At 41.3% G+C, this 144,179-nt stretch overlaps 1 protein-coding gene across 2 annotated transcripts; it reads left to right on the forward strand.

The window, feature by feature from the left end:
- The first annotated feature begins 19,361 nt into the window (after nt 1-19,361).
- TMEM200A (transmembrane protein 200A) lies at nt 19,362-88,453 on the forward strand. 2 transcript variants are annotated; one of them, XM_034990621.1, is made up of 3 exons: nt 19,362-19,467; nt 72,053-72,260; nt 86,499-88,453. In XM_034990621.1, the coding sequence occupies exon 3, from the start codon at nt 86,515-86,517 to the stop codon at nt 87,988-87,990; it is 1,476 nt and encodes a 491-aa protein (XP_034846512.1). In that variant the 5' UTR covers nt 19,362-19,467; nt 72,053-72,260; nt 86,499-86,514; the 3' UTR covers nt 87,991-88,453. The 2 variants fall into 2 exon arrangements, with proteins under 2 accessions (XP_034846512.1, XP_034846511.1); XM_034990620.1 differs by lacking the exon at nt 19,362-19,467 and having other exon boundaries at nt 71,744-72,260.
- The last annotated feature ends 55,726 nt before the right edge of the window (nt 88,454-144,179 follow it).

Raw genomic sequence — 144,179 nt, forward strand, 5'->3', positions numbered from 1 at the left:
TATAGAGGATAGACCAGGTAAGTGGAAGTAACATTTCTGACAACTGATCCTGTTTGTGTATTTACCACAGGTAAAATAGGCATCTCAGAGTGATTTCTATTCAGAAACATTCAGAGGAAAAATTCACCATATTTTCACACTTAAGTAGTAGTCTTAAGTGAGCACTTACTGTAATATAGTCATTTCCTGCGTGAAAATGAAGAAATCAATCGTGCTATATAGTAGGTAGTGTTCTGTAAGTGCCCTAAAATGCGAGTGTATGGACTCCTAAGTTGGGAAACTCATTATCTAAAATGCTGGTCATTGCCCCTAAAAATTCAGCTATTCACATTAATATTGGGGGAGCACCTGATCACTCTTCTTCACATCTATATATGGTGCCCAAACACCTGACAAAGTCTTTGATGAGTCTTTGGGTCTCTGTGCCAAAAGGAAAAGTTAATTGCTATAAACTGTGACCCTTTGAGGGGGAGATAGCACTTCCTTGTACTTGTCAGAATCTGGACATGTAATATACCCTTTTCCGAATCTCAACCCCTTCAAGCAAGATGCGGTATTTGCACCTTGCTACACAATCCTGTGACGAACTGTGTACAGGACTGGTTTCCAGCCACTTCGTAAATGCACCTCAGGCAGTGTTTGTACTCAGGAGGGTTTATGTAAAGTGTTATGACTCAGTTATAAAGTACTGAATGTAAGTTACAACCAAACCTTCACTAGACCATCAGATGCTTACCATCACCAGCAGACGGTAAGATCAGCCAGGAGCAAACCGCAAGTTGGGGAGTGTTCGTTTTCAGTGCTACCAGCATTCACCATCTGCTGCTTGCACTCAGTACACTTGGGCTCTTAAATCCACAACCATACTTTCTCCTTTCCAAACTCTTCTTTCAGAAAATAGGACTTCTAAGAATTAATTTCCACTGTTACCTTCTGTAACAAGTGCTTGGATGTAGAAGAAAGACCATCAGTAGTCCAGACATGACTTCTGAGTCAACGTAAGATGCTGGTCTTTCCAATTCAAATATCCTATATAAATTTCTAAGTCGATTTCTCTCAGTTTATATGATCAAGTTTATCCTCCTAATGTAGGCCCTCAAAAGTCAGAGGATTCTTAAGATTGTGAAAATTTTCCCATAAGATTCACTATTATATGCAGAGGAGATATTTTGTACATATAATCTTACCCTCTGCTAAACGTATTAGGGACCGTGACTTCTACTTCAATATGTGCCCAATCTATAATGCAGAGGTGGTTACATGATATGTGTTCAGTAATACTGTATTTGTTTTCTATTGCTGTTATATTGGTGGTTTGAACAATACAAAGTTATTCTTAGAATTCTGGAGGTTAGGGGGCACTTGGGTGGCTCAGTCAGTTGAGTGTCTGACTCTTGATTTCAGCTCAGGTCTTGATCTCGGGGTTGTGAGTTTGAGCCCTGCGTTGGGCTCCATGCTGAGCTGAGTGTGAAGCCCACTTAAAAAAAAAAAAAAAGGAGGTCAGAAGTCCACCGTGGGTCTCCCTAGGCTGAAGTCAAGGTGTTGTCAGGGCTGCTTTCTTCTGGAGGCTTGAGAAGAAAATCACTTTCCTTTCCTTTTCCAATGTATCTTGGCTTTGTCACCCCTTTCCTCCATCTTTTTTTTTTTATGTTATGTTAATCACCATACACTGCATCATTAGTTTTTGATGTAGTGTTCCATGATTCATTGTTTGCATAGAACACCCAGTGCTCAGCCAGCAGCATAGCATCTTCAAATTCCTCCCTGACTCTGACTCTCCTGCCTTTATCTTTCACTTAGAAGGACTCTGGTAATCATATTATGCCCACCTGGATAATCCAGGATAATCTCCCCATGTCAAGGTCAGCTGATTAGCAAACAACCTTAATTCCATCTACAACTTAATTTCTCATTGTTAAGTAACATAATATATTCACCTTTTCTGGATGTTTGGGGCATGGACATCTTTGGGAAGCTGTTACTCTCCCTTCCACAAACACTAATCAGGTAAGTAAACCCAAAAAGGGTTAAAGTAAAATCAGAATGGATTCTCAAAAATCTTGTCTTTTAATTCCACAAGAATTTTCTGGAAATTCTAAAGGAAGAAAACACTAGATCTGATCGAATTTAATATTCGGGTCATATTTATATTTAAATCATTTTGAGACTTTTTTTCTTTTTTTACAAACACCTTAGGGTAAGGTCTTCTGCTATTGTAGTCAGCCATCTGGCATTCTTTATGATAAAGTTCAAGGTTACATTGCTTCAAATTGTGTCTCTTCTTGAAACTTTTTTTTTTTCCTGATGATGTTTAATTTCCCTGATACAGTCAGACTGCCACACAAGGTGTGTCATCTTTTTTTTTTTAAAGATTTTATTTATTTATTTGAGAGAGAGAGAATGAGAGAGAGCACATGAAAGGGAGGAGGGTCAGAGGGAGAAGCAGACTCCCTGCTGAGCAGGGAGCCCGATGTGGGACTCGATCCCGGGACTCCAGGATCATGACCTGAGCCGAAGGCAGTCGCTTAACCAACTGAGCCACCCAGGCGCCCAGGTGTGTCATCTTTGAGTGAAATCTGTCTGGAAGCAAAATATGATGTCAGAAGCATTAAACTGTTTCCAATACATTTGGGCCATATAAGGTTTTTAGGTGCCTCTAATAATTGAGCCTTATTGACATTAGATTCCACAAACTCTCAGCACTAATGTTTGTTTATTGTTTGACAATTTGCTGTCAAACAGGCAAGCAAGGAAGCTACATGATAATAACCAATATGGTCTATCACTTTATCTTGCTTTAACACAACACATGACATCAGAATTCTTCAGCTAATTGACAAGTGAGACTATTCTATGGACAATGCAAAATGGTCAAACATCAATGAATTTTAAGTAAGTAAAGATAAGTAGGAAGACCTAGTTTTACTTTTTTTTTTTAAGAGAGAGTGGGGGGAGGAAGAGAGGGAGAGGGAAAGAATCTCAAGCAGACTCCCCACAGAGCACGGAGCCTGACACAGGCCTCGATCACCAACCCTGAGATCATCACCTGAGCCGAAACCAAGAGTTGGACACTCAACTGACTGAGCCACGCAGGCACCCCTGCTTTTTGTTTTTAATTCAGGTTTCAGTGGTTGGTTTGTTCGTTGTTTTCTCTCGCTTGAGAACCTACAGAGATTTGTTGAATGAGAAACGGAATAGAATCGGGCTTAACCTGCCTCCAAACTAAGTGAAGCCCATTCTAGTTGGTTGAACCAACTCTGACTAAACATTCCAATAACATTTCAGGGATATACAGGTGGGTGAAGATATTTCAGGGCAGTGCATTCCGTGGCACGCGTGATATAGGTGTATTACAGTGACAACCCGGTGTCCATGCAGACTGACTTTCATCTGTTGGTGGGCAAAGCCCTGGAGGGTGTCTTGGGATTGGCACACTATAAGAGGGGTCCGTGGCAGCCCTTGTGAGCGAGACATTTGCTATGGTAGCAGGTTGTTAGATGCATCGAAACATACTCTTTGAAAGCCTTCCAGAAACTGAGTGACCAAAGGATGACATTTCTTCCTCTACCTTCTCTAACCCTGATAACTGGATGAAATACTAAAATGTGTAACTATGTGCTTTCCACACCCAAACACACTTGCAAATTCAGTTCAATGAATTTCAGATATTCTTAGCTATTCCTGTTATCCTATCAATAGACTAAACTGGGCAGAAAAATAGAGAGTTCCTACAAACCCAAACCACAGACATGTCTCTTGACTTAATATGAAATATTGACCTGGTCTTGGGACACAAATTCTTAACCTCAGGCTTATGAATAATTGGATGGTCCAAAAGGATATTGGGCCAACAGTGAATTCTCTACAAGCACAGGGAAATATTATGGATATGGGGGCATTAGGCTTTTCCTGGGATGAGGAGCCATAACTTTCACCAGATTCTCAAATGACCTTGTATCTAAAATGTAATAACAAAGAAAATAAAATGGCTCAGGACCAGAAATTTAGAATCTTTTCTTCCCCCACCAAGATGTTGCTTATAAACCTCAGAAAAGAAATGTTTCGGGTTTATGATGAGATGTTTTTTGGCTACCATGAATAAACAGAGCAGCAGCTTTGGAAAATTAATGTGAAAACATAAAAAATGTAATTGCTAAGCAACCTGTGTATTAAGCACATTTTCAGTTAATTTTAGCTAAGAATTGGGCTATTAATTTTAGTATCTTATAATCACATTTATAATTAAAGTTAATCACTTTAAAACTCACTTTAGAGGCTCTCCAAACCATAGCATGTTTTTGTTTATTCAAGGATTTCTCTCCTTTTAAAATTATGAAACATCATATTGTCTTGACAGACTTCCAGAAAACCGGAAATGTACACATTCTTTTCTTTAATGAGAGCTCAAAAAGTGAGACTCTATTGTTAAAAGAAAGAAAAAAAGGAAAATTATTTAACTCAATATTCAATATATAGTAAGTTTCATATGAAACGCAATATTTTAATTCATTTTAACTATTTTGGATCTATGGTAAGAAGCTAAATCACTTCCTTGAAAGGTAGCCATAACAAATATTCTTAAAATTTTACAAAATTATCAAAGGCTTTATCTATAGTGTATAAAAGAAAATGTTGACCATGTTTTGGTAAGTAAGCACGTGGCTGGTGAACCTAGAAAATTCAGACCATCCTGGGGGGCCTTGATTCAAAACTATTAGGAACAAAACTTGACTTTTCTAGAATGGAGTTAAGTCAGTAATTTTAGGAAACTTCTGGAAAAAAACCTTAACTTTTTGGAGATGATGATGGAATTTGATTACTTCTCTGATTATTATTATTGATTTTTTAAATGTACTTTTGGGTTTTTTGGGTTATTTTATTTTATTTTTTTAAGATTTTATTTATTTGTCAGAGAGAGAGAGAGAGCGAGAGAGCGGCAGGCAGGGGGAGAGGGAGAAGCAGGCCCCCCACCGAGCAGGGAGCCTGATGCGGGACTCGATCCCAGGACGCTGGTATCATGACCTGAGCTGAAGGCAGTCACTTAACCGACTGAGCCACTCAGGCATCCCTTTGGGTAATTTTATATTGAATCAGGTATAGAATGCAATTTCAGGGATGCATTATCAATAGCTCTCAGAATCTTTTTCAAATAGCCTTTTTAACTTAGAAAAGATTTCATTTCACTGAAAGCTCAGGCCTTCTCCCTGAGGTCCCTTAGGTCAGCCTGAAATCTCCACAACTCAAGATCTGAAGTGAACTACTGATATTGTAAGTCATCACCCAGAGAATGGAAAGGATGTTTTGTAGTCACACAGGACTTTGTTTGAAACTTCTGGTCAGCACAAAAATAACTTACCAATGCATGGGGGAAGAAATGAGTAAGTAATAAAAGGCATGTCTCTGGGGTAGTGTGGCAAAGCTAAAGGTATCCTAAAGCCCCAGTTCTTACATTGCTCACATTTTCCTCTCCTGGGGTCAGACAATGAGTACTTAGTCCCAAGGGGAAAGGAGGGGGGGGTGCAGTGTGAGCTGGGCAGATTAGAGACTAGGTGTCCTGAGAAGTGGCTATGAACTGGAAATGACAGGAGAGAAAGTGCTGGTGGAGGATAAATCACCAACACAGAAATAGGGGAACTTCTTCTACCCAATTGGATGCCCTGAGAGAGGGGCCCACTGGACCCCCAAAGGCAGCAGATAACCCTCAGTGAGGAAAATGTTTCTGGGTTTGTTTTCTTCCTCTTATGAACAATTTATTTTTCTTATTGTAGAGTACCCAACATTCATTGTAGAAAATTTGGTAGTACTTAAAAAAGAAAATTCACCCCTAACCACCCCAATCAGTAAGGACAACTGCTGACATTTGGTTATTTTCTTCCTAGTATTTTTCCTACATGTACATCTCTAGCCACCTGTTTGTTTGCACACCATCAAAATCCTGGAATCTAATTTGTAATCCAACCTTATTCTCTTAATGTTTTATACACTAATGCTTTTTTCCAGAGACACTGGCTTCTCACGTTGCTGGGCCTTGATGGGCAATCCCTCCCTACTGATGCCAACCCCTCCCCATTATACATATTCTCCAAAGACAGGAGGAGGGAAGGAAGAAAAGAAAGACTTACTTTGGCTTAGGACCTTTTCCTCTGCTATTTCAGGATACTGATCCCCACTACACCTAACTAACCCCCTCCATCTCCCCTATCAAAATTTCTGCACTATTTGTTTATACCCAGAACACAGAATAGTATACAAATGGAGGAAGAAAAGATGCTTCATTGATCTAAACCTGGGCTACGAATAATTTTCCATCAAATTAATCACTCAGTTTGCTCTAAAATTCCTTAAGGAGGGCGATGATCAAGTGGCCCAATAGTTAATAAGGACTTAATAAATAAGTGCCTAATTGAGTTGAATTTTATGGGTTTTTTTGTTGTTGTTGGGCGGAAGAGGAAAGAAGCCTGAAGAGAACAGGAAGGCATCGGATGCCTGCATGGAGGTGGAGGCAGTGGGCCAGGGATCCGTGCTCAAGGAAGAGAAGTGTTAGGACAAAGGGCTTAGGCATGAAGAAGGCAAATCTCAAAAACTCGCACTCTCTTTTTTCTTCAAGCAGACACTTCCATCCAGTGAGACATTTCCTGTGAAACAGCTGTGGAAGCAACTCCTCAGCTTCTCCTGCCCTGGAAGGTGTTCCTCATGCTGAAAGGAATGGGTTGGATTAAACAGATAAAGCTGGGTTAGTCTAGATAGAACTGTATTTGTGTATTTGTGTGGACGAATAAGAACTCCCTGGGCTATGATATGAGGAATTCTTAATCTCAGGAAACAAACTGAGGGTTGCTGGAGTGGTGGGGGGTGGGAGGGATGGGGTGGCTGGGTGACAGACATTGGGGAGGGTATGTGCTATGGTGAGCGCTGTGAGCTGTGTAAGACTGATGAATCACAGACCTGTACCTCTGAAACAAATCATACATTATATGTTAAAAAAAAAAAAAAAAGGAAGAAGATAGTAGGAAGGGAAAAATGAAGGGGAGGGAATTGGAGGGGGAGACGAATCATGAGAGACTATGGACTCTGAGAAACAAACTGAGGGTTCTAGAGGGGAGGGGGGTGGGGGAATGGGTTAGCCTGGTGATGGGTATTAAAGAGGGCACGTATTGAATGGAGCACTGGGTGTTATATGCAAACAATGAATCATGGAACACGACATCAAAAGCTAATGATGTAATGTATGGTGATTAACATAACATAATAAAATAAAAAAAAATAAAAAAAAGAATTCCCTAGGCTAGGACAGCCGTAGACAAAACAATGAATGAAATTGGTTTGGGGGAGCTGGGGATAGGGAGAGCATCCACGTGTCCTGAAACCCCTTCAGAGACAGGGGCATTCGGGATGCCGTGAGTCCTCCATGCCTGGCCCATAGTAGGCAAGGGACACTGTTCACTCAGTGAGTAAACAGAAACTGACCTTCTAAGCCCCTCTTCACAGTAAGGAAGTAAGAATTTGCCAGTTGTCCTCAGGTGGTACAAAAGAAGGCAGGCTGCCTCATTTCACATAAGCACACAGGGAGCACAAGGAGGAAAGACAGAGAACAGATTCAACTAAGGGGAACTTGAAAATTCTCAGTATCTTGTCATGAGTCATGGATTTTGTCCTATTCCCAAGTTGAATGTTAGGACATTCAGATAAAGCAGTTCTATTAGTGCCATGAGAGGGGTTACAGATAAGTCTAGAGGGGTCAAAAACAAATTAGGTTGTTAGGACAAGCTGAATATTTTGCATTTATCTTGTTGCGATAAGCAGCCATTGAAGTTTCTAGGCAAGAAAGTGACTTCATTAAAAATTCATATGGTGGTTTTATGAAAGAAAGGGGGGTCAATTCCTTTCTGGGAGCTATTTTTTTAGGGAGCTATATTAATGAATAAAGATATTAAGGCTTTATGAGGAAAAGTCCATTAAAATTATTTCGGCAGATGGTTTTACTTATATCTTAAAACTCAAGTGCGACTCACAGCTTAAGGGGTTTTGAATTGAAACCTCTTCACTTTATGACTTTTCTTACTATATATAAAACTTCACCTCTGCCACTAGTAACAACCAAGTCTCATATTTAGGATTGCAAATTATCTCCAATCAAAAGGACCCTAAATACCCATTCTATCAACACCAATGCTAATGCTGAGTGAATAGGACAATCTAGCTACACCTGAGTGAAGGTCCTTGAAGACTGAAATTTTCTCTTTCTCAAAACTTATCATTCCATCATGCTCACTGAGCTAGAAATTAAACATTTTGAGGAGTCAATCCTTATTTTGAATGGAATTCCTGGGTTCTGTAAGCAGCAAAGAAAGCATATGCTACCTGAGGGAGATTTACCTGTAACAAACAAGTCTTCATTCTGAGAGTTTTAGAGCTTTTTTATTAAGGAGCCTCAGCAAAAAGGATTAGTATGATATAGCTTACCTACTTTTGGTTTATAATTCTTTAAAAACTATAAAGTGGGAAGAAGTTGAAACATTTTTCATTTTCTTGTGTTTCTGTTTTGTTTGCTTTTATCAAAGTGTAACTGACATAGAACATTGTATCAGTTTCAGATGGACAACATAATGATTTGATATTTGTATATATCACAGTACCTCTGGTCAACACCCACCACCACACATAGTTACAATTTTTTTTCTTTTGATGAGAACTTTTAAGATCTACTCTTTTAGTAGCTTTCAAATATGTGATACAGTATTACAAACTTCTATCACCGTGCTGTACATTACATCCCAGGCCTTATTTACTCTATAACTGGAAGTTTGTACCTTTTGACCCCCTGTACCCATTTCTTCCAACTGCCATCCCCCACCTCTGCTACCACCAGTCTGTTCTCTGTATCCATGCACTTGTTTCTTTGTTTTTCCTAGCTTCTACATATAAGTGAGATCATGTGTATTCCCATTTCCTACTGTTTCTGTGGGCAAAGAGCAAACAGGAGAGTGTTGGAGTACATACTTCTTGCTTCTCTCCTGACTCCCTTTGGGATCTCTGTGTTGAAGGTTCCTCTGGTCCACATCCCTTTACCTTTGAAATTTTCGACTCCTCAGTTAAAAAGGCCAATGCTGTGCTCTAGCTTAACAGCCTGATACAGAGGGCCCAGTGATGACGAGAGCAGGAGTAGAATGATTTGGACGGTAGCAGTGTTTCCAATTCAGCTTAAATTTGACAGCTCTTCATTTTGGAGTTTGCTTAATGTATTTGCATAGCCTTTGTAAAGCTGCTACTCTGCTCCCTTCTTGGCTACCAGGTTTTTCTGTGTAGGTACAATTGCTCAAACCCAGAGTGGAGGACAAGAGCCTTCTAGAACCTAAGCACCTACACATATGTTTTTGTTTTATTTATTTAGGTTATGAATTTTGACATTTTAATAGTTTGAAATGGGCGTCCAGAAATAAAATCTCAATTTCTTTTTTTTTTTTAATTTTTCTTTTCTTTTTTTTACTTCTTTTTTTTTTTTAGTAGGCTCCACACCCAGTGTGAGGCTTGAACTCACGACCCTGAGATCAAGAATCCCTTGCTCCACTGACTGATCCAGCCAAGTGTCCCTAAAAATTTCAAATTCTATCACTGCACTTGTTATAGGAAATAAGGGTACAACTTCAAATGATGTGATTTGCAACCGAAGCTTGAGTCCTACAAGGCCCTGGATGCTCGGCCCCAGACTCTTCCTCTTTCTCATCTCTCACCACTCACCCTCTTCCTGATCTGCCTGGCCATCCTGGCCCTTTGGTTGGTCCCCAAACATGCCCAGGACATTCCACCTCAGAGTTTTTTTGTTTGTTTGTTTGTTTGTTTTGCATTTGCTGTTCCCTCAACCTGGTCTGTCCCTGCTGCAGATATTTTTGAAGCTGTATCTTATCCCATTTAGATATTCCCCTCAGACATCTGCCCCCAGAGAAGACTTCGCTGATGCCTCTACGTAAAACTACACTCCTGCTCCGATCACTCTCTAGACTCTTCCCCTGTTTTATGTCTTCATAGCACTTATCACTTCCTTTTGCTATACTTTGTATGTAATGATTTTCTGCCCCTCTAAGATCCAAGTCATTAATGGTAGAGACAGTCGGGCCAGAACAGGACCTGGTACAAAGTAGTAGGTGCTCATGAGAACTATGTTGAATAAAAGAACAATTGTTATCACAAGATTATACTTTCTGACCTTCCCATAGATGGTAAGAGGCCCTAACAGCCTTCTTGGTTTTCTTTTCTTTTCTTTTTTTTTTTCCTGAGGGTGAAGTTCATCAAAATGTGCTCTGCTGTCAATCCTTCACCTAGTAAGTTCCCTTACCTGTGGAACTGTAGGGAAAAAATAAGAGGACAATCAAATACTTACAGGTTTGCAGTAATTAATTCAATTTCATAAGCTCTCAAACCTGAGTGACTCGTCTCAATGTTGCTTAGCTTCTAATTTTGCAAGGGATTGACAGACAATTTCATCCAAATGTTTTTTTTGCTGAGGAAAGTGGATTTTTACCTTTATATCTGCTGTGTCATGAACTAGGAGCATATGTCAAATCATTAGATGGGAATTCAGAACGTCTTTGCTATATTGTGTTTTGTCTTTAAAGTCCTGTAATTTTTTTTTTTAAAGTCCCTGTAATTTTAAAAATTTTCTCATAGGTCATCTTTACATTTCAACAAAAATTCTTTCCTCCATCATCCAGCAAAATCGTGGATCCAGTAAGCTGGCCCTCATTAATCTCTAGATTTGCAAAGGCCTCTGGAAAATCACCTGTATTCTCACTATAACCATTTACCAGAAGACAGTATTTTTGCATAGGAGGGTATTGAGCAACAAGACAGGAGACCTGTATCCTTGTCCTAGCCCTAATATTTGTTAGTTGTCAGATTCTGAGCAAGTTAAACTCTTTGAGCTCCAACATTCTAATGTGTACATTTTCTTTCAAGGTTAAAAAAGTAATTTCAAATCCTCTATTGGGTAATTGATCAATCTGGGAAGGAAAATCTACTGGTACACTATACACTTCATAAGACATTGTAAGAGGGAATTGTTCTTGAGTATATTTGGGTAAACATTGTAAAAGCATTCTCAGATTTTTTGGTTGGCACACATTAACTTTTGTTTAAATAATTAATGAGGAAGCTGACAGGAAAATAAAAGAGCTGAGTTAACATGCATTTGAGGAATGAGGATTTATTTTGTCACTAGGAAAAGGAAGGCTATGTGAGGCATCAGGCTAGTTAATAGGGTTAGTTTCTCTCATAGCAATAACATGTCACTTTCTGTTTTTTAAATCATTTAAAAGTTGCTAATCAAATACAGTATGGCAAAAAGTTGCGTTCTTATAAAAGCAGAAGAGTATAATTAGATAATGTTCTTGCTAGTAAGATGTCAAAAAATCAAGCAACCATTACCTTGCCTTTTGAAGTAAATTATTCTTTCATACATTGAAAAGATGGAAATAAAATGAAGCTGCAGATTGATTGTATTTGCCAGAAGATCCCCTAGAACTTTCTTTCAGGAAGTTTTTAATTCAGATTGCACATCTCCAGTAAGGATTCCAAAAATTTTGGATTTTATTTGATGAATTAAGGTGAAATCTGGTATTTAACTTTGTTGTTGTGTGTGTATATTCTAGGTTTGAAGAAAAGTCTGAAAATGTGAACACAAACTTCCTACATCTGTCATTTATCAGTAAGATCCTTCTGTTGCTAGGTCCACAGTTACAGAGAAGAGAAAAGTCTTAATGATTGTTACTGTTACTTTAAAAATATTATTATAAAATTAAAACAAAGTCATTATAAAAAATTAAAGGAACAAAATGGTATAAAATAAAAATTAGAATGAATTTAGTTTGATTCTCCATTGATAGTCTCTGTTAATATTCTGGTGCGTATCCTTCCACGCCTTACACTTTTATACACACACACACACACACACACACTTTAACAAAGATGGGATCCCACTATCCAAGGTGTTCTATGACTTCTTTTCTTCACAGTTCACAGTATCTCTTTGACATCTACCTATGTCAGTGGATATGGATCTTTTCTGTTTAGCGCTACATGGTATTCCATTGTGTCAACATATCATAACTTGACTAGTCTCCAACTGATGAGCACAGAGGTTGCTTTCCCGTTTTCACTGAAAGACAGCTAACAGTCCTTGAGAACCCCAACTCTGGCATCAGCCTTCATGGCTCATAAGCCCAGTTCCTCTACTTACTAACTTGTGTAAGTCACTTAACCTCTGTAGTTCTCAGTTATTTCAGCTGTAAAATGGGGGGAAAATTAATATTTACTCCAGAAGATTTTCGTGAAGAGCTAATGGATATAAAATGCTTAGAATTGTGCCTACCTCATAGTAAGTACTATATGAAGGTTTGCTATGATATTTTGGTTACTATGGACAATCCTGCAATCCATTGCTTTTATATATATCTGAATTTTAACTCTTGAATAAATCAGATGTTTTTGAAGACATGGAATTTAGACCATGGTGAAAACAGCCAATGAACTCTTAGTCTTCATTTCTTATTTAGCAGAAGAATGAAGAGAAAAGGCTGTGCATGGCATGAATACCAGTGCTAGACAGTGTAAATAAAAATATGTGTTTTTTTAATTTCTCCAACTCATCATTATTCCCAATGTCCTGGTTCAGTCCATAACCTTCCCTTACCTGGGCTATTATAAAAATCTCTAACATTTTTGCCTGCCTGCTTCTGAGTTTCTCACCCCTTCCACAAAACCTCTACCACTTCTGTCAAAAGGACATTCTAATGTTCCTTAATGTCTCCAGGTTAAAACCTAAACTCCTTAACCTGGAGTGCAAAGCCCTCTGTGACCTGGTCCTTGTCTAACTCTCCAGATTCCTTTTTATAGCTCTGGCTTCCTTCCACACTCCCGCCATCCTGGCTTTACCTACACCCTTCTGAAAGGACCACACTGTTTTCTCCTCTGGAAATTACACACACAGTTCTGTCTCTTTGAATTCTGCACGCCCCCCACCCCCGGCCCCGGCCATCCTCTGAAGCCTCTTCATCTTTTAAGACCAATATCTTGTATCCCCATGTCTTTGAAATCTCCTTTGAACTATAACTCCCCAAAGGATTTCTGAGAACACCTACTTTATATCATCATTTTGTACTCCTATTAGGGCACTGTTCATATTGCGATTGTATGCTTATAAAAGGGCCAAAACACACCAAGCCACAATAAATATGAGGAAACGGATTCCAGCTCACTCATTTTTATATGGCCCTAACTGAATATAACGTCCAATACATTATGGGAATGCTTTCTGAATTAATGAATGAACAATCTAAAACTGAATTTCTATTCATGTTTTATTATAAGCCTGTTCCCTTAGGTGGGGAGGTGTGGTAAGGCTGGAGAAATGCATCTACTTCTGGGGATAGGCTAAAATCTCTCAAATAATCACCTGGGGATTTTAAAGCAGCCTAACATGGATCAGTGAGTGAATGTTGAATAAGCCCTGAACGAGGACTAAAAAGACCCAGGTTGTAGTCATGCCCTTATCACTCTCTAGTTATATGATCCTGAGATAGGCACTTAACTTGTCTTCATAAACTAAAAAATGGGGGGTCCGAAAGAAATGATATTTAAAATATTTCAAAGGTTATTTTTCCAATAATTAAAAAAAAAGAATATAGTGCCTAAAAGAAGATGTGGCCTGCTCAAGTTCATCCTAACTCATTCCTTTATGGAAACAGGTGTTTCCAGATCAGCAGTGGCACAGTGAGCAATGATCCCAAGTGTCAAAACTCATTAAATGACTATTGTAATAGAACAGATGATCAGGTTTGACATTTCTGTTGAAAAATGAATGTGTCAACATTTCCTCATGTTTCGAAATAAGTGTGTGAAGGGTATTCCCAGGGCTCCTAAATGGCGCAATTTAAACTGCACTCTATTTTACCAACATTGTGGCTTCATTAGAGACTATACATAAGTGTAAATGGTACTATTTACAAAGTCAGCTGTACATGTGTATAGTATTTTGTTGGTAGTAGAATTAAGGCATCTAGATATTTATAAACATTTTAGAATTCAAAATACCAAGTCATCTTGCTCTAATTTAATAAAAACAGATCTCATATAATTGTCAAGAAAGAACTTATCCTTCTTTACTCTGGATCATAATTACAGGTGGAGAAACAGAATACTGAAAGAAGATTTGGTGGATATTAAAATCTTATTTTATTAACTAATTTAATGTGCATGTACCATGATTTGATTAAGCAGAAATTATTATTATTTATTTATTTATTTATTAGAAAGAGAGAGAGGGAAGGGACAGAGGGAGAGAGAGAGAGAATCTTAAGCAGACTCCATGCCCAGTGTGGAGCTCGATGCGGGGCTTGATCTCATGACACTGAGATCATGACCTGAGCCGAAATCAAGAGTTAGATGTTTAACCAACTGAGCTACCCAGGCACCCCAATTGAGCAAAAATTAAAGACTAAATTGTTTTACAATAAATTTTCACCATGCCCAAGAGTGTGATGCCGAGAGGGTACCCCTCTTTGGTAAAGGATGTAGCACTGACAAGGTGATTGAGACACTTGTTGAACATCTGCTATATGCCAGACTAAGTGCTTTACAAATACTACTTTATTATCATTGAATCCTTAAAATGGCATTATAAGGACATACTATAATTATTGACACTTTATGGATGAGGACAACGGAGCTCAGAGTGGTCAGTACAAGTTGAGATTTTAACCCAGTTGTTTGATTCAAAAGCTATGCTCTCTGTATAACACCACACTTCCATCACCAAATAAAACATAGCTAAAAATGCAGCATTTGGGCTGTGCCTCAGGAAGGGATTGAAATGAGGGGTGATAAAAGCAAAGCCCTAGGATAATCACAAGGTAATGTAAACTGCGTCCTAGTGCAGCACTGCTGAAATTTTAACAAGCTGATGAATCACTTGAGGATGTTGTTAATTGTGGAGTATAATCCAGTAGGTTTGGGCTGAAGCCTGAGATCCTGCTATTCTAACAATTTTCGGTGATGCCAGTGTTTCTGATCCTCAGACCACACTTTGAGTAGCTAGGCATTGATGTACGACCAGTTCAGTACCACGGACAGTGGAACAGGTGGGTTGCCATTCCCATCTTCTCCACTATTTCAGCCAAATCTAACACCTTCTGTGGATAGATTCTTGTAACGAAATACACAGTCAGAAACTTTCTAAGAAAGTACTTCCTGGATTGCCAGCAGCCATGAAGTGACCCTTCCTCACATATAGGTACAAATCTGTTCACAGGAAAGAATTGGGTCTTTTGGAGAATGACAGTGTGCCCCCCACTTTGTATTTTTAAAGGCATACTGCTAGTGCTCCTCAGGTAAAAATAACCTAATCAGGTTTATCATCAAATAGGGGGGTTAATACAAAATTTATAAAATATTTAAGTAATAGTATCAGCTACAATGTTATAAAACCTCTATTTGAGACGGTTAGTACTCTTACTTGTGTGTTTAATGAAGAGAAATTAGCAACATCTTTCTGCTGCTAAATATACTGAACTATTAATCAATTATACAAAATGAGAAAAGAAAAATTAAAAATGTGGCAGAGTGCTATTCAAATTCACAGTGAAATAAAATGATCTTTAAAATTTCTTTGTAAATATATTTCTATTACCTTTTTCTTTCCCCTGTATTTCTTCTACCTCGTTCCAAATTTTAAAGATAAAATCAGATGGATCATTTTCTTTAATTGACTTTGTCCTTTTTTACCCTTTATTTTGAAACAGCAACTATGGCTTCCAGCAGAGATGCCTTGGGGGCCTTAAGACTATCAATCTATTTCACAGTTGGAGTAAAAAAATTCAGGTAAGAATCTAGCAAACAATTGCATTTGTTTTCCATTGAAAATATTTTTTATTTTTTGGTTGGGGACCTCTTCTCAGGTCTGGAGATGCTATGGGCTACATTTGTGGCAAAAGAAAATGGGTATAATCACACAAACTTTCTGACAGGCCTTCCCTTAGCCTTGTTACATGATCTCTTTATGATATTCTTTTTATTCCTGTGTGTATTTTCAAAATGAATTTACTAAAAATGTGTTGCCATCCATTGGGCTTACATTTATAGTATACCAGGAGTGAAAATTTAAATCTTCATATTTCAAAATTTTTCTCAATTCTAGATTCCAAAGAAGAGTCTTCTTTTTAACATTAAAACAAGTTTGGGGTACATGTGTGTATGTGCATGTGTTTCACTATGTATTGACAATCTATGTCACAGGTGAGAAGAGTCTTATATATGTTGTTTCATTCAATTTGCACAGAAACAGTTTGAAATAGGTACTTTGTTCCTACTTAAGGAATGGAAGAAATGAGGTTCAAAGTCCCTCTGTCAGTAGTGTTTGTAGGTAGCTGAGCTTGAATTACAAAGATGAGTGCTCTCTTTCCACTGTGCACTCTTATAAGATGGGCTTGTTCTAGTGGAAATTTACAAATCTCATAAGGACAGGGCAAAAATATGTGTGAAGTGCAGTGCAGCCTGATGGTGAGAGGTCCCATCCATTATTTCAAGAGCAGATATGGAGCTTAATTCAAAATCCATTACCAGTGGTGTTATCCTCACTGGGCTTTTTTCAGATGGACAGACACTGGCCATTAGCAAAGATTAAATAATTTACCTGGGCTTGCCTTGAGCACTCAAAATGCCAGGAAAGAATTTGTAACTTATATCTTGGGAGTTGCTTGGTCTACTGAATTGTAGATAATCACCTATTTATAAAACACCTTACTTCAGTCTTTTCTGAGACAAATAGTAATTATTTTTAAAAGAAATGTAAATAATTCCCTTTTGGTGGTCTCATGTAGTCCATCTCTGCTGCTTCTTCTTTTTGGGTTGAATCACTGAAATCTAACTTCAGAAATGACGGGTCATCAACATCTGTGGCCATAAGAATGGGATTATTTTTTCTTTCGTAGTCCTTATCACTTCCTCTTTGAGGAAGGCTCAGTTATTCAATGTGTAGAATGGTTAGATGGGCATTTTAAATGTTTCACCACTTGTATTAGATGCAATGTCATGTTTGATGATCTCTATGGATGCTATGAACCTGTTATTCATTCCCTGGGAACCTAGTGAACATGACCAGGCGATGTCTACTCTCAGGAGCTTTATATAAAAATGTGGCTTTATAAACATATAGGAAAGGCCCAGTGGAATCACACTCCTTTAGTGTGGGTGCCTTGACAAATGTGTAAGAAAACCAAGAGAATTAAGCAAGTGGCTGTGGGCTAAAGAGTACTAGATGCAGGTGGGGTAAAAATAAACCTACAGATGGTTTATTGGTGTGAATTATTTCTTCACCTCCCTCCCTACTCCTTTAGTTTTTTTTTTTTTTTAAACATTTTGATTGTGGGCTCCTGGGTGGCTCAGTTGTTAAGCGTCTGCCTTCGGCTCAGGTCATGATCCCAGGGTCCTGGGATCGAGTCCCACATCGGGCTCCCTGCTCGGCAGGAAGCCTGCTTCTCCCTCTCCCACTCCCCCTGCTTGTGTTCCTGCTCTTGCTATCTCTCTCTCTGTCAAATAAATAAATAAAATCTTTAAAAAAACAAAAAAACAAAAAACATTTTGACTGTAAAATTTTTACTAAAAATGCCAAATCCCCAAATTCTTCCAGTCAAGACAGGAAGACTGGACCACAAGAAACCCATTTCCACATTCTCTCCTCATTGCCATGTCTGAATTCCAAAATGTGGGGTTCTGCATGGAATCCCTCCCCTCCGCCCCCCAAAACCCTTCTTCCCTGTCTTAAATACACAAATACACTTCACCAGAATGCTATACTTGCTTTCTAGTCCATCACCTAAAATATATTCAGGAGACACACAGGGGCACCCCACTCTAAGTGCTGGCACTGATGTGCTCCGCACAAGCCAGTGTCATGGCTGGAATAGTAATCCAGAATTTTACACGAAACCTTATTTACTGAATTGACCTGCATATAATAAAATCACCACTCTGTCTCTGCCAAATTGGAGGTAATTATCATATCGTTTTACTCTATGAATAGGGCAGTCTCCACTCACTGGATGTTTGGGAGCAAGGAGGAGTAACCTGTACCCCTCATTGACTTTGATGTTTCGAGTTCAACGTCAGCACCGTTTATCGAAGCTCTCAACGGTCCGGTTCGCCCTTATCCCTCGGGCCCATAACCCTCACCCCCAAGCCGTTTTTCGCAGCTCTTTCCCGGCCGACCCGCGACTTATCGGCTGGGCGTTCCATGGCGCTGTAGACAGAGGGGCCCCGTTCGCCGAGTCGGCTCGGGGCCGGATTTGGCTCCGCTCGCGCAGCGCTCGCGCAGCCCGCCAGGGGGACCCCGACCCGCCCAGGCGGCGTCTGATAAAGAGACTGAGGGGCGTGGGGCCCAGGCGCCTGCTCCGGGAAAACCGGGAATCCGCAAGGGCTCCCCTATTGCTCCAGAGGACTGGCGGGGCCCGGACCTCGGCTCTGGGACCTGGGGTTCCACCGCAGAGAGAGGCGCGCCCCACGGGTGGGTGTGTCCGTTTCCACCCGCTGGCCTTCCAGCCCGGAGAAGAGCTCCTGAAAGCGGGTATTTTGTCCCCAAAGATAGGTTTTGTCTGCGGTAATCCCGGATCTAGAAGTGCAACTTTGCGGCCGGGTCACGCGTTAGGGGGCCTTTGGGGGGCCTGGGAAGGGGAGGAGCGGGCCTCGTGGGCATCCTCGAGGAGGAGGCGGGCTGCGAGAGCTGGGGCAGCAGGGCCGGGGGAGTTCCCACGGGTGGTGGGCGGCGGCGAGATTGGCTCGGACCCGGGTCCCGACCGTGCGGTGGACGCTCTTGGAATCCCGCCCCGCCCCCCGTCCCCTGCCCCCAGCCCGCCTCTTCCGTGCTCAGGGCGTGAGGCTTGGTTGGGATCCGTCTGGAGCAGAGCAGAAAACTTTTCCCCTCCCGGCCTCCGGGTCCCTTTTGTCTTTCTGGGAGGCGGCGACCGCTCCTGAGCTGAGAGTCCCTGTCTCCAGGCCGGCGCGCCGCGCCCGCTGACCGCCGAGGGCAGGAGCGCTCGGGCTCCGTGCGCTCGATGGCGGTGGCCGGCGGCCCCGCGACCCGCGGCGGGCACAGGCGGCAGCACGTCCCCCGCCCCGAGGCCGCCGCCGCACCCCCGGCGCGGGGATAGGGGCGCCCCCCACCCTCCTCCGCCGGTCCCCCGCCCTCGCCGCCCGCCCCCTCGCTTGACTCATCCGCCCGCGGTGGCCGCGCCGCGTCCGCCGCCCGAGCCCCGCCGGGATGGGGAGTGAGCCCGCGGCTGCCCGCGGCTGCCGAGATTCCCGCTGACGCCCTCGAGTCCGCCGCCTTTTCGTTCGTCTGCGGAGGCGCCTGACGTCCCAACTGCGCTTGCAGTGAGAGTCCGGAGAGGCCGCTGGACCCCTGAGGCCCCGCGCTCAGGACAGGTGAGGGGGGAGGGAGGGGTGCTGCCGGGGTCGGGGAGGAAGCTTCTTCACCCCCACTCCTCCCTGCTTCAGGCAGCAGAGTTAGGGTAAACACTGTCTCCTGAAGTTTGGGAAATAAACCGAGTCCGCCATCAGTTTCGGACTCCCCAGTCCTCGGAGCGCAAGAGAAGCTTTGCGGGGCAGCCTCTGGGAGCCTGGAGCTTTGGAGCGCCTGGCTAGGCTTCTTTGAGCTACACCCTCCTTTGTCTCGGTTCCAAAGAGTCAGCATTTTCTGTGAAGACGTGCACAGCGTCAATTTATAGGAGTCCTTGGCAGGAGCAAAGTGTAGTCAGGGTTTCCTAAAGGCAGTATCTGGTAGTATCTACATGGGCAAAATGGAGAGGCGAAGCAATTATTTGCCAAATTCAGCACCACTTTTCTTCCTATATAGTCATATAGTCTGTCCTTCAGAAAAAAAGCTGAAGCTTTGCAAGATTTGCTTCATTAATCATTCTTTTGCTATAATTAATTGTCCACGCAAGCATTTCACATTGTGTAGGTGTAAGCTCTCTGTGTCTATTTACTGCCCTTAGATTTAGAGGGAGAAGTGTATGTGTGTGATAGATGTAATAAATATAATTCATTATTCAGTACCAGGCATGGGCAATGGCAGAAAGTCAGATGCTTCACATATATGTAATTTACTAATTGGAGTCAATCCCAGTACACCTGAGTCTGGTGTATTTCAGAACTGCATTATGTTGCATTAAAGTGTCTCTTAACCTTGTTTTTTTTCTTCTGAAGACCTTCAGAAGTAGCTGTGGGCAACTGTATGCATAGAAAACATTTAAGGAATCGTCAACTGTTCTTATTTGTCAGTAAGGATATTGAACTCTTTTGGTTTTGCAGTCAAACCAAGTTCTGAGCTACACTTTCTGAAGTGCTTTGTGCATAAATATTACCAGCTCCTGTAAAAGCTATTTACTTTGATGATTTGTCCCGTGTTGCATTATAGAAATACTTATTATCAAATGACCTTCAGTTTGTTATTTGGCTGCTGATACAGGAATATATTACCATTTTGTGAAAAATTGGCTAAATTTTGAAACTTTTTAAACCCTTGCTTTTCCGCTATTGTTTATCCGGAGAGAAGCATCTGCTTATAGTTTCATGCTTTTCAAACAGCTTAAGTGAAGAATAGGAGTCCCTCTAAACAGAAAATAATGTTTTCATTAAGTGGAAATTATAGTTAAATGTAAATATAATTAAATATAAATTTAATGTTATGAGACTTTTCTTTACTCTTAAAAATATATACAGAGGTGTTAGGAATGATTTTTGCTAACCAAGTCCTGCTAGAGAGCTCATAATTATGGGATGATTTAGCTGTAATTTGTAACCCTGGTTATAATTAGCTTTGTATCCTAGGCTGGGAAAGCCTTCAGTGAAAGAGGGAGTTCTTGTGTGGGAAGGCTCTGTGTGTGATTTCCTGGTGGTCGGCACAGAAAGGCTTTACCTGTTGCTTCTGAGTCGGGTCCAGGTAAATGCCATGTGGTATCCCCAATGCACCCATAATCAGAAGGGATTCTTCAGGAAGGATCATCGTAAGGAAGGATGGCTGCACTTGTTATTTTAACTTTGAAGAATTTTTAGTGAAGTTTTGGAATGCTCCAACAGCTAGATTACTATAGTCGGACTTGTGTGGTTTCAGAATTTTGACAACAGCTCACTGGGCAGAGGAAGATACCTGCTGACACGCAGGGGGAGCGAATCTGAACTGATTGCTTAACTTCGTTCATCCCCTGAAGATTCTCAGCCTAAAGGAAAAGAAGTTCATATTTAGGATAAGAATAAGGATAAAAGCAGATGTCACCTTTTACATTTCTTTTTTTTTTTTAAAGATTTTATTTATTTATTTGAGAGAGAGGATGAGAGGAGAGAGAGAGCACATGAGAGGGGGGAGGGTCAGAGGGAGAAGCAGACTCCCTGCCGAGCAGGGAGCCCGATGCGGGACTCGATGCGGGACTCGATCCCAGGACTCCAGGATCATGACCTGAGCCGAAGGCAGTCGCTTAACCAACTGAGCCACCCAGGCGCCCCACCTTTTACATTTCTTAAGCAAAATTAGTTGAAGATAAATAAGTCCTCATAATAATGCCCTTATTAAACAGAATATAGTGTCTAAAGGGAAGGCAGTTTTAAAATAAATTTCATTTACTATTACTCTCCCTAAATAGAAGACATCATGGGAAGTCTTCCTCAAGCAAAATGCATTTGGAAAAACAAAAAAAGCTTGTGTAGAGACCAAAAAACAAATCGCAATGAGATGGACCCTTCATTTTATTAAGGGATAGATGATTTGCAGTTTTGGTAAGTGTATCTGTTTCAGGACTTAAGATAGGTTTTGTCTGTTCATGTCTGATATGTGCCCAAGCACTCAGAGAACACGGATGAACACATGTTGGGGTGCCCTGCTAGCCGATGGACTGCAAGGTAGCCTCTCCTATGGGAACTTAAAGTTTGGTGGGGAGAAGTCTAGAAAGTGGGCCACAGATCACTGAGCACATGGGATGGTCCTTGAGCATCAGGAGACTGGTGCACATGGGGGAGCTGAGGACTCTGGATGGGGGCTTGGAAAACCTAAGTTGTTGTCCTGACCAAGCCACTGAATGAGTGGCCCTAGATATGTTCCTTGGCCTTAATGGGCTTCTGCGCCCTTCTCCCATCATCCCCTCATTGACAGATCGAGGGCTTTGGACCCATGATCTTTCTGTCCTCTTTTTAAAGTGCTGAATGATGAGTTCTGGTGGAATTGAGAGGGAGAAGTCAGAGTGTAGTGTGGGAAGGGTGCAGTTAATAGAGTTTGGGTCAAGGGAAGATAGGCAGGAGGCCATGCTGGACACAGAGAAAGGGTAATAATGATGCTAATATGAGGTAAAGGAGATCTGACCCCTCATTGATTATCTGAGCTTGAAATACACAATAAAATAATAAATACCAACTTTTGCTTAGTACTGGATGGTTTTTGATGAATTTTCACAAATAATGGCAACTGATTTTTCACAACATTCCTAAAAGGTAATGAGAGCAGAAAGGTGACAAAACTGGAACTAATACTATAAAGCATGCATGCACCAGTACGCCCCGTTGCCTTTCTGCAGATTTGTAGAGGTAGGAGAAGCTAGAACGTGCTTTGGAAACCCTGTGTTCATGGGACAGAGAGATAAGGTGGGTATCTGATTTTAGTGTAGGTTTAAATTTCTGAGTAAAAATTTAGGTTACATTCTGGAAGATAAGTCTCCAATTATGAGATCAAGACCTCCTGAAATGTCTCGGTTCCTGTTGTTGATGTTTAGTGTGATTATTTCTGTGTGCTTCCTCCCCACCTCACCTCCCTCCCCTTCCTCAGCAGGAATTCTGGGGATTTAACTATTTACAGAGTCATTGATAAGACTCTTCTAAGAGCTTTGAGTGCAGCTGGGAAAAGGAAACTCATATAAAGATGGGGATTTGGGGACCATTTTACTACTAATGGGATATGTTCTAAGAGCAAGTTGTGATTTGGAAACTTTTGTCCCTGGGGGTGAAATTACACAGGAGTCATAGGAACTGAACAAGGTGTGAAGATGTGGATCTCTACATTTCCTCCTGCGGCGCCCTCATCTGCCCAAGCATTAAGTGCATCAAGGGTGGACAGGTGCTCCCCCCCACCCTGTGTCCCTGGCCAAGGGAATTGGTCAGGATTCACCTGGTTATATGTGTAAGGAACCTCTGTTTAACTATGTTATGAAAAAAAGGACTTATTGGCTCATATGACTGGAAAATCCAAAGATGTACCTTGCTTCAGTCATGGCAAGAACCCAGAGACTCACGTGAGCTTTGTCAGGGCGCTTTCTCTCCCTCTCTCTCCCTGTTTCTCAGTTCCTTTCTCTCTGGGTCAGCTTCATTCTGAGGCCCCTTTCTATGTGCTGAGAAAGCTGACTATCAAGTAGTTCCCAGCCTGCATTCTGGGGCTTTTGAGCCATAGAAAAGAAAAGTCTTGTCTCTTCCAAGTTCCATTCGTAGAGATTTCCTTCAAGGGCTCTGACTGGCCCTATATCAGTCCACATCCATCAGAGAGTGCAGTATGATGAGTGCGGTCTTGCACTAGATCGTGTGCCCCACGCTGTGTACGAGGTGCTGGTGGGGGGGTGAGGAGGTAGAGGCTGGTAGGGACACCATGATGGACAGTCAGAAACAACATGTCTGTTATCGAGGAGAATTGTCCCCTCCTTTTCTGGGACAGACCCCCTAAACAGTGATGTGGAGTTTGCCCATGGAGGCAGCTCAGGTGCCCAAGACCACTGCAAATTCCAAAAGTGGGACCTTCCTCCCAGCCAAGGCAAAGCCGAGTGATGAAGTAACGCCCTTCGTGTCTAGACTTTGCTGAAAGAGGCGTGGTTGCCAGCATATTTCTGACTGAGGAGCCCACCATTTATCTATATCCACATAAATATACCTGTGCTTTATTTCCAGCCTAGCGATTTCATTATCAGAAGCCATGGTCATCTAGGGATGCCTGGGTGGCTCAGTGGGCTCAGGTCATGATCCCAGGATCCTGGGATCGAGTCCCATGTCAGGCTCCCTGCTCAGCGGGGAGCCTGCTTCTCCCTCTGTCCCACCGCCGCCCCCACTCGTGTTCTCTCTCTCTCAAATAAATAAATAAAATCTTAAAAAAAAAAAAAAAAAGAAGCCCTGGTCATCTAAAGATCATTAAATTGGAGACCCCCTACCCTAGGCACTACCGATGTAGTGAACGTTTGAACAGGAAAGTGAAGTGGCGAACACAGCACTATTGTTCATGGAGGTCCCGAGTTTGTGGGGGATGGGCAAAGGGGAGGCAGCAGACATTAAGATTAGAGTTACCACTTAGGACATAAGTCCTAAGATTATAGGTACCAAAGTAGAATGTTGGCGTGTGTAAGTGACATCATGAGTCTGGTAAGGGTGTATGTCAGGATAAAGGAGCATCTGCGTTGCCATGGGAGAAATGAAATGGATCAGGAGGGACCACATAGGAAGATCAGCAGGGCCAGTAGGTGACATGGCTGTGTGTTGTGGGTAAGTACATAGCAGCTGACTGTGTAGAAAGGAGGCCAGTTGTCACTGTGAGTCCAAAGGGCACAACCTTTATGCGTGTAGCACTGACATTTATTGGGGACCTACCTTGTGTGCCAGGTCCTGTGTTACATGCTTTAAATTCACCGTATTATTTAAATCTCATAAAAGCCCTCTGTGGTGAGAACACTGGAGGTTAGGGAGGTAATAACTTGCTCAAGGTTATGTGGTCATGAAACGGCAGCACTGGGATTCAAACCTGGCCATCCAAAACAAATACCCCTTCTTTAATACACCGTGCAATACTACCTCTCAAGGCCACGGTCAGAATCCTATAGATGAGGTGAAACTGAAGGTCGGGCCTTCTAATAGGCAACCAAAGTGACGGAAGTTCCAGAGGGGACGGAATAGAGGTTATCGGGGCAAAGGTGCAGAGCACCCATGCTCTGGGGCCAAATGGACAGGATTGCCAAAGCCAGAGGGGGACAGACCTAGATTCTTGGTTTGGGGTTTGGGGTGTAGCAAGGGAAGTGGACGGGAGTGACATCAGGAAGTTGAACAGGTAGGCAGATCATTACAACAACTGGGGCCTGATTGTTGATCTGAGAACAGGAGCCCTGCCATCTGCTCTGCTTTAAATACCCTTCCTGGTGTAAGGCAGGAAGAACATATACTGGGCAGCTCCTCAGCAGGAAACGGGATTGTATTAGTTGTCAGGCATCGCTAGGAGAAAAAGAGCTAACATCTGTAGAGCATCTGCCATGTGCCTTAGATACATAATCTCCACCAAATCTTTATTACAGTCCTGGGAGGGTAAATATTATGGCTGGCTTTCTTTTTCTTTTTCTTTCTTTCTTTCTTTTTTTTTTTTTCTTTTGAGCCAGGAGCTAGAGGCTTAGAAAGGTTAATAAATGATCTGCCTGAGCTCCTGGAGCCAGATTGGAGATGAAGGTGCTGTCATGGAAACCCAGTTCTGTGTGAATCTAGACCTGATTCTGGATCTTCAGGGAGTCATCCCGGCCCTGGCAGGCAAGGTCAATGTCAAGTCTGGGGAATAGAAATGGGGAAGTCAGCAGGGCATATGGTTGGGCAGGGAGACTGGGAGCTAACTTGTAGTCCTAAGCATGTGAGAGGGGAGCAGGTCATCTGGAGGGGATTGTACAGCAGGATTATATCCGTCTTTGGCAGAGAACCTAATAATCCAGTAGGTTTTTCCCCGCTGTGCAGGATCTCTATCATTATGCAGGACAGATAGGTCAGCAAGTCAGATGTTTGGAAGGCTTAATTCTAGTCACTGATTTCTGTTGAAGAGAAGGGACCTCTGCCAGCTGCTGTGGCCTGAATGTCCCTTTATATGGACAGGTACTTTGCCCTGAAATATGATAAATAGATACATAGAGGGAGAGGGAGGGCGTCAGGAAGGGAGAGCACTAGCAGATACTGAATGTAGTCGGTATGTGGAATACACTCCAGCGATAAAGGGCTATACTTGGAGATACTCTGGATGAAACTGCTTACTAACTGAATTGGAGTGACATCATGTCATTCCCTAACAAATGCAAGATCAAACTTTTATCTAGTCAGGCGTGTGACTGTAGATTTCATTATGTGCCCTGGGCTGTGTGTATGTGTGTGTGTGTGTGTGTGTATACACGATAAGTGGAAATGGAATGTGAAGGTATATAAAAATATACATTTTAGGCATATTTGTGAGAACTCAGAGCCTATTTGGGGAGGTAAATATAACCATGCATGAAACTTTAAAGCAACACAATAAAACAATATGATTTTAGAGTTAGAAGGATTTTTCAGAGTGCAATCAAGATCACAGTGCCTGCTAGCTAGTATTATGAAATACAAACTTAATAGTAGCAGTTGAACTAAATGTTATGGAGACTAAAAAGAATGGAACCATCTAAAACCTAGAAGGCCAATCCAGGGAGGCTTCCAGGAGGAAGTGAGTTCTGATGACTATGTATGAGCAGAGAGATGAGAGGAAGAGCATTGCAGGTAGGATTAAGAACTTATTAATGCTCTCCGGCCAGAGAGCACCGGGAATTACCCATGGTGGAACAGGTTGGGGTTGCTGCTTGTTTCAGCACGGGTCAATGTACACCATAGGGAAACATGGAGTGTCTCAGTAAGAGGGTGTTAGAAACTAGTTATTACAAGATTTTAAGATTTGAGCTTGTGTTATACGATTTGGGGAAGGTTTAAAGAAGCAGGGCTTTGCTCTGGATCGAAGCAGGAATAATCCTGTGATTTTCTATCTTAATAAGTCTTATCTGAAGGAGACAAGACTAGAGAGGCTAACACTGTAATTGTCAGAGAAGCAGCAGTTCCGTATGAACCCGACTGGGGGGATATTGCTCATTGTAGGGCTTGGACAATGTCTGCATTTCTGTTTGTGTTCAGGTGTGATTACACAGTGGTCTTATTTCTGTCCTGAGCCATCATGGCCACAGAGTGGCCTTGTCTGGTGTTGACGTTCGTGAAGTCGTTTCCATCTGACAGGAGGCACTCAGGGCCTGGTTGTGAGTGCCAGGCCCGCTCCTGGATATCAGGGATGGCTCTGCTCCTTCCTAACCTGGAAGTGATATCTCAACATGTTTCTGATTCCAGACACCAACCAAGATTTCCATCGCATGAGGGTCCTATTCGTGAATGTTTCTCTTGGGGGTTATTGAGGTGACTTTCTTCCTAGATCAGAAAAATTTATTTAACAATATTTATTAAATGCCACTGTTTACTAGGTACTCAGCTAGATTCTGCGGATGTCGGGATGACAAAGATCTCAAGAATTTCATAAGCTAAAGGGAGAGCCAGAGGTAAACCAATGATTGCAGTACACTGACATCAGGCTGGTAGAGATATTAGAATAGGTAAAGCATATTAGAGGCTCCTTGGATAAAAGGAATGAGGACAAGGAGCCAGCTTTTTGGCAAATAGGGAGCCAATCACAGAGGTGCTGATAGGTTGACAGCTGCTGAGGAATATTTTCCTTACTGAGAATCAGCATCTTGGGGCTGACGTGCAGGGCAAATCCAGGGAATCTCAGTATTCTCTCTGTGTTGATTTAGGCGTAGGAGAGGCACAAATTTGGGCTCACTTGGCAAACCACGTATCAGATCAGCTCCATGAACATCCCTGTGTGAATATCTGTAATATAGGAGAGTTACTTAGCATTTCTGAAGAGATGTTCTTCTCATCGTAAAAGCAATACATGCTCCCAATTAAGACTTTGGAAAATACATTAAGTATAACAAATCAGGGGGAAAATTTGCCTATAATCCCCTGACCCCAAAGCACCCATCAGATTTTGACATTTTCTTCCTTGTTTTTAATGATTTTTCCCCCATAGTTAATAACATGTTACAACCTTCTCTGTTTGCTTAACCTTATGTCCTAAATATTTTCCGACTCCTAGGCAAGCTTTATTAATGTCTGTATAAGATTTGATTGTGTGGATGCCCCACAATTTATTAACTGGTGGTTTCCAGATATCTGTCATTATAAGTGGCATTTTGATGAAATCTTTTTTCAAATTTCAGATTATTTCTCTAAGCAAGATCCGTGGAAGATCTAATTCCTGGGTCAAAGGGTATGGATGTCTTAAGACTCTTGATACTTAATGCAAAACTGATTTTCAGAATAGGTGAATTTGTGATTGACAGTGCATGGAAATACCCCCTTATCATGCCTATACTAGGGTTTTATGTATTTATTTTTAAATAAGAAAAGCTACCATTTCAAAATGAGTAACAGTTTTTGTTAACCACGTACTTTGTTTCCTTGTTATAAAAAAACTCTCCTTTAGAATGTAGACTGTTGAAACATTGTGATAAACCATTCAAGTTTTAAATATGTATTTACACACATTCCTGATTATGCATCTAGATAGAGGCACAAGACAGAGAGCAGATTAGCTTGTGAGTAATTTTTTTAAATCATAAAATGCGTATCTTGTGAGGGTGCTCTTCAGACCAGGTTGTGGAGAACCTTCTGAGCCAGAGCTCCACTTTGCAGAACAAACCCTGGCCTCCTCTGCATCTGTAGCTCGGTGGGGTATTGTAACTCTTGTGCTCATGGTCCTTACACTGTTCAGAGGGGCTGTAAGCCAAGTGACGGCAAGCCTATGCCTGTTTTGTCTCTGGCTGTGTCCTCAGCAGGGGACCCTGGACCAGGTTGAGCCAGGAGGCAGAATATGAGGTCCCAGATAGAATGCGAAAATGCTTGAGGTTTCCTCCTCCAGATTATCTGCTCTCTTAAACCACCGGTTCCCCTCAAGTAAGCCGAAGACCCTGAATTTTGAGCCTTCTGATTTTGCTCTCTTCCAGAAAAAAAGCAGTCACATCATAGTATCTAGCTTTCATAGTGAGGAACTTTGACTCATTCCATAAGAAGGTGGAACTTGCATCTTAGTTAAACCTCCGTGGGTTTTTTTCTTGTCCAAAAACATTGCCTGCAACTACAAAGGAACTATTAAACTTCCCATAGCAGTCCATTTGACATGGGTTTTGAGTGCCATTTTCAATCTTTTCACAACTGCTATTTTTCTACAAAAATAATACACAACTAAAATAAAAATACTTTCGGTTTTCTTCTAAAAGTTGAGGGAGAATTATAACTCCATTTTCTTTTATGGATCTCCCTCAGTAACTTTGAACAGAATTATTTTCATTCATTTATTCACCAAATCATGATTTAGTGAGCTTCATTCAGAAGTTGCTGCTAAATTATACTTATGACCTATCTGGTCAAATGTGAGGCGCATCCCGTACAATGATGATGTAGAAGACCATGTTGGAAAGCAGGACCCATATATTTATGAGTCACTTACTGATAACATGCATAGGAGAGTCAACTCAAGCTCTGTAGGAAGTTCATTAATTAATAATTGATTCAATACATATGTATTGGCAGCTGGGGATAGGGTAGGGCTCAAAACCAAGGTTGTGGTGAGGGCACATTCTAGATGGGGGGAGACAAACAAGGTGGGTTCAGACATGGAAAGGGCTTGAGGAAGTAAAGGAATCTGATGTAACAGAGTGCCTGGGCTTTTGGAGATCAGATGGTCAGGACAGACTTCTCTGTGTTTGAGGCATCTGGGCTTAGACCAGCAAGATAATAAGAGCCAGCCTCGCATATTGGGGGGGGGTGGCGGGGAGACTTCATTTTCAGTGTGCTTGGAAGCTATGAGAAGGTTTTTCTTTTGGAGCATGATGTTTGAGGCCATTTATTAAAAGTAGGGGGATGGGAGCAAAAGCGCCATTCACGTTAGAAACTCAAGATGTGCCATACATCATTACGTGGCTGAAGACATTCCATATATAGTATATCCACCTTCAAAGAGTTTCATATAAATAAAACGTTAAATACTAATACAGATATAGTCTTCTCAGTAGAGTATAAACAGCTCAGTCAGTCCACTGCACATTTTTCTTGTTATGTGAAGCTTATATTTTCTAGCTGTGCCCAGTATAGTGACTTTTATATTGTATGCATTCAGTAAATGTTTGCTGAATTAATTATATTTGATCTTCTATGATGTCAGGGGAAGAAAGTCTCCGTAAGATATAAAACACAGACTTTTTAGGGACTGGAGGAGATTATGCTAAGTGAAATAAGTCAAGCAGAGAAAGTCAATTATCATATGGTTTCACTTATTTGTGGAACATAAGGAATAGCATGGAGGACATTGGGAGAAGGAAGGGAAAAATGGGGGGGGGGCAATTGGAGGGAGAGATGAACCATGAGAGACTATGGACTCTGAGAAACAAACAGGGTTTTAGAGAGGAGGGAGGAGGGGGGATTGGTTAGCCCGGTGATGGGTATTAAGGAGGGCACGTACTGCATGGAGCACTGGGTGTTATACAAAAACAATGGATCGTGGATCACCACATCAAAAACCAATGATGTATTGTATGGTGACTAACATAACATAATAAAATAAAAAAAAAAACCAAAAACACAGACTTTTTAGTAAGGGACTAAATCATTTCTCTGAAAATATTTAAAGTGTTAACTTTATTCTGAATGTTAATAATATATATTTTTAAGGATTTATTTATTTGGGGGGAGGGACTGAGGGAGAAGGAGAGAGAATCTCAAGCCAACTCAGAGCTCGATCCCGTGACCCTGAGATCATGACCTGAGCCAAAAATCAAGAGTCAGATGCTTAACTGACTGAGCCAGGATATTAATAATATTTAAAAATGATATTCAAAGTGTTAAAAAATGAAATATTGAAAATAAAAATATAATTCACAGATATAATTACCTTCTTTACATACTCCCCCCCCATCCACCTGTGCCATATGGGCAGAAATCTCTGGGAAGTCCACATGGTGGTCTTATCACACCTTACTGGACACATGTGGAAATCTCTTATTTATTTTGTGAGTCTTCCAATCCTTGAACTAATCTCTATCCAAAACTAACTCTATCCAACACCTGCATAATTGAACAGAAGACAATAATAGCATGTAATTAGTGATGTTTGTTAGTGAATATTTAGCTCAGTGTCTTTGGGGAGATCTCATTCAAAATATACTTATTGAGTCATCTGGTGTTTATCAAGAGCATGCTCAGTGCTGGCCACTGTGGTCAGTGCTGGGAGCATAGCAGCTTCTCCTGGAGGAACTCACAGTCTAGAGGGCTGTAGTAAGGCTCAGTACTTCAAGCGAGGATAACAGCTTTGAAAGATGATACAGGGGTCTCCCTGAGTCTAAGCTTGGGGAAAGGGGGTGGTAGTGAGTGAAACTGTGGACTAATTCACAGAAGCCTTAAATTCAGAATTTGGTTAAGTGATTTTTAAAAGACAAGTTATGAAAAGAAGACAAAGATGAAAAGATGGCACACTCCATCCATCTCCAGGTAACAAGGCCACCTGCATCCTGATTCTCATTCCTACTGATATTCCCTGGGGAGTTTCTGTTCTCCCGCCCCAACTGTCAGAAGCTCATTGCTCATTTGGCAGGATGCCTGCTAACTGGCAGGCCCCTGTGACTCAATCCCACCTGCCAGCCCATGAACCGAGCCCTCTCTGCTTCAGCTGCCTTCGTGGTGGCAGTGGGGGGCAGGGTAGGGAGGGTGGGTGTGCAAATGGCGGGGGGAGTGTCTCTTGGCTCTCCTGTCCTTGGGGTCCAGCAACCTGAGCTCTTCCTTCTAACCCTTGTCAGCACCACTCCTCCCTGACCTTCTCAGACTCCTGTAGCTTTAGATTGGAAGATCCCCAGCCCTGCTGCCTTCTTGATTTCTAGTGGAGCATCACTCATTCATTCTTTGTTCATTCATTTGATACATATTTTCTGAGCACCTACAATGTACTGTTTTAGTCCCTGGATATCTAAGAGAAAACAGAGCTCCCCTCCTAATGGTTCCTGCGTTCCAGTTGGAGGAGACAGATGATAACCTATAGTCTATTGTGACAGGTAATAAGAACAATAAAGCAGGACCCACGGACAGAGAGCAGTTGGGAGGGGGAATGTAATGTAGCATAGTTACGAGAAAGGCCTCTGGCATTTGAGCAGGGGCCTGAATGAAGGGAGGGAAGGAATCGTTAGACTCTCTGCGGGCGGAGAGTGCCTGGCCAGGGTACAGGAGGCTCAAGGGTGATGGAGAGGCAGCCTCTGAGAAGTGGGAGTTGCCTTGGAGTATTTGCACAGCCGAGAGGCCAGTGTGAGTGGAACAAAGCAGGAGGCTCCTGCAGGGTCTTGGGGCCACGAAGGAACTTTGGACTTTCATCTGAGTAACATGGGAAGCATCTGCCCATCCAAACCTGCGGGGCGGCTTTGCTGGGCCCAGTCCTCACCATCATTACTAGTCTCCGGAGGAAATAGGCAGTAAGCAGAGGCCTAGGTGTCTGCATTCACCATCTGTAGGCTCTGCCTGATGGGTCTGAACTGTGATTCAAGGTTCTCATAAATCATGGGATCAAAAGAAAGTGACATTGGTAAAGACCTTGAAGCAAGAATAACCCAGAGAATTCTAAAGCCAATAGAAGATGTTTTATTTTGGGCTTGTACAAAATTTTGTTGTGAATTGAAAACAAATTCACAGATTCAGAGTATGAGAGCCGCGAGGAGTCTTTTTCATACAACAGCGAGAAATGTGAGGTCTGGAAAAGCAGTTCACTTTTTTTAAAGCCTGCTTACTAAGTACAGTTGCAGATATGGGATTAAAATCTTGGCCCCTGGGTGATACACACATGTTAAGGAAAAGAAAAGCTATGAAATTTGGACTGAAATTAGCCACCTAATATGAACTAGAGCTATCATGGTCAAAGACTTGGGGCATACCCCAAAAAACCTTCTCTTAAATATTAGCATTGTTTGGTCAACAGATACTCATGGAGCACCTACTGTGTTCTAGGCACAGATTGTGCCTCATGCTGGAGAAAATCTGAGTGGGGTGGACAAGGAGCTTATCATCTGGTAGTGGGGCACAAAAAATTACATCATCAGTAGTGATGTGATGATAAGTGTGATTAATGCCACGAAAACATAGATGTTGCTAGGAGAGAGGGTCATGAGTCACAGGATTGGTGGAATGTTTCCCAGGAGCTGTCTTGTAAGACGGGGCCAGAGACAAGAGGAACTTGTCTGGAGAGGCTATGCCAGAGAGAAACACCATGCAGGCAGGTTGAGGAAAGAAAGGGTTCGGTGTCTTTGAGAACAGAGAGAAAGCCATGTCACTGGATCATAGCAGGGGAGAGAAGGTGGAAGGAAAGGTTATATGCTGGGCGAAGGCCATCGTGAAATGCCCCGAGGGAGATGATAAGGGTTGGATACTTGTTCCAAAGAGCAAGTTTTGAAAGAGGAAATACATGAACCGATTTACCACCACTGGGCAGTTTCGTGGTAAAGGGGTCAGAGGAGGCAAGAATACATGAAGGAAGAAACAGCAGAGCTTAGACGGGATGGCGGAAGTGATGTTGGAGATTTGTGGACAGAGCGAAGACAGGTTTTTGAAGGCAACATCAGCCAACATTGGTAACAGCACGTAGGAAATTAGGGTCCAGGATATGCCTAGATTTTAGCATGACCAAATAGAATGGATGGTGGTATCATTTGAAAGGATGAGGAAGACTTAGTTCCTAAGCTTGGTTTCTGAGTTCAGTTTTGGACTCATTACAGTTGAGATGCCTATGAGGCATCCCAGGAGACAGCGCAGGGGGACATTTGGACAGATGGGTTTGGAGCTCAGATGTGAAATTTGGAATGGAGACATAAATTTGAGAGTTATGAGCATATAATTGGTAGTAAGTCATGGAGAGAAGAGAGACTGGGCAAAGAAGGTGACTTAGGACCATGCTTTGGGGATTTCCATGTTTAGGGGTGGTTAGAGAACATACCAAGAAGTAGCAGCCCTGAAGGTAGAAGAAAAGCTAGGGGTGTGATGTCAGCGATGAAAGGTACGTGATATTAGCAGTAAAGAGTTGTTGGCACCTGTCACTTACTGAACACTTTCTGAAGATCTGGGTTCAGTTTCTTTCTCCAATTTAATCTCTCAGGACAACATGTCTGTAGTATTGCCTTCAAACTTTTGAGCGAAATGGGATTAGAAATTACTGAAGTCTTTTCTTGAATTTCATGTCGTAGTTGTTGGTACCAAATTAGAACAGAATAGATGCACGAGTTATTTCTTCACAATAAAATACTGATAGAGTTGCACATCTGAAGGTCAGTTTCATTATCATGCTGATTACCAGGCTATTCTCTTATCAACTCCACTGCTGCCTTCTATTTGACTTGGTCTTTATACTTTTAAAGCATTTGCAGATACTTCTTAAAGCATTACTAGGTCATGTATTACCTTTGCAGTAGAAGTTTTTAAAACCTCAAATAGAGGCTTAAGCTATTTTATGTTCCAGGACATTATAAGAAAAGCATATAATTTAAGAGAGTTGCTTGAACATCTTGCAGAAAACTCAGAGGATTCCGCTGGCTCTTATTACTAATGCATTTTTAGCTCATTAAAATGGAAGAGAAAAGACACCTGTTATTAGAGGTTACTTCTAGCCTCTCGGTTTGGGAGCTTAGCTTACCCCATTCAGTATGCGATGGTGGACCCTGAGGGAGCATCACATCCTGTTCCTATTTTCCTGCAGGGAAAAACACAGTGGAGAGTCACTGGTAGTACATGAAATGAATGCGCAAAAATCGAAAATCATCTTTGTCAAACTAGAAGTGATGAACTACATCTACTTTACTGTTTCTCAAGTCTTCTAATACAGTCTTTCAATTTTTAAAATATTTTTCTTTTTTTAAAAAGATTTTATTTTTATTTATTTTTGTGAGAGAGAACACACGGTGGGGGGTGGGTGCGGAGGGAGAAGCAGACTCCCCACTGAGCAGGGAGCCCAATGTGGGACTTGATCCCAGGACTCTGGGATCATGACCTGAGCCGAAGGCAGACACTTAACTGACTGAGCCACCCAGGCGCTCCCCCATTTTTTTTTATATTTTTCATCATATTCAAATATTATTTAAGATTCAGGAGTAAACCTTATTTATAAAATGAAGTTATCAGAACACTCAGTAATGCTTATTGTGTCCATTGTACTCTCTCAAGTTATGATCGAAAAGTCTACAACAAAACCTCTCCTGGCCTTGGAGTTCTTGGGAAGTTAGCCCCATGCTGCTCCACGTCTCCCAGGACAGCGAGAGCTTCCAGTTCCTGCGTTAGTACCTTTCTTTTCTTATTTGAATGCTTAGAAGGCGAATTTGGCCATGGTTTTATCTGTCCTGGCCCAAGTGTCCATCAGTTATGTAAGACCTTCATTAACAGTGTGTCCTAAGGAGCAGCTCCGGATACTGCTTGCTGGATTCGATGATCTCCTTTTCTTGCTTGCCCCCAACCAAAAAAAAAAGAATTGAAAAAAATTGTTGTGCCTTTTGGTGAACCATCTCTGAAGCTAAGCCTTGAGGAAAGGAGCTGGGCTGTCTTCCATTTTCAGAGTGGACTTTTTTATAAGTATCTGTGGAGGTCGGCCTGACCTTGGATCGGTATGGCTGGTTCCTGAGGTGGCGTGCGGAACAGTTAGGTGCCCTGGGTTACCCACCGCGAGGGGGACTCCATGACCTTTTCTCCAAGTACAGTGCTCTCAGGATGTCAGCTGTCTTCCCATGGCAGGTGCAGCTCAGTGAGTGGCAGTCACCCAGCCGCCAGACGGGCATCATCGTGTGATGTTCTACTTAGATAATGGGAGGCGGGCTTTTCTTTCTGTTGAGGTGCACATGTAAAAGGCAGCTCGTGGAAAGAGTCAGGGTGTCATTTTAAAATGTAAGTGTCAGGGGCCACGAAAGTTTATTTGGATTTTATCCTTTAGTTCTCTAGAGTTGATCCAACAGGATTTGGGGAATTGCTAACCAAAGGTTAACGTCTGAAAGGCTGGCTGAGTGACCTGCCTGGAGCTTCTCTGAGTGGGATCCCACCTCTGATCTGTGCTCTTACTTTCATTCTGGAGATCACTGCCATCTGGTTGCCTGGCCTCAGTGAATCCCCTTCAGAGGTACTTTTAAAGTATAGAGTCAACTTTTGATTCCCTGAGCTCTTTATTGTTTAAGTGAGGTTTTGTTTGGAAAAAGAGTCCCATTGCCAGGGATTACTTGGAAATCACTGGAGAGTTTCAGCTTCACCCCTGAAGAGCGAGGTGACCTTGGTCAAGTTACGTAACCTTGCTGGACCCCAGGTTGCTCATCTGTAGCATGGGACGTGACCTCCTTGAAAGGGTTACTCGGGTTGTAAAAGGTCATGTAAATACACGATCCAGCAGAGTGTGTGACACCAAGTGACACTGCCTAGTGTGGTCCTTTCTCTCCTTTCACTGCCACCTGGACGACCTTGCTTTGCACACATGCTCCGATGAGGCAGCTGTTAGCTCCGCCTGATGTGAAATCCTTGTGGGGGGTCGGGGGGAGGTGGGCAAGGACTCTTCCGTGGACCCTTCCCCTGCCTCTCTTGGGAGAGTTGGATGCATCTTCCAGCACTTTCAGGGTGCCTTGCTCATGCCAGCAGTCCAGCCTAATGCACGGAGAATGGCTAGTCCCCCTTCTGTCTCCCAAACCCAGGGGTGTCCGTAGTAAAAGTGGACCTAACGTGTCTCTCAGGACAACAGAAAGAATTGAGTGGAGAATGGAAAGGGAATGTGCTTTTCTGTTAGTGGTGATAGACCATCAGGAGTGCCACCAGAAAGTAGCGTCCACGTCAGCTCTCTGGATGGGGAGCTGCGCACTCACCTTTTGGAGACTAGCGGATGGAAGGAAGGCTGCAGCCCACGGGAAGTACCCCCTCCGCTTGCTTGGGGCAGACGCCGGGAAGATGCACTGAGAAGCAGGGATGCTTCTGCTCCTCAGTCCACTGAGTTCGTGCTATTCCGTTTCTTCTGTGAAGTTGGCCATGCTCCTCAAGGCACCTGCTCTGGCCCCCTCGTGACCTCAGACAGGCGGCAAACCCTCTCACCCGATGAACTGTGTGAGCCCCTTAAGGCCGGGTGTGATGCCCTGTTGTGTTTAGGGTTCCTCCCAGAGGTCATGGAACTTTATCTTTATCGACCTAAGTTGAATGAGGACAGCACCTCTGAGGGGCTCATCAGCTGCCCGTAGCACCATGAGCGAGAGTTTCACTTTGATGGAGGGGCGGGTCTTATCAAGCCAGAGGTATTAGCTGATTCAGAGGAGGAGCCACTCTCTACTTAGACACTTTCTTCGTCATGATGGCTAAGAATCCGCAGTGCCATGCCGAAGAGAGTGAGACCGAGGCAGCAAGTTCGGGCAGGCTGGCATGCTAAAACACAGCCAGATGGGAGTATTGCCTGACAATAGATAATCCAGCCTTTTCTTGGCCTTATTCATCTTGATGTTTGGAAACATCCATGAAGCCATCTTAATAAAATTGGAAGTTGAACACTTGACCGCCTGGCGGTGGCAAAGCATCTGGCCCCGAAGCCGTGAGGACGCGGCCGTCAGAACTCATCGCAACTGGACGGTGCTTTCTGGTTTCTCTGAGGACCCTAATCAATAAATCATGAGCTGTTGTGCTCGAAACCCAGTAAGTGTCCTCAGTTCTTTCGGTGATTTAGTAAAGCACATTTGATTGGCATAGAGAGGTCAAAATGAACATCAAAAAGTGGTGAATACTGTCTTTATTACGAGTACAAAGGATTCTTTTTCCCTTTTAAAAATTTTCTGAATAATTCTGATAAATAGTAAAACTTTGAGGGCCAATGGACCCAAAGTACTATAGAGGAATAATTTATTCACATAATCTCACAAAAGAAGAAATCACTTCTTAAGTACTTTCTGAACATTATTAGTTGTTTTTATCCATGTTTTATATAAAATAAACTTACCCTTTCAGAATGTATTTCTTTTTTTATTTTTTTAAAGATTTTATTTATTTATTTATTCATGAGAGACACAGAGAGAGAGAGAGAGAGGCAGAGGGAGAAGCAGGCTCCCCGCTGAGCAGGGAGCCTGATGCGGGACTGGATTCCAGGACCCTGGGATCATGACCTGAGCCGAAGGCAGACGCTTAACCATCTGAGCCACCCAGGCGCCCCAGAATGTATTTCTTTTAGTTTATTAATAGTGGTCATGTTACCGAAGTTTTGGTAAACATAGCTGCACGATGTTCTGTTACCTATGTTTATATATATATATATATATATATATATTTTTTTTTTTTTTTAAGGTTTTATTTTTTTAAGTAATGTCGACACCTAATGTGGCGCTTGAACTCATAATCAAGAGTCGCCTGTTCCACTGACTGAGCTAGCCAGGCACCCCTGTTACCTACGTTTTTAAATGATAGTTTTTAATTAATAAAAAAAAGGGAATATTAATTCTTGTGACATTTAGAGCTTTCCTTTGCAATTTCCTTGATTCAGGTAAGAAAACAGGTTCCCAGATATATCATTGAATATTTTGGCATTTTTATCAAGCTTTACACTTGCAGTGATGACCAAATCACACTGAAGTGAACTTGTCAGGGAGCAGATGACTCCCCCTTGAAGTTTTCTGATGGAATCCTTTTCTGTTCCTCTTGTTAGAAACTTTAGTGTCAGACAGTTTAGGATTATTGTTGCTTTTTCTCTCATACCACAAATGTTTATATTTGGAGTACCTTTACTTATTGTCTTTTTGCAAAAAGATTTCTTTCTATCACAACATCTCGTCCAGTGTTAGAAACATGAGAAGACCAGTCATTTTTAATATAATCTTTTGAATATAAATACAGAAGAAAGCAATGGGAAGAAAAGCAGTCCTTATCTAGAAAGGGGATTTGCATTGTGAACATGGTGCTCCATGCATGTGCTTTTGGGGCATTATAAGTTACAGAGATCACCATAATAAATCTTTAATGTCTCGGTGCCTAGAGCCACCACAAGGAAGGAGGAGGGCCAGGGCTCCCTGCCAGGTGCCTTGTCCTGGAGGTGAGTGGGGAAACAGCCCCGGGGCCCTGGGAGGGCGCATCAGCTTTTTATGGCCATTTTTATCATCTGTTTGTTCTTCCAGTGATCTGACAGAGTTTGTTTACATTCTAAACAGAGTTTATTGTTGGGGATTTGTCAGACCATTTCTCCTGTTAACCTTATTGCATCAAACAGTTGTTTTATTTTGCCAAACCCAAGCTCCTCCAATAAATAATTCTAATGGAAAGTAAAGATAGGTCGCTGCCCTGCTTAAACACTCACTGTAAAAGTAAGTTTATAGATCGTTTTGTAGAGGAAGCTGTTTAACAGGATCGCTTCTGATTCCCTCCAGTTCTTTCATCCCCACCAAAATACCCCCAAGAAGACGCCAATTTGAAGCTCATTGTCTAAAGAGAAAATTAATTTCTTTGCACTTCTTTAGCTTTAAAGTTACATGACGTTCCAGTGGAATAAAAAAAGTTTTATAACCTTGCAACCTGTGAGTTCTCATGCCATTTGCCTTTTTGAAAACACTTTTCTAGGAGTCTAAGCATCAGCCAACTCATAAGCAATCTCCCATGACTATAAACTACAAGAAGAATTTTCAGGTCAGTTCCTTGGGGGCTACCTTTGGCCCTCTGGCCATGCTTTGAAATGCAAGATGCACAGTTGAGAAAATGATCCTTCAATTGAGGAAGAAACTCTCCCCCCCCTTTTTTTCCCTGAAATCTTACTGATATTCTGGGGGGAAATTGTATATTTGTGAGGGGAGAGCTCTTAAACTTGAATTAGCTAGAGTTTTCCTGCATTCTTTATTTCCACTTAGGTGTCTCTGGCTTTATGCAACTTACGTGCAGTTGTCAGGAAAAATATTTGAAGTACTGGAAGAACTTTCTGGTTTCCATTCTCTTGGCTGCTCCCAGGCCCCATCCTGGAAAGGGAAATGGTCTCTAAGTAAAACAGGAGCCCCAGCAGGGACCAGTTCTGTGTGCTGAAGCTCCGGTGAAGGCTAAGAAGGACAGGGGAGAGACCTCCATGTAGCAGCACTGGGGGGCTGTGAAGTCTCTGTGGGAAGGAGTAGTAGCTCCGTTTGCTCAAGACAGAGCTGAATGCTGAGCTCCTTTTTGTCAGAGCGACTGTAATTGCCATAATGGTACTCCTTCTACGGTTTCCTTTTAGCCTTACTAAAGGCAACCATGTTATTGTCAGCCATAAAGACTGGCACAAGGGAATCGATTGGCTTTTCAGAGCAGTAGAGAGGATCAGGGGGAGTGATTAGGTAGGAAGGCTTCTGAACTCTTCACCTTGTGTGGCTGCCGCACCATATCTCCCATGGCTGCAGCATCGCCTGGTCTCTGCCCCTTCCCTACACCAGCCTTCCGGTGCAGAAAGCAAACCTTGGGTCTTTAAAAAGCTCCTCTAGGTGATTAGCACCGAAATATTTTTTCACCAAAAAAAAAAAAAAGGAAAGAAAAAGAAAAGAAACTAGTAAAAATGTAATCTCAACAGATAATGACTTTAGAATATCCTCTGATAAAACAGATTTGCTTTGCATGACAGTGCTGTTATTTTAAAACTGTGTCAGAAGGCAGTATTCCTATTTCTTCCCCCCCAGCCTTGGAAAGCCAGGTCCTTTGGTCAACAACCCTGCAGTATTCCCAGGCACTCCCCCTCGGAGAACCAATTTCTAAACCTGACCCCTTTCAGTATGGTGAGGCAGTCTCAGCGAAGCTCATGCATCAGTAATCCCTTAATGCTATTAAAGCGAGTGGGTAGAAGAGGGCCCTTCTTTAATTATCAATTCTAAGAGGATTTGGCCCCAAAGATTCTTCGGAGCGCTATCATTTGGTGACAATATGCCTTTCTCACTCAAAGGCGGTAGGTGCAAGACGCTGAGATGCTTGGAAAGAAAGAATGAGGGATCACCTGTCTGTGATGGTCCCCCAGGCCTCTTGTGTTTATAATAAAAGTAATATAGCAATATTGAAGGCCTTTGGGGAAGCTCCCATAATTCCTCTGTAGCAGAAAGAATGTCTTTGTTTGGATAGAGTTTTTGGAAGGGTGGGAACTCTTTGCCTTTTAAGTTTGAGTGCAGTCATGTGAACTTTGGCCACCTGGCTTCTCAGGTTTGTTTGCAATTGGTTGAGTCAAGGGGACTCAAATCTGTAGAGGGAATTCTAGACCAGATTCACGACACAGTTTCCTTACCCGTCAGTATCTTTCCCTGGAATTGTCACACATGAGACAACTGGACTTTAGGTTTAAACTGACTAGGCTGGCTTAGAGCCCTGTCCCATTTCTGTTTTTTTTTTTTTTTTTTTTTTTTTTTTAATTCTCTTTGGGAAGTCCCTTTTTAAGTCTTTTTGTGAAGATAGCAAAGAACACAAAGTGGGAGATAATCCAATGTCTTAGAGCATTGAAAGTTTACAGTTAGTTTCTGCTTCACAGGTGGAAGTTTTCATACTGAATAGTATGGGAGTGGAAGGGAGAATGGCAAGGACCACTCAGGAAAGAGGAAAGTAAAATTTTTAAAATTCAGTAACTTTATTACACTATCCACTAGTGGAGATCCTTTGGAGATTATGTCCACTTCAGCGATCTACATGTCAAGAAGGCAGTGAAGGAGTTGAAGTTTTAGATGAGCAATAAGGCTTGATTAAGAAGTTGGAAAGTATGAAAGGATTCTGGAGACCAGAGGGCTTATATTAATGGTCTTCGAATGTGTAAGAATCAGATAGCTTCCTCTTTAGGAAGAAAACAATTAAAAAGGAAATGTGCTGAAACTACAACGTTAGGAAATTATCTAAGTATAGATGCTTCCAAACTAAGTTGATAACCCCCAGAATGAATTCTCAAGAGAGGTGATATGTCTGTCTTTGGAAAGAATGGGACCTGTCATCGGGGTGGAATAACCCATTGCTTAGGTAAGTTCTGTTTCTGTTGATGTGATTGAAATGTATATTCTTGCTTATGTACGTTTTCATTCGTCTATGGGATTGTATAGTCAAAATTCATGTATCGTTATTGCTTCTGTTTCTTAGAAGATGATTGATTCTTTTAATGAGTGTCATAATTTGGTAATCATGCTTTCTCAATCTTGTCACCAGAAACGATGACTATTAATTTTTGTGTCTGTAAGTAGATACCTGATTTTTAAAATAATTCTAATACTTAAAAAATACATGCATCCCTCAGTTATAAACACTAAAATTACCAAGACTGAAAAAAGAAAGCACTTGAATGTCCTTGCTGAAAACATATGTACTGCAGTTTATGTGAACTACATCAACCACTGTACATAGAGGCGCTTATAAAACCATTTAACTCATGGCATTCAGCGTATCACTACATGGCAATATTTTTTTTTAAAGATTTTATTTTAAGTAATCTCCACACCCAGCGTGGGGCTCAGACCCACAACTCTGAGATCAAGAGTCGCATGCTCCACCAAATGAGCCAGGCAGGCTCCCCTAAATGGCAGTAATTTTAACACTAATCATTATGTTAAGGAGAAGACAAGCAAACTTATTTTTTTGAAAACAAAATCCATGATTCATCTGATAAAGATATACTAATATAAATATAAAATAAAACATGTTTTATATAAAAATAAAATAGATATAATATGAAAATACTACTATATTCCAGCTAGATAATTAGGTAAATCAATGACATTTTCATTGCCTCTCAACAAATTAGGACCTTAGAATAAATTGTAGGTTAGATTATAGATTGTTGGATTTGGATAGTCCTCTGATTTTACAAATGAGGAAACAAAGATTTACAATTGCCACTCAATTATGCAGCAAGGCTTGGAGAAGCAGGAACCAGACTGGGGTGGGGGCCATCTCCTGGTTCTCAGCCCAGGGCATGTTCCACTGTCCAGAATGCCAAGCGTAGATTTTGAGAAGGGAAGTGAAGGCACATGCTGGGAATAATGATGAGGAGGATAGATATTTCAGCATTTGTACCATTAGGGGGAGAGAGGCATGAGCCTGCAGAAAAACATTTAGGAGAGCTAGGACCAGGAACTGTACATCACCAAGCCAACTCCCCTGTCCGGGGCTCCTGTGAAAGGTAGCCATTGCCAATGTAAAGGACTGTGTGACATAAATATTACTTTGGAACTTGAATTTCATCTTTCTGTGAAGGAAATGTCTAACATTTGTTAGTGTGTACTCTGTGTATTTTGCTAGGTACTTTGTTCATGCCTTCTCATTTGATTCTCACTGTACACTGTGAGGTAACAATTCTCCATCTAAGAATATTCTAGAAAAAATGAAGGAACTTACCCTTGGTTGCTTACCAGGTAAGTGGGTTGTTACTAGAGCTTTTGCTCTTTGACACTTACATCACTTCCCTCAACCCACAACTCTATCATCATATAAGAAAAAAAAATGAGAGAGAAAAGGTGTTATAAACTTGAAAGTGATACAGTGTTCATATGGCTCCCAGGGCCCTCCAACCAAAGATGTTTAACATGATAGGGGAAAGCAATGATATAGCTCTTCAGAGTTTTAAGGAACCATTAATTTTAGATACAGAAGCTCACAAGCCAGATTTTAATACCATCAGTTGATTCTGATGATTCACTGATTTTCAGATCTCAAAAATTTCTGAGTAAAATTTCCAGGTCAGTTGTACTTAGTAAGGACCCTAAGTTCAATATTCCATGGGCTGATTTCATTACATGGGCTCCCATTGTTATAATGAAGCTACAGGGTCTCCCCCCAGTTCTTTGTTAATACCCATTATTTGTGTAAAAATTGCCATATAAAAATGGCTCATCCTGACACTTCAGGGTTACTAATAAACGTTATTCTGCTTCCAAGGGCATAAGAATGGCCAGAAATAGGTGTTTCGGTTTTTTGGATGTTCTCGTCAACTCAGAGTTGCTCTAAATGCTTTATCACTTTTCAAAAAGTATGACAAATGAAATGTGCAACAAGCCCCCGAACTATTTTTGACTATAATCTTTCTTTGATTAAAGAAATCACATGTCTTGATTGACATGATTATAAATCATACAGTTTTATTTGTTTTATCTCCGTTGTTTGGATCCTGGACAAATGATCTATTATTAAACCTCCCAGTCATCTAATTTTAACCAAGAAGCATTCTGAAGTTCTTAACTGTAGCTGTTGAGCAAATGTGTATGTGTCACATTTTGGTGAAATGACCAGCCCCGATGACCATATCATGCAAAAGTGGCACACATTATGTAGGGTGCTATCACGCAGAGGGCAGGGGGAGCGTGAGTGAGGCATTCGGAGCAGTTATGCCACTTTCTCTGTGGGCTGAAGTATGCCTTTAATCTCAATAAGCCGTGTCTGAATTTACAAAGCAAGACTAGTACTAACTACTTCATAGGATCGCTGAGAGGTTTAAATAGTGAAGTATATGAGAAAGCTTGACAAGAATTAGTATTCTTCATACACTTAAAGGGACAAACTCTATCTTTCTCATGAATATCTCTCCCGCATAGGGGGAATGCATTGCATACAGTAGGTGCTTAATGAACGCTGATAATGGATTGGGACTGTGAAAAAAAAATACTGCCCAGTAAAGGAGCAGATGTCCACTAACATCAGATGTTGCCTCACTGGCGGCAAATTCCTTCTTCTGGAGTCAGCTCCAATGTTGGTGGTGTTGCTCTGATCCTCCAAGGCAGCCTTGAGTGTTTGGTCTCCTCTGCCCTGGTCTTTCTGGGCTCTCCTTCATTACAGCAGGATTTCTCAACCTCCACACTAGTGACAATGAGGACCAGATAATTCTTTGTTGTTGGAGATCATCCTGTGTGTGTGTATGTTGTGTTTTTTTTTTTAAGATTTTATTTGAGAGAGAGAGAAAGAGACAGAGCATGAGTGGAGGGGGAGGGGCAGAGGGAGAGGGAGAAGCAGACTCCTCGCTGAGCAGGGAACCCAACTTGGGGCTCGATCCCCAGAACCACAGGATCATGACCTGAGCTAAAGACAGATGCTTAACCAACTGGGCCACCCAGCTGCCCCATCTTGTGCATTTTAAGATGTTTAGCCTCTACTTATTAGGTGCTGGTAACATCCCCTTCCAATTTTTGTTGGAACAATAAAAATATCTCCAGACATTGCCTCTTGTCCTCTGGGCACAGAGCTGGTTGAACACCACTGTCTACAGCAGACATATGGCATTCCGTGCTTTGCCGTGTAATCATTGGTTGTCTGTGCCCCTCCCCCCTAGACGGCCAGCCCCCTACAGGCTGCACTGTGTCTTTCTCTGAGCCACCATCCCCACCCTGGTAGAAGAGCAGCCAATAGAGAAGGAGGAAAAGGAAAAAATACTTAAAGAAAGAGAAACAGTTATAATAATTGTATTGGTCCATTATGTGTAATGGATTTTTGTTTTTGGGGGGGACCAAAAGGGCAAGGACTCATCATCACCTGAAGTCTCTTTTCCTGAAACCATTAATGTCACCATCTTTTTTTCAAATCCTCCTCTCCCCTATGCCCTGATCATTGATAGAATTATGCAGTGTGTATACTCAAGTAGATGTTAACCTGGGATTGAATGCTTGAGACTTTAGGCTTCAAAGTCCAGGCAGAGATTAAAGGCACCTCTCTCTCTCTCCCCTAAACCCTGGAACACCTTCCACAGCTGGGCTCCAACCGCCTATTCCCTGAAGCTCCCCCAAATAAGTGTCTCTAGCTTAGAACCTCTCTATTAATCCCAGAATCACGTTTTCTAGCGCCTGGAGAGCTCCTCTTACATATTTCACAAGCTCCAAAACCAGAAACCTGGTGTAAATAGGTGTGAATAAACTCATCATGTTCCTTCCTTGCTCCTTTTCAGCTTCCTTCAGAATTCTTTATCCCAGGGAGCAAAGCCATCCCAGCCCTAGTGCAGGAATCTGGAGTCAGAATCTTCCTTTGCCCCTTGATGACTCAGTGACCTTCTGCAGATGATTTCTCATCCTGTTGCCTCATTTTCTTCATCTGTCAGATGGATATTGATCTCCCAGGGCTGTTGTGAAGATTACATTAGATAATGTATGCAAATTGCTTAAATGAAGTAATGCATGTAAATCAGCGAGGGGAAAAAAAATGCCTGTTCTGCTTAATAAATGGTAGATGCTGTTACTGTTGAAAAACATGCTTGAACTGGCCTTTCTGCCTCCAGTTTCACCTTCAGTCTGTCTGTCTGTTGCCTGGTCCCTGGACACACAGATTCCTTAGTGTCTACCATTGCCTTCATAACGAAGGTTAGCCTCCAGCATGATGTAGATGGCTCTTTGTGACCTGCCTCCTGCTTACCTTTCCATCTCACCATGGATAGCATCCTGACATGCTTGAGCAACCCAGATCCCAGCATGCCAGCCCCTCAGACTTCTGTGCCTCTGTGCTGGCTGTTCCCTCTTCCTTGCTTTCTTTTCTCTTCTTCATTGAACGAACATCTCTTTAAGACAAAGCACCATCATCTCTTCATCTTAGAAGCAATCCTTGGTCACCCTCCATTGAGATCACTGTTGCACCGTGTGCCTGTTACCATGCTCACACTCTGTGCTTGTGTAGCTTCTGGCACTTACCATGCATAACTTAGGTTTCTTGATTGTGTCCCCCACTAAGTTGTGAATTTTTAACATCACATTCATTTTGGTTTCCTATTCGTTTTGGTTTTCTGTGATGAGCAGCCCATTTCTTGACACATAGTAGATGTTTAATAATTATTCATAGTCAAAGCTAGGATTCTGCAAGATTGAATCAGGCAGTATAGACTTAGAAAAATGTAGAACAGTTGAGTCAGAATGAGTTGATGAAATCAACCGGCAAAAATTAGGGACGAAGAAACCATGCAGGTATCTTTATTGGATGGAAACAGGAGATCCATAGATACAGAATCTAAAACAGAATCTTAAAGCTGGGACCAAGTGAGAAGTCCTAGCTGAGTCAGGTATTCTGTAATAGGTAGCAGAAGGAGAAATACCAAGGGGTCTGGGTGTTAAGGCGTGATGCCTCCTTTTATTGCCCCCGACTTCAAGGAACTAGATCTCATGAGGGAGAAACAACAAAAGAAAATAAATAAATGAATCAATTCTTGTAAGAGAGTGCTATTTAAAAAGGTATGTTAGTGTTAGGGCAATAGAGACGAAATAATTTTTCAACAGATGGAGTCATGTCATTGCCTGGAGACCAGAAATGACCAGTTAAAACATCAGAGGCAGACGTGTGGTGGGTAGATATTTTACATCAGTTTCAAGCCTCCAGTGTCAATAACAGCTTCATGGAAAGAGCCTGATCAAAGGTCATGTTCAACAGGCCAGGCTGCCTCAGGATCACGTGGCCTCAACCTGCAAAAGGTGCCAGTATTTTGTCATTTTCTACCCGAGCATTTTTAAACTAGTTTGCTACCAAAAGCAACAGTCTTAAGAGCCTCCCCCCCCCTTTTTTTTAATCAGGAAGATTATTTTCCATGCCCATAATGTAAAGCAGGGAAACATGGCGCCCAGTTTTCTCAGCACTAAGGAGATAACCAAAACATCACTTAGTAATGTTACTAACCATTTAACTGACGATTTCTTTGAAGGAACCATATTGTTCTGATTGGACAAGGAACACGTTGGTACATTGCCCAAATATCTACTTTTATAAATTACATTTGAAAAATCTCTGACCATGTTTTATCTTTTGAAGTCTCATCTCACCTTCTGAAAAAGGATTTTGCTTTCTTTTCTGATCTTACCGATTGAGCGCCACACATAGCTTTTCAATTAAGATAATGAACGAATTTCCGTTCCCATGATTTGTACAGTGTTTTGTTGTTGAGGGGAAATAGCAATGAATCACAGCCCTGGTTGATTTTAATGATTCAATAAACTGTACTTGTGAGTCAGTTGTTAGGGTTTGAAGTCAATATTTGACCATTTCTCAAAACCTTACACCAAACCCGGAAGATTTGGCTCTTGACTATTCTGTGTTGAAGGAGCCAGCATCCTACTAGACCCAGCCTTGAGTCTGTAAGATCCGAGACCACCTAAAGGGAAACACTGAACCGATAGGCAGGAAGGAACCTTTATCAAGGCTTGAGATGATTTTTACTTTTCACAACTATCATATTGAAATTCCTTTCCGTTCCTGCAGAAGGGCATATAGTTAATTCTGCCAGCAGGCTCCTGCCAGGAACTGGAATGAATCTCTGTAAATACTCAGAGTAGCAGGGGTGGAAGAGCTTTCTTCTCCCCCCCCCTCCCCACGCTGCTTCTGCTTCTGGCAAAGGTTGGGGTGTTGGCAGGGGCGCCCCGCCTCTGCACAGTCTGCTCCGGGAGGCGGGGGATTCCTCTTACTTCCAATTACCAGTTTCTTTACATGTGGGAGGACATTTTTTGGCACATTATCCTCATTTCTTCATGTCTGGCTGACAGTGCCCTTGCTAATTTATTTTTTGGCATCCTTTATGCATTTGTTAAGATGTCAAAAGGTATGTACAAAGTATTGGAGTGAAGACTGAATTTACATTCTGGATCTTCTAGTGGGTATAAGATGTTAGAAATTGTCTCTTTGGAATAGAGATTACAGTACGAGGTAAATAGAGGACAGCGAGCGTGATTTACTTCCCTACTTGCAAAGGGCGGAGGACCCTTTAGTGAACGTTGAATTGCAAAATCCTAAACTTGTAAGCAGGTAAGGATCTAGAAGTTAATGTGATCTATTCCTAGCTGAAGAAATTGAGGCAAGGCATACTTAAGTGATTTGCCCAAGATCACCCAGCTGGCTCATGCTAGATACTGTACTAGAATTCTGGTCTCCTCTCTTTGTTCTGTAGTATTTTCACTATATCATAATGTTTTGCAAGTAGTAGGCCCTCAGTGATGTATTAGATACATCAAGTTATCTGTTTTCATAGTTCATTCTGCATATAGGAGGGAACAAAATAAGATCTTCTCCCCGTTTCCCCTCCAAAACAGTTCTGACTATGGATTGGCTATAATTCTTGCAGCTAGATAGAGTTGCCTGGAAAAGGGGTCACTTCAGTAGATTTCCCCTCTCCCAAGTGGTTGGAACCTTGTGGAAATGCCAGCCAGCTGAAACATGTCAAAATCAATCTGTAATTTGGGAGGCTTGGAAAAGCAGTTCCAATCGCTGGCCCTGGACAGTCTGTTCTATTCTACTATCTGAAATATTAGTAGCAGATTTGTGAAGGCACACTCAGGAACAGATCTCCCAAATCTTTTCTTCAGACAGAATTATTATATAAACAACTAATTTGAGTAAGAGAAGCTCAGAGAATATTTCAGGTTCTGGTTGAGAATCTTAAATGTCCAATTAAGTAATTTTTAAAAAGCTCTTGTTAAACCTGGTATCAGGAAGTGATTTTTTTTTAATAAAAGGTTAATGAAACTACATTTCAGTTCGTAAGAATTGCTTCTAAATTCATTGGTTGGATGGAGAAGATTTTGCTGGTAATGATGGTAGAATAGGCTCTCCACACACCTTGACTGAGTTGTGTTATGTATTCAAGAGGGTAACTCAAGCTGGATCCAACTTTGGATTTAAAGCAAATGCTACACGTAATGGCAGTTAAAATACGGAGGGCATAATAGTGTGGTTATCTAAGGTAATAATTCCTTTTTGATGGCATTTCTGAAAGGGGCAGGGATACCAAGCTTAATGTTCCATCTTCCTCCTTGGAGTAAATATGAAAATAGCGAGAAGGGACATTTGATGTCAGAATAATTTTCAAAGAAAAGTATCAGACAGACTTTAGTTATGAACCTGTGTGCACTCTTGATTTCAGCTCAGGTCATGATCTCAGGATCCTGGGATCCAGCCCTGCGTTGGGCTCTGTGCTCAGTGGGGAGTCCGCTTGGGATTTCCCCCCTGCTGGCCCTGCACACTCTCTCTCTCAAATCAATCAATCAATCTTTTTTTTTTTAAGTTATATAAAAAAAAGGAAAATGCTTTGGATACCATTGGAAACCCCCTTCTGCCACATCCCATACTCTATTCTCCCTCCTTGGAAGTAACTGGTACATCATAAAGCCTTCACCTCCCTGTTTTTGTACATTTGCTATATATGTTTGTATCTGATTATTTAGAGCATTGGATTCTGTATTTTGAAATTTACATCAGTGTTTTCCTGTCCCACATACCAAACTTTGTGGAATAAATGCCTAGAAAGGAAATCATTGGGCCTAAGGGTGTACACATTTTTAAAATTGGATACGTATTATGACATTATTATCCTCCCAGTTATCTTCCCAGGTCCATTCTTAACTACACACTTCTCCATCACTACGTCTTTTCAATTGTTTTAACTGTGTAAATTTGATAGGTATAAAATGATATGTCATTGCTTTACTTGGCATTTCTTTATTAATAAGGTTGGGCATTTTTCTTTGTGTGTTAATAACCTTTTACAATTTTTTGTAAATTGTCCGTTCATGTCCTATTTTTCCAATGGGTGTTGTTGGGTTTTTTTTAACCATTGATTTCTTTCTTTTTTTTTTCTTGTCTTCCTTCCTTCCTTCTTTTCAAGTAGGCTCCATGCCCAACCTAGGGCTTGAACTCATGACCCTGAGATTGGGAGTCACATGTTCTACTGACTGAGCCACCCAGGCACCCCTAACCATTGATTTCTAAGAACTCTTTATATAGTAGGGACAGTATTCCATTGCCTGTTGTATATGTTGCAACTTTTCTTTGTTTGCAATATCTCTTCTAAACTTGACTACAGTGGCTTTGCCGTATAAGAATTTTAAATTTTATATATTCATAGCTTCTCTTTAAAAAAAAAAAAACTTAATGGCTTTTGGCTTTCTTACTATGACTAAAATACTTAAAAGAAGGAATTTGTGAAGTGCTTTTATCAGAAAAAAATTCTAACTTCCCATGAGTAATTCATATAATAAGCAAATGGAACATTATGTAAAAATAACATTTCCCAGAATAAATAGGGAGAAAAGTTATACACTTAAAACATTAAAAATAATGCAACTTTAAAGTGAAACACAACAAGCAATTCTCAAGGAATGAAAATCTCGACACTGTGCATCCAGTGGGGAGACTACAACGCTGTTCATGGAAAATAACAGTTGAGTAAAAAATGGAAAAAAATATTAAGAGACTAAGTAAATCTAAATGAAAGAAATATAAAACTCACAGCCAATTGTTCTTTACATATTACTTGAGATTTATGATTAATTGGATAAGATCTACAAAGGACTTTTTATTACACTTAATGAGAGTTACTTGGGCATCTGTTCAACTTTAATAAAACTTAATTTTTGTGTTCGTTATTCAGTCAACATGTATTGATTACCTGCTGTGTTCTAGAAAAGAAAATAATTTGTGGGTGATAATTTTGGCTTATGAAATCGATCCCTATGACATTGCATATGCCCAACCTGTTTTTTCCCCTGCAGTATCAGCACTGGCCTCTGGTTCAACCTAATACGAGCTTGGCTCATCCTTCTCTCCTCCTGCCTTCTTTCTACTCCACATCCAGCTGCTGGGTGGAGCCAGGGCTCACTTAACCACCTCAAGATTCCATAGTTCCTTCTTCTCTTCCAGAATGTGACTACATTAATTATGCCTCTTTTCTCTATTTTCGATATTTCCCCTTTCCCTTTGGTTCTTTTCCTTTAGCATATCACATAACCAAGATTTTTCAAAATGTATCGATTTTATTGTGAAATATGCTGCAGGACCAAAAGAGAAATCTCTGCTGTGTGCAGTTGAAACAACTCATTGCAACCTCGAGGAATTTCTATAAATCCTAAGTTTACAATTTGCTTAATTTTATAAGGATTTGATACACAAGATATATTAAGAATACATGTGTTAGGGAGCACCTGGGTGGCTCACTCCGTTAAGCGTCTGCCTTTGGCTCAGGTCAGTGATCCTAGGGTCCTGGGATCAAGCCCTGCATCGGGCTCCCTGCTCAGTGGGGAGTCTGCTTCTCCCTCTCCTACTCCCCCTGCTTGTGCTCTCTCTCTCTCTGTCAAAAAGATAAATAAAATATTTTAAAAAAAGAATACATGTGTTAGATAAAGCGAAGTACCCTCTCTTCTACTAGAAATTGTATTTTTATAATCACTTTTTAAGTTATTTTGAAAATGTTGCCTATTCAGCCTACCTAGTTGTATACAAGAGTGCTTCTTCATGTCATTTCTCTATCCTCTCATCACACGGCTTCCTTAAGTTTTGCATCTTAGTCCTATTTACCATCCCCCATCCTTCAAATCTGCAGTGGCTTTGTTTCATATTATTTTAGTCATGGCCAACACTACTTCTCCTTCTATATCTCAGTGCAACCACACCAGGTAAAAACACTTGGGAAAAGCACATTAGTGGAATGTTCTGTCTTGGGTTCCTCACGTTAATGGTTGTGTCTGTTCTGAGGGATATCTGAAATATGATTGCATTCGTGATCACTCCTTATTAATTCAAACCCTGTTGATAAATGTGACAAAAATTCACAAGAATGTTATACAATTACTTTTCAATGAGAGCAGCGTGCAGATTTCCTTTCTGGCTGTTCAGACAGAATGAGTGACTAATGCAGATACCACTTTCATACCAAGGAAATTCTAGATACTGTAATGATTAATTCTTCCTGATTGTTGTGATTATTTCATAACTTGTGTCCAGAAATAGTCCTCTTTTTAACACCAAGGAAATTTGTCCTACTAATTTACATTGGTGATCACTTATATGGTCAGCACGTTATTGGAAGAAGCAAATTACATGTTTAAAATTGCAGCATTTTTAAAAAAGATTTTGTTTATTTATTAGGGAGAATGCATGCAAGCAGGGGGGAGAAGCAGAGAGACAGGGACAAGCAGACTCCATGCCGAGTGTGGAGCCCGATGTGGGGTTCAACCTCACGACCCTGAGATCACAACCTGAGTGGAAATCAAGAGTCGGGTGCTTAACCGACAGAGCCACCCAGGCGCCCCTAAAATTACAGAATTTTGAATGAGAAATATATCATCTTTGCTAACGTGTATTTTTAGGTGAGAAGACATGGATCATTCATCCTATAGTTTTTGCATGAAATCCTTATTTCAGAAACTTTTCAGAGTTGCTTTTACTGCTGAAATGAACTACGGCTGCAGGTTTTTGATTTCTTCTTTCAGTTCATTTTCCATTAGTTGACTTTGTGTCATGGTAGGAGAGTCATTCTATCTAAGAGTGCAAAGTTACGTGCACTCACGTCTGTGTGCCCAGCCCCTCACCTCTGACAACCGGATTGCTCCCCGACAGTGGGGAAGATGCCACAGCTTTAGCGGGCTGGTGCCATTGACAACGTTATGGTTTCCTTCCCGGGTGCACTTCCCGGGCTATGCAGCTGCCCTCCTGGGCAGCGCCTGTCGCCTCCCTGTGCCTGCTCCCACCGCCCACCACAGGTCTCACCCACTGCTTCCTAGCCCAGCTGACAGACCTGCGATGGGGAAGCCCTCGGTGGACGTTGCTTCTCCACTGCTTGGATGGACCCGGGTGAAATTGCCAGTGTTTGACGGGTTTTGACTCACAAAGTCAGCAGTTGCTTCTACTTCAAGCTAAGACATGCTTGTCTTCATCCTTTTATGATTCTCCGGCTTCTGGGAAGAGATGACCCTCCTCTCCGAGGTGAATTCATCCATCCCAGGAACCCATAAATTCTTTCTCTCCTGGGATCTGCCTCCGTCAGTTTTGCTCGTCTTTTCATGGTTTTCATTTCTTATTTTCACCTTGGCTCCTTTTTATTAACCATATAACATAGCCCACCCAGTCTTTTCTGTCTTTATATTTGATTTTTAAAACTATATACAACATGCCACACATATAAAGGAGAAATATGAAATATATGTGCAGTTTAAAGAATAGTAGTGTAACAAACATCATCTTAAAACTAGTCCCTTTTCAATATATTTGAAACCCTTGTGTGCTCTTCTTCCTTCTTCCCCCAAGCAATATCCTGAATTTTGTATTATTTTATTCTTTTCTTTATAGTTTAATCACATGTGTATATATCTTTTAAGAATCTTTTGTTTAGGGACACCTGGGTGGCTCAGTCGATTAAGTGTCCGGCTCTTGGTTTCAGCTCAAGTCATGATCTCAGGGTCATGAGATCGAGCCCTGCATGGGGCTCTACGCTCTGCATGGAGTCTGCTTCTACCTCTCCCTCTGCTCCGCCCCCCACTCCTACTCTCTCTTGCTCTCAAATACACAAATAAAATCTTTTTTTATTTAAATTCAATTAGCCAACTTATAGTACCATAAATAAAACCTTTAAAAAATAAAGAAATCTTTTGTCTCACATGTTTTTAAACAAATAGAATAAAAATGTATATAGTCTTCTGAAGCCAGCTTTCTTGCCCACCGTTATGTTTGTGAGGTGAATCTATGTTAACATGCAGTTTTCTCTCATCTGGTTTCCCAGTTTCCATGGTGCACTGTTGTAGACTCTGCACCTGATGCATAAATGTCCTGAATTCCAAATAAAATAACTTTACTTCCCAGTTTTTATTCCCTGGAAATAGCCTATTTTGTTTCACTTTGTCAGCCTTATTGCCAGAAACAAAACTCTTCTGTCTTAAACAGAAAACCAGTGCCCTCTCCTTAATTATGTGTCCGTTTCCAGCTGCTTCTCTGCCTTTCTTCTTTCCTTCAAGACTGAAAATCTTAGAGTGAGTAGTTCATACTGTATGTCTTAGCCTCCCATCCAGGCTGCATTTGACCTCTTGATGGTTGACCTTCCAAGTTTTTCAAACTTTCTCCTTTGATTTCCTTGATAAAGCTCGTGAGACTATATATCAGGCATGATCTCTGAATTCTCTATCCTCTGTCCTTCTAATTTTTACGTAACAACTCTATTGATGCATTATTAACGTGCTGTCTGTATTCTAACATCTGTGATAAATGCCGTTCATTCGTCCTGCTTGTATTGGGTATGTAATATGCTCCGCTACCAAGCGTGGACATACAGAGATTCGTCAGATGTGGTCGGGGGGTTCAGAGCCATGAGGAGGCAGATATGGACACTGTATTCCCAGTACCGTACAACAGGTGCCCCATCGTGCACGATACTGTGGAGGCCCCAAAGGAGGGACGTATGAACTCTGATTAGTTGGAGCAGATAGACAGGTTTCAGGACCCAGTGGAGCTCTTTGAAGGATGAATAAAAAGTTACTGGAGGGACACTAGAGGAGCGCATTCCAGGTTTCTACCCGGGGCGGGGCACCTTTCAAGGGTTTTTCTTCAACTGCACCTGGAGCTGGAGAAGGTCTATGACAAACCTCTTCCCTGTGATTAGTTCTGTCACTGCTTCTGTCTCCACTGTGCATCCCCTGAGTTTTCTATTTCTTACCTACTTTCCACGATTCCTGTCTCTAGGCTCTGGTTGGCCCCAGAACCCAGATTGGATTTGGCAGGTGCCACAGCTTAGATGGGGCTGGGCAATCAGACACAGAAGGAAAGGGAGGAGCGTGAGAAAAGTCAGGGATGCAAAAATGGCATGAGGCAGGTGGGGGCATGAGCACATATGCGTGGCTGGAGCACAGGTAGGGCGCTTATGGAGAAGAGGTGGGAAACAGAATTGACCAGAAAAGCAGTGTCCAGATCATGAAAGAACATCCGCGCTTTGCTGAGGGGTTTGGACGTTATGTGGGCATGAGGAAAACTTGAAAGGCTTTCAAGGAGCAGAGTACATGAAAAGATGTGTGTTGGGTGTTCTGTGCGTAACGTTCAGCTGGTTTTCTTGTTTCTCTGTGGAAGCTGTGGATGAGGCACACCACCCCGCTCTCCCTTCGAAGAGAAACTGCGGTGGGCGTCGGCCTGCAGGTGTCACGGCCTTCCCACAGGGCCTCCCTCCCTGGGCTGCCCCCCAGTGACGACTGAGCATGGCGGGATGTTCTGCCCAACGCAGGACTCCTCTAGTGGGCGGCCTTTGCTTGAGGTTGTGCTGGCAGAGACTTTCTCAGAGCCATGTTTGATGCTGCTTCTTTCCCCCTTTCCTTTCGTGGCGGCCAAGGTTTTAGGGTGGTCTGGGCCCTCCCCACTTTCTCTGTCCCCGGGGTTCCCCTGAGTAAGCTCTTAGATTTCTAATTATGTTACGGAACCTGGACTGGCTCGTGGGACAGAAGAACCAAGTGGCACCCGGAGATCTTGGAGGATAGGAGGTTTATTTAATGCCGGTGGGCTCAGAGGAGAGTGGTCTCCAAAGGTCTGAGCCCTGCACACAAAGGAGGCAATTTATACGCTTCTGCTTCCGCATATTGGGCACTCTGGGCGCGTGGGCGAAGCGGGGCAGGGAGAAGAAGCCGGAAGAGGCCCGGGGCAGGGGCTGGGACTCCCTTGCTGGCTCCTCGGCCATCTTAGGACACAGATTTTTCCTTATCAATTACATCTTGATATCCGCTTCCCATAGGACGTGAACTGACACATGATGCTTCGAAGTCTGTTTTTTAAATTTCAGTATATGTCTGTAGGTGGTGTATTTATGTTTTTCCCTCTGAGCTAGCATGCTTTCCTTTATATGAAATAAACTGTGGTATGAAGTGAGAAGTAATCTTTACGTTATCTGAGGAGAGACTGGACTCCTGGGAGAGCCAGGCTTCCCTGCACCTGTTTATCATTCCAGCTACCTGGGCTCTGGTGGGCTTCCGGAGGATCCGTGCAAAGCCACCAGCCTTGCTCGGTTCTACTTGGTCAGGGTTTCCCACACCCCATCATGAGTCAGGATTGGCTCAGGTTCCAAGAGTTGACGGACAGGAAACGCTTCAGACAGAGCATTTTTTTTCCTGCCTGTCATTCTTTTTTTTTTTTTAAGATTTTATTTATTTATTTGCGAGAGAGAGAATGAGAGACAGCATGAGAAGGAGGAAGGTCAGAGGGAGAAGCAGACTCCCCGCCGAGCAGGGAGCCCGATGCGGGACTCGATCCCGGGACTCCAGGATCATGACCTGAGCCGAAGGCAGTCGCTTAACCAACTGAGCCACCCAGGCGCCCCCTGCCTGTCATTCTTACCATAGAAAGTATTTGGATATCTCATGACTAGCAGGCGGTTAGATCAAAGAGGAAGATAATTCAGCATCTTAAAAAGCCTGTGACCTAGCATTTTGGGGGGACAGGAGTAATCAGAGCAAACTACCAGGTGAATTTTGAGGCAGTGTTTTCTCTGTGGCATATTGTGCCTTATATATGAAAGGCACTTCCTCGCTCTCTCTTTTTAATACATGTTTAAATGTTTCAGTGAATCATGTTCTTGAAGTCAGCTATCAGAAAAGTATGGAAGTTCATTTTTAGTTTTTAGAATGTCTATCGTTTTTATTGCAGTTTATGTAATATGGCTCACAGCAAAATTCTATACTCCATTTATTTAAAATAAAGTGCTAGGTTGACTAAGATGTTTTTTGAAACCAAAATGGATGTGTTTGAGTTAAGTTGTGGAGTTGAGCCGTATCTAATCCCTTGGGCCGGCTCTCAGGTGTTCTTGTGATCATAACTCTTTTGTGAGTTCTCTGTGAATGGGAGTTCTCTGTGTGGTCCAGGATTTAGGGAGGGACTGAGGACCAACTTTATGGTTTTGGCTGCCGTGCTTTGTTCTCATCTTACACGTTAGAGTCTCTTCAGTAGGAGACAGCTAAAAGGCCAACAAAAATTCAAATGGATTCAAAATCTGTGGAGTGAGAAGATGTTAAATGCCTTTAACATGAACTTTTCCATTTAAAAACACATTTTTTAAGTACAAATGATCTAATTATAATTGTGGGCATTTTCTCATAAATTTTCATTTAAAGAGAATACATAGTATATTGCTGAAATGTGAAAAGAACCATGTAAAGAAAAACCTCATATTTCTGTGATATTGTTTAATAGTGCTAGGAAGTCTATTTGGTGAGAGGATTTCATGTGATATCATAATTTTGCAGTACTAAGAACCCGTGCACAAACGAGACATTGTTCCTGTTCAGGGTGGCAGATGATTATCAGTGAACATGACAAAAATGACTACTTCAAAAGCCCAAGTGAAATGTTAATGAACTTACGTCTTCATTCTGATGAGATTGAATTTAGGGGGGTGCATGACCTTTTTATTTAATAAGTACTAAGTTACCAATGTTGTCGGAGTTGTAGGGAAAGCACAGTGGCAGGTAGGGTGGCTACTACAGGGAGGCTATCCGTGTCAAGTGGAAGTTTGGGAAAATCAATATGGCATCTCACATTGGCATTTGAGATTTGTTTCAAACCAGTAATTGATTGTGTTTGATGGGAATGAGTGGATGGAGTGCTAAGGCAAATCAATGCTATTTTTTAAGGTGTTTATTTTTCTTAAACCTCATACTTATGTAAATTTTGCAAATATAGTATAAAGAACTTTTTCCCCTAAACCATTTGAAAATAACTTGTTGGCATGAGTTAGTGTGCAGGTACTTACAAAGTAAGTGTGCATTTCTTATAAAGACACTCCCTACAATAACTACAATATAACCATCAAATCCAAAACTTTAATACTGCTACTTTACTACCATCTAATCCTCAGACCCCATTCAAGTTTTGCCAGGCATCCCTGATGTCTTTTATAACAAAAGGATCCAGTCCAGAGTCACGTGTCAGATTCAGTGGTCATATCTCTTTTTCTCCTTCAATCTGGAATGTTTCTTTAGTCTGTCCTAGAGTTTCATGATCTTGAAAGGCCATTTTTGTAGGATGTTTTTCAATTCAGGTTTGTCTGAAGACCTTTCCTTGTTCTTAGAATCAGGTTGGGCAGGAGTATTATAGAAGTGGTTGTTGAGGAGGAAGATAACTTTTCCTCTAACCTCTTCGGTTCAGTGTATGGAGGCCTGCAAATTAAACTGACCAAGACAGGTTAGTAAGAGGAAAGAAAAACAGATTTAATTAACTACATATGCACGGGAGTTCACAAATGTAACTCAAAGTAGTAGTAAATATTTGAGACTTATATACCATCTTAATAAGGAATGGGGAGGGCCAGACGGTACTTCTGGGAGAACAAGTGACTTTTTAGAAGGGAAGTGCAGAGAAAGGACACTTATGGAAAAACAAATGACTCTTTGGAACGATAAATGGGCCCTTCGGAAAATAGATGGGAGAGATGATGGTTTTGCAACAATATCAGTCCAGGTGTGGTGCCAGCTTCTCTTTCTGAAAGAGAAGATTGGAGTTGTTCCCAGAGATGGGATTTATGACAATTGAATTTTTTAAAAACTCTTTCGGGAGTCTCTGCTTTTAGGCAGATAAGGGATTTCAGGAACTCAAAATGCCTTTATCGTAAAATAATTTTTATCCCACAGTGGCTTATTCTGGATCCTTTCATGGTGCTTTTTTCTTATTGTGTCAATTAGTGCACAATTTCAGCTCCTCTCATGATAATGATGTTCACTTTGATCTGGTGTCTGCCACTCCTTAATCAATTAAAGTTTCACAGTGTGTTCTATTTATAATGAATAAGTATTTTGTGAGGGGATACTTTGAATTTATGCAAATATCTTGTTCCTTCCTAAACTTTCAGTTGTTGCATTTACTAGTTTATATTATTATGGTCTCATGGTTTAATGGGTTATAATCTGTGACTGTCATTATTTATTTTGATGCTCAGTTGTTCCATATTTGGCCAGTGGGAGCTCATTCAAGCTGACTTGTATGTCTTTTTGACATATCGCCATCATTGTTTGAGCATTTCCTTGCTTTTGGGGGCACATGTTATTCTGAGATCATCTTACACTTTCCCTACCCTAGTTCTGAAATTAGCCATTTCTCCCAGAAGCTCTTGTTCCTTTTCGTGGAGAATGGTATTTAGAAACCAGAATCTGGGTGATAGGTGTGTTCATTGTGATCAGGGTGTTGCTGTGGCTCACAGACGCTCTCAGTAGATAGTCATCACTGCTGTCCCCACCCACCCGAGGGGGACTTCCTGCTCATTGTTCATGCTCTGGTTCCCTGTGCTGGGCTACCGTGCAATAGTGCTACTCCTCTGTGTTATTCTGGTCTCGACGCCCACATCAGGCCCCCTTGCCCACTCCTGCAGGGAGTCCTGTCTCACCTTGCTCAGGTGTGACAACCTGGGTGGGCCACAGCCCTAGTGGGAATGCTTCTTGCTCTGCTTGGGCTCTGAAAATCTATGCTTGGGTACCCCCACCCCCTCCCTGTGGGGCTATCTTCTTTACTCTGCTCAGAATGTGACACCCAGGTTTGGTGAACATCTTCCTCATTCTAGCCGGTCTCTGATCCATGGCTTCCCTACTCCCGTGTGGATTTCTGCCTTACTCATCCCCACCAAATGGCTTTAGGAATGAATTGTTCATGAAGGGGAACAGGGCTTAAGGCCATTTGTAAGCGTTGATGTGGAACTAACCTAATAATTTGCTGAACTCAGAAGATCTGTGGTCATATTTTTTAACCAGGGTTCTGGAACATACCATTAAAGAGAAGCGATTTCTTAAGTATCCTCAGGTCCATTTATTTTTTTTAAGATTTATTTTTTAATGTGAAGATACATATTTTAATATAACAGAGCTTTGATGTTTAATTTATTCTGCATTCAATGAAAAATGAACACACATTTATAGCATATCTTCTCCAAAATAGACATGGGCATTAATTACTTAGGAGTAAATTGTCTTCAGGGGATTTTGTGTCCAAAGTAATCCATGATGAAAACGTCAGAATCAAGTACCAGTTCCTCATTGACATTTCATCAGATCTGTGCTCTTTGGATTCAGACAAAAGGTCTAAGGTACTGCCCACTCTGCACATGGGATGTATACTGGTGACCCCAAATTTATATTTCCAGCCCAGATCTTGGCCTTGTAGCTGCCTTCAGATCTCTCTACTTTAGACTGTCCTTTTGTCTCAATTGTGCTAAAATTTTGTCATTGACATGCCTGTGAGATACCAAAATGGAGATATCAGGTAGGCAGTCTTTGGGTTTTGTGCTCCTTTGATACTTCACAGGCATCTCAAACTCAGCATGTCCATACTTGAACTCTTGATTACTAACACCACCCTCCCCAGTGCAGATCTTCTTCCCAGTCTTCCCTATCTCAACAAATGGCACAACCATGCCCCCAGCGAGAGATTTGGAAATGTTCTTGATTCTTCTTTATTCCTATGTAGAATAGGTCAATGCATTCTGTGGTCTGTGGTCTGTTCTGTTCTTTTCAGTACCTCCTGTCTCAACTCTAGTTGGGATGGGAATGGGATAAAGCTGGGAATGAGGGGCACCTGGGTGGCTCAGTTGGTTAAGCAACTGCCTTCGGCTCGGGTCATGATCCTGGAGTCCCTGGATCGAGTCCCACGTCAGGCTCCCTGCTCGGCGGGGAGTCTACTTCTCCCTCTGACCCTCCTCCCTCTCATGCTCTCATTCTCTCGCAAATAAATAAATCTTTAAAAAAAAAAAAAAAAGCTGGGAATGAAATGTCTAATTTCATTTAACCTTGACCTTGAAGTGAGGACAGTTCCCTCCCAAAATCTTTGACCCTGCCTACACACAAACACATCCTGCCTGGCACCATCAAATGCCCCAGGCCTCCCCTTGTCAACATAGTTCCCAAAGGCAAATTACAAGGGGCCTTGTGGCCCAACTTATGACAGAGTCACAAGATTTCTGCAGTCTCCTCAGTTTAAAGCATAGGATATTGCTCTGAGACACTGGCTCTGAATGGCTCCCAGGGAGGACCTACTTTGGAAAAAAGAGCAAAAAGATAGATAGAAATGGATACATGGAGGGCCATAGTTCTTCATTACAAATGAAAATGGGATAGAGCTGAGAATGAAGAACCTAGCACAATCTCCTGGCAAGCTGGCTGTCTTGGGAGTGCGAAACACCTGTGGGCTGGAGAAAAGGAAACCCCCCTTGGCTCTATATGGGAGCCCAATGGGCAAGAAGCTGAATTATTCCTTCAAAAAGAAAGGGAAGGAAAAAAAACAACAACACAGTATCTCTCACCTCATCTACTTCTCATCCTCATTCATTATCCTCATAGCTGCCAAAGTGATGTCTGCATATCAGATCATGTCCCTAGCCTGCTTAAACACATTTAACAAACCCCATGATTCTTATGTACGGCTGCATGACCAGTCCCTGTTCCTCTATCCACTCTTATCTTGTGCTGTTCACCCCTCTACTCTCTAAGCCCTGAGCACCTGGTCTTTTTTCTTACTTGGAACATATCAAACTTTTTGCTACCTTAGAGCTTTTGAACATCCTCTGCCTAGAAGATCATTTACTTCCCTATTCCAAGTAGAACCTTTGAATCTTTACACCACAGCCAAATGCTTACTGATAAGTGTGATTTGGGGACTAGTTTCTGTTCTCCTTCAGTATTATTTATTTTGTACTTGAAGGAGAATCTCAGTGCCAGTTAGTATGAAATAATAATTAAACTTAATTTACTATTAAGAAACCAACAAGAAAAAGTCTGCTTCCAACTGCTTCCAAAATAAAAATCTTAATAAAAATCAATGTAATTATGACATTGAAAATATAAAAAAGAAAATAAACTACAATGTCTATAAAATATTCAGCATATGAAACACTTTGAAATCCTGGGAAAAAAAGGGAATTCAAAGTATATTGTTACCAAATTATGTCTAGTTCAGTTTTCACACAACTCGCTTCAGTAAAAATGATGAATTTTTATTAATGGTGTTTGTAAATACTATAATAATTTCTTACATGTACATGGCACAGCCCAAAGTACAAGAATGTGTGCATGCATTGTCTCTCTTGAATTTCCAGCCTCATGAGATCAGAGAAGTGACTTGCGTAGCATCACCCAGCCAAGTCCAGTGCCCTGGACTCCCACCTTCATTCAGGAAATATTGTGCATCAAGCACTATGCTAGGAACTGATGAACAAAATGTGCTTATGATCTAGTAGAGAAGAAACATAATAAACAAGTAAACCAGCAAATACATTTATGTACTTGGAGGGATATTTTTTCATTGCTCATATACACTGAATATCTGGAGCCAGGAACATATTGAACTTCCAAACCAACCTTTAGATATGAAATACAGAGGAAAGGAAGAGTCAGAGACTCTTTTTTTCATATTAACTCATAGGAGATAAATGATTTGAGGCAGTATAAAATTATATTGTTTTGTAGATAATGTATCCATGAGAACTGAAAGCTCATCCCCACCACTCCTTCCAGAATAGTATTCAGTGGAATGCAAGGATTTGCAGATCTAGCCTCTGAGGAAGCAAAGGAAGAAAAGGAAGAAAACCAGGGAGTTAGAGGCCAGAGAGGACAGAGGGAAGAGAGGTTTGGCCCAAAGGGAAGCGTTTTCTTCTACTAAGTGATAAGGTGCCAAGTGACAGAGATGAGCAAAAGGGTAAGGAAACCTCTTTCACCCCCAAATCCCCACACACCCTGTAGAGACTAACAAACAAAAATGGAACGTGGCGAGGTGAACGATTTAGTGCATTCTCCTCAGTTCTGTGTGCTTGGCTTGCCAACAGCAAGCTTCATTATAAATGAATTACATCCTTGGTGAAGAAATCGGCTCTTTATAATTTCAAGAGAACTACATGTCAGAAAAAAGAGAACCAAAGACTCCATAAGATGATAGATTTATTTAAGTTTTGAAAGGAATTGGACTCCCTTGACCCCCACTTTCATAGTTTACTAAATTGATGGTAGGGACGCCTGGGTGGCTCAGTCGGTTGGGCATCTGCCTTCGGCTTGGGTCATGATCCCAGGGTCCTGGAATCGAGTCCCACATCAGGCTCCCTGCTCAGTGGGGAGTCTGCTTCTCCCTCTGCCGGTCCTCCCTGCTTGTGCTCTCTCTCTCCCTCTGACAAATAAATAAATAAAATCTTAAAAAAAAAAAATAGGTGGTAAATCTGCCCAGCCCTCCTCTGCTCTAGAGATCCCTTTCCTCTACTTTAGTGCCTTTGGAGCTTCCTACGAGATCATTCTTGGAGGGTGTTTGAGGTTGTGCCTTTACCTAAAAGAAAACTGTAATCTGATATGCAAATGAATTATTGTGCTATGTATGTGTAAGGAATTATTACAGTATTTATAAGCATCATTAGTGAAGATTCATCGTCTTCACTGAAACAAGTCATTTGGAAATTAAACTAGAGATAATTGGGTAACAATAATACTTTGAATTCCCATCTCTTCCAAGGTTTCAAAGTGTTTCGCATACTGAATATTTTATAGACATTCCTGGTTTTTTTCCTTTTTACAGTTTAAATATCCTAATTACATTAATTTTTATTAAGACTTTTATTTTGGGAGCAGGCTTTTTAGTTGTTGGTTTTTTGTTTTTTTGTTTTTTTTTAATGGTAAATTAAGTTTGACAGTTATTCCATACTAATCACTGCTGGGATTCTTCTCCAGGTTAGAAGGTAAATAATACTGTAGGAGAAAGGAAATTAGTTCCAAAATTACATTCATTATTTAGTATTTGACTCTAGTGTGACGATTCAGAGGATCTGTTTCACTAAGAAAAACGATATTATGATTCATGGTCATTAAGCCTCATGGCTGTTTTTTCAGTGGATTAAATTTTCAACTTTTGCTTATAGGATTGCTCTGTGTGTGTGTGTGTGTACCTATAGTCCATGAACAGTAAGTCTGTAGGAATATGAGAACCAATAACATTCAAAACTAAACTTTTCCCTCAAACAGCTTCTTTGCATTCGTTCCTTGTTTCCCTAAAAGGTGTCTTTATCCATCCAGTTGCTCAAGCCAGCAACTGGGTGTCATCTTGACAACTTGCTCTCCCTTACCTCCTACATCTGCTCTAACACCAAGATCTCTTTATCCTGCCTTCTCCGTTCTGTCCACTCTGTTCACCCCAGAGCCACTGCCCTGGTTCACACTCCTGTCGTCTTTTGCCTGGATTGCTGTAGGACTTCTTAATTGGTCTCCCTAGATCCATTTTGGCCTCCTTTCCCTCTGGTACCAGGACTCTTATAATCACACAGATCTGATCCTGTTCTTTCTCTGCTTGAGGCACCACTCAGTGTGTCTCCCAAGATAAAGTTTAAGGCCCTTAATGTGGTCTGTGAAATCTCCTGTGATCTTGCCCCTACTACCTTTTCCCTCACTCCCTTGCCTGAGTCACCTTGCTTTTTGCTCGTTTCTTTGAGACATGCTACTCTACCATTTCAGGTTTGACACATGCTGTTCTTCCTTCCCTCCTCTACTTGAGCTTAAAGTCACTTCCTCAAACTTCTTAAGACTAAGGTGGGTTACCGTGATATTCACTTCCATGCCATCCTACACTTGCCCTTTTAACCACTTGTAACGCTCGCAATTATTTGTTCAAGGTCTGTCTTCCCCACTCAACAGTTAGATCCAAGGAGGGGAGGATCAGGTCTGAGTTGCTCATCATTTTATCCCCAGCTCCCAGCAGAGTGCTTGGCACATAATGAATGCTCAGTAAATATTTGTTGGACGAATGAAAATGAATAAATGAAATGAGTGAGTGAATGAATGATAGACCGATGTAAATGTCACTCAAATACTTACTTTGGTGTTGAATTATTATGACATTTCAAATTAGAAAAAAAAACACAAATAATGAAAATTTGAGCACAAATGGGTAGTACTTTTAAAAAGTTTGTTTGAAAGCATTATCAACAGTCTTGTATACTCAGGTTTAAATTGATTTGGCAATGTGTGGGAACAGAGAGAAAGGATCTTTCAGGTGAAGAAATTTAAGTATATTGGTAAGCCCTGAACAAGTGGAAAGTTTTCTTTATGAGAATGTATATAGAATGTAACATCTAGAAAATATTTGTCTCATGTAACATCTAGAAAATATTTGTCTCCTTGGACTCATGCTACAACATATCTAAATAACTCTCTAACGTGTAAAGGCTGATCTAACATAAGAACTTCACATTCACTGGAAATTTGCAGACTTCTTAAGAACACAGCAAAACCAGGAAGTAGGCACACATCCAATAGTCAAAAGACAAGTAAAATAGATGTCATAAAGCCCAACGCATATGTATACCCGAAGTCTTCACTCCAACTTTGCTTGCTTTTACTTTGCACATAGCATCAGTAAACTTATTTACTTGGCTCTCTCATTTCTAAGGACAAAGCCCCACCCAAGAACTGGATAGGGACGAGCAGTTGTAAGTACCATACTCCCAGTGGCAGCACGGTCACCTCGCCATCCTCCAGACTTCTGGAGAACTGTACTTGCGTGACAGCACTGACCACATTCACCTAGTGACACAGTTATGCTTGTAAAATGTTATTTCCCATTCTTGATCATAAACATCTTAGGGAAAGACCTGGGCTTTTCACAAAGCTTTCAGAGTATCACACAAGAGCATGCCATAGCTGATAATCATATTCAAAACAAAGCAAAACAACTCTGAGACATCAAGAGAAAATTAAATTATGTTTAATATTGTTTGAGGAACCTGGAATGAAGTATTATATTTTTTTTGAAGTGTTATATTTTAGAAATATTTTTATCCCTAATAATGAAAGTTAAAAAAAGGTGAATACAAAGTTACTACATCTGTTTTTTAGGGCTACTCATAAACTGGGGAGTGTCCCAAGCATGAAGTTTCAGTATTTCCCAGTTCTGGTTTTATTGATGTAAGTTTGCAAATCCTTTAAACTCAACCTAGCTTGTAGCAACCTATTAAGAATGCGAGGGTAAGTATTATAATTTTAAAAATAAAAACTTGAAGTGGTAACTTAAATTATTATCTTAAGATTACAGTTTATTGGGGTGCATGGGTGGCTCCGTTGGTAAGCGTCTGTCTTCAGCTCAGGTCATGATCTCAGGGTCCTGGGATCGAGCCCTACATCTGGCTCCCTGCTCAGCGGGGGGTCTGCTTTTCTCTCTCCTTCTACCCCTTCCCCCCGACCCGGCTTGTGCTCTCTCCCTCTCTCACTCTCAAATAAATAAATAAAATCTTTAAAAAAATAAAAAGATTACAGTTTATTAAGGACCAGAACTTTTAGTCTTTTCAGGATACATTTAGCCATAAAAGCGGTGTAGCAATGTGACAAAATCAAAGGCTTTAGTGTCAGAAAGATCTAGGTTTGGATCCTTCCTTTGGTCACATACTGACTGAGTCACAGTGGGCAATATGCTTAATCTCTGTAGATGAGGGCAATCTCTGAGCAATTATTAGTGATGTGATATTATCATATATCAGTTTGGTGAAAAATGAATTGGAACTACAAGAGGGAATCGTTGAGAAATCAGCTAATGAATTTCCTTGCTCCTGAAGCTAGAGGGTCAGGTATTAAACAAAAAAACATTTACCTGGTGACAATACCCTCTCCATTTAAGTCATTTTTTTAGTCTCTCTGGCTCTCAATTTCTTTATAAAACATTGGAATAATAGCAGAACCTAGCTGTATCAGTCAGGTAAGTTAAGTGCAGTAACAAACCCCCCCCCACATCTCAGTGATTTAAAATAACAAAGATGTATTTCTTATTCACGTCCACTGTGGGTTGACCAGCAGCTCTTCCACATCATCCTTACACGAGAACCTGAGATGATTGACTTTTACCATCTGGAGGGTTGTCAACCATCATGGCTAGGGGAAGAGATCATAACAAGTTACACACTGGCTTTTAAAGGGTTTTGCCAAAGGGACACACGTCTCTTTCCTCATGTGTCAGTGACCAAGACAAGCCACTTCTTTTGCCTAGATTCATGGGGTTGAGAAAACGCAATCCAATAATGGGTCTGTGGGCCTAGAAGGAGAATTGGAATGTTGGTGAATAACCCTAATGACCACCCCATGGCCCTATTAGCATTGTCAGGGGATTAAGTTAGTGAATGTAAAACTAGGCACAATGCTTGGTACCTTACAAGAACCAAATAAATGTTAGGGCTTGTTATGACTTAACATTGGTTACAAACATCATTCATAATGATGACTTGAGGTTTATTTCCGCTTGTTGCCCATAGTGTCCCATAATAAAAGGAAACTTCAGAAATAAGGCCTGTGTTGAGACAAAATAACTGCATAAGCTCGCACGATGGAAATGCCTCAGTGTCCTACATGGACATAGTGCAACGACTCAGATGACTTATATTCACAGTGCTTAGTTATTCTTTTCTGTCCAGATGGGAAATTTGTGGCTTATATAAACTGCTAAAGAACAAAGAGGATCGGAATGACACATTTAATTTTATGGAGCCAAGTACATTATTTTCCAGCGCACGGCCCCGTGTCTGCACCTTTCCTTTCACTCTGTTAAGTGGCAACGACGCGGCCACCCTGGTCCAGGTTGAGCGTAAGCAGGTCAGGTTGTAGTCAGAGCGGTGTAGACAAAAATAAGTCCTCTCGGTTTTCAGAGTCCTCTTTCTCCTCCTTTAGTCTTGGGTCCTCAACGCCCCGGCAGCATCTGGAACTTAGCCGTCCCCAAGTGAATGAAGAACAGAATGAATATGCAACAGTTGTCCCCATGGGAAGGAATTTCAGACGCAGGGAGAGCACGAGGGGACATTTTCTCAGTGCCTGGGATCCTGAAATCCTGTGCTGATTGCCTTTCCCTTTCCACTCATTTCTTCCCTCCTTTGTAGTCAGGCCGTGGTCACTGGGGAAGCAAGGAGGAGTACCTTGACCCCTGCAGCACCGCTGGACAAAGCTGCCTTGAGCCCTATTTCTCTAGTAAATAGCATTCCCTTCCCCATCTCCTTCTCACCCCTGAGAAAGAATCCTGTTTTTAAGAAGAAACAGTCAGTCCCCTCCCCGATGTTTGATCCGAGTAGAGGCTGGGTCTCTTGAGGAAATGCTTCCATCTCCGTGGCTCAGACTTCAACAGGCATGGCAATCACCTGGAGAGCTTGTTCAGACAGACTGTTGGGCCCATCCCCAGGATTTCTGATTCGGGAGGTGGCAGTGGGCCCATGAACTTGCATTTCCCACCAGTTCGCAAGTCATACCAATGTGGCGGTAGTTTGAACAGCACTGCTCTGAGCTCCGTCCCTGCTCCTTCCTCCCGGTGCCTCCAGAGTTCCCGGAGCTCGTTTCTTTTCAGGTACTGGGTTTGCTTAATTTTTTCATGTTGCTTTTGAACTGTTGGGATGATCCTAATTATTCCTCTTCTGGTATTATAAGACTCGTGTTCTCTTTTATGTGTCTGCCCGAATGTTGTTTTGATTGTTACGGATGATGAATTCCTAAGCATTGGAACCATCTGGTCCCAGAAGACCTTCTGGAGGGAGGGAAAGCCGAGGGGGTTGCCTGCCCAGCACTTCTGAAGACTGTATTTGGTCAGAATAGTAAAGGGACGGCTTCCTTATAGCAAAGACATTTGGACCTTTAATCAGCTATTTCAGAAATTTATGAGTGTTTTTCTTATACTCCTGGTATCTAGCTAGATAGCCAGTTGGTCTTTTTGAAATCATTAGAGGAAGTAAAGAAATTCCTTCAGCTATAGGGGTGGAATATAAAATTAATGCATCTGCAATTTTGCACAAGGACTTTTCTCCTTTAGTTGACTGAGTCGAGTTGTACATTCATAGCTGTAGCTCTTAAATTGGTCTTGATATAACAACAAAGTAATTTGACTTTTGAGAATAAAGACACACATGAGCCTGAAGAAATGAAAGTCTAGATTTTAAGTGATCTTCTATTTGGGATGTGTATGATTAGATGAACGAACTAGGAATTGTATTGAGTTAGACGGCAGAGTGAGCTCTTTTCCAGATGGCTTATCTGGGTATTTTCTCCATGTGTATGTTTTTCCACTGTGCCTCTAGTTACACAGAAGAATTTGTGTGGCTCCGACCAGCGGTGGATTGTAGACAGCGGTGTGCACCTTAGTGCCTGCTCTCCAGCTGTGTACGTGTATATGTATTCGAAATCTATTTCTCGGGGCGCCTGGCTGGCTCAGTCGTTAAGCGTCTGCCTTCGGCTCAGCTCATGATCCCAGGGTCCTGGGATCGAGCCCCGCATCGGGCTCCCTGCTCGGCAGGAAGCCTGCTTCTCCCTCTCCCACTCCCCCTGCTTATGTCCCCTCTCTCGCTGTCTCTGTCTCTGTTAAAAAATAAATAAAATCTTAAAAAAAAAAAAAAGAAATCTATTTCTCAAATAAATGAGATTGCTTATCACATTGAGTTTTTGATATTCAGTTAATATATTTGCAGACCATTTCTTCCTGTCATTAAATGTTTTTGTACATTTTTGAAATGACTACTGGTATGCATTTGAGTGTACCATGATTGGTTGGTCAAATATTGGTTGTGTTAATATGATCGAGAGGGGTCAAAAAAGTACATGTTGCCGAATTCTCCTCTAAAGAGAGAGAAAACACTTTTACATAAACACTGCTAACTAATAAAAAAAAAACCTTTTGCTGATATTTCCTTAGTTTGTCCATATGACACTTTAGGGGAAAAATAAAATCTTTTAAATCTTTAAACCTATTGGGTTTAAAATATTCTCACATCAGTTCAGGGTGCAAGAGTCATTTTTAAGTATCTTTCCCTTAGTTCTGGTCAAATCTATAGCAGCAATGAGTATTTGATTTTTATTTTATGTATGCATTGAGTGATGTAGTTTTAGGCGGTTTGTGTGTGTGTGTGTTTTGTGGGGTTTTTTGAGGAATTTGTTTATTTCTCACCTACAGCTTTGATAATTTTTATAGAAGTGGGTTCTTACAAAGGTTGGAAATGGAACTCATTCTGTCATCACCAACAGTTGCAAGTTGTTGAGGACATGGCGCTCTGCTGTGCAAGTCAGGGATGCATATGATTTCTTTCTTTAAATAACATTTTTTCTTTAAATGACATACTTTGTTTTTTCTTTGAATAACATATTTTCCCTCACTGCATTCTAAATTCATAAGCATAAATTCTTCCTTCTTCCCCTCATCTCCTTGTTTTCTCTCAACATTTGCAGTCATGCCTGGTTCTTCCCCTTATCCTAGTTCTGTTAATGTGCAGTATGATTGAAGGAGAAATCACATGTTCTTAGAGCTAAACAGATCTGGATTTGAAACCATGCTCTTCTATTTCCTGGCTGTGTGACATGAAACAAATTACTTACCCTCTCTGAGCCTCAGTGAAATGGTACAGTTTTTCCTCCCTCACAGAATTTTTCTGAAGATTAAATACAATAGTGTATATTAAGTTCCTAACAGAATATCACGGCTCAATAAACACTTGTTCCTTTCCCATTTCTAATTTTTCATTCTTCCTTTGCAATTTTCATACTTTCCCCCCAAAGTCTCCAGATGAATAATTTGAACTTCTTGGCTGTTCTCTTGGAAAAGATTCAGAGTAAAACTTTCTTCTTTCTTTCTGGAATTCATCATTTTTAAAAAGTCCCTGTTTAACTAATATTTACTTTGATCTCAGTAGGGTTGCAGAGCTCAGGTTAGTTAACGTTATTCCTTTTAAATCCGAATGAATCCTAAAATGACCTTTTAAGCAGTACACAGTCCTCAACTATTTTATGAGAGCAGGTGGGGATGGGTTGGGGAGCTATGATGACGATGACTGGTGTCTCCATCAAGTAAGACTCGGAGATTTTACCACTGAATTCTGTCTTCTGCTTGGGGATTGCTGATGGGAAGTTGTGCAAGTCCATTCGTGCCATACTCATGGCTCTCGTGCCTCTGTTTTCTCTCCTGGGAATTCCTCCCTGCCTCTCTGCTTCTCTTCCTCCCTTCTTTGAAGACACCTTCTTTATGAAACCTCTGCTGCTTATTCCCTCCCCTAACCCCCACCCTCCAAGGTCACTGGCTCCTTTTGGCCTTCTCTGCATCCCATAAATACTTCTGTCCCTGTGCCTAGAGTGTGTCTTAGTACTTGCTTGGCGGTCTGCTTCTAGGCTGTCAGCCCGATAAAGGCACAGAGGGTGTCAGATTCACTGCGGAGCTCTGGTGCAGGGTTTGTGTTCCACAAATCCCTATTGAGTTCAGCAGAAGTAAACGTTCGACATCACAGCATGGGTCCTCAGATAAAGCAGCATTCAAGGTTGAAATTATTCTAAGTGGCGATCTGAATTAAAAGCAGCCCAAGCAGTGCTAACTAGAGATGAGTGAGATTCTCTGCTTTCCAATGCGAATGAGAAATTTGAATAAATTACCAGCATCGTTCTGGAAGAATTAGGAATGTGATTTGATTTATTTAATTACTTGACTTCATTATCTTATATGGATTTAGGAAGAAAGAAGTCCTCTTCATCATGTCAAAAGTAATAAAAAAGAACCCAGATGCCCTATAAATAAATGGTTCAAAGCAAAGCATACTGAAGCCTGAACAAGGTCAGCAATGATTTCAATCTTCTCCATAATTTTCCTTTGGAAGATCAGCTACAGGAGCGGTATGGTCAGAACTTGCTCCGACAGACCTGGGAAACAGTTACTTCTACGTAAGTTACGATGTATCTTCTTGGACTCTTAGCTCATCTGCTATAAGGGGGTTGTCAGGCACCTTACGTTATGGGCATGAAGCTACAGCCTACATTTCAGAGTTGTGAGGATTTAATGAGCCAATATATGAATAAGCCAACACATGTTTGATTAATCTCCAAAAGGCTACAGATAAAATCTGTGGTTCAGCAGGTAACTATAGCAAATCTAAAAAATACTTTGATTATTAAAGCAAGTTATGTTTGTCCATGGGTTGGATATCACTGAGGATCAAAGATGTAAACTAATGCTAAGTATTTGTTTAAAAAGCATACAGGGTGGGACGAGGTGGCCGAGTGGTTAAGGCGATGGACTGCTAAAAAGCATACAGGTCAAAAACTCATCTTTATAACCCTATTAGTCTGATTGTGATGAAAATCATGAAGATTGAAGGCATTTTTAAAACTCAGATTGAAGCCATGTGAATTTATAGGATGGCTCAACCTTGGCATAAACTCATCTTAGATAAGCCCCCCGGGATGTCGACACTTGAAGAAAAGTTCCACGTAAATATACTTTCTCTGTGTTCAGATTAAGCAGGGACAGGGCAGTCACAGGGTAACCCTTGAGTACAAGGGACCATCTCCTTACCACCACCCCACCCGACTCCGGCCACAAGCTCCTGCCAAAACAGATCCTCACCCTCTAGGACGACTCTTGGGTCTCTGTAGACAACAGAGCCATGCTACACGCAAAAGATGAAACAGGGTCAACGGATGGGGCAGAACAGGGATGTAATTTCAGGGCATGAAAATTAAATAAAATTCAGCCTTGCTTCTTCATCTCTTTGAAGAGATGAATGCAAATCAGGTTAAGTGGAAGAACCCTTTCCGGAGCCCCAGAGCCGGTTTCCCTCATAATGAAGGCTGAAGATCTCTGTCTAGCCTCTGTGGCTGCATGCTTGATGAGAATAATAATTCTGAAGTTGCAGGCTAATTTCCAACAGAAGCCCATTTTCATAAGTGAATCAAAGTTGTAAGGTTAGATTAACTGAAGATCGTCAGTGAGGACTGAGCTTTGGGGAAAGAAAAAAAGCCCCTTGCCCCTCCGCGGGCCAGAAGGGAGCCGTGTGAATAAGTCAGGATGACCCGGACATAGGCGAGCCAGTTAGCCCTGAGAAAGGATTTGCTTTATAATGCACAGCATTATCCATGAGCATATCCCAGATTACAGATTTCTTGAAGACAGATGCCAGTTCATAATTCATCCTTTATGTTAACTTGCCCCCCGTAAATGCAGGTGTTGATCTTTGTTTCCTGTCCTTCACCGTTACGATGTATCGTAAGTAAATCTTTCATTCCTAAATTTCTGATTTAGTCTGGTTAGTGATTTTAGCCATTTTCTATTTTCTCTACTTTTGCGTTTTTTGCCTCAAAGGCAAAATTTTAAATCAGGAAGCCCACCGAATTATCCAAATGTATACTGCCTTTTACTCTTATTTTGTGAGCTTAAGCATCCTTTTTTTTTTTTTTTTGGTTCTGTACTTAATTAGAGTTCCAAAATGGAAATGAAATAAAAGCAGTGTGTGCTCCTTGCAAAAAGATGAATAATTTGGTTATACCTAAAGCGAGCGTCCCGCTCTTGACGCGTAAGCCCTGTTAGCAGTGGCCCTCCACATCCCTTCAGTGCATATCCAAACACATGTTCTGTATGGTTGACATAAACAGAATCTTATTCTTTATTTCTGTTCTAAAATCTCAAAAATATGATGTAAATGGGGCCCCTGGGTGGCTCGGTCGGTTGAGCGTCAGACTCTTGGTTCTGGCTCAGGGCGTGATCTCAGGGTCGTGAGATCGAGCCCTGCGTCGGGCTCCACACTCAGCAGGGAGTCCACGAGATTTTCTCTCTCTCTCTCTCTCCCTCGGCCCCTCCCCCACCTCTAAAATAAATAATCTTTAAAAGATATGATGTAAATATTTTTCCTCATTGGTACATACTCATTGTTTTAAATATCTAATATTCTGTTGTATAGATGCAGCATAATTGACTTAGCCAATCTTCTCCTGATGAACACTTACGTGATTTCCAAGCTGTTACCATTCCCGTAGCACTGAACGCACGCTTTGTGGGCACTTCTGGAACTCTTTCTAAAGGATGTAGTCATGGAAGTGAAATGGTGGAGGGGGGAGGCAGGGACAAATGGAATGGGCACTTAACCTTTTGAAAGTCATTCTCAAACTAACCTCAGAAAAGTACCAGTGTGTCTTCTCATTGACAGCTTTTTAGGGTTTATTTTCTTTACATCCCACCAGTAATGGACATAATCAATCCCTCTTTTTCTTTTTTGTCAATTAGTAAGTGAAGGTCTGTCTTTACTTTTGAAATTGCTTTAGTCGGCATTTCTTTCCTTCCTATTGAGTTGCTCTTTTCCTTTGCTACCTGGACATTTGTACTTTTCTTTCTGTGACTGGACTATGAATGTCTTTTGTCCATTTTTCTTTTGGATTGCCATCTCTCACAGGAAATTTCCAGTGAAGCAACCATTATAAGGTATAACAGATATTTGAAGCTAAAAATATCTCAGACATGACCCCCACATACCCTGCCCTTGTAGAAAGGGCACATATGGTGTTTTTAGGAACATGGTTCCATCCTTTGCTGCTGTTAGGTTAAACCTCCCTTGAAATCATTTTCTGCCGTGCACTCTTTCCAGTTTTTTTTTTTTTCCTATTCCTGACATCATATGCAGTTTATCATTCTTCTTGATTTTCCCCTCTCAGCTAATATAATCAGTCAGGATTTCTAGATGATCTGGTAATCCCAGCATCCCCAGCAGAACAATTCCTGACCTTATATCATTTTTTTTAAGAAGATAAGGAAAGAAGTAAGGATTTTTAAGAAAATATATAGAACTGATTTATGGTTTCAGATAGTTAACATTGCATTAATAATCCATAATTCCCCCCACACACTGAACATGGTTCTCCTTCTCTTCCTCCATTGTACCCACCTTTCCTTCTTCCTTCTTTTCTATCCTTTGCCCTTCCCCTCCTCTTTCCTTCTACTTCCTCTATATCCCTATCCAGCAGCAGCTCTGACATAATTTTGTCCCCTGGAATCTAGGTAAAAACTCTGCATAACACAGTCATTGACTGGTACTTCTTCAATGGTGAAACAATAGGCGCTCCCATTAAATCCAGGAGCCAGGCAAGAATGGCCACACCTCCCTATTGTTTACTTGTTTACCTTTGCTCTCCAGGTCCTAGGTGGTACAGTTAGAAAATACCAATTGTAGGGGCGCCTGGATGGCTCCGTCAGTTAAGCATCTGCCTTGGGCTCAGGTCATGATCTCCAGGTCCTGGGATCGAGTCCCTCATCAGGCTTCTTGCTCAGCCGGGAGTCTGCTTCTCTCTCTCTCCCCTGCCCCTCCCCACTGCTCGTTATCTCTCTCTCTCTCTCTCAAATAAATAAAATCTTTAAAAAAAAAGAAAATACCAATTGTAGTTTAAAATTGGGAAAGAAGAGGCAAAAATATATCTGGATGATGTAATTGTCCTTCTAGGACACTTAAGAGAATGAACTAAAAACTTTTTTTTTTTTTAAACAGTCAACAAGTTCAGTAAGACATCTTAGTAAATTTTTTTTTAAAGATTTTATTTATTTATTTGACAGAGAGAGAGACAGCGAGAGCAGGAACACAAGCAGGGGGAATGGGAGAGGGAGAAGCAGGCTTCTTGCCAAGCAGGGAGCCCGATGTGGGACTCGATCCCAGGACCCTGGGATCATGACCTGAGCCGAAGGCAGATGCTTAACGACTGAGCCACCCAGGCGCCCGACATCTTAGTAAATTAATGCACAAAGATCAGTAGCCTTCCTACATCCAAATGACAACCACTTGAAGACAGAAATGATAGTGACAGAAAAACGTACTGCTATATAGTAGAAACCCAGTGACAAAATACCCAAGAAACAAAAAGCAACAAGAAATGGGAAAGATCTATGTTTAAAAAATAAAACAAACAACTCTGACATAAAAGAAAACTTTTAGATAAAATGCTGCTGTGGTATAACAGTGTCAGTTCTCCCTGTATTTATGTAGAGATCTAGCGAGATCTCAATAAAAATGCCAGATTTGTAAAAGTCAAATTCTGAAGTTCACTGGCAGCATAAAATGTGTAAGAATAGACAAGAAACTTTTGACACAGGAGAATGAGAATAATCTTATCAGGTATCCAAATATGTATTATAAGTAATAATCAAATCAGTTTGGTTCAGGCAAATTACTAGATTAATGGAATAGAAGGGTCAACCTTAATATTGACCAAAATGCATATGAAATTTGGTACATAGTACAACTATAAGAAATTAATATGCAATGGAAGTTGCATTTTGAAGCAAGGGAGGATAGATTTATTTCCTGTAAACAAGTTAGATCCTTACCTGTATTCTTACACACACACAGAAATCCAGATACATAAGAAAATTAAAATGTAACAGAATTAGAACATAAAATTACTGGAAGAAAACATGGGAGAATTTTTTTAAAAGATTTATTTATTTATCTGAGAGAGAGAGCACTCACGCACACACACGCACACAAGTGTACAGGGGGGAGGGGCAGAGGGAGTGAGACTCCTAAGCAGACTCTGCATTGAGCATGAAGCCCACTGCAGGGCCCAGTCCCATGACTCCAAGACCACGACCTGAGCTAAAATCAGGAGTTGGATGACACAACCAAATGTGCCACCCAGGCGCCCCAACATGGGGGAATTTTTAACATAATCTTCTATTGAAGAAGATCCTTCTAATGGTTCTCTGAAGCCATCAATCAACATACTGATAAGGCTGACCTCTTATAATTAAAATTTTCTGTTTGATAAAGGATACAATAAAAAAAGAACCAAAAATATAAATTAAATGTGTTTGCCAGACTTATCACTACCAGAGAGCTGGTTTCCTCAATATGTAAAGAGTTCGCATAAATCAATTCTAAGAAACAAAATGAGAAAACATTCTTCCCACTTCTTAAAGAGCTACAAGAAATCCGACACTCTGCTGACCTCTAGGATGGGGAAATGAGGGAAACCAGGGGTGTAGGTACTTACTCTTTGTATTGCTGGATACCTTGAGCACAAGTAGCTTCCACATAAAGGGGAGGGAAGGGGAGAGGAGGGGAGGGGAGGGGAAAGGAAGGGAGAAGGACAAACTGACTAACAAATACTGTTTTTAAATTGGAACTCTAAAAATCTGTTTTCTTCGATTCACCTTGCTGCCGCTAACCTGTACAAGTAGGAGAAAAGATGAAGAAAACGAAAATAGAAATAGTCACGTGCACCCCCGCTGTCTCCTTTACTGGAGTTTCTCTAAAGAATATGTTCCTTAATGCTAAAAGACTTTTGTATTACCGAGCTGAAGAGATTCATTCTTTTTGTGACCGGTGAGGAGTTTGGTCTTGCCCTCTCTCATGAGGCCGCCTCTCATACCTTTTTCTCCCTTGCCTGAAGGGCGATCCTACTCAGGTTGCACTTAGGGGGAAAAAGAAATTCTATAGTGGAAATGATGAGGTTCGAATTATTTCGTAATGTGTTCCTAGGGTTTTACAAATGCTTTGTGGCCGCCTTGAGCTACCATGGTTTGGAAGATTTTATAAGAAACTTAATGTACAGTATGTTACTATGGATTAAAAGATGACACAGCTGATGGCTAATTTCGATGGTGTTTTCCTCGATGAGAAATGGTTCCTCATTTGCAGTAGAGAAGAAAGGAAGATGTTTGGCATCCTTAACAGTATTAGCCCAGCTGCATTACATACAGAGCTGGTGGACTTAGAGAAGACATTTTACAGAAAGTAGAGCAAGTAGAATTGAAACTTACTACCAAGCTTCAGCCCTTTCCCCCCTTTGTCCTATAGAAATGTCAACAGTGTGTTTGGGACTTTCTAGACATTTAAAGTCCCTAGAAAGGTTATTAATATATTGGAGTCTCCCTTACCAGTGTCGTCTCCAAACCACTGTCACCATACCTCTAAGCGAAGTTACCGTAGACGTTCTTCTGCAGAAGAGAAATCTGTATACAAAGTCCGTCCTGGGGTTTTAAGTGTTTCAGCTCTTTCTCCAGGAATATCTCCGCTAATTTCCTGCATTAGTAAATCTGTGACTTATTTAACAATAGCTTCTGCGCGTCCACTTCAAGCCGACTTCCTGCCCGGACGCGCCGTGAACAGGGAGTGTCAGTAAGTGCTTGTGAGGGCTTGTCCGGGTTTGCAAAATTGGGGTACAAGGCAGGGAGCATATTTCCACTTTGGGGGAAATAAGCTTCTAAATTTCTTCTACTCCCGTGGAAAATGTCTCTCACTGGGGCTCAGCAGGACTTTGTCTAACAGCTCATTATGGATCTGTTACTTGGCCTCCTGAAGACTTTTGTGTTCCTGAGCTTCGTGGCTTTTAGTCCTGGGAGAGCAGTTCCATGTCATTGTTACACAGTCTGTAATTGGTTTGGGCCCATATTTTACACTTTGTCAGGCTGGCTTCGGTAACAAAGAACATGTATAGATTTCCAAGCACTTTCTGGGTTCTAGCATTTTCTGCATGTGTAGGATATACTCGACCATAAAGTGGTATTTTATATTTAAGGACTTGAGTCTCATTCTGCTAATTATAAAAAATTCTGTATCTCCCTTTGGTTCCAGCACTCATGCAGCTGTGGAATTATACTGAATAGTAAGATACCCTTCTCTCCAAGGCAGACCAGCAAAGGTCTTCATGGTGTATACACAAAATCATAGCGTAAACCTCTTGTCACAAAATTAACATTTTGCAATTTTCCCTTTATATCACCCTTATGGCAAATTCTCTAGTCCCCATATCCCCAAGCCCCATATCACTTTCAGTCTGTTTTATGCCCAAGGGTCCCAATGGAAGCAGAACGGTGCTTGCAGGATTGATCAGATACTCATGTGTTTGGTTCAACTGCATCATTAAGATAAGTAAAAACATCAGATGAACTGGTTTGGGTTTTCCTACTTCATTTTTATTATTGCTTTTATTTTTTTTGTCTCAAAACAGGTCTCCAAATCTGAAGAAATACAATTAAAAAGAAAGGCATGCTTTATATAATCCCCCACCTGCCTCTCTCTTATATAAACGCAGCTCTTCTCTTCGTAACTACCAAAGTATTAATGCTTCTGCCACTAAAATACACAGTCTCCATTCAGATTGTTTTGACTCTAAGTCCCAGTACAGACTTGCAATCATAATTTCCTCTCCATGTACAGTGAGCCGTCATTAATTATTTCACTTAGTATATTGAAATATATTTTGGTTTGCCTAGCAGATCAATGAAAAAGTTAATGGTACTGAGCAATGAAGAGTTAATAAAAATAGCTATTGTTTATTGAGAATTTATTACAATCAACACTATAGTAAACATTTCATAGATATCGCTTCATTTTATCCTTAACATGACCTTACAATAGGCACAGCTGACGTCACTAATGTAGACCTTAGTTCCCAGATACTGAGTTGTGCTTCACGTTCATTATTTCCTTTGCTCTACAAGAACCTTACAGGTATTGTTACTATCCCCATTTTACAGATGAGGACACTGAGGATCCCGGAAGTTGAGTCAATTTCTCAATTGTGGCTATTAAGTGGTGTGGAGGAATTCAAGCCTTTCCTGCCTGGTCTTCTGCCTCCAGTACACTATATACTATGTAGTAAAGAAGGTTTTTGCCATTTTACAGATAGAGGAACTGAGATAAGAATTTAAAACAACTTGTCTAAGGGATGCCTGGCTGGCTCTGTCAATTAAGCATCTGACTCTTCATTTCAGCTCAGGACATGATCTCAGGGTCATGAGATCGAGCCCTGCATCGGGCTCTGGGCTCAGTGCATAGTCTGCTAGAGATTCTCTCCCTCTCCCTCTGCCCTTCCCCCTGCTTGCATACTCACACACACTCTCTCTCTCTTTCTCTAAGATAAATAAATAAATCTTTTTTAAAAGAATTTATTTATTTATTTTTGAGAGAGAAAGAGCACATGAGCTGGGGGGAGGGGCAGAGGGAGAAGCAGACTCCCTGCTGAGCAGGGAGCCCAATGTGGGGCTTGATCCCCGGACCCTGGAATCATGACCTGAGCCAAAGGCAGACACTTAACAAACTGAGCCACCCAGGTGCCCAATGAATAAATCTTAAAAACAAACAAACAAACAAACAACAACAAAAAAAACTGTCCAACGTTGCCTGGCTATCAGGTTTCTGTGATTCCAGTGTCCATGTGCAAAACCATTTTGCTACACATTAAAAAATGATTTCTACTCTATTCTTATTTTTTAAACTTTAATATGATTGAAATATTAGTCACCCATAGAAATTTTCTCTTCCAACCCTGGTAAGGATATAGAATAAAAATCCCAGTCTGAAAGTTTAAAATGTCTCTACTGGGAAGAAAGTCCTAAAACTATTCTAGCTTGAACAGAAAATATTTCCATCTGTTACATTTGTGGATACCACATGGGGTTTTTACATAATGTTTTTGTTTGGTCCTGAAGGCATAGATTAATTTTCACTTCCTTTTGGCAGATAGCCTCATATTCTGGTGAATTTTTAAAACGTTGAGATAAGAATAAAAATTCGAACATAGAAGTAAGACAATATCAAATATATTTAGGACGATAAGCATCCTTCAGCTGAGAAGATGAAGAAAAACCCTGGTGTGAGGACCGTTGTGAAACAATGAAGAACACAAATGAGTTCGAATCTGTTTGCATGGCGAACTCCTACTGATAAACCAAGTCTCCACTCCTGCCACTTCTTGGAAGCCTCCCCCTGCTTCCTCCAGATAGTGTAGAAGAGCATTCTCCAGGATAAGTCCATCATCATAGCCATTAGTTCATTTCATTTTAAATATGTACTTTACTGCTCTTTGGACTCCATACTCCTTGAAATCAAGGACCAGATGTTATTAACTCAGTGTCCCTGGTCTCTAGCACATTTCAGTCATAGACTGAAATTCCTCAAGTCGATTTATAGTCAACAGAGAAACTTGCTGAGCATTTATCACATTCCCGGCATTCTGTGAGGCATTGGGATAGCATGTAAAACAATAAGAAGAGGAATATTTAACCTAAAGAATGAACATTGGCCCGGGGGTCTGAAAACTTGAATTCCAGTCCTATTCTTTGTGCTACTTCCTTGTTGGATCTTAGACAGCATTCCTGTCTCTTAGCTGGTTAAAAGGAATGTCTGATTCAAAGACTTCTAACATCTCTCAACTCTGCAAGTATACTTACTTATTATCTCAGATGGAAGTGTGTGGATGCATCTGGAACCACATCTGATGTGTGGGAGGCTCACACTGTGGTCAGAACAGTAGGTCAGTGTGGTCAGAAGAGGACATAAGAGTACAGGAATAAGCTTCCATGAGGATGTGAATCCTAAGTGTGGAAGAACCCCCTGAAGAGCCAGTTCCACAATGTGCTTAAGCTTGTGATGTGGGTGAAGGACAACAACACGGCTTTTAAAATGATAAGCAGAGCAAGAGTAGGAGAGGTTAAGCGTGACAGAGAGATGTGATGGTGTGGGTTTAACATTTGATATGCAAAGCAGAGATCTGCTCAGTCAAGGAGAAAGAGCTTTTGGTTGAGGGGGTAGAATAAGCATTGTCCAGAGGGAAGATGAGCCCCAGGTAGGCGAGTAGATAAGAACGGGGTGCACGAGTGAGTGCAAGAGTCTACATCTGCAGGGAGAAAGGTAGCCACTGAGATTGAATCCCTACTGATGATTTCTGAGATCTACAATGAATGGGTAAGATGGTGAAGGGCCAGAGACAGCCCCGCAGGGAGCTGGTTTGCCCAGTGAGGAAGAAGGTGCAGGTGTAAATGATAAGCTGGTTGTCTTGTTAGCTGTGTCAGGCAACGTTGTGGTGACTCAAGCCCTGGGAATGGAAAATAGGCTGATGAATGTGTAGCTAAAAGTTAACCCAAACTAATTTTTTTTTTTTTGGTTGTCAACAGATAATTATATTCATACCTGTTTTTTAGTTTGACTTCTGACAAAATCATGATACCTTTTGGAGAACATGGAAAGTGAGTGTGGCTGACCCTCTAGTTAGGTTTATTTATAACTAGTCAAATGGCCTCCTCAAAAAGGTAGCTGCTGATCATTATATTCTTGAGGCCAGAAAACCTATTTTGAGTCTTCTGCTATAACTGCAATACCAGATGTTGGTGTTTACTAATTATATGAGAGAATATCTACACAAACTAACAGCACCCTCTTAGGAGAAGGTCTCTATTGGAATACCACAGGGCTTCCTTCAAGTTCCAAAAGTTTAGGTAAAGCTTTGGATCCAGAGAGATTGAGAAACACAAACTCTGTGCCCAAGTTAACAGAATGAAATTCAGTTAGTAAAATTCTTCACTTGGATCTTTAAGGAAATAAGTCCCAGCCCTGCCCTGGGATGGTAGAGAGCACACACAGAGTCAAAGAAGTGTAGGATGGAGGGGATGTGGCTTTGCAGCATAAATTAAAAAAAAAAAAAAAGATTTAGGCCGCTTTCGCATAGACTGAACACCGTAAACCAAGTTGACATTGCAGTTTGGGGGTGCAGAGGCCTGAGCATATACTCTCTCCACGTTTACAGTTCCACGGGCTTCTTATCGCAGAACTGCCATTAGCATCTTTATGTTGTTCCCAGGGTCAGTCCCTTGTTACTGCTTCGGTCTACAAGTTGAGATTAACTTTCCTAAGATTAAAATAATCAGTATTTGTGTCTTACTCCAACCCCGGCGCATGTGAATGGAATATTCAGGTACTTGGGAGTGACCCTTGCTACCTTCCAAGACCTGGCCTTCCCTTTCCTCTCGAGCCTTACCTGGTTTCCTCCCTCAGTGCTGAGCCGGGTGCTAGAGGCAGACCAGGGCTCTGTGCTCCAGCCTTGCTTTCTCTTGACCTTACCTGAAATACTATTCATTTGACGTTTCACTGTGATTCAAGTTAGAAAGCTTTCACCTGTGGGAAGCTGCTGTAAAGCTCCGCCATAATAGAAACTTTCATTCTAGGGGTATTAATTCTGTTATAGGGAGATAAACCAGCACCTGCACTGGGGTTCAAGTTCTTTGAAGCAGTGACTGCGTTTAAGCACCTTTGCTTTCCCCTCCGGGTCACTTTGGGCCCAGTCATAACAACAGCTCACTAAAGAAGGGTATTGGCACCTACCCTGAGCTTGCTGATCCTTGAGAGTCATGGTGCCCCTGTCTCGGCCTGGCCAAGGCAGCCTGGTTGAAGAAGCCATGGCATCCTTTCATTTCCCCCTACCCTGTTCTTGATTTCTAAACTCTGCCCAGACTCTTTTCTCCTTCCTTTTGCTGTGAGTTTTTGCACTTAGACTACCCTTGCTTTTCCTTCCTGTCTAGTCTAACCAGCTTGCTTACTCACAAAGCCCACTCACTGTTGTTCTTTTCTGCCTTCTTATCCTCATCCATCTTTCTCAAATACAATTCTCTCTTCCAGCCCCCTCTCCTCTGTCAGCCTCAGGAATGGAGAATGGTAATGCTGGCAGAAATGTTTTAATAAATGGAGGTGGACGGGGACTCTGTATGGAAGGGTAATTCACGGTGGTGTCTTTCAAAGCAGATGAAAGCCTTTGCCTTGTTTTCATTCTGTTCAGAAGGATTGCAAACTGAATCCTCATCCTGCTACAGGGAAGTAACTGAGTTAGATGGCTTCTGTCTAATCAAATTATTTTATTCAAACATTTGAAACTGTTTTGGGGTCAAGAAAACATAGGTTGACACTAAGCTCCGTGGTAGCCAAGGTTGGGGAGAAATTCTGAACTGCAGTATGTCTGCTTTGATAAATTTCATAGACTTATGCTATGGGTCACAGTATAGCTTGTTCTTTCAGTATTAAACTATTTTAATCCTAGTTATAATTCCAAAGAAGGCTGGATTTACTCACCAGCTTGTTCAGCTAGCTTAAAGTGTAGATACCATCCACAATCCTGGTTATTTAAACACAATTCAGAAATCATAAATAGGAATTCAAAAAGAGGGCTCAATTTCACAAGATGAGATTTGATGCCATGAAGAAACCCTCTCAAAAATTTGCCAGAGACCTGTGAGTCCTAAAATATCCTGTTTCCTACCAGCCAGATCTGGCAGCTTGAGAGCTATTCTTACAAATAATGACAAATATTTTACCAACTCACATGTTGCTTTTTGTTTTGGTATTAATTTTGTTTGTTCATATTTTTAACTAGGAAAGTTAGTATAGTAATGTGATGGTCATCCAACAAATAATCAGGAAAAGAATTATTCTCTTACTGAACGTTTTAGCATGTTTCTTGAACACTGGCTATGTGCAAGTTATTATATTGAATGTTTTTGGTAATGAAAATATGAATTGAACTTGATGTTGGACCACAAGAATTGAAAGAGCTGAGACATTATAATGCAGCAAGTGCCATAGAATACTTGCTAAAATGCACTGAGAAATGAGGGCTCGGGTGGGATTTGCTGAGTGAGACAAAGAAGGCTTTCTAAAGGAAATGGGATGTGAGCTTTGATGACTAGCCAGATGTTAATATGTGCAATGTGGTGTGGAGGGTAAGGGGAATTTAGATGAATGAAACATTATTAACAAAGCCTCAGAAATAGTACAGTTACAAAACACAGGGAACATTGTTAGGTTTTAGTTTTATGTAAATGAAAGGGAGCAGTTACTGATAAAGCTAAATTCCCTGGGTCTGAAATCCCAGATTTAACTCTGCTAGGTAATGGGGAATGTTTATCCATTATTCCACTCTTTAAACAATTTCAGAGCTGTGTTTGAGGATAATTAATCAGATAATTAATCTGTACTCAACGTAAAAGCTTGACTGGAGAAAGAGAAATTGGAGTTTGGAAGGCCAGCTGGGAGGTTATTATAACGGTCTAGTAAGAGGTACTACGAGCTGCCCTGGGCTGGGAGGGTTAGGATTGGAATGGAGGGTCGAATTGAGAGACATCAGGTAGTGAACATTTCTAGGATTTAGAACCTGATGAGAAGATGAGAGGAAGAAGAAAGGGAGGAGTTAAAGATAATTATGAAGAGTCAAACCTAAGAAGTGACACCATTAAGGAAGTCAGACAAGTCAAGCAGGACTGGAGGAAGGTGGGTTCAGCTTTGCTAGTGGTGCATGAATGTACATGTGCTCCCCAGTGGTGAGGCGGAGATGTGAAGTGGGAACTCAGGCTACAGTCTGAAAGACAGGCTTGGGATTCATTAGCACAGAGGTAATGGTGGCTGGTGTAGGAGTGGATGTGAACTCCAAGGGAGGATATAAAGAGAAGACGGCCAAAGATAGGCCTCTCGGGAAGGTGGTCTACATGTAGGTGAGGGAAGATGAGCCAAAATTGAAGTAGTCAGTGAGGTCAGGGAAGAGCCAGACTTAGGATCACAAAAGACTGGAGAAGAGAGATTTTCAAGGAAGGAGGGGTCAGCAGTGTTCATGGACACAGAGAAATAGGGAGGTTGAGAATGGAGCGGGAGAAATGAAATGTGGGAGTTAAGAGTTCACTGGTGACTTTCACAAGAATGGGTTTTAAACTGTGAGTTGCTGGAATGTATTTTCTTCGTAAGTCTAGGGTTTGATGGTTTGAGCCTATTATCCCATTTCTTTAAAACAACACAGATAATTTAAGATGGTGTGCTTGTGTGCACCTACACGCACGTGTGTGTGTGTGTGTGTGTGTGTGTGAGAAAGAGAGAGAGCCTTGTGACCAGGGACTTTTTTTTTTTTTTTAAGATTTTATTTATTTATTTGACAGAGAGAGAGACAGAGAAAGAACACAAGTAGGCAGAGTGACAGGCAGATGGAGAGGGAGAAATAGGCTCTCTGCTGAGCAGGGAGCCAGATGTGGGGCTCCATCCCAAGACCCCAGGATCATGACCTGAGCCGAAAGCAGCCACTTAACGGACTGAGCCACCCAGGCGCCCCCAGGGACTGTTTTATATAAGTGAAAAATTATTTAAGTAAAATATACCTTGAGCTCACGTTTCATTAATACTAGAGATACCAGATCAGCCAATAAAGGAAATCTCCAGGATTTTACATTATTCAATAAATAAAACTTCTACTTAAGCTATGTCAATTAAAAAGATATTCCTCTGCCCCTTTTCATTATATGAAACAACAACAGCAAAAACATATAAATACTTGTTGAACTGGTGAGCATGTCCCGGAACATATTAGATTATCATCTCTTTTCCTTCTTTTCAGAGCAAAAGGCTGAGCTATGATAGCAACCGGTGGAGTGATAACTGGCCTGGCCGCCTTGAAAAGGCAAGACTCTGCCAGGTCGCAGCATCATGTCAGCCTCAGCCCATCGCCTACTGCCCAAGTGAAGAAACCCGTCAGGCGGCGGCCTCAGGCCGATGTCGTGGTGGTTCGAGGCAAAATCCGGCTTTATTCCCCATCTGGTTTTTTCCTCATTTTAGGAGTGCTTATCTCCATTGTAGGAATTGCAATGGCAGTCCTTGGATATTGGCCCCAAAAAGAACATTTTATTGATGCTGAGACAACACTGTCAACCAACGAGACTCAGGTCATTCGGAACCAAGGTGGCGTGGTGGTCCGTTTCTTTGAGCAACATCTGCATTCTGATAAAATGAAAATGCTTGGCCCTTTCACCATGGGGATTGGCATTTTCATTTTCATTTGTGCTAATGCCATTCTTCATGAGAACCGTGACAAAGAAACCAAGATCATACACATGAGGGATATCTATTCCACAGTCATCGACATCCACACGCTGAGGATCAAGGAGCAAAAGCATATGAATGGCATCTACACTGGTTTGATGGGAGACACAGAAGTAAAGCAGAATGGGAGCTCCTGTGCCTCGAGACTGGCAGCAAATACCATTGCCTCTTTCTCGGGTTTTAGGAGCAGTTTTTGGATGGACAGCTCTGTCGAGGAGGATGAACTTGTGCTAAACGAAAATAAGAGTTTGGGGCATCTCATGCCACCTTTGCTTTCAGACAGCTCCGTCTCTGTCTTTGGCCTCTACCCACCTCCCTCCAAGACAACAGATGATAAGACCAGTGGCCCTAAGAAATGTGAAACCAAATCAATTGTGTCATCATCCATCAGTGCTTTTACATTGCCTGTGATCAAACTTAATAACTGTGTTATTGATGAGCCCAGTATAGATAACATCACTGAAGATGCTGAGAACCTCAAAAGTAGGTCAAGGAATTTGTCAATGGATTCCCTCATGGTCCCTTTGCCCAATGCCGGTGAGTCCTTCCAGCCAGTCAGCATGGTGTTCCCAAGGAATAATTCCATTGGGGAGTCATTGTCGAGCCAGTACAAGTCTTCCGTGGCCCTCGGACCCGGGGCTGGACAGCTCTTGTCTCCTGGGGCTGCTAGAAGACAGTTTGGGTCCAACACATCTTTACATTTGCTCTCGTCACATTCAAAATCCTTAGACTTGGACAGGGGTCCCTCCACCCTAACTGTTCAGGCAGAACAACGGAAACACCCAAGTTGGCCTCGGTTGGATCGAAGCAACAGCAAAGGATACATGAAACTAGAGAATAAAGAGGACCCCATGGAGAGGCTGCTTGTGCCCCAAGCTGCGATCAAAAAAGACTTTACCAATAAGGAGAAGCTTCTCATGATTTCAAGATCTCATAACAATTTGAGTTTTGAACATGATGAGTTTCTGAGTAACAACCTAAAGCGGGGAACTTCTGAAACGAGGTTTTAATGTTCAAAAATGTATCATTTTACAAGGCTATATATTTTAAAACTATTTTCACCAGTGTTTCCATGTTAAAGTATGGGTTATAAGCCTTTTTAATCAAATAGTCTGTAGTGGGTTAGACCTGGTTGCTTAATTCTGTGGTGGAGACGGCTGTATGTTTGGGTTACTTATGATTCCAAGACTTTCTATGATCACACATGATTTTATATTCTCCCTTCCTTTGAAAGCAGTATCTCTTCTATCAATATGAACACAGAACACTTCCATCTCTACTAAAATTCCCTTTCTTTACTTTCAAGTTCTTTCATTGATGGTCATCTGCAAGAATCAAGTGTCCAGTTAGGAAAAGGTAGGGTACCAAAGTGCGGACTCGAAGTACCAAATTTAGGCCCAAGACTCAATATAAACTTATAAATGAGCATGAGTACAAATCTAAGGTGTGATTTTCTAAACAACTGCTTTTTTTTTTTTTTTTTTTTTTTACAAAATTGGTTAAATTATTTAAAAGGAGAAAGATCTAGTTTCTGGGTGTGCTAAATAATGTGAATTGGTGAAATTGGTTTAGTTCTATGTGAACTAATCGATAGGAATTATTTAGGTTGGTTGTGACTAGTACCCTGAGCTCTGGGTAGGTATATCTTTTTTTATTATTAATTCTATTTTAGTGATATTTTATCAAGAAACCATGTATTCAAGAGCCATGGCTAAGAATGCTAGTTATTCTTAGGGGTAAATATCAAAATGCTATTAGCCATAACTTTAGATATTCAGAATCAAAATTTCTTTGCAACTAACTTGAAAAAGGAATGAACCAATTTAGTTTGTAGGAATGCTACCTTGAAATAATTATATACATGAAGAAGATGTTGATTAGTCACAAAATTACACTATGGGTTAGTTAATGCTAACTAATCTCAGTATCTTTCCTAGCCATCTCTTTTATCATCCAGCATCCATTCATTCCCACATCCTTCTTTCCCCTCAAGATTTTTTAGATCCTGTTCTTTGGAAAATAATCAGCTAACCTTGACATTTCTTTTTATCTTTGTTTATCACTAGCTTGGTGACTCAAGGAAATTTAGTCCTTGACAAATTGCCTTGAAATTTACCTTGTGCTGGAAAGCCTTATGAAGACCCCAAAGACTTTCTTATGGTGTAATACATTTTTGGGATTGTGGCTCTCAATTATTGAAGATAACAAATGTGAAAATGAATGTTTCCATCAGAAAATGTTCATGTTTTCCATTAAGGTAATATTTAATTGTAAGAGATGTTTAATGGAATACTCAGGAAATTTTACAGGTTATTCCCAATGCCTAAATGTTTCTGAGCATCTGTATTATTGCAGCTATTGTGGAAAAGGAGAAGGAAGATATATTTCTGTTCGTAGCTCCCCACAATTCCCCCTGTGTTGGCATCATGAGCTTCCCTGAATTGAGTCAATGTTACTTGTTAGAACACCAAGCTTGTGTATTTTAATAGAGTGGACTCAATATTTTACTATAAAACATTTAATAAACTTCTGTTCTTAATAGAAATTTGTGTTCTGCCTACATTTGCTATCATTTTTTAAATAAAATATGCAATTCTGTTTAAAGTATTGTTTTTCAAACTTCCAAGATATATTCTACTGAAGGCGCCTGATACTCTAGTATATGTATTGGGTTCTGTGGCTTTCTTATTTTGCTTCTGTTAAAGAGCTAGGTCTAGCCACCTATTTAATTAGGCTATTTTCATATTTGTTCTCCTTGTGTGATTAATTTTATGTGTCAACTTGACTGGACTAAGGGATGCCCAGATTTCTAGGTGTGTTTGTAAGGGTATTTACAGAAGAGATTCACATTTTAATCTATCAACTGATCACCAGTGCAGATGGACATCATCTAATCTGTTGAGGGATTGAATAGAACAAAAAGACAGAAGAAGGGCCAATCTGTTCTTTGTGCTTGAGCTGAGACATCTGTCTTCCTGCCCTCAGACATTGGTACTCCTGCTTCTTGGGCCTTTGGATTTGGACTGAGGTTTATTCCATTGGCTTCCCTGGTTCTTAGGCCTTCGGGCTGGGAGTGGAGCTACACCGCTACCTCTCCTGGGCCTCTCTAGTTTGCAGATAGCAGATCATGGGATTTCTTGGCCTCCACAATAATGTGAGTTAATGCTTCATAATAAATTTCTCTATATCTATCTATTATCTATCTATCTATCTATCATCTATCTCTATCATCTATCTATCTATCATCTATCTATCTATCTATCTATCTATCATCTATCTATCATCTATCTATCTCTATCCTATTGGTTCAGTTTTTCTGGAGAACCCTAATACACTTGGGATCATTTTCACTTAAAATTTCATTGGCTTTCAGGAATACAACCAGGTATATAGCACCTAGCAAATGTCAGTGATACTCCCAAGTTTGAAAACAGTGACTCTAAACACCCCTGATGTGACAAATGACTAAAGCCATATAATTTGCTCAATTCACCCCTGAAAAAGCTGTAACAATTTGAAGAGGATTAAACAGCATGGGTCTTAGAGGATTCAAATAAAGGAATTGGGGCTCAAAGCAGTGATTGCTGCTCATCCTTCTCTTCATCAAAAAGTCTGAGCTTTTTATTTCCCAAACAAGTCAGCTTTGTGAAATGATTGATTAACTTTACGTTAAATTAATCAGACACATGTTGCTAATTAAAGCTTCAGATGAATATGAGACAGTGCATGTTACCATGTTGATTCGATGCAATTCTGCGCAAAAGCAATGAAACTTGGAATTTTAGTTAGAGTGCATTTTGTACATTTCCCTTAAGCTTTTATAAATTTTGAAAATTATTTAGGAACTCCCATTTCTTCCTTTGGGAAACTTCAGCTATCTGAACTGTGGGCTAGTTGCCTCTAGTCCAAAGGGTTTGTAAGGCCTGTGGTCTACCTGGGATGTATTAGTTTGCTGGGGTTGCCATAACAGAATACCACAAGCTGGATGACCTAAACAAGAGAAATTTATTTCCTCATAGATCTAAAGGATAGAAGTCCAAGATCAAGGTGTTTGGTTTCTCCTGAGGCCTGTCTTCTTGGCTTACAGAAGGCCATCTTTTCCCTATGTTCTCAAGTGACCTTTCTTCGGCTGGCACATCTCTGGGTCTCTCTTCTTTATGAGCACAGCAGTCCTATTAGATTAGGGCCTCATTTCACCTTTATCATCTTTTTCAAGGTCCTACCTATCTACAAATATGATAACATTCTGAAGTACAGGAGGTTAGGACTTCAACGTATGAATTTGGAGGGGAACACAAGCCTGCCTATACCACGAGGTGTGCCTTTGAGAAGTGGGAGAGCTAAGTGAATGTTCTTAGCCTAGAGCAGGTAAGAAAAACACAGGATGCCTCCAATGGCTTCAGTACCGCAGCTCTGTAGCTTTCAGTAAATCAAAATCTCAATTTCACTTCAATTTAAATTAATTTCTTAATTTCAAGCCTTAGATTCCTCAACTGTGAAGTGAAATGAGTACGAATATCAACAATAAAGCCCAAACTCTAAAGGCTCGGGATTCTTGATGCCCTGGGATGAAGACCCACTGCCTGTCGTTATCTCTGCAGCAGTTTACTTCTCAAATAATGAGGAGAAAGAACCACAGTAGAGCAGAGGGTTTAGACTCGTGGATGTTGGAGCCAGAGTACCAGGATTTGCACTTGGCTCTGCCACTTTCTGGCTTCTGCCACTGTTGAGGCAAGACCACCAGTGAATACCATCTGAGTACCAGCTCCACTCCCTGGCTAGTACAGATTAAATCAGCTGATGCTCATAGAGGATCCACAATGGTTCCTAGCTGGGCACACAGTGAGCATTCAGCATTTCTATTACTATCTGAAAGTGTCACCTGAGAGCTTTCCCACCTTCTTCACCTTAACCACATCCCACCCCCAGATATACCGCAGTGGCACTATGAATAAAGGCCTCCTAAAAATGTTCATGTGCCATTCCCCATAACCTGTGAATGTTACCTTATATGGCAAAAAATCACTTGTAACTCTAACTAAATGAAAGATGTTGAGATGGGGGAGATTATCCTGTATTATTCAGATGGGTCCATTGTGATCACAAGAGTACTCACGAGAAGGAGGCTAAGAAAGAGTTGACTACAGAGGAGATGATGTGATCAAACCAGAGAGAAAATAGAAGATGCTAAGATCCTGGCTTTGAAGATGGAGGGAGGAGCCAGAAGCCAAGAAATGGAAGGAACAAAGCTCTAGAACTGGAAAAAGCAGGGAAATGGATTCTCTCAGAGCCTCTGCAGGAACCAGTCCTGCTGACACCTTGACCTTAGCCTAGTGAAACTGACTTTGGACTTCCCACCTCCAGAACTGTAAGTGAATAAGTATATGTTATGTTAACCCACTAAATCTGTGTATTTTGTTACAGCAGCCATAGGGAACTAATACATTCCCCCAAACCAAAGGAGCTTTTTCAGAGAAGTGAGCCAGGTGTCAGCAGACTAATAAGCAGGGTGAAAGGCATCTATCCCAGGTGATGGCAGGTGGCCCAAAGTTGATGTATGGTCAACATTAAATTTACTTTAACATTGATAATGCAAGTATAATAATTTAGACAAAAGAGGTACAGCTTCTTTGAAGCAGGAAATATTGACTTTGATAGATAATAAAAAATAAATGGCCAACAGACCCATGAAAAAATGCTCAACATGACTAGTTATCAGGGAATTGTGAAGCAAAACCACAATGAGATAGCACCTTTCACTTTTCAGATTGACTAGTGTCAAAAAGACAAAAAATAACAAATGTTGGCGAGGACATGGAGAAAAGAGAACCCTTGTACACTGTTGGTAGGAATGTAAGTTGACGCAGCCACTGTGGAAAACAATACAGAAGTTCCTCAAAAAGCTAAAAATGAAAGTTCTGTACATTCTAATAATTCCACTTCTGGGTTTTTACCTGAGGGAAATGAAAACACTAATTCAAAAAGATGTATGTACCCGTATGTTTACTGCAGCACTGTTCACAAGAGCCAAGATATGGAAGCAACTGAGGTGTCCATCAATAGATAAATGGATAAAGAAGATGTGTATATATACACTATGGAATATTACTTGGCTATAAAAGAGAATGAAATCTTGTCATTTGTGACAAGAGGGATGGACCTAGAAGGTATTATTCTGGGTGAAATAAGTTAGACAGAAAACAGCAAAAAATATATGATTTCATTTATATGTACATCTAAAAAACAAAACCAATGAACAAACAAGCAAAAGCACAAAAACTAGAAACAGACTCATAAATAAAGAGAACAGATTGGTGGTTGCCAGAAGGGAGGGGATGGAGGAATGGGCAAAATAGGTGGATGGTATTAAGAGGTATAAACTTCAAAGTATATATATTCCCATATTTGGATAAGAGTGTATCTTAAACTCTTGGCTTCAAAGCAGCTATCAATTGTAAAAGTTTTCAAAGTCAAATTATTGTTTCTGTTTATGTAATTTTAGAAGAAACAGTGGTAATATCAGTAAAAAGGAAACTTTTAGCCCAGCTTTGTATCAAAATGGATATTGTACTAGCAATGAACAATTTACTAAAGATAAATTTTTAGTTACTTTCTTTAGCAGTTCAAATTTAACCCTTTTTAATTTATGGAAACATACCATGAATGACTAAAAGAGGTAAAATAAAATTTTTAAAAATCCATCAATTTACCAAAACTTTACCTATAGTGTTTTAAATATGAAAGTCTTGGCCTGCCCAATGATATACATCCAACCAGATTGTTCAAAGATCTTCAACTATTCTCCAAGTAGCAGCACCATACATAGATTATCCTGCCTCTTAATTCCAAAGAATTGCCCTGTTACCCTTCCCACATGCCATATATAATCCCATCTCAGGCCTTATATCAATAATAATAATAACCGCAATGTTGGATCAGATCCCCATTTAATGATTTAAGTCCTTTGTGATCTGAATTCGAACTGAAGTAATTCAGTTGGTTTCTTTCTATATGCTGCTTCTTTCAGGATGATGGCCTAAGGGGGGAAAACCAACTTCATTCAAGTGCCTTTTACTCATTGATGCCATCTTGAGATAGAATTTAAAAATCAGGCTTGCCCAAGAACAGGGTTCATTAAAGTGACAGAATTAGGTCCCTCAACCTTTATTTTTTTTAGTTTTTTAAAATTTAATTTTATTATGTTATGTTAATCACCATACATTACATCATTAGTTTTTGATGTGGTGATCCATGATTCATTGTTTGTGTATAACATCCAGTGCTCCATTCAATACGTGCCCTCTTTAATGCCCATCACCAGGCTAATCCATCCCCATGCCCCCTCCCCTCTAGAACCCTCCGTTTGTTTCTGAGAGTCCATAGTCTCTCATGGTTCCTCTCTCCCTCCGATACCCCCCCTTCATTTTTCCCTTCCTACTATCTTCTCCTTTTTTTTTTTTTAACATACAATGTATTATTTGTTTCAGAGGTATAGGTCTGTGATTCAACAGTCCTACACAATTCACAGTGCTCACCATAGCACAAACCCCCCCCAGGTCTATCACCCAGCCACCCCATCCCTCCCACCCCCCACCACTCCAGCAACACTCAATTTGTTTCCTAAGGTCCCTCAACCTTTAAATGTCGGCAGTCAGTCCCTATTCTGGAAACACATCTCTGGTAAACTGATTTTCATGTGTATTTCTTCTTTTGTTGACTGTAAGAAAAGAGAAAGTAAGTAATAAAGAGTATACAGGAATCTCTACACATAGGATCTTGTCATTGTCACACATCAAGTTGGTCTTCATTATAATCTTAAACTTTGACTATTCTGTTCTTATTGCTTCCCTTTACTACTGGTTGGTTCAGTAGTTATTTTATTACAGAAATTACTGAGAAATTTATTTTCATTCCTCCCTATTAATTCACCATCTAATACTTTGAGATTTCTAATGATTTCCTAGTTCCTTCTCTTCACCAAAGAGTATGGATTGTGTCTCCAGGAGCATGTGTACTCTGTAAATTAAATTTAGAGATTTTGTTTGCAGTGCAATTATTTATAATCTAGATCATAATGCCATGATATTTGTGATACAGAGGTTGAATACTTGCTATGGAAACATAAAAGCCTGGAATTCAGAAGCAATAAGACATTAGAACTGACACCCAGTGGGACCACAAGTTAGTGGCAAAACTAGGACTTGAATCCAAGACTGTTGATTCCCGTGATCTACATCAATTAAAATCAAGCCAAGTTGTTTTTTTTTTTTTAAGGTTTTTTAAAAAAACATATGTTCAAATTCTGATGAATAGATTTTGAGTTGATTAGGACTGGCAAAGAGAAAAGTATCTAAAATTTCAGGCAGGAGATAGAGTGTTGAGACTTCCATCACATCTTAGAAGTATGTGCGGGGTGCACAGGGCATGATATACTTGGGACAGACATTAGATAAGGCACAGAGTTTGGAATGGGAATTTTTAGTATTTATCTTTTACATTGATTTTCTGCATTTTAATATATTAACTATGAAGCTCTGCCATGAAAATTATGCCATTATGCCTGCCTGAGCCATTATATTATCTTTGAACAAGATTTATGGAACTAAAATGAGTCATTTGCATCCATATTCAAAAAACCACATGTACAAGAAGGAAGGCAGGAAGACAAGGAGGAGGGAAGGAAGAAGTGTGGGATTTGAGGGAGAGGAGACAATACCATATGTTTTTAATGCTTATTGAAAACCCATGCATAACAAATGGCATCCCATTTACACTTTATTTTGGAATAAAACCAAGCTTATAATTTTTAAACATGGAAGCAGTGAGAAAATATTCTTAGTTGATTTAAAAATACATTTTAATAGATATTATCAGTGTTTATTTCCCAGCTTATTTCTGTCAGTCACCCTAAGGGTTAGTGAATTAATCACTAATTTGAGGTTGTCAACTAATGAGTCATCAATAGCTCAAAGCTATTCAGAGATTATTATTTTAAAAAATGAAATCACTTTTTTTCTACACTCAGATATTTTCTGTGTTCATTAGGTATATATTTTTTTCTCTAAAGCACTTCTAATTCCAAATGTGTTACCATTTACAATGTTAATAACCTGAGAAGTCAAATGAACTTTCCAGCCAGTTAATTGAAGAGTTAAGGAAATATCTTTCAAAGGCTCTTGCATTTTATGTTTGTTATTATAGTCTATTACTGTTTCAGGACCTTAAGAGGGTCAAATAAAATACAGATGAGCAAAAATATGAAGACATTTAGAACCTGGTTCATATTTAATATAGGTTATAGTTAATTATCTCTTACTGTGCAGTATGCTCATTACCAACTCACAGGGGAAAAAACTCTCTTACAAAGTAATCTAAGTGAAATACACTCTGGTGTGTGAATGCTGCATTGTGTTTTATATTGATTTGCAAGATATTTAGCAATTTACAAAGTAAATTTAATAGAAGCCATTCTTTTCTTCTTATGCTAGAGTTCTGGCAATGATATACATTAAAAAGTTCTGATGCAAATTATTGTATGTTTATAAACTTATACCAAAAAAGTCTAGTCCTAAAAGTATAGCCTGCTATCCAATATTTAAATGTGTAGTATTTCATCTGTGGCTCCTTCAAGCTCTTCTCTTTCAATTCTTTTTGTTTATATATTTCATTATTTACTTTATTGATGCAATTTTATGGCTCTGTTCTCCAGCTAAAGAAGAGAAATTGAGTATTGACCATCCGCAGCATAATTGTAACAGACTGCCATGGGCTCATAAAGGAAGGAAAGGGAGAATATCTGAGAAGGTGTGATGTTGGGTATTTCTAGGTATACTTATATGTGTTATTTCTGATGTCTTGCTTCTGTTGCCACAGTCAACCAAGAGTTGACTTTTGGTCAGAATGGAGATTATTGCCAATTTGGTATGTCATTGAATAAATTGTATACTGGAAAGTCCAGGAAATTTAGGAATTGATTTTAATATATTCATCGTAGGGGCGCCTGGGTGGCTCAGTCGTTAAGCGTCTGCCTTTGGCTCCGGTCACGATCCCAGGGTCCTGGGATCGAGCCCCACACTGGGCTCGCTGCTCCGCGGGAAGCCTGCTTCTCCCTCTCCCACTCCCCCTGCTTGTGTTCCCTCTTTCGCTGTGTCTCTCTCAAATAAATAAATAAAATCTTTAAAAATATATATATATTCATCGTAGACTCTCTTCTCAATATTTCTATTCTTCTAGACTTCAGACTCTACTCATCAAGATGCCTCAGAGTCTTGCACAATGTTGGTATATATTGGGCTCCTAATGGATATTGGTAGAATTTACTTTTCAGTTCATGGTGAAAAATAGAGACTGTATTTCATTGTCCTATATTTATGGGTCAATTTACAAAAATCTCTATGATAAGAAAGGGGAACCTATGTGGCTGGTTATAAAAGTGGAATGCATGGACTGGTCTATAAACCAACTGCAGGAAGGTAAAGGAAGAATTAATCCAGTGGTACTCTTGGTCATCTGGTCCTAGAAAGAATAAGAAAGTATTTCAAAAGCTGTGTATATCTTTTTAAAAGCATAGAAACTGAACTGCAAAAGGAATTCAGTACTTGGAGAGTTGGTCAGTGGCCTTTTTGAAACATTAACTTTGTATTATCTTTTTGTCCCATATATTTGCTTTTACTCTTTAAGGCCCAAGCCCTATTTGAAATTCATTTCATCAATGAAACAATTACCCAGGTGTACATAATATTTCAATTGCATGAATTTGTAAGTCAAAATGATCATTTTCAGTTAGCGTTTCTTTAGAGTTGCAGGGTATGGTTCATTACCAAGGTCTTGTGATTGGTATAGCATATCTTCCCCATGCTCATGTCTCCCAGGAATCCCAACAGTACCTGAGCATGCAAATTACTTTCATTTTCTAGATGTAAACCTGAAATAGAAACTTGCTCTTAATGAAATTTTATACCTATGTGCTAATAGCAGATACCAGGAGAGTGGGAAAATAGAAATTTAAGATGCAAACATTCACTCTTCCAAGTTAAGAAAAAAATCCTGCCATTATTTAAAGTAAAAAAATAGATTCTTTAAAAGACTCTTAAGTGTCTCATGCACACCCATGTGACTTCTGTTTGTGGCATTGGGAAATCTCAAGGAGACCTGCATCATCCTTGACACACTGAAGAATATCAAAAAGTAAGTAATGCTCTCTGAAGTGAAACAACTTGAACTAGATTTTGAAGGATTTGTATGAATCAAGGAAATATTTCAAGGACAGTCTTTTGGAGAGAAATTGCAGCTCAGGTTAAAACCTGGAATCAGGGAGAAGTAAAGCCTGCAAGACACATGGCCTGCCTAGAGTATTGAGTCTGACCTAGAGAGGAACAGAAGATAAATTGGAAATTAGCAGGAACTTAAAAAGTCAGGCCAAGGAGCTAGGTCCTAGGGTAGTGGTGAGACTCCCTAAGCATAAGAGAACTACCCAGAGAGATGTTGATGGTTCACCCTTTTCTCATACTCTTTCCCTCCCTCAGTTCCCCAAAGCATAGCTTGAACCTACACCTGAATCTTGCCTTTTTTGGGCAATGGATGCTGGCTCGTACCAGACTATGTCTTTCACAACTTCCTCTCTTGCTCTTCCTGCCATTAGCTGTCCCCAGTCTCTTTAGTCTCTCAACCATGTCTAGGTTTTTCCTTTTGCTTTGACACCCCAAGCTATTATTTCTCTTTTGCTTTCAGGACTTTCTTCAACTATTATTCCTATGTTTAGAATTATTTACATGATATTACCAGTTGTGGAAATAATGTGGGGTCACTATTAAAAAAAATCCACATCCCAACAAAATGGAACTGCATCATTTAGAAAATGAAATGTCCCCCAAGGTCCCACCCTTAGATGGCCAATGTGACAATCACTTTTTGAAAGCCCATTGTGTACCAGGCATTGTGTGAAGTGCCGTGAAAACAAAACCAAATTAGACATTGTTTGTCCTTCAAGGAGCTTGCAAAGTTCAAACAGCGAAGTCCTCCTTCATAGCGTGGATATAGACACTGTGCTATTGCTGTTAGCTTGCACCTTGCTCTTGGCACTAACCATCCACGCTGGCCCAGGTCACCCTCCTGCCTCTCTGGCTGGCCCTAGCCGCACTGAACCCCTGCTGACAGTAGGAGGGAAGAGGAGGTGGAGCCCGTGGACTGAGAATGAAGAGGCTGAATCAGAAAGACTAAGGACAAACAGTTTTGAAAAGACTTTCTCAGATGATCTAGACACTCAAAAATTACTAAGTCATTTCACCTATCACTGAATGGATTTGTGCATATCTAAGCTTCTTGCTTTCTCAGTGACAGATCTTCTGAGAACTAAAATTATTATTTAAAAAAGAAGAAAAAAATTCCCATAGGCTCAGACAAAGTCTTCTCAAACCCTGAGAAACAGATTGGCCTAAATTCTTAGCTACACTTGAAAAAGCACCCAGGTAAAGAGGTGTACTGGACCCAGGCCAGAGGAGACCCTAGGAAATTTTCAGTATATATCTATTGACAATTCAGTCTTCACTACTGTCTCTACCTATTCCTATCTCTGTGCATGGCTCTTTGGGAGCAACTTCCTCCATCCCCTGAGCTCCCAAGAGGTAAAGATCTAAAATGATCATTCACACTTGTCAGTTGATTGATTGATTACACTTTGATGTTTAGCCTTTTTTCTCTGTGGAGCAAACATCTTTGTTCTCCAATAAATCATCCTAGTCTTGGCAAGCAGGTAGGGCAGGGAGAAATTCTACCTCTGCAGGCTTTTGGAAAACCAGAGCTGGCTAGCTGCCAGGGAACTATTACAGGAACTGCTGGGAATGCAGGAGCCTAAGACCCATATCACATGCTTTTTCTAGGACTTAGAACCTCTCCACCTAGAACCTCTACATTCCCTCCCTATGGGCAGCTCCCCCAACTCCTTCTACTCTCTTCTCTACCTGAATTTGGCTTCCATTCCATCTGCTCATCCCTTAGCCTTATTCTTTCTCCAACTTCCCAACCATCTACTCTAAGTCTCCTGAGCATATGCTTTGTGGCTTTCATTACTGGTCAAATGGACCTAAGACGATGAGGGCACAAATCACCATTACGTTCTTTTTGGTTGATTATACTACTCGCCAATAGTTACAGACAGGTGTAGCTGATCTCTTAACTTGCTACTGGGTTATAATGAAGACAAGTCTCTTACCACGTACTGTGACAACATAGACATTTATTAGCAAGTAGGAGTAAAACAGTTTGTTCTGCAAGCTTGATAAAGTCTTAATTCTCCAAAAATGTATATGCTCCTACTACACTGAAGAGGAGGAAAAAGTTTTCCTTGACTCTCTTACAGTCCTGGTTGGGTCTGAAAATGAAACTGACAAAGGAAGATTAATAGGAGAAAAGAATACAAATTTTATTAAAATTTTACATGTACATGGGAGCCTTCATAAGAGAATAAAGACCTGACAAAGTGGCCAGAGCAAGAAACTTTTATACCTTTTTGACAAAGAAACAATAAGTTTGCTAAAAACTGACGAGACAAAGGGGTTTGAACTATGGGTAGTAAATGGTGAAAAAATAACAAGATTTGTTTATACAGCTTTTTAGGCCTAACTCTCCTCTGGTGATAAGAATATCTTCCTCCTTTCTTTCAGGGAAGAAAAGCAAATGTGGAGGGGAGATCAGAGTGACCTTCCTGCTTCTGGTGTTTTCTCAGATTCCTTCAGTTTAAAATATTCAATATCCCAAGGTGCCATATTTTGGGGTCGTGTGTCCTGAACCCTATCAACTCCTTGCATGACAGTTTTACTCAAGACAGACTTGATAACAATCTAAAGTAGGGGTTCCCAAACTTTGGGGCTTAGGAACCCTTTATGCTCTTAAAATTTATTGAAGACTCCAAAGAGATTTTGTTTTTGTGTTTTATATATATATATAGGTATTTATTGTATTGTATTGGAAAATAAAACCGAGAACTTTAAAAAATGAAAACACACATCCCATTGGCTTTCAGGGCAATGATGTTTTCACATATCATGTAGTCTCTGGGAAACTCCACTGTACATTCCTAAGAGAATCAGCGTGAGAAAAGCAAATGTAACCTTATTATTAGGAAAATAATTCGACCTTGCAGGCCTGTTTCAAGTCTTGAGGGCCCCTGGAGGTCCCAGCAACATACTCAGAATCACTGATCTAGAGTCAGGATTCAGTTATTCAAAAATGAACAGATGCAACTAGAACCCTCTGAGCCAATATCTGGATATAGAGCAATTTAGGAATAAACCTCAGGCACCATCCTTGAGGATGAAAGACTTTTGAAGAAGGAAATAAAAGGGATAAATAAAAGGGATCCCAGGACTTTTAAATTAAATCTGTTTATACGCATGCAGGGATAACCCCAAAATACTGGAGCAAATCTTCTTGTCTTAAACACTGCAGACATCACTAGTGGAAGCCCATCTCTCACATCCATTTTGCTTTTAGAAAGCCACAGATTTTAACAATGGAAGCTCCTTTCTAATATTGTTACACTAAAGAACAAAATCTCTTGTTGTTGCTGAGAGATTACAAAAACACAAAAAGGTAAAAGTCTCACCTCTACCATCACTTCCCACTGAATTATTTTGGAGCAGATCCCAGACATACCATTTCATCTGTAAATGTTTCAGCATTTATCCCTAAAGGAGTCTTCTTTCATCTTAATTTAATTACAATACCATTATCACAGCAAAAAAAAAATGTTAATTCCTTAATATTATCAAATATTCACTTGGTATTAAAACTTCCCTAATCATTCCATATTTTCTTCTGTTGGTTTCTTCATATTAGGATCCAAATAAGGTCCACACATTACAATTGGTTAAAATCTCTTAAGTCTCTCTTAATCTTTAGATTCCTCTTCCTCCCTGCCCCTGATCGTTGTGATTTCTTTATTGAAGAAACCAGACCATTTGTCGTCTATCATTCTCCACATTCTGGATTTAGCTGATTGCATGCCTCTGGTGTTATTTGACAGTTTCTCTGCCCCATATGTCCTGTGTATGGATCGTTGGATTAGTGAAGTTTTTTGGCAAGAGCATTTTATAGATGGTATTGTGTATTTCTCATTGGATCCTCTTAGGAGGTACATGAGATCCGTGACCCCTTTTTGTGATAAATGGGTTGTTAAATTTACATTGTGTTGGGATTGAGAAATAATCTTTATTGAATTAAACCTCTGAGATTTCTGGGATTTTCTGCCACAGAAGCCATGTTACTCATCATTACTAAGACATCAAAAGTAACATCACTTCGTCCAGGAGGAAGTATTATAAACTAATTACAGGCATCAAGATGATCATTTTTGACCTGATCAATTTTTAATAATATTTTTATAATGTAACCTCTTTACCTGAAAAAAAACAACAACTATTTCTACTCTTATTTCTGCCTCTGATGCTAAAATTTCTGAGAGAAATATGTGACTGGAACAGCTTCTTTGTTGATAACGATTGTATTGTCTTTGGAAACTAGAACAGCCTAATCAGCAACCAATCATGCCAGGTAACAAAAGTTTTTTGTTGTCTCTACATTCCATTACAAACCCTTTTGTTGGGGGAGAGGAAAGATGGCGGAGGAGTAGGGGACCCTATTTCAGCTGATCCCCGGAATTGAGCTGGATACCTACCAGACCACTCTGAGCACCCACGAAACCAGCCTGAGATGTAAGAAGATCTAGATTTCTACAAACAGAATATCGCAGGTGGTTGGTTCCCAGGTATGAAGCGGGGAGCCCTGATTCTGAGGGCAGATATCGGAGGATAAATGGGAGCAGGAGGGTGCCTGGCCGTGGGGATCCTACACCGCTGGTGAGTGACTCACGCGCTGGGGACAGGGCACAGACTCGCAGACCGGTAGCGATGGGAAAGGACTTTAGGGCAGCCCCCGGGGCGGAAACCTGGAGCGGCGGGGTCGTGCCTGCGAACTGGGAGTGGCTGGTGGTTTTAGAAGCACAAAGGGCAGAGACGTGCCCCGACCTGGAGGCAGGACTGGGAGCGCTGCGGAGGGGCGCACAACCCAGCCGCTGTAGTTTATAGCAGCACGGACAGAAACGGAGACGGTGTGGCCTGGAGGGCTCACTGAAGAACAGAATGAGGTCTCTCTGCTCTGAGGCAGAGGGTTAGAAATGGTCTCTTCTGCTCTGACTCTTGGAAGAGACCTGGAAAGCCGCCAGGGAAAGCCACCAGAGAACAAAGCCCCCAAAACTGATTCCCACTAAGGGCATCCCCCGCCACAGGGGGATAGGGCAACTCTGCCCAAACAGGGTTGCCTGAGTAACAGCGCAGCAGGCCCCTCCCACAGAAGACAGGCTGGGAAAACAAGAGGCCAGCAACCCTAAGGTCCCAAGAAAACAGGTGCATCTTGCTTGGGTTCTGGTCAATAATTTGGGCTCTATACATTCCCTCAAACACCCATCAACAGAATGACTAGGAGGAGGAGCCCCCAAAATAGAAAAGACTCAGAGATTATGACTTATGCTGCAGATTTACAAATGGATGCAGATATAACCAAGATGTTGGAGATGGAATTCAGGCTAGCAATTGTGAAGACAATGGCTAGAATGGAGAAATCAATTAATGGCAACATAGAGTCTCTAAGGGCAGAAATGAAAGCTGAATTGGCAGAACTTAAAAATGTTATCAGTGAGATCCAATCCAATCTAGATAATCTAACAGCTAGGGTAACTGAGGCAGAAGAACAAATGAGTGACCCGGAAGACAATATAATAGATCAAAAGGGAAAAGAGGAGGCCAGGGAAAAACAACTCAGAATCCATGAAAATAGAATCAGAGAAAGAAGTGACACCATGAAGCGTTCTAATGTCAGAATAACTGGAATCCCAGAGGGAGTGCAGAGAGAGAGAGGACTAGAAGATGTATTTGAGCAAATCGTAGCTGAGAACTTCCCTAATCTGGGGAATGAAACAAACATTCGCATCCTAGAGGCAGAGAGGACCCCTCCCAAGATCAAGGAAAACAGGCCAACATCCTGGCATGTAATAGTAAAACTTGCAAATCTTAGAACCAAGGAAACCATCTTAAGGGCAGTTAGGGGGAAGAGATTCCTTAAGTACAGAGGGAGGAACATCAGAATAACGTCAGACCTATCCACAGAGACCTGGCAAGACATATTCAGGGTATGAAATGAGAAGAACATGCAACCAAGAATACTTTATCCGGCAAGGCTTTCATTTAGAATGGATGGAGAGATGCAGAGCTTCCACGACCTGCAGAAACTGAAAGAATATGTGACCACTAAGCCGGCCCTGCAAGAAATATTAAGGGGGGGTTCTATAAAAGGAGAAAGACCCCAAGAGTGATATACAACAGAAATTTACAGGGACAATCTATAAAAACAACATCTTCACAGACAACATGATGACAATTAATTCATATCTTTCAATAATCACTCTCAACGTGAATGGCCTAAATGCTCCCATAAAACAGCACAGGATTGCAGATTGGATAAAAAGACAGGACCCATCCATAAGCTGCCTACAAGAGACTCATTTTGAACCTAAAGATACATCCAGACTGAAAGTGAAGGGTTGGAGATCCATCTTCCATGCCAGCGGACCTCAAAAGAAAGCTGGGGTAGCAATTCTTATATCAGACAAATTAGATTTTAAACTAAAGTCTGTAATAAGAGACACAGAAGGACACTATATCATTCTTAAAGGGTCTATCCAACAAGAAGATCTAACAATTGTAAATATCTATGCCCCCAACATGGGAGCAGCCATCTACATAAGCCAACTGTTAACCAAAATAAAGAGTCATATTGATAACAATACTTTAATTGTAGGAGACCTCAATACTCCACTCTCAGCAATGGACAGATCATCTGAGCAGAAAATCAACAAGGAAACAAGAGCTTTGAATGATACTTTGGACCAGATGGACCTCAGATATTTACAGAACATTCCACCCTAAAACAACAGAATACTCATTCTTCTTGAGTGCACATGGAACTTTCTCCAGAATAGACCACATACTGGGTCACAAATCAGGTCTCAACCAATACCAAAAGGTTGAGATTATTCCCTGCATATTCTCAGACCACAGTGCTTTAAAACTGGAATGCAATCACAAGAAAAAATTTGGCAGAAATTCAAACACTTGGAAGCTAAAGACCACTCTGCTCAAGAATGTTTGGGTCAACCAGGAAATCAAAGAACTTAAACAATTCATGGAAATCAATGAGAATGAAAACACATCAGTCCAAAACCTATGGGATACTGAAAAGGCGGTCCTAAGGGGGAAATACATAGCCATCCAAGCCTCACTCAAAAAAATAGAAAAATCCTGAATTCACCAACTAACTCTACACCTTAAAGAACTAGAGAAAAAGCAACAAATGATGCCTAAGCCATGCATTAGAAGAGAAATAATTAAAATTAAAGCAGAGATCAATGAATTAGAAACCAGAAACACAGTAGATCAGATTAATAAAACTAGAAGTTGGTTCTTCGAAAGAATTAATAAGATCGATAAACCACTGGCCAGACCTATCCAAAAGAAAAGAGAAAGGACCCAAATTAATCAAATTATGAATGAAAAGGGAGAGATCATGACTAACATCAAGGAAATAGAAACAATTATTAGAAATTATTATCAACAACTATATGCCAATAAACTGAGCAATCTGGATAAAATGGAGGCCTTCCTGGAAACCTATAAGCTGCCAAAACTGAAACAGGAAGAAATTGACAACCTGAATAGGCCAATGACCAGTAATGAGATTGAAGCAGTGATCAAAAACCTCCCAAAAAACAAGAGTCCAGGGCCTGATGGATTCCCTGGGGAATTCTACCAAACATTCAAAGAAGAAATAATACCTATTCTACTGAAGTTGTTTCAAAAAATAGAAACAGAAGGAAAACTTCCAAACTCATTCTATGAGGCCAGCATTACCTTAATCCCCAAACCAGGCAAAGACCCCAACAAAAAGGAGAATTTCAGACCAATATCCCTGATGAATATGGATTCCAAAATCCTCAACAAAATCCTAGCTAATAGGATCCAACAATACATTAAAAGGATCATCCACCACGACCAAGTGGGATTTATCCCCGGGATGCAAGGTGGTTCAACATTCGCAAATCAATCACTGTGATAGAACACATTAATAAGAAGAGGGAGAAGAACCATATGGTCCTCTCAATTAATGCAGAAAAAGCATTTGAAAAATACAACATCCTTTCCTGATTAAAACTCTTCAGAGTATAGGGATAGAGGGAACATTCCTCAAGTTCATAAAATCCATCTATGAAAAACCCACAACGAATATCATTCTCAAGGGGGATAAGCTGAGAGCCTTTCCCTTAAGATCAGGAACACGTCAAGGATGTCCACTCTCACCACTATTGTTCAACATAGTACTAGAAGTCCTAGCAACAGCAATCAGACAGCAAAAAGAAATAAAAGGTATTCAAATTGGCAAAGAAGTCAAACTCTCTCTTTTCGCAGACGACATGATACTTTATGTGGAAAACCCAAAAGACTCCACCCCCAAATTACTAGAACTCATATAGCAATTCAGTAATGTGGCAGGATACAAAATCAATGCACAGAAATCAGTTGCTTTCTTATACACTAACAACGCAACTGTAGAAAGAGAAATTAGAGAAACGATTCCATTTACAATAGCACCAAAAACCATAAGATACCTTGGAATAAACCTAACCAAAGAGGTAAAGGATCTATGCTCTAGGAACTACAGAACACTCATGAAAGAAATTGAAGAAGACACAAAAAGATGGAAAAATATTCCATGCTCATGGATCGGAAGAATAAGCATTTTTAAAATGTTTATGGTACCCAGAGCAATCTATACCTTCAATGCCATCCCGATCAAAATTCCAATGACATTTTTCAAAGTGCTGGAACAAACAATCCTAAAATTTGTATGGAATCAAAAGACCCCAAATCGCCAAGGAAATGTTGAAAAAGAAAAACAAAGCTGGGGGCATCACGTTGCCCAATTTCAAGCTATATTACAAAGCTGTGATCACCAAGACAGGATGGTACTGGCACAAAAACAGACATATAGACCAATGGAACAGAATAGAGAACCCAGATATGGACCCTCAACTCTATGGTCAAATAATCTTTGACAAAGCAGGAAAAAACATGCATTGGAAAAAAGACAGTCTCTTCAATAAATGGTGCTAGGAAAATTGGACAGCCACATGCAGAAGAATGAAACTTGACCATTCTCTAACGCCATTCACAAAGATAAACTCAAAGTGGATGAAAGACCTCAATGTGAGAAGGGAATCCATCAAAATCCTAGAGGAGAACATAGGCAGTAACCTCTTTGACATCGCCCACAGCAACTTCTTTCAAGATACATCTCCAAAAGCTAGTGAAACAAAAGCAAAAATGAACTTTTGGGACTTCATCAAGATAAAAAGATTCTGCACAGCAAAGGAAACCATCAACAAAACAAAGAGGCAACCCACAGAATGGGAGAAGATATTTGCAAATGACACTACAGATAAAGGGCTGGTATCCAAGATCTATAAAGAACTTCTCAAACTCAACACCCAAGAAACAAATAATCAAGTCAAAAAGTGGGCAGAAGATACGAAAAGACACTTCTCTGAAGAAGACATGCAAATGGCTAACAGACACATGAAAAAATGTTCATCATCATTAGCCATCAGGGAAATCCAAATCAAAACCACATTGAGATACCACCTTACACCAGTTAGAATGGCAAAAATGGACAGGGAAAGAAACAACAAATGTTGGAGAGGTTGTGGAGAAAGGGGAACCCTCTTACACTGTTGGTGGGAATGCAAGTTGGTACAGCCACTTTGGAAAACAGTGTGGAGGTTCCTCAAAAAGTTAAAAATAGAGCTACCTTATGACCCAGCAATTGCACTAGTGGGTATTTACCCCAGACACAGATGTAGTGAAAAGAAGGGCCATATGCACCCCAATGTTCATAGCAGCAATGTCCGCAATAGCCAAACTGTGGAAAGAGCCGAGATGCCCTTCAACAGATGAATGGATAAAGAAGATGTGGTCCATATATACAATGGAATATTACTCAGCCATCAGAAAGGATGAATACCCAACTTTTACATCAACATGGATAGGACTGGAGGAGATTATGCTAAGTGAAATAAGTCAAGCAGAGAAAGTCAATTATCATATGGTTTCACTTATTTGTGGAACATAAGGAATAGCATGGAGGACATTAGGAGAAGGAAGGGAAAAATGGGGGGGGGGACAATTGGAGGGAGAGATGAACCATGAGAGACTATGGACTCTGAGAAACAAACAGGGTTTTAGAGGGAAGGGGGGAAGGGGGGATTGGTTAGCCCAGTGATGGGTATTAAGGAGGGCATGTACTGCATGGAGCACTGGGTGTTATATGAAAACAATGGATCATAGATCACCACATCAAAAACTAATGATGTATTGTATGGTGACTAACATAACATAAAAAATTAAAAACAAACAAAACCCCAAACCCTTTTGTTTAAACAATAACAATTTCGTTCTGTTCAATAATAGGCTTTTTGATAACATCCTCATGTATTGATGGTTTTGGAAAGCTCTCCTAAGCAAAGCAATTTTTGTAAAAACCACAATCAAAACTTCAGTGATTATAATAATCTAGAGTCACCAGATTCTCAAAAGATGAGGATTCATAGCAAAGGGGGGAAATAAATAGAAAAAAGGGTGGAGAGCTTTCCTTTACAAGGTGGACTTTCATCATGAAACCTTCCTTCCCTCACGGTAAGAGGCATTCAACACCCCCTCTAGCTGAGCTAGTAAAAAGTTGCTCAGTAAGTGAAAATGTCACAATTTACTAGGAAACTTCCTGACACACAGAGAACAAAGCTTGATAGTAATTCTTTTTTTTTTTTTTTTAAGATCGATTTATGTTAGAGAGAGAGATTGGGAGTGTGAGTGGGGGGGGGCGGGTGGAGGGAGAGAATCTCAAGGAGACTCCCCACTCAGCTTGGAGCCCGACACGGGGCTCGATCTCATGACCCTGAGATCACAACCTGAGCTGAAACCAAGAGTTGGACGCTCAATCGACTGAGCCACCCAGGTGCCCCCAAAACTTAATAATAATTCTTAAATGGTCTAGAAAAAAAGGGTTTTGGCTCATATGCCTTTATAAAAGTTTTTGCTGCTCTTTGTTTGATCATGATTAATTTGGCCAGAAATGATGAGATTGCAACCTCTACTGTTAGCCCTCCTGGTATTAATCATCTCCAAGGTGATTCAGTTTCCGTGGCAACTGTAATATTTATTTTTGCACTACGGCACTAGCTGGTCTTTGATGGTTGGAGGGCAGAGTAATCCTGAAATGTTAAGTCTCAGTCATAAATTTCTCAGTGCTGATGTTAGAGAACCGGTTCATCACTTCCAGGTATTAATACTAATCTGTATTCAGGCAATTGAATTACAAGGGTGTTCTGAACCCATCTTGTCCTTTTGTTCCAGGTTACCAGGCTTTAAGGTCCAAAGGGTTTTTGCTGCCTAAAGAAGCTCCTGGTATTTGCATCCAAATTTTCATAATAATTTTAAACATACATCATGTATTATTACTATATTTACATGGAAATAGACTGAGGAGGTCTCACTATAAATCCTTCAAGGAAAAAGAAAATAAATATTGAGTATGACTTTATGTATTCTCCAAAACAGAGATATCAATCAAGACCAACTGACAATGAATTAAAGTTCCTGCATTTCATTAATATTAACCATATTCAAGGGTGAATTGCAAATGAGGAGAAGTCTCAAATCTTTCCCGTCTTCATCAGAAGTAATAAATATTGTACCAGGTATAAGATTTTCCTAGAAAATCTCCCGAACAATGGAAGTGAGCAGGCTTACACCTTAGTAGATTCAAATGTGGAAGAAAGCCTTTTCTGAAATACGGCCTGAGGCAAAATTACAGATTCTTTGTCCTTTGAATTAATAGTGTTTGTATCCCTGTTCTTTCCATCCTGCATGTCTTCTAAAATATCCAATTAACCTATTAGATTAATAAATTTTAAAATGCTAGCTCTCCTAGACTTAAAAAAAAAAAATCATGCCATGTAGGCACCTTCCATCCTGCCTGTGTGCAAAATTGGCCCCATCTTTTTCCATCACCAAGGGTTAGAATGGTACCACAGAATAGCACACTGCCCCCTTAAAAACCTGCTCTTAACGTCTCTAGGGTGAGAGCAGGGAAAGCTGTGAGCAGGGGTGGAGGGGGGCGGAGTGTGAGGACAGAGAGTGAAGTCACCAGCTGCAGACTGTCCACTTAGAAGGGCCACACAGCTGGGTGCCTGAGTAGCTCAGGTGGTTAAGCAGCCGACTCTGGATTTCAGGTGAGGTCATGATCTCAGCGTCCCGGGATCAAGCCCTGGTTGGGCTCTGTGCCCTGCGGGGAGTCTGCTTGAGGATTCTGTTTTTCCCTCCCCCCCACAACTGAGTTCTCTCTCTCTCTCTCTCAAATAAATAAATAAATCTTTAAAGAGGAAGAAGAAGGGCCACACAACTGTGGGCACTGAGATTCCTACCCTGTTGTCCAATGAGAGCTGCCTGGGGAAGTTTGGACGTGTTCACACCTGGTGGCTGCTGGTTGCAGAGACAAAGTGTAGGGAAGCCGAGCTTCCCAGAAGGGGGACTTCACCCACCATGTGCTCAGAAGACACACTGCAAGAAGAGGGAAGGAGAAACCTTATTTCTAGTCAAAGAGACAGTTTGAAAAAAGAATAGTCTCAGGAGGCACCTATCCAAACTTTTTCTACTGTATTCCTTAATTCAGAGACAGTGAATATCTCTAGATAGGATAATATGACCACCTAGAATCAATGCCCTCCTGAGTCTGCTACTTCCTCCAAAATTTGAAAGTCAGCCATTAAGTGGTTCTATCTCTTTCTTTCAATGCTTCCAATTTGGGGGGAGGGGGCAGGGTGAGGACATAACACTACTGGAGCTGGGACACAGTAATTAGATCTGTTTCTTTGTCATGTGTTTGTGCTTGTAATGAGGAAAATCCCCACTGAATCTCAGACCGATTTCCAAGTCCACTGTCATCATGATAAAAGGAATCATTTTAATTAGACATCAATGTAATTAGGCCAGTTCTCTTAAAGGGAGCACGTTATCATTGAGGTAGGGCTATTCCAAGAGTGGACACTCCCCCGGGGGAATACTGAAAAATAAATAAGCTGATGTGATTCTTTAGAACCAAATTATTTTATGAAAGCAAGCTACAGAGTCTGGGTTCCTGGTGGTGGCTGCTCTCTACTAGGTGAATATGGAAATCTGGGTTTCCTCACAGCACTGTCAGTTCTGTCTGTTTGTCTGTCTCTCTCTTTTTGGTGGAAAGCGAGTCACTGCCTGCGCTTTCTTTATTTCCAAGTTCTGCTTCATTGTCTTCAACTTCGAGGATTTTTCTCATTGTGTAACAGGCATCTAGTTCTCTGTTCCAAACACAGGGCCACGAAGACGCGTCTCGGTGGTTGGTGGTTGGTGCTTACAAAGTACAGGACATAACAGTCTTGGAAGGAAAGTCTCACCCTTTCCACTGACTTGTCCCGTGCACAGGAAAAGGAGGTGTAAGTGGCTCGGTGAGAGCCGGGTTCTCTCCCAGAATGATTGTAAGTGAACCAACCTGAAGCAGCAAGATGCTGAAGTAAGTACGTAAGAGCCCTCGATCACAGCATCTTCTATTTGCAGGTGGCTTACAAGATGACCTTGAGCAGAAGGAAAGAGAAGGTGGCTCTGTTCTCCACTGGCTCTGTACTGGCTCTCTTGGAAGCATGTCCTACTGTAGGGGCATGATGTGCTTTGAGGACAAATTTTACATTCCGATCGATGTTCTCTGCATGACTTAGGGACCTTGAACTTCAGGGGGTGGGGTACCAATAGGAGACCAGGTGATACAGCATGCTGGCAGCTGTAAAACTCACATTGTCGTTGCCTGAGGTCCTGCCTCCAGAGGCACCATGTTTTTCAGACCAGGTGAGAAGGGAGAGCAAAAAACAAAGGAAGTAAAAGACGTCAAAGATGGCAGAATTATGGAGGCTCAGAGTAGACCAATACAAGTAAATGCTGTGAATACACTTGATTGGACATTAAAATTCTATGGGCTGGTCAGAATACCGTGTGTTTTCTCTCTGTCTCCTGCTTTGAATAAAGCAAGCTTTCTGCGGCTTCTCTTACGACACCCAGCTCTGACAGCTGCCTTCCTTTCGGCCCTGACCTTCTCTCTCCTCCACGGTGCCCAGCGGCCTCCTCTGGGGGCTCTGCAGAGCTCTAGAGCCTTGTCTTCCCTGCGAGGCTGCAGAGCTGGAAAAATCTCTTGGATTCATCCTCCTTGCCTCCCTTTTATTCTTAAGTGAATGAATTCAGATGGAAGAGAATGTCTTAGGAAAAGAGGGGAGTACGCGGCAGAAGGGCAGAGTGCAGGAAAAGAAATCGAAGGACTCTGGCATGCTTAAAGCACCCCAATCTACATTTGCCCTGGCTGGGAGAACCGCCTCCTGTCCTGCAGTCCCTGGGGTGCCAGGCCCTGCTGACCTTCCCTGGGGGTGGCCCCACTGACTGCCTTGCATTCCTCCCAGGCCATCCTTTATCCTTGGGACAGCCCTGCTCCTTCTCCCCACAGCCCATGGGCAGGCAGTTCTGACCCTGCTACAACAGAAGCCCACATCGTGAACCAACTCAAAGCTCTTTTCTTTTTTTTTAAGATTTATTTATTTATTTTAGAGAGAGAGAGGAGAGCAAGAGAGAGAGTATATGAGCAGGTAGAGGGGAAGAGGGAGACGAAGAATCCTTGAGCAGGCCCCCTGCTGAGCACGGAGTGCAATGGGGCTCAATCGGGTCCCAGGACCCTGAAATCATGACCTGAGCATGATTTCAAAAGGGAGGCAAGGAGGATGAATCCAAGAGATTTTTCCAGCTCTGCAGCCTCACAGGGAAGACAAGGCTCTAGAACTCTGCAGAGCCCCCAGATCAAGAGTTGGTCGCTTAACTGACTGAGCCACCCAGGCACCCAAAGCCATTTTCATTGAGTAGGTTAACTGCTAGATCACAGAAGCCTGCGAACCTTTGTCCCTAGAGGGTGTCTCCCAAGTCGAATTCTCAGGAGCCTCTGAGGGCCATCATATGGTGGTGGGAGCATGGGTTAGAGAAGAGAGGCCTGCACTCAGGCCATGGGTCTACCTCTAAACTTGAGTGTTCTCATCTGCAAAAAAGAAGAGGAGGAGTGCCTTCCTCCTAGGGCTGTTGGTAAGATTAAATGAGATCATGCCCATTAGACATGTAGTGAGTGTATCTCACATGTTAGCTGTTGTTATTGGCGGAGTCAGCCTTAAGCAAAATTTTAAAGCAGACTGTTCATTTTTAGTCTTTTTATTCTTTCAATTCTTCCACATCTTATTGGGCAGCTTCACTCTTCTGCACGGCAGAATGTCTGCATACCACGTTCCCTGTGACTACCACACCCAGGACTCTGATGACATAAGCCCCTTCCCCAAATTAACCAGGCACAGAGCACCCAGCCCCCACCCCCCAAACCAAAGAATGTTAGACTGAGATTGCTTCCACAAGCAGCATCTTAAGAAGTTGTCTAGTTAAAAACAAAAAAACAATTTACTTTATATTCAACACTCAGAAAACATCTTATCCCTCCTGTAAATGTAAATGCCTGTTTCCCATTCCTCCGTGCAGGATGAAAGGGCTAACCTTAAAACTAAGTGATACCAAGTTTTAAAGAGTTTCCTCTATCAGGTAAATATGTTTGCATAGAAGCAGGGGCTTCCTCTGCCCAGCTCACATGGGCGCCCAGTGGTGGGGCTCGCAGGCTGTGCTGACCAAGTAGAGCAGAAGGGACATCAGTTAGTGCCACAAGGAATGTCAATGCTGTAAGGAATGTCGATGCCAGGAAGATGGCTATACTTTATTCGGGAAAATTTATGTTAATGAACTATGCAAGGGTTGACTATGATATCAACAAGTCCTACCCTTCAGAACATGGACATGCTTGCTTTTTTTTTTTTTTTTTAAGATTTTATTTATTTGAGAGAGAGAGAGAGAGTGAGAGAGAGCTTGACTGGGGGAAGAAGCAGAGGGAGAAGTAGGCTCCCAGGGAGCCTGGCCCGGGACTCGATCTCAGGACTCCCGGGATCATGACCTGAGCTGGAGGCAGACACTTAACCAACTGAGCCACCCAGTCACCCCATGGACATGCTCTCTTAAACAGTCTTACCCTTAAAGGAAATTCATTAAAAGACTTTTACTGACAGACCACATATTATTGGATTATTTTTTAAAATCCTTATTTCGGGCGCCTGGGTGGCTCAGATGGTTAAGCGTCTGCCTTCCGCTCAGGTCATGATCCCAGGGTCCTGGGATCGAGTCCCACATTGGGCTCCCTGCTCCTTGGGAGCCTGCTTCTCCCTCTGCCTCTCTCTCTCTGTCTCTCATGAATAAATAAATAAAATCTTTAAAAAAAAAAAATAAAAAATAAATAAATAAAATCCTTATTTCAAGCGTTAGTGAAGAACATGATTGCAAACTTCATGTATATAAGGATTTCTTAGGACGCTCACCAAACATTCAAACGTTACCATCCCAGTAATTCTGGAGTGGCCTCTGGGACTCTATGTTTAATGAGCACACCAGGTGTTTCTGCTACAGGGTTAGAATAATGTTCTGAGAGAAACTGCTGCAGACCCATTCTCTATGGCGGGAGTTCTCAACTGGAGGTGAATTTGCCCCCAGGGACAAGGTCTGGAAGTGTTTTTGATTGTCACAATTTGGGGGGGGGGAGCGCTCCTGGCAGCTAATGGGCAGAGGTCAAAGATGCTGCTAGACACGTTACAATGTACAGGACTCCCCTCCTGCCCCACCCCCGAGGCAAAGAACCTCCTGATTCAAAATGACAGTGGTGTTGAGGGTCAGAACACCTGCCCTCCAGCCCTACTGGCCTCTTCAGAGGCGGGTCCCAAACTCCGAACGGTCTGCCTTGAGTTTGCAGCTCGCCCACACGTCAGGCCTGTGTGTGGTGCTGGCTCAGCACTTACCCCAACGCATGGCCACTCCCTCTCAGGAATTTACTCCGTGGGTACAAAGATGTAGGATGGAAGATGCTGGCTCATCTCTGCCCTTTTGGAGGCAATTTGCCGGCCACGTGGCCACCCCTGAGTCACCACTGTGTTTGGCAGGCACACTGGGGCTGGAGCGATTTCTCAGTGGATGTCAGTCCCACTTGCAGTTCGGAAACAGTGCAGTTGGAATCAAAGTAGATGATAGAAAAGCATGGCTAAACGAGAAAGCTGTGGAGGCTCTGCTGACCAATTATGTATGTCTCGTTTCAACTCAACAATTCAACAAACAGATCTGTGCCAGGCAAAGTGTAAGACACAGGGAAGGATTCAAAATGGGATGAGACAGTCTCTTCCTCGAGCCACAGCCTCAGCTGCCTCCACCTTCTCTCTGCTGTGGGCTTCCTCCTCGCCCACCCAAGAAGCCCGTCCTTATGAGCTACTTGTATTTATTGGCTGCTTAGGACCTTCAAAGCTAAAAGGCCCCAAAGAGACCAATCTAGAAGTCCCGGAAAAGGCAACAGGACACTATCCTTCTGTATGGGAAGATTCTGCTAATTAATCATTTACAAATGAACAGCCTTCAGTGGGGCTGTTAGAGGCTGCATTTCTACACATAAGAACCAGCTCAGTGAATGCCTGTAACTTGTAGAAAGCATCTATTCCCAGATGAGGTTACTCTGCTAGTTCAGATAGAATCACCATAGGACTCAAGTTTGCCTGGGGGAAAAAAGGAAAAGGCCTTGAAGTAACATACTGGAGTCAGAGGACCCAGGCGCCCTGTGCAGAGCCAAGAAGGCAGGTTATGGTCAGAACACACAGAAACTCAGGGCGGTCTTTGACCCCATGAACCCATCTACCCCCCGTTTACTCACACCATCTATTCTCCTTTGCAACCTTAAAAGCAACTTCCTGTTTCTGTGCTCTAAGTTCATGGTAGAAGTTACCTTCCCAGGGCAAGAGAAGCAGTGTGGGTCTGGCACTCAGGCAGCTTCAATACTGGGCAATATTCTTTGTCTTAAGCTGGGAGGTAGGTATATGATGCATTATAAGGATCAATCTTTAAAGAAATATTACCTGCAGTCCTTGGTATATATAAAATATTTCATTGTAATGAAACATAAAAGTTTCCCAAGTAATTTTTTTAAAGATTTATTTATTTACTTGGGGGTGGGGGGCAGGAGGGGCAGAGGCAGAGGGAGAGAGAAACTCAAGCAGACTCCACCCTGAGCACAGAGCCCCACTCGGGGCTGCATCTCATGACCCTGAGATCAGACCTGAGCCCAAACCAAGAGTTGGACACTTAACTGACTGCACCACCCAGGTGTCCCCAAAAGTTCCCAAAGTAATTCTTATGATCAACCACATGTACATTTAGTGTTGTTTCCCCAGCTCTCATTGTTCTTCCTGCTTCTTCCAAACTCCCATTCCTCCGATTGCCTCCTATTCCCTTCTCCCGAACTCCTCTCTCCCACTTTCTCGATCCTGTATCTCCACCTGCCACTTCCTCCCACTGCCTCCCCTTCCCTTCTGGCTCTGTGTCCCATTTCTTCAGAACCTCCTACTCTTCCCTCCCACAGCCCGGGCATCTGTGAGGAGGGAGGGGCTGGTGTGAGCAGGCAGGCAGGTTAATTCTAGACCAGAGCTTCACTTTCAGATTGTCCACGTGGTCCTTAAATCCTCAGTGTTTGCATAGCCATACTTCTTTCAAAGTGTTCATTCCCGGATGTGAGGGCGATCTGGCTGTGACATCTGTCACCCCATTGATCGCCAGGGTTGATTCGGCTGATCTGGCTGGCTAGGCGGGTGTCCCCTTCCTCCCTCACCGCTCCATGTGCATCCCTCCCGAAGCTGCGCGCTCGGTCGAAGAGGACGACCTTCCCCGATAGAGTAGGACTGTTCTTCGGTCAAGGGTATACGAGTAGCTGCGCTCCCCTGCTAGAACCTCCAAACAAGCTCTCTCAAAGCGTTCATTCCCTAACTTTCTGCAGCCAGGCTCTGAGACTATTTACTAAGATGCATAGAATATAGAAAGATTGAATAAAATAGTGCAAGAGAATCAGAACAAAGATCTCACAACTTTGTTGGGCTGCGTTTGTATGACATTGGTCTATTATTAATGGACTTAATGCTGCGGCTATGCTTCCTAGGATCCCATCCTTGAGTGGTTCCAGTCTGGAGCTGGCCGAAAGAGAAGCTCGGGCAAGATTTGGAAGGCAGAAGGAAGCAGCCGCCTCCCTTTCTGCAGGTCGTGTGGTCAGAGGTGGCAGCAGATGTCTCAACTTACTGTCTTACTGTCATTCCTCCTGACTTCCAACCCTGATGACCCTGCAGTCCCAAGCCTAAAGCCAGACATATGGCTGTGGACCCATAGATTTGTCCTATGGACTTCTCTGCCGACTCCCCCTTTGTGACCCTTCTGTGCCTACATGAATTTGCCTTCTCAAATGGCCCGGTCAAGCACCCCAGGGATCCTCCACCACCCCCTTGAGACCATCTGTTCCTCAGGGCATTCCTCCCCACTCTCCACCCCCAAATTGGGAAGGGTCTAATTCCTGTAATAAATCTATCGTCCCATCGTTCTTAAAGGCTCCTGAACTGACACAGTGAGAACAATGTTCAGAACTAAAGACAATGCAAATCAGACATTCCCTTCGAAGCGCTGACTGTGAGCACCACCGAGGTAATCTAGTCCACCAGCCTCATTCACAGATGAGGAAACCGAAACCCAGAAACAATAAATCAAGATCATCTTCGAAGTCAGGAATAGATCCCAGTTTATATACTTATATAGTTTCTATTTTTTTATTTAATAGCGACTAGAGCCCTATTTTAAATTACTGACATTAAATCAGTTTGCTTATTTAAAAAAGGGTGGGGGGTGGTGGAGGGCACCTGGGTGGCTCAGTCAATTGAGCTTCCAACTCTTGATTTCGGCTCAGGTCACGATCTCAGCGTTGTGAGTTTGAACCCTGTGTAGGGCTCTGTGCTCAGTGGAGAGTCTGCTTGTCCCTCCCCTGCCCTCTGCTTGCGCGCTCACTCTCTCTCTCTCAAATAAATAAATAAACAAAATCTTTAAAAAATAATAATTTAAGTAAATAAATAAAATCTTAAAAAAAAAGGATGTGTCAAAGCAGTAATTAGTACTTTGCCACTACTTGGAGCATTATTTTACAAAATAGAGAGCTGTTAGGATTATTTTGTTTAATATCTGACCGGAAACTAGACGGTATATCATAGAAGTGCTGAATTTCACTTTCCTTAAAAAAAATCAATAGAAAAAGTTATTAGAATGGAAAAATTATGAGTATATGACAACCTCAAAGTTGATCCTGAATCTAAAGTTACTAATGACAGTATTACTTAGCAAAATTATATGTATTAATTTTGTGGTTCACTGGAGATATTAACATCTTTAGTATTTAAAAATAAACATTCATCTCAAGATGTTCCTATTTATATTTTTAGCAAGGAGATATGTAGTCCGTGGAGTATATTTTAGCTGTCATTAAGCCAAACACACAAATACTGGAATTTCCTCACTTCTAGCTTAGAAATATTCCCCCTTAACATCAAATTTGCATTTATAAAAGTATAAATAGAATACGTGTTGATCAAAACAGCAATAGCGGCATGGAATTATTTTCTGGGGATGAAAAGAAAGCCCAAGATCGTGCAACTTCCTGGGCAGGGCTCCCGGGTAAGACGGGAGTTCTACCTGCATCTTATAATGCTGCTTCGTGGGGGTCGATCATCCCACGGTTGGCTGTAGGAGAAGGTGCTCTGGACACAAGTCCTTTGTGAGACTGTCCAGCTGGGTAACCCTGAGGAGATCACGGCTCTGCTGTTCTAGTTTGTTACTTCGTCTGTGAGCTAAGAGAGTAAATCTGGATAAGACCTGAAGCGTTTTTCAGTTAGTTAAATCCCATTTTTTATAGTGCAAGAGATACAATAATGGTATAAAAAAATGTAATGAGGGACATCGAACTGGTATAGATATACTCTACTTTTCCCTAATTCACGGAATTGTAATTCTGGCATATTTTGAGATACTGTGGTGATCATTATTTTAAAAATAACTTTTGGGGGACATCCATGACACAGGCAGGATTCACCACAGAGTAGTAGCCTTTGGCATAAGACAAACTTCGCTCCACATCGGATAATAAAGCTTTTTTTCAGCTCAAGAACCCAAGTTCCTTCTAAGGCACTTCTGGCTCATGCCGATGCAGATGCTCTGGTTTACACCCACACCTGTTCACCCTCTGTCCTTCTTTTCCTCCACCACGAGAATCCAGAAAGCTACAACACTCACCTCCCCAGGCTTTCTTATATCTGGACTGCCAATATGACCCAGTCTGGCCAGTGAAATTGAGGCAGAAGTGACTGAGAAGAACTCAGGAACATTGGGAACACCGTATAGAAAAGGCAGGCAGGCCGATTCCTCATCTGTCGTTTGGCTCACTTCCCTTCTCCCGGGACAGGGGCTCAACCCTGAGAGGTGCAGGAGTCCTCCTGCTACTATGAGGCCAAGGCCACATGCTAAGGAAGGGGGAGTAGCCCGTAGGGATCTGGGCCCCGATGGCATCTCTGAGCTTAACAAGCCCCAGACTTCTTGTTGGGGAGGACACAGTCCTGATTGGTTTAAGCTTTGGATGTCCTATCGCTTATAGCCAAACAGTCCAATGAATACATATGAACTCCGTGGACAGTGTTAAAGGGCATGGCTTAAAGTGGGAAAAGGGAACAAATAAGTTTAGACCACTATGCTTCAATGCCATTATTCAGGCCACAGATTTTTATATACCCAGAGTGAGAGCAAGAACAGTCACAAACAGAAGAACTGTGGAAAGCGTACCACCGCTCTGTAGCAGGGATGAGGTAAAGCCACAAAGCCACAGAGAGCAGGGGGGTGAGACAAGGACGTGGCTCCTCCCGGGAGAGGTGGGCAAATAAGTCCTTCCTCTTCCTCCCCTTCCATGCACACAGCATGTAAAAAGAGCAGAACAATTGAAGGAACATGTGCTTTTAAAATTGTTGCTTAAGGGGCGCCTGGGTGTCTCAATAGGTTAAGCATCTGCCTTCAGCTCAGGTCATGATCCCGGAGTCCTGGGATCGAGCCCCGCATCGGGCTTCCGGCTCAGAGGGGAGCCTGCTTCTCCCTCCCCCCCTGCCCCTCACCCTGCTTATGCTCTCTTTCACAATCTCTCTCTCTCTCTCTCAAATAAATAAATACAATTATAAAAAATAAAATTGTTGGTTAAAAGCAAGGACAAGTTTTGAAATTTTTGATAATATCAGCTCCTCTCAAAAAAAAAAAAAAGATAATATCAGCTTCTCTCTATCCATCACTACTCATTAGTTGTGTGGGACAATTCTTACCCCTGCACACGCTCAACAGTATGGATGACTTCCAGTCTTTGTGACTTTTCTCAATCAGACAGGAGATTGGATTTATAGCACTTGGATTTTTACTGACTATCGTATACTGAATAAAGATGCCCCAAAGATGTTTACACCTTAATCCTCGGAGCCTATGAATGTGTTACCCTACTTGGTAAAGGAAACCTTGCAGATGTGATTAGGGATCTTGGATGAAGGATCTTGGGATGGGTTACTGCCTAGATAGGTTATCTGCATGAGCCCAATGTAATCCCTAGGGTCTTTATAAGAAGGAGACAAGAGGGTCAAAGTCAGAAAAAGGCCACATGATGACAGAGGTAAGAAAAAAGATTGGAAGATGCTATACTGCAGCTTTGAAGAGGAAGAATGGGGCCATGAGCCAAGGACTGCAGGTAACCTTAAGAAGCCAGAAAAGTCAAGCAAACGTATTCTGTCCCCTGGAGCCTCCAGAAGAAATAGGAACCTGACAGTAGGTTGACTGTAGGACCTCTGACCTTCAAAACTGTAAGATGATAAATCTGTGTTGTTTTAAGCCATGGAATTTGGGGGAACTTCTTACAGTAACAGTAGGAAACAAATACACAGACCTTTTTCCCTTCTGATGCCAAGCCCACAAACCAAGCTATGCCCAGGGCCAACCTCAGATAGTTTTATTTTTAATTTTTTTATAGATTGGGAAATATTTATTTATTTATTTTTAAGATTTTATTTATTTATTTGTCAGAGAGAGAGAGAGAGCACAAGCAGGGGGAGTGGTAGGCAGAGGGAGAAGCAAGCTCCTCGCTGAGCAAGGAGCCCGTTGCAGGACTTTATCCCAGGACCCCAGGATCACGACCCGAGCCGAAAGCAGTTGCTTAACCGACTGAGCCACCCAGGCATCCCACATTGGGAAATATTTAATGTAAATCTTTTTAGAGTTTTGTTCTGTTTTCCAGCTTTACTGAGATATTATTCACATATAACATAGGTAAGTTTAGATGTGATGATTAGATACAAGTATTTAGCACAATATAACTAGTACAATAAGGTTAGTTTATACCTCTATCCCCTCACATAATTACGATGTGTGTGTGTGTGTGTGTGTGTGTTTGGTGATAACCTTTATGACCTATTCTCTTAACCTTCAAGTATATGATGCCGCATTGAATATAATCACCATACTGTGCACTAGAAACCCAGATTTCATTTATCTTTTAACAATCTTTTTTTTTTTTAAGATTTTATTTATTTGAGAGAGAATGAGAGACAGAGAGCACGAGAGGGAAGAGGGCAGAGGGAGAAGCAGACCCCCCCGCCGAGCAGGGAGCCCGATGCGGGACTCGATCCCGGGACTCCAGGATCATGACCTGAGCCGAAGGCAGTCGCTCAACCAACTGAGCCACCCAGGCGCCCTCATTTATCTTTTAGCTGGGAGTATAGACCCTTTGACCCCCTTTGACATCTATGCATTTACCCACGCCACACCCCTGGCCCCTGGCAACCACCATTCTATTCTCTATTTCTATGACTTCAGCTTTTTTTAAGATTCAACATCTAAGTGAGAACATACAGTATTTGTCTTTTTCTGCCTGACTTGTTTCACTTAGCATAACACCCTCAATGTTGTTGCAAAAGGATTTCCTTCTTTTTTTATGGCTGAGTAATACTCGTTTTCTGTATCCATTCGTCCATCAGTGGACATTTGGGTTGTTTCCATGTCTTGCCTACTGTGAATAATCAGACCATTTTTAAGTAAGAACAGGTGGACTTGTTTCAAAAGGACTTTTCTTTTCCCTGTTCTATCTCTCTCACTCTCCTTGTCCTGGGCCTCTCTTTCTCTCCTCCTGACACATATTCTCTGTCCTAGTTCCTCAGGAACATGAGCTACTTCTTCTGCACCCTAGTTCATAAATGAGCTTATCAATACAAAGTAAGGTTTAGGGGGCCCGGCCCTGCAGTTGGACTATAGGATTTGGCTACTTACCATTCATATGGTCTGATGCAAACTCACCTGGGCAAAGTAATAACTTTCCCCATGTACGAAATAGGGATAAGAGCAAATGTCCTCAAGGGATAGGGTTGAGATTTAAATATTTGTGGCTTGGTTAGCATGGCACATGGTAACACTCATAAACATTAATAATGAACGCTGATGACTTGGAGCTATTTCATTCAAGTCATTTGTAGGGTAAAGGGCGACTTCAGGGTATCGCCTTACCACAAAGCATTTCATCTCTTGTTACAGAATTTCCCTTATATGACAAATTAGTTTATGTGATACCGGGGGTTAGGAAGACCTTCCTTGGCCCAGCATACCAGTCAGTCAATCTATAACTATTCATTAGGCATCTTCAGTGTGCTGGTAAGCCCTGGGGCAGGGTGTGCATGTGTGCATGTGTGTGTGTGTGTGTGTCTGTAGTATGTGTGGTGAGGGGGCACAGATGATAAAGGAGGGTTTCATCCCCCTAGGAGTTTACTATGTCACAGACCATCTGGGCTTCTCTCTCTAGGGTATCCTAACACCAGCACAGATCCCCTAGTGCAGGGGGTGGGGTTGAGCCTGTGTTGGAGTGGTGGGGTGGGTGTATTGATAGCTTGGACTACAGGGAGGCTATCAGGGAAGGAACCTGCTGCATCTGGGGACTAGGGGGCAGGAACAGAACTGGCTTTATTTTGTGCAAGTCACTTTCATCATCTACTTGGTGTGGGGCCATAAAAGGACACCTCGGATGCCCCTGAGTAGCCACTTCCCAGAAAAAAAGATGGTTTTTCTGAAGTCCATGGCATAATTACGTTCTTCGTCTGTGAGGGTCTCTTTCCACTATGAAGGTGATTTTCCAAAACTAAATGTTCTAGGTTTTAGTCCAACCAATTTAACTGGCCGTAGGGGGTAGATTGGAGGTGGAACTAGAGACTGTGAATCAAAAGTAAGGCTATTTCCACTGACATCAAACAAGAGTGACAAACAAGTAATTAAGGCTAGCATGTTTCTAATTAAAACTTTGATCGCGTCAAGCTTTCCTGACCCAAATAGCAAGCCACAAATCCTACTGCTTAATGAAAGCAAAATTCTTACCAATCAATGCTCCAGACTAATGCTCATTCATTTATATAAAGGTCAATTGCCACAAATATCCACTGCTGATTGCCACCCACAGAAAAAGTGGTGAGAGGGAAAAAAATTCATGTGTTGTGGTCCCTCTTGTGTACTTTCCCAGCTTTTAAAAATACCTGTGTCTTTGTGGTGACTACATCAGGAGGCCTTGATTACAGCGCATTCTTATATAACAGGTTAGAAGTGACTGTGCTTTTTGGCTGTCATAATGGAATATTGCATGTACTTACAGGATGGCCAAGTGCTTTTGTTTATCGTCATTATCATGGAGAGAGCACGTAAGTGCATCCGGCTCGATTTCTTAAAATGCCTCCATTGCTCCTTGGGAAAGCATTGGCAGACACGATTCATGTTCCCACCTGTCAAATTGCAATCCTGTTTTCAAACACTTATGGAGCAGGACAACATACCATAACCAGATCCTAAAAAGATGAGACCTTGAAAGAGCTGGCAGCCAGATCATGAAGCAAAATGCTCCCCTCCAGAGGCCTGCTTAATTTTCAGGCTAGAAACTTCACCTTCTCTGCTACTGAGCTGACCGTGAGCGGAAAAGCAACATCCCATAGTTCAGCAGAGGATGGGGAAATCCTATAGAGTGAAGTGTAGGGAGCTACATTTTTTTTTTTTTTAATCAGAGAAAAACAAAGTTGTTGGTGAGTCTAATTTAGTAATAAGGTGGCCTACTTGTGTTTGAGGCAAATTCCAAACATCAAAAAATTTACTTGAGAGTGCTCTTCTGAAAGGCAGAAAGGAAGCCATGCTTCCCAGTGAGTCCATCTGTCCCAGCAAACAAAGATGAGGTCGCATTCTAGAATGCAGTAAGATAATGCAGAGGCTTCTCTAAGACACTTATAGTCCCGGATACATCAGTACATGGGGGCATGCCATCCTCCAGGTACAGGTGACAGATTGCATATCACACTTTTCACCTTGCTCTTTGGGACTCTGATTTCCTATCCTACCAGAGGCCATTGTCAAGGCTACCCGGCTCTTACTTTGGATACCTGCACACTCTTGTCTCATCTCCTACACGTCCATGGTTTCACAATATGGAATACCTTAGACCTTTCTTTCACCCAAAACTTACCTCTTCTGTTCAATTTTTTCCAACCTCTGCTCTTGTTCTGCTAACCTCAATGAATCTATTTTGCCTGAAGGGTTAATGGCCCGCATTGGTTTCACTGTGTTGTTCTACCTCGTCCTCCTACCTCTGTGACTCCAGATACGCAACTTGCAGTTCGAGAAGAGCTTTCTCAAAATAGTATCTTTTTTTTTTTTTTAAGATTTTATTTATTTATTCATAAGAGACAGAGAGAGAGAGAGGCAGAGGGAGAAGCAGGCTCCCTGCCAAGCAGGGAGCCCGATGCGGGACTCGATCCCAGGACCCTGGGATCATGACCTGAGCCAAAGGCAGACGCTTAACCATCTGAGCCACCCAGGCGCCCTCAAAATAGTATCTTAATGTCATCATATCTTAAAATAGAAACTGGGGCTATAAACTATGCTGCCAGGGGCACCTGGGTGGCACAGTTGGTTGAGCAAGAGACTCTTGGTTTCAGCTCAGGTCGTGATCTCAGGGTCCTGGGATGGAGTGCGGAGTCGGGGCTCCATGCTCAGCAGGGAGTCTGCTTGAAGATTCTCTCCCTTTGCCCCTTCTCCCACTCGTGCATGCTCTCTCTCTCTCTCTCAAATAAATAAATCTTAAAAAAAATTGTGCTGCCAGCAAGCCAGCAAGTCCTGTCCCCCAGAACCCTGTACCTCTCTCAGGTGGGGCTGCTGGAGTGACAGCAAAAATACCCCTGCAGCAAGCATCCCCAGCACGCTAGTCATGGCCAATCAGGGCTACCATATTTTAGCTGCAGGTGGACTGCGGTAGGGGAACATGAGGTAGGGGAATGTGGACTAAGCTGTAGGCTGACCAAGATTTCAAATTCCTGCTGAGATGTGGCCACTGGTGGTGCCACTTTGTATAAGTACAAATGAGCTCACTTGTCTTTCATGTCCCTTTACGTATTGTAAAGAATTTCTAAACTGGTATTGTTCTTTGTTAAAGGCTAAAATGACGTTTCAAAAATGCAAATCTGATCATGTCACTGTGTATCTTTAAACTTTTCAATGCCTTTATGTTCTTGTTTAATAGAAACCAAAATCTTTATTGTGGACTAGGAGCCCCTGCCTGATCTGCCTGTCTGCCTCCCCCAACTCCTCTACCCTCTGCTTCTTCCACCTGCTAAAAATGATTAAAGAAGGCAATTTAGATGATATTAACACTTCATGCAGTGGGTGGTCTCCATTCCCAATGGTCCAAAGAACTGCAAAATGAGGTGGAAGGCAAGAAGCATTTATAGGATGAAGAGTAAGGAACAAGAAAGAAAAAGAGAAAAAGAGAAAATGAATAAGAAATAAGGAAATCAGTGTAGAGCCCAAGGTTGTCTTGGCATTTGGGCATCGGCCGACCCATTATGCTATGTTTCTTGTCAGATGGATAGATGCAAAAGGACAGGCAGGGACACAAAAGTTATTTAAGTTTGAGCTTGCTGACATGACACCCTCGGCAGGAGCAGCTCCATCTGGGGCCTGGAAATTTATTTCAACATGCCCTCATTCTCGTCTCCCCCGACACCTTGCTCTCTACTCCTGTTAAAGAAAACAATGATCTAAGACTTGTTAAAGTGGTAAGGAAGTCTTTGTTCAGGACTCTTGCAATAGGAGAGAAAGATCTGGCTCAACTTCCAATACAACAAGGACAGTGGGAATTTATAGGCAATGAGTAGTATGAAGAGGTCAGTGATAGAAAATTTCCAAGAGGAGATATCAAGGTGGGGTGGTTCTTGCTAAACTGACTTAACAGAATCTTGCCGAAGGCAACATATCAAAAGGGAGAGACTCTTTCTAAACTGACTTAGCAGGATTTTTGCTAAACCTGGGCTAGGCAGGCCAAAGTTATGGGACAGTGGGTGGGAGGCAGGGGACAAGGTCAAGACTTACTCAGGAAGAAGGCTCAGAGGAGCTGGCTAAAGTTTGGTCAAGGACAAGGTCTTTGGCACTCCCTGGCCTCCCAATCAGCTTCCTCTCCAGCTCTCCTGCTCCCTGTTCCTGCTCCTCAGATGGAACTTTCTTCACTGCCTCCCCATCCCCAGTCCCTACTCATCACTGAGATCTTAGCTCACAGGTCCCCTCCCCCTGGAAGCCTTCTTGATCCCGAACTCCAGACTACGTCTTCCTATTTGAAGTTCACCCAGAGACCTTCCGAATGTCTCCTCTATCAGAGGAGAATAGGATGAAGGCTCTGGTTACAAACTCAGTAGGCTGTCACAAAGGCATCAGCCACGTCTGGAGGCTGTGCGGACAGAGCGTAAACCCAGACAACCCTGCAAACCTGCTGGCAGTGGACTTAGGTGTTTGCTGGAAGGTCTCCATTAAGTTGATGAAAATTATTTGCTGTACTCTTTTGTAATTTCAAGATAAGGGAGTAACAAATGGTGTAGAGGACTCAATTTTTTGATAAGATTCAAAACCAAGTTAATGTATTCCTTTGAACTCTTAATCCTTTATCCAGGTCCCTAACCCTGCCAGTGTCTGCAGTGATGTAAACATATGTGTGGATGGTTTGCCTAATTTCTTATAGAATGCAGTTTGCGTTTTTAATGACAAATAATAAAGCTAACTTCAAGGGACAATGAAATGTTTTCTGGAATGTTTAATGGTGTTTTCATCAACATTTAATGATGCACTGAGATGTGACCATGCTTTTCTGGGTTATATCCTTTTAAGTCATCTGACAAGAAAATGCTTGTAGTGGGGCGCCTTGGTGGCTCAGTTGGTTAAGCAACTGCCTTCGGCTCAGGTCATGATCCTGGAGTCCCGGGATCGAGTCCTGCATTGGGCTCCCTGCTCAGCAGGGAGTCTGCTTCTCCCTCTGACCTTCCTCCTTCTCATGCTCTCTGTCTCTCATTCTCTCTCTCTCAAATAAATAAATAAAATCTTAAAAAAAAAAAAGAAAGAAAATGCTTGTAGTTTTTTTTTTTTAACAGAGGTGATTGAATTTAATCTTCAACTTTATGTTTTGATGTTGGTGCAATTTCTAAGCCTTTTTTTTCTGATAATTATAACTGAAAACTTCAGAAAAGTCCTGTTTTGGGTGATTCTAAGCTCATAAATATTTAACCATAGGTGATTTTTTACTAAGTTAAAATGGGTGTTTGATATCATTAACTTGTCCTTTTGTTATATAACCCTCATTTAAGATCACCGAGTCCAGAAACATTGAGATGTTTTCTCTTGTGTGGATGCAACAAGTTATTTGAATCATATTACATATTTCCTATCCAAACCCCGAGATGACACATTGGTAATTATGATTGAACCATTTAAAGTTCTGGAATGGATATTTGCCTGACTTGCTGAACTATCAATCAGAGTATCTTGTATATTTCTTTCAGTATGAAAACAGTCTGATTCTGAACTCACAGCAATGTCAGAAATGCCCAGAGTCAACTTACCAGTACTTTGCTATCCACACTGCACTCACTTACATTGGACCCTTTTGCCACCATTTCATTTATTCTTTAAGCTCATTAGCCACGTCATAACAAAAGTGAAGTGCATTGTTACTACTGATTTTCTTACTGAGAAGATATGATCTTAAATTTGCCATGAAGTAAAAATCATATCATTTAAGGGATCAGCCAGTTGTGAATATTGCAACCAATAGTTGACAATCCTCTTAAGAAGCTCATTATAGTCATAAAAATAGCTAACATTTATTGTGCACTTAGTAGGACACAGTACTGTGCTTAACTTTTATATACATTTTCAATATGATCCACTGATTGAGTTGCAATTATCAACTGATGAAGAGATTCTATTGGGGCCATTATAGTTTTAAAAAGCATAGTAAATACTATAATTATTTTGATTTCTTTATTAGTCACGATAATTCATTTCTTTTGAAATCCCAAAAATATTAAAATGAGGGTATTAGATTTTTTTTCCTAAAGGGAGCACAGATTAAAGAAATTGAGACATTATTTTGAAGGAACAAATAACCATAATATAAAGCAGTATAAGATGAATGCCATATAAGATGCTTGAACAGGTCTCATCTAGCTCAAGAAGGGGAAGTAAGCGGTTAGAAAAAAGTCTTAATGAAAGAGGTCATAGTTGAGAGACGCTTTGCATGACTGGTGACACTTTTTTGACAAAAATGGCATAAACATTGGCCAAGGTCAAGAAGGGAGGGCAGTTGATGTGGAAGAAATAGCACATTTATAGAAGCGACAAAGGGATGGGGGGCTCAATGAAGAGAAAGAAGATAGAGTCTAGTTGATATTTACAGGAAAGGTGACGGAGAAGTGCGAGCAGACTGGAAGAAGAAGGTGGGACAATGCTCTAAAGGGCCCTCTAGGAGCCACTGAGGAGCTTGGGTTTCACCTGATCCGCAGAGGAGGGCACATTAAAGCCTCCTGGCAGGGCTGTGATGTCATCAACACAGAGCTTAAAGAAAGTGAATCTTGCAAGGATATTCTGAAAGCAGAGGTTCAGGAGGGTACTGATGTGGAGGAAGCCCGTAGAAGGTTATTACAAGAGCCCAGGTGAGAGATAATGAGGGCTGTAGCCAGTGGCAGTGATAATGAGGAGCTGGTAAAGAATGAGCCCACATACGGCTGAGGACCCTCATCCCTGCACGTCGCCGGCCCTTCAATTACTGGGCAAATGACAGGAACTATTCTCACAAGCTGTGAAAACACCTCATGATTTTATGTGTAGTTCAGTGGAACACTCCCCACTTTGGGTCCAAGGCAAAGCTCTGCCTTGTTGCTTACTTTTAATAGAAGTCATTGAAATTTTTCCAAGAGTCATACACACACACACACACACACATACAAAAGGATTCAGATTAGAAAAAAGTACAAAGCAATGATTAGTTCATTTCTCCAAGGATTAAGAGAATGAGCCATGTGTGAAGTCCAAGGTTAAGTGGATACTGTGGACACAAAAGCCTTTGAAACGGTTCATGTGTGTGGCCGTGTGTGCATTTATAACAAAAAGTTGTGCTGTATTTAACTTTCTGAAAAAAATGTACTTAAGAGGCGACAGTTCTTATAAGATTGCTCCTTTGTTGAAATAGCACAATTGATTTTGAGTGATCGAAATGGGCAAAATCGCATTTTGCCGAATGCAAATGCAGGAAAATTGAAGTTTCTGACCATGCCTGGAACAGCAGGAAAGTCCGGTACTTGCAACACAATTAATTTGTATTACAATTATGTTTTTAATCAAGTTACTTTCACTTCCTATTCTCATTCTTAAAAATACATTAAGCATGTCACACTTTATAGACTCAGTTATCAACATGGATAGCCACTGGTTTGGAAAAGGTTGAATTTGACCATTGCCATTAACTTTTTACTTGGGAGGAAGCTTCTGATGGTAACGGCAGCAGAGTTTTCCAGCCGCTTCTTAATTTTCTAGTTCTCCCACCAGGGACTCAAGCTGTGTTGCTTGTCTCTAAATTTCCTTGCCAAGTGTCCGTGTTTCTATAACACCCTTGAAGGCAGAAAAGAAAAAACTGAGGGTCCGGAAGCTGGGGCGATGTGGCGTATGGAGAGGGGAATGGCCTCATTTCTGTATTTACTGAGTAACCTCTTCTTCTCCCCTCTGATTTCCATGACCTATATATTTAAGTGGCGAGCAGCTAAACATTCCAAGAATGTCAGAAAGCTGAGCACACCTGAACAGAGTTGGATATTATCATCAGATGAAATCTGCATCCTCAAGTCTCTGAAATCCACTGACTGTTTAAGCATTAACAGTCACAGAGGGTCAGCCAATAATCTGTATGGGATTTGTACAAACTAATTTGAGGGGAGATTGGCTTTTTGTTTCTGTGTTTATTTCCAAGTAGCTATAGCTTTAAGTGCTGCAATGAATCTGCTCCCCTGCTCTTTGCTGTTAGTCCATGGCCATGTTAAAAAAGAAGAAGTCATGCGCCTAGGTTGCTCAGTTGGTTAAGCATCTGCCTTTGGCTCAGGTCATGTTCCCAGGGTCCTGGGATCGAGCCCCACATCGGGCTCCCTGTTCAGCGGGGAACCTGCTTCTCCCTCTCCCTATGCCTGCTGCTCCCCCTGCTTGGCTTCTCTCTCTCTCTGTCCCTCAAATAAATAAATAAAATCTTTAAAAAAAGTCTACACACATGTGCACGTGCATATTTGCATTTCTCCCATAAGTCTCAAGTACAGTAGATCCAAAGTGGAAGTTCTCATTGCCTTCCTATCGCCTCCAAGATCTGGAGTATTTCATGTTTCAGGACCACCACCATGCTCTTGGTTACCTTCCTCCAGCCAGAAGCTCAGAAATGATCTGAGAGCCGTCCCTTTCCGTATTCCTTACCCTCAGCATCCAACTCCTAGCAATTTTACTTTCCAGATACTGCTGGAATGCATGACTTTTTGTTAATTTCTACCATCACTATCATAGGTCATGCCCATCTTCATCCTTGACCTTTAACAATTCTCTCCAGCCTTCTATTTTGCAGCCTGAAATCCAACTAAAACATAAACCTGAACTCCTTCAATTATTTGCAAATTAAGGGCTCTACGCTGCAGCATAGCATGTGAATCTGTCTATGACTCATCCTGTTCTTCCTCTCTAGTCTCCATGTTGTGCTTTAAGCTCAAGGATTCAGATCAAATGTGACTGAGCATTATGGTGGGTGAATTACAAATAAATCCCCTCCAAGATTCCCGTCACCTCGTTATTCAGTCAAGCACAAACCTAGGTAATGCTGTGAAGGGGCTCTGCAGATATAATTGAGGTTACTAACCAGCTGACCTTAAGATAGGGAGAGTGTCCTGGATTATCCAGATGGGCCCAGTATAATCACATGAGCCCTTTAAAGTACAGAACTTTCTCTAGTTGGAGGCAGGGAAGATGAAGTAGAAGATTGAAACCATGAGAAGGACTCAATATATGGATGCTGGCTTTGAAGATGCAGGGGCCACGAGCCAGGGAAAGTAAGCTGAGAACAGCCCCCCACCCCCCACCCCCAGCCTACAGCCAGCAAAGAAACAGGGACCTCAGGCAAAACTGAATTCTGCCAACAACATGAATGAGCCTGGAAGCAAGTTCTCTACCAGAGCCTCCAGATTAACAGCCCAAGCTGGCTATACCTTAATTTTAGCCTTGTGGGACCCGGAGCAGAGATATCAGCCAAACCCATCAGACTTCTGACCTACAGAACTATGAGATAGTAAACTTATATTGTTTTAAAATGTTACATATGTTCAGACAGACCATCTTTTCAATTCTATTCAATTTACTGTCTGAGTTCAACATACATGTTTTGAGTGCCTAGTGTTATGCTAGATGCTGGTGGTTTTATTTATGTGTGTATGCCATATCTGTGTTTATATATTTCTGCATGTATATAGTCATACACACACACACATATATATACCTGGTGATTATATAGATATATTTGACTTTGCACAATTATCAGAACTGACTAATAGCCTAAGTAAAACTGCTTTTCTTGCATTTGTGCTGAATTTGAAGTCAGTAGGGCAGACAGTTGGGAAGGGAAAAAGAATATGAAGCGAGGGGGAGAGAGAAAGTGAACCGGAACCCAGAAGCACAAACTGGAGTTCATGATAACCTGGAACTTGTGTTGCGTGCTCACCACTTTCGAGTCTCCAAATTGATGAGGAAGTGTTCCTTTATGACAAAGCTAAGCACCCACCTGGCCTAGGAGTCCGAGCAGATGCAGGAGGACGTAGTGAGGGCTGGAGCAGGTACACGGCCACTGTTACCTCAGGCAGACCAGGTGAGCCGGGAGAGAAGCTTGTAAAAGCGACAAACAGTGCCTGGTGCCTCTGCACCTACTTTCTGAAAATTGAAGGAATATGGCTGCCTCGTCTGCCTTCTCATCTTGCACAGCATTTCTTTTATGTCTCCTGCAAGGAAAGGAATTCTGGGAGACGCAACCTCAATTTAGCTAAGTCGACACAATGTAAATCCCCTACATCCTACCCATTGTTAACTTGCCATCTATATCTACCTCTTTTAACCATATTTCATGTGCAAACACAGACAAGATCATGCTTCTCCTTAGCAAAATGCAACAATCCCCTCATATAAACTGAAAAAAGAGGAAAAAAGATATCGACTCTATTTATCCATCTTTAAGTGATGTTCATTCCTGTTCTAGGTGAGTCACACTCTCCCCTGGGTATCCTATAACAAAAATACTGACATATAAAGTTAGCTCCTACTAGTGTTATGTTAGATTCTAGAAGAATGGGACAGGGGAAGACAGATATATATGTATTTGAATCAAAATGAATTAAAACTACCATTTTCCTCTACCCAATTCCCTTTGCCCTTAGTAAGCACTTCAGATAGCAGTGGTCCCTTCCTAGTGGGATAATCCAAACCATTCCTGAAGGGTCTTAGTCTTTAGCAGTCCTGCCTAGATTGAGGTGATTAGTTTTCCACTGAATTAATCACAGAACATGGGAGTACTAGAAGGTGCCCTATGGGAGCTCTTACATCCCATCCCCATGGTATAGAAGCAGCCCAATTTCCCCTTAATAATCAGGATTAAGCATCTCAGCAAAGACCATAACCCCATTCTTTGCCTGGAGATTTGCTAGCACAAGTTGCCTAAAGAGGTAGGTAGGTAGCAGTCTCAACTTTCAGTTTTGTGGAACCGCTGCTGGGTCATCTGGGGAAAGCATTCCTTACTTGGAAGCCAGGATGTCTAAGATTACCAGAGTCCTAAGTCATGAGTACTGGATGCAAAAATTCTACTAGCTGATCTCTAGTGAGGAGAACTATCCCATGTCTGACCCTTTGATCCCTAGACTTGTGAAACCTAGCTATGTGGGGTGGGGGTGGGTGGGGGTGGGTGGGTGGGGGGATGCTTATGGAAAACATGAGGCTATTGCCCCAGCCCTGGTGCTGCCATCCATAACTGACTCTTCAAAAAGCCATCCTCCATTCTATCAGGCCAGCTACTTCAGGGTGATAAAGAATGCCATCATACCAGCAAATTCCATGAGCCCAAGCTCACTGCTGTGCTTCATTAGCTGTTATCACTGGGAACAGGGTCATTAAAGACTCTAAATCTAATCATATCAGAGAATCAATTCCAGATGGTGTACAACCTTAAGTGTAGGTAGAGAACCTACCCTTCAGGTTCTGTTCTGGGGAAACCCTTCCCCAGTACCAAAAATGTGTATGAGTCAAGATTCAATTGGAGAAACAGAACCATTAGGATTTATTTAAAATTTCTGATCTTACCTATTTGTGGAAACTCGTTAAACAGTCTAGGTCAGGTTGTTGTCCTTATATCTGGTGCTAGAGTTTGAGACCACTGGGAAGGGAAAATGAATGGAAAAGATAAGAAGTGGGAAGCAAACCTGGACCCCTTAAGATGGACCAGAAACTGTTCGTCGCTCACTGGCTCTAAGCTTCCTACTTTACTGGGTGTCTGAGAGGAGCTAAACACGCGCCTGGCCCAGAAGTCAGGGAAGGTGAAGGGGGATCTGGCAGGAGCTGGAAGAGCTGCTTGCCTAGGGCTGACGACCCCACACCAACAAGGGGGAGCCAGCAGGTAAGTGATAATATGCGAGAGAGTTTGGTTCACTACATCACTGAAGGTAAGAGGGGAATATGACATCTACTTCACCTCTGCCTACCAGATGTCATGCAAAACATCTCCTGTGGCCCACTCTAGCATGGGACTATTCAGAGACCGGGATTCTGGAAAAGCTCATCTTAGCTTAAGTTGGAGTAAGTACAAATCTATTAGAATATGTAACCATTATAGCTAACAAGAGACAGCAGTCTTTCTGATTAGTTTGAGATAGCAGTGGTATGCTGGTTTCAATCTTTTCTCTCACGAGAGTCTTAAACACTTTTCCTGTCCTACAGATCAGTGAATTATACTGGGTGATTATTTTTAGAACCGCGGTTGCTAGTAGTCAAAACCCATATTAAATAAGCAATGTTTACTGCTCATGGTATATTTTGTTGAACGGACAGGGTATGCTAAGTTCTGAACGGAACATGGAAATACCATTGGACTGTGACCAGCTGGCTTTCCATCTAAATATAGTTCAATGCAGGTAGGGTCTGTTCCTTGTTAAAGGTTTTTACATCTAGCTCTCTAAACAGATTTTTTTTCTCTCATTTTATTCTCAAAGGGAAAATGATTGTAAACTTATCTTTTCAAATGAACTTTTCCTTTTTGAAGATTTAGCATCAGCAAAGGAATACAAGGGATAAATATTCGAGGAGAGCATCGATCCCCTTGTTAAAGATACTGCTAGAAGTTAAGGGGCCTAGTGGGTCTGTGAGGAAACACCCCTCTTCCTTTCCAGATACCAGTCAAATAGAGAATAAGCTCACACGCTGTCAGCTTCATTCATCACTGCTCACCCCCAGGCTTCTGTAAACTGTGGTAGTCATGTTTAGACTAATGGGAACTTCTTCCCTCCTATTCTTAGGAATTGGTCATGAGGGCAGCTGAACCTATAGGGCAGACACTGAGTACCCTTGTTTATTTTAACCTGCCGCAAGCTTGGCTGGGTGGCCTCATGTAGCCAGTCACTGGCAGGACAGGGAGAGAGTAACCAAAATTGGCCCATGCATGTAGGGGGAACAGACGTGCTTATGGGAACAGAAGTTAAGTTAAGGGAAGTTAAGAGGAAGGCTGGAATGAGTGAGCATGCACCTTGTCTCATCTCATGGAGATGCCGGAGAGCAAAAGGGCCTGCCATGCTTAAACCATGTGCCCTACCCACCAAAAACCTGGGCCAGTCTGCTTCCTCTGGGGTAGAGGCATAAGAGGACAGATGAGGTCTCCCCAGTACTCACCCTTTGTGGGTAGGGGAGCAGAAGTCCCTAGTTACGCAAATGTAAGGTGGAAGAGATAAGGACTGCCCTACAGCAGACGTAGACTGGCATGGCTTTACAGTCTTGCACTATTTTCATGTAAATACCCCAGTCAGTCCTTTCAATCATCTTTTGAAGAAGGTTGTTTTTCATAGAATCAAGTATATTTTATCCTCACTTACCAAAAAAAAAAAAAAAAGGAAAGAAGACCCAATGTTTGAGGTTAAATGGCTAGCCTAAGGTCACATAGATACAGACCATAGTTAAAACCACAACATACGGTTTTTAGAGCTTTAAGGAATCTTCGAGGTCATCCTGCCTAACCTCCAGCAAGCAAACCCCAGGCAATGGTGTATCTTTTAAAGTTTTCTTAGGAAGTGCAATCCCAGGGAAGCATGAGTGAGGGAAAAGAGAAGCTCGGCAGAAGCAGAGCGAGAGCCAATGAATGTGTAACTGAATCAGCCCCCACTCGGTAGCAAGCGGACATTTATTGAGCACATCTTCTTCACCACGCATCGTCTCAGGGATTTTACGTGTAATAATTCCTTTAACTCTTATAACAGTACCGTGATATGTGTACCATTATGATCCTCATGCCATAGACTGATGTGTTCTTCCCACCACCACCAATGCCACTAAATTCATACATTAAAAACTCCTGCCCAGTGCGATGGTACTTGGAGGTGGGGCCTATATGGGAGATGATTAGGTCATGAGCGGGATCAGTGACCTTGTAAAAAGGGAGGCCAAGAGAGCTCCCTCATTCCTTCCACCAAGTGAGGACACAGCAAGAATACAGCGGTCTATGAACCAGGAAGCAGGTCCTCGCCAAACATGGAATCTGTTGGCACCTTGATCTTGGACTTTCCAGCCTCCAGAACTCTGAGAAATAAAAATGTTTGTTATTTAAGCCACTCAATCTATAGTATTCCATTGGGCAGCCTGGATGGACTAAGATACCTTGTTTTAGAGAAATAAGACAATGAAAGCCTAGGGAGGTGAAGTAACTTGCTCATGATGACTCATAGTAAACGCCGTGCTGGGATTTACAGGCTGCAGCTGGCTGCATGCTCAACCTCTATGCTCTGCCACCTCCCTGGTCATGGAGCTCCCACACCGGCAGTTCATAGAAAAGGCAGAATTTGGCCCATCCCTCCAAGACAAGACTGAGGCACCGATGAGTGTGTGTACAAATTTCAGTCTTGAATGAAAATTGCTTCAAAGCGGAAACTGATTCGAATCTACTATGTGAAATCTACCTCATCACTCATAGAAGCCAGAAATTTCTAGTATAGTAAAGTTTGGGTTTTTGGTTTTTTTTGTTTTTTTTTTTTCATTTTATTTTGGCAGAGATTGGGGAGCAGAGAACAAAGCCTACTTTCTTCCTTAGGATAAATTCCTTTACAAGTGGCATTTTGATCAGAATTCTTATATAATCATAAGAGTTTCAATTTTCAGCCATCAGCCCACTTATTTCTCCTGTTATTCTATGCAACACAAGCCTAGAATAAAAAGTAAATAAGACTGAATCAAGGTCAATCCCTCAATCTTAGTGAAGAGAAGGATAACAGCACCACATGAAATCCCCAAATCACCTGGTATAAATTTATGGAAGCGTTTTCACTGACATTAACCACTGTGAAGTTAGTGTCTCAGAAAGGTCTAAGCATAAAAGGTAGGTGAGAAGCCAACCAGCAATCTCCCAGGGAACAGATAGCACTCAGAATGGATGGTATTTGTTGTATGAGCATAATAAACGCTCCTGCGATTTCTTACAGGGCTTCTTCAGAGATTTAGTAAATCTTCGAAGAATTCACCTGTGCATTAAGAGGAGCTGCAGGAACACTTACAGATATTAGGAGATAAAAATTATCTGACAACTACTGGCTTTTGCAGGAAGCATTCTTAGTTTTCCAGCCATTCATTTACCTCATGTAGGTGACAGGGAAAGAGCAAGCGATCCCCGGATTTTTGAAGTATAGTTATCTGTGGAGAGTAGTTTTATAGAAAATCAATCTGTAAAAACACTTGTATTTGCATATCTAAAGCTGTAGCTAAGTCAACGTTTTCATTTCCTTGGTTCTGACAATATTTTTTTTAACACTCCTTCCATCAAAAGCAGAGACTTTATTTTTATTTACTACTACATTCCTACATCCTGGAACAGTCTGGCCATTAGTGACACAATATATACTAAATGAATGAATGTAAATGATTCTCAAACAGAGAAGTGTTTTCGTGTGATGTATGTAATAATATGATGGTGGTAATACGTACTCAGCTCTGCCCACTGAAGAGGACGCTTTGAGCAAGGGACACCACCAATAGCAACCCATTCACAAGTGAGGTGGGACAGCCTCCATCTCTCTTAATGGAGGCACCTTATACTAAAGATCATGACAGTCCTTTGTTTCTGATTTACACTGACAAAGCAATATTTTGAATATAATTTTGCTCCCCAGGTAACTCTTCAATGTAGTTAGAGAATGCACTAAATTTTTTATTTAAGCATTCTAGTCTTCCTTGTCAGATTTATTGCTCAAGTTTTTACAACTTTTTGTTTGTATTTTATTTTTAGATTTTATTTATTTATTTTGAGAGAGAGAGCACAAGCGGCGGTGGGGGGGTAGGGGTAGAGAGAGAAGCAGACTCTCCGCTGAGCATGGAGCCCAATGTGGGGCTTGATGTGGGGCTTGACATGGGGCTCAATCCCAGGACCCTGAGATCATGACTTGAGCTGATGGCAGATGCTTAACTGACTGAGCCACCAGGTGCCCCACAGATTACAAATTTTGAGATGAATCAGTCTCCTGTAAATTTGATTAGTGTGAATCTATCTGTGAAAATCTTATCAATTTTTGACATTCTGACCAAAGTGACCTCTAAGCCTTACAAAGTTGTAGAAAAAACACAGTTTTTGGAGGGAGACAGATTGGAGTTGAATTCTTAACTCTAATGACTTAATGTATGCACCTAAGCAGGTGATAATTTTGCTGAACTTCAGTTTCATGATTTCCTATTATGGAAATGTGGACAGGAAGTGGGGATAAGATGAGATATAGGCAAAGTGTCTATAGATGGCTCATAATAAGTGCAGCAAGTGTTATTTTCCTTTTCTTTTTCTCTGCAAAGTGGAAAGACCAGCCAGACTAGTACTTGCTGACCCAAAAATGAGGCTGCCTACCAATATGCCTCCAGAAAAGGCTGCAGATATTCCAGATGACATTGGTACTCTATATTTCCCAAATTGAGATGCCCTAGATGTCAGAGCAGAGCTTGCATGACTTCAGGTGTCAGCCCCTGCTTGAACTCATTCAGGTGTGGAAGAGCCCTCCTTGACCTACAGGCAGCCCTGTCTAGCTTCTGTCTAGCAGTCCTATTCCTACTAGCAGGTAGATCTAGAAATGGTCTCTTTGCCCTAAGCATGTTGTGGACCTTAGAGTCCTGCATGCCTGCATTAGTTGGGGATCTTATATATTGTATATAAAGCTGCTATTCATGTACAAGCCTCTGTAGGCATAGATTTTATTTCTTTTGAGTAAGCATCTAGCAGTACAATTGCTGGGTAATATGGTAAGTATATGTGTAATTTCATAAGAAACTGGTAAACTTGTTTTTCAAAGTGTTTGTATCCTTTTACGATTCCATCAGAAATGTACAAGAATTCCACTTGCTCTACGTCCTTAACGACATTTAATTTCAAACATTCTGCTGAGTGTGTAAGAAAACACTATGGTTTTACTTTGTATTTCTCTGATGACCAGTGATGTTGAGCATATTTTTGTGTGTTTATGATAATTTTTAAAATTATTTTTTAAAATATTTTTTTAAAAAATGTCTGTTGGATGTTTTTGGCCCCGTCTTTTGTCAGAGATAGGTATTACAAATAGTTTCTCCCAGTCTGTGGATTGCCTTTTTATTTTCTTAATGTTGCTTTAGAAAAGCAAATATGTTGTATACATATGTGTATAGGTGGCTCTTTTTTTTACCCCCAGTTTGATCATTTCTGCCCTTTATTAGAGTGTTTAGACAAATTATATTTAAGATAGTGATTGATATGTTTGGGTTCAAATCCACCAATTTGCTATTTGTTTTCTATTTTCCCTATCTGTTCTCTGGTGTTTTTTCTTTTCCTATCTTCTTTTGACTTGAATAGTTTTATGATTCTCTATCTCTTATATTAGATATTAGCTACTATTCTTTGCTTAATATTTTTAGTGTTCAATTGAAGGTTTAAAATATACATCTTTAACAGATCACAGGCTACTTTCAAATATTATATTATTTCACTAGAGTGGTCCTGTTTCCTTTGTGCTCTTGTTGCCACACATTTTACTTCTAAATATGTTGTAAAATCCACAATGAATTGTCATTTTTATTTTCAATGTTTAATTATCTTTCAAAGTAATTTTTAAATTAAAAAAAAAGCTGTCTAGTATATTTTCCCACATATTCACTGTTTATGGCACTCTTCATTTCTTTGTGTAGATCTAAGTTTCCAGTTGGATCATTTTCTTTTTCACCTGAAGAACTTCCTTCAATATTTATTGTAGTGAAGTTCTGCTATCAGTGAATTTTATCAGCTTCTGTTTATCTAAAAGTTTTAAATTAGGGCTGTATTTTTGCAGGATCTTTGCACTGGCCACAGAAATTTAAGCCAACAGTCTTTATTTCTTTCAGCACTTGAAAGATATTAGCTCAGCAGCTTCTAACTTGCATGGTGCCTGATTATGTCTGAAAGCTTTCTTGTTCTTGTGTATATAATGTGTCTTCTTTCTTCTGACTACTTTTAAGATTTTCTCTTTATCATTGGGAGGTAAATTGTTTTAAACTTGGGATATTAGAGTTTTTTTGGTACTGTGGATTTATAATTTTTGTCAAATTTGAAAACCTTTTAGCCATTATTTTTTAAATATATTTTCTGTTCCCTCTTCTTGTCTCTCTCTTCCTTCCGGGACTCCAGTTACACGTATTTCAGACCCTTTGATATTATTCCATGTGTCACTGAGACTTGATTAAGTTTTTTCTGTCTTTTTTTCTCCCTGTGATTTATTTTGGATAGATTCTATTGCTATGTCTTCAAGATACGCTATTGTTGTTGTTTGCAATATATATTCATCTGTTAATTCCTTCCAGTGAAATTTTCATCTCAGATACTATAGATTTCATTTCTTGAAAGCCATTTTGGTTCTTTTTTCATTGTAGGGAAATATACACAACATAAAATTTACCATTTTAGCCATTTTTACATGTACAGTTCAGTAGCATTAAGTCATTTTATATCATGTCATTTGGTTCTTTTTTGTGTCTTGAAGGCCTCTCCTCATTATGTTTATGTTCCCTTAAATCCTTGAGCGTAGTTAAAACTTGCTTTAATATTCTTCACTGCTAAGTCCAGCATCTACGACATTGATTTTTGACTTATTTTTCTTCTGGCAAAGGTCACATTTTCTGGCTTCTTGACATGTCTAGTAATTTTTTTTTTTACATTCAAATTGTAAACATTATGTCACTGAGTATCTGGATTATGTTTTTTTCTTTACAAAGTGCTCAGCTTTGTTTTTGCAGGTAGTTAAATTCCTTAAAGATCAGTTTGATCTCTTTACAACCTGGGTTTGGTCTATAGTATCATTTCCTCAAAAGACAGTTAATTTCTGTTACCAATATAATCATTTTGGAGTCTCCACTCTGGCTGATCAGAGCTTGAGCATTTTCCTACCCTGTGTGAGCTCTGGAAATTGTTCACCATACAACTTCCTTATTATTCTTTGTCTAATCTTGGGGAGTTTCAATCCTATGCGTCTACAGCCTATTGCTCAGCAAAAATTCAAGACCTCCATTTAGAGTTCTGAGCTCTTTATCTATGTTATTTCCTCCTTTTCAGGGCTCTGTTTTCCACCATCAGCAGACCCTGCAACCTCCTTGAACCCTAATTTCTCTCTCCTTAATTCATTGAGACTGCTGGGCTATGTCATCTACTTATATAGTCTTACTGTTGGTACTAGGGAGAAAATCACAGAAGGGCTCACCTTGTTTCCTTCTCTCAGGGATCACAGTACTGTGATACCAATATAATTAAGGTCTAAAAACACTTGTTACATATATATTTGGCAATTTAAGTGGCAGGAGGTTAAGTCCTGTCTTTGTTACTGAACCTTGGCTAGAAGTGGAATTTTTAAAATGTTAATTTTCATATCTTTCCTGCATTCTAGATTGTTAATGAGAACACTCATCTCAAAAAACTCTTAGACGTGTTTTAGTGCTAAAAAATCAGCAAAGACAGTAGAAATGTATAAAGACTCAAGCTGAGATCAATCATTTTAAATTACTAGACATAAATTCTTCAAAACTAGACTAGTTTTTGTCCAAGCAAAATGAACCAAAAGCCATCAGTGTTGAGAGTATCTTTTTTGCCTTCTCTCTCTTCAGAAACCTAAATAGGTTGCAATAAACCTAAATAGGTCTCTAAGCTTTAACATTGTGGCAATTTTTCCTAGGGTCATCACTTTTGTTGCATTAAGGAATTCAATGGTCCAAGAAGGGGCAATTATTCCACATGAATGTTTTACTTCTAGTCATGCCAACCTATCTTCTGAAAACTTGCAGCTCAGCCCACTGTTTTTATTTGGCTACATAGTGCTTCCATTTCCTAAGCTTTAAACACATGATATCTTCTTTAGTTTCCATTGTGTTACAACTCTTCTTTCCCTCCTAACTGATAGACATCTTGAGGTACTTCTTTTTCAAGCCTGAAGGCAGCAAATATGACAACTAAATTAAACTAAAACTAAAAGGATGTAGGCACTGTCACCCTCCACAGGAAGAATTTAAAACTTTCTAGACAATTCATTTGATAGCTAGGCTCTCTGGAACGTGTCTGCCAATTCCATTTCAGCTGTTTGTTCCAAATTGAAGTATTTGGTTTATATAACTGAAAGAAGAGCATAGCATTTTATTTCTCTTCAGCTCTATTCTTCATACTTTTACTTTTTTACTTAAAATTTTGATGCTAAAAATTAAATCCAGGTCTCCTAGAGAAGAGCACTAAAATTGTTGAGCTACTTTCCCTTATTCAACACGTTTGTTGCTAATCAAGCTCTTTGGCCCACACAGGTGTGCATGATAGATTAACTTCATAGACATTTTGTCCCATAGTTTTCATTATCAGTATGTGTCAAGTAAAGAACACAGGTTCATTCGTCAACCGATTCACTCATTTATTCACCCAGCACGGTGGTATTGAATCCGTGACTATGGTATGCAGTGGTGAATTAAATAATACAGCTCTGCCTTCATGGATCTTATAGTACCAAGACAGGTAACATATCAACAAAGAAATGAATAATTACAAAATGTGATAGGTTATGAGGGACACAAAAGGCCTTGTAATGGAGAGTAACAGGAGCCAGGAGGCAGATTCTCTGGGAGAGTTGTCAGTAAGGACTCATGAGGTAACATGGAAGCTGAGACAGAAATAATTAGAAGACACCAGCCAGGCGGACACGGGACAAGAACTTTCCAGGCAAAGGGAACTGCATACAGTAAGGCCAGAAACACTTGGCATTCCAAGTAACTGAATTCGAGCATGTGAATTGATTACAGTGAACAAGTGGAAAGCAATTGCAAAAGTAAGCAGGCACCAGGTTATTTAGGGCCTTTTGATCAAGGTAAGATGAGTGGATTTTACTATCAATACAATAGAAAACCCCAGAAAGAGTTAAGCCAAGGAGTAAGATAAGATCATCTATATCTTTAAAAGTCACAACCTAGAATGTAGGGACTGGATTGGAAGGAGAGAAAATTCAAATGGTAAAACAGGAAGGCAGTTATCATAATAGCCTATGTGAGAGGAGGTGGTGCAGATAAAGAAGTAGCTAGAACTGTGGTTTATTTTAGTCATAGAAACACCTGGACAGGCTCATGTATTAGCTGTATGTGTAAATATGCATGTTGCTGTTTGTGGGGTTGAGCAGTGGGGGGTGAGGGCATAGGGGAAGGAAGGGAAGACGAGAAAAGTCAGGAATCACTTCCATGTTTTTAGATTCAACAAGTAGGTGGGAAGAGGTACGATCTACTGAAATAGGAAAAGGATAGGAAGGACGTGATGAATGGCCCATATTCTGAGTTTTCACACTAGTTCAAAGCAAGATCAACATCAGCAACTGAAATATGAAAGCCTCAGTGTTTCCCCACTTTATAATCACCAATGTAACTGCACATTTGCATTCATTAAAGAGTCCTCTCAAAGAGAAGACCAACAAATATAATAAATGTGATTAGGACTTCAGTTAGAGTTAATCTTCATAGGACCCAAATTATAGTTATTTTTCTCATATATATGACCTTTGCCCAAGTAGTCCATAATCCTCCAAAGTGCTCCATTATGGGTTAAAATTAATTCCCAACACATCAGAAAGTTCTAAGGCATTTGTTGTTGTTGTGTTTAAGTCCTTTCTGTTTTCCTTTGTTTATAAAGTTTCATATTAGGAAAAGCATCTTGAATGGCAAAGGCTTAAGACTTGTGACAGACTCCTTGAGAAAGTTTGGAAATAGCCTCCTAAAGGAGGTTTCATGTGTAAGATAATTGGGTGCTTCTACTGGTGGGAGAGAAGCATTTTCCCTTCCAGATAGATGATACACACTGTCCTTTTTTATACAATAACTACATATACTAACCAGTACCT

This window comes from Mirounga leonina, unplaced genomic scaffold (genome assembly GCF_011800145.1).
Source record: "Mirounga leonina isolate KUSES-001 unplaced genomic scaffold, KU_Mleo_1.0 Mir_53, whole genome shotgun sequence".
NCBI lineage: Eukaryota > Metazoa > Chordata > Mammalia > Carnivora > Phocidae > Mirounga > Mirounga leonina.

Bases quoted from the DNA above. Each gene is read 5' to 3' on its own strand.
- TMEM200A (XM_034990621.1), top strand. From the start codon at position 86,515: ATGATAGCAACCGGTGGAGTGATAACTGGCCTGGCCGCCTTGAAAAGG.